Source organism: Zingiber officinale, chromosome 7B (assembly GCF_018446385.1).
Source record: "Zingiber officinale cultivar Zhangliang chromosome 7B, Zo_v1.1, whole genome shotgun sequence".
Classification (NCBI taxonomy): Eukaryota; Viridiplantae; Streptophyta; class Magnoliopsida; order Zingiberales; family Zingiberaceae; genus Zingiber; species Zingiber officinale.
The window spans coordinates 113,080,853-113,197,225 of record NC_055999.1 but is presented as its reverse complement, the minus strand read 5'-3'; the positions used below and the strand labels follow the sequence as shown (position 1 = coordinate 113,197,225).

Below are 116,373 nucleotides of genomic sequence, written 5' to 3'. Positions count from 1 at the left end.
CACTCTGCCGGAAGATGACCCTGAGTTGAGGATGTTGCTGCTCGCCGAGGTTGTCAGAGTCGTCGTCGTCCGTCGCCATTGGAAAAAATCGCGAGAAGAGGTTGAAGGAGTCGGGAAAACGCGAATAGGTGCCATGCCGAAGCCGACTGTTTCAGCTGAACCGGTCCCGTTTTTAAGCCTCTGGTGAATCGTCACTGAACCGGACCGGTAGAGGTTTTAGGATTTTTCTCGTTTAAAGCTTTGGCTTTTGAAATTGAACTTTTAATTTTACTAAGGAATTTTGAAATTGGATTCTTCCTTCTTTTATAGTCAATTTAGTTGAGGGAGTAGAAATCAAAATTAAGAAGTTTCTATAGAAGAAAACATCATTTACTTCATTAAAATTTTAAGATGAAAAAAAAATATAATTATCAACGGATAATTTTAGAGTCAAAATTGATCACCTCAAAATCAGATGGGAAATAACGGATGAAAAAAATGACACGTGTATCTCTTTTTATTTACAAAATTACATCATATAAAAAAAAATGATGCATGTACCATTTTTTATTTACAAAATTACATTACATGTATCCATCTTCCTCTATCAAGATAAACAAGCATGCAAAGAAAGAGATTTATTCGTCATTTCTCTTCTCTTCCTCGGAGGATAATTTTCTACCATAGATTCTTTTCCCTTCCTCATCCGTGCTTTAGAGTAAACATACCATTAATCTCCTTCAAATATATAGAAATTGAAACTGGTGTCCTTCTCCTCAATTGTTGTCTCCATCAATTCTTGTAAAACATAATATAATCAAATAATATCCAAAATACCCATAAAATGTATCAGAATTAAAATGAAGTTTAACACGGATCCAAATTCATGAAACATGCTAAAAACATAATTTTAGATACATTAGAGGATAAAAACACCAAGTTATAACAATAAAATCAAGTGTTGAAATGTCAGTTATCATCTGTCCATGATCGTGTTTCTCCTGTAGACAATGACTATTTACATACCCTAATTGTCCACAATATTCGTTCATGATAAAGTGTTTCTTTCAAAGTTAGTGTTTGTTATGTGTAGATTTTGGATGTACGGTATGTACTCCTTATTTATATTTACACGATCTTTTCATACCTTATTGATTGGGTCATGGATGATTATGTTGATGCCCTAGAGTGGGCATAATATAGTTACTTACTACGACCTTAGGATGATGTCATGTGTTAGACATTTAATAGCTAGTTCACCTTAGCCTGCCTATGAGATAGGCTGTGATGGCGTGGTTCGCCCATTGATAGGATTAGTCTATATGAAGGATTTGACATGACCCATCCACACCATGTTAGTTACATGTCGTGTTATACTTGTATTAACATTACCGAGATGGATTTGAGATTGATAGATGTGTTGAACTTCGTGGTTGTTTTGATGTGATCAACCAAGTTAGTTAGGTTCATTTTGTTTTTGATCCCTGTGTCTAAGTGTGCAGGAGCTTAGGAGCGCAGGAAGTCGAGCGGAAGACGTAACTAGCGAGAATGACGACACGGGAAGGGAGTCGACAGGCTCGGTGCGTCCGAAGGATGAGAGAGCTGCGGAAAAGTACACCGGTGGGCGAGAAGAACGTGTGTGATGTTCGAGAGACGTAAAGTTGGGACGAAAGACTGCTCGAGGAAAAGGCTGGGAATCGGGTTCGGGTGAGCCCTATTCCGATTGACTGCAATCACCCAAGTTATCGGAGCATCGGAAGCTAAAATGAAGACTAAAGGAGATAGAATGCTAGCTTGAGGTGCCCTCAATGAAGTACTAAAGGCGCCTGCGCTGACCTCAACCTTGGAGGCACCTCCAACAAGTGTTGAAGGTGCCTTAAACAATGGAAGGGCCTTCAACACTGCTTGAGGCGCCTCCAAGCTGGTCAACTCGACCGTTTGAGTGCGGATAGAGTTTTATCCGCTTGACTTGGTTAGAGGCGTCTTGGACCTTTTTTGGAGGCGCCTTGGACCTTCAAGATAGAATTTTCAGGAGCTATTTAAAGGCCCCTAGAGCTAGGAAATGATTATTCAATCAAGTATTCAATTCCTAGCAACTTGTGAACTCGTTTAGTGTGTAAAAATACTTCTCCGCCTACAGTGAAGGAGACATTCTAGTGGAGTTGTTTAACCGCCTTGGATTAACAACCGTCTTGGTTGTAACCAAGTTAATTTCTTGTCTCTTATTTTAATTCTACCTTTACTTTAATTGTTGCTATTTATTTTGAGTTGAAAAATCGAGGAGGGCAAGCCTCAGCGCAGGCGCCTTTAGTACTTCATTGAGGGCACCTCAAGCTAGCATTCCAGCTCCTTTAGCCTTCATTTTAGCTTCCGATGCTCCGATAACTTGGGTGATTGCGGCCAACCGGAATATGGCTCACCCGAACCTGATTCCCGACCTTTTCCTTGAGCAGTCTTCCATCCCGGGTTTACGTCCCTCAAACGTCGCGCACGTTCTTCTCGCCCATCGGTGTACTCTTCCGCAGCTCTCTCGTCCTTCGGACGCACCGAGCCCGTCGGCTCCTTTCCCGTGTCGTTCTTCTCGCTAGCTGCATCTTCCGCTCGACTTCCTGCGCTCCTAAACTCCTGCACACTTAGACACATAGATAAAAAACAAACAAGACCTAACTAACTTGGTTGATCACATCAAAACAACCATGGAGGCCAACAATCTCTCCCTTTTGATGTGTGTCAACCCAAGTTCAAGTTAGGGAAAAAAATAACCAAATAGTAATTTTAAGAAAATTACTAAACTAACATTTTAAGTACAAAAATTGCAATAATAGAATTTGCAACATAAGTTAGAAAAAAAATTAGAATTTTTCTAACTCTCCCTAAACTTAAACTTGTATAACTATCTCCCCCTTTGATCACAGCAAACAGAGTGGAGAACAAAGTAAAAAAAAATTCTAAGTTAAAAATTTTCTAAGTAAGAGAAAAATTCGAGTATTCTAAGAACAAGATCAGACTAAAATATTTTAAGTACCAAACAAAATTTAAAACATTTGCCAAGTAATAACAAATATTTTTCAAAAAAATTTAGTTAAGATAATTTCAAAAAAAAATCTAATTGAGAATTTTTCTAAGAAACATTTTTCTAGAAAAAAATGTTTTTGAAGAATTTCAAAAAAATGTTTAAAATTTTTTCAAAGTATTATTTATTTTTAATTTTAATACTTTTATCAGAAAGTTAATTAAACATTTTATTTTCAATATTTTGGCTTCCAGGTCGTGGCGAGGTACTGGGCCTTCTTAGTTATTGGAGCAACAACCACTTCCTTAGTCAAAGTCTCATAAAGAAATTTTAATGTTTAATTTTCTTCTGAAAGCCTTAACTTAAAGAGATTTTAATCCAGTAAAGATTTTGGAACCCAGTATAGATTTCTTGCTACAGGGTTAGTTAAAAACTTAGGGGGTATATAGCCTTTAGGTATTCTTCTAAGTTGACCCTGATGTTTTCTTATATACTAATTTAATTTTTCATAAACCTTAATTTTTTATTTTTGAAAGACATTAGTATTTAAACATCCAGCAGATTTTAACTTTTCAATTTGGAGTTTCAATTTATCATTTTCAGATTTCAAATTATCTAACATTTTATTTAAGTAAGCAATTTCTTTTTCTGATTCAGCTAAGTTTTTAGACAGAGCTTTAATAAATTGAAACGACTGTTTAGGGTTTAGAGTACGTACCTTACTTACCTTATTTTGTGATGCTCCCCCTTCATCATAGCTTTCCTCTCCTGATGTTCCTCTCCCTTCATCTATGCTCATTTCTGAGCTTGACTCTTCTTCTGGCAGATGGTTGGCGATCAGCGCTAGTCCCGAGAAGTCTTCGACTTCAGATTCGTAGAACGTCGAATCATCCCACGTGGCCTTCAGGATTTTGTGCTTAGAGGAATTTGACTTGTACTTTACCTTCTCCTTGTCTTTTGTCTTTTGCTTTATTTTTGGGCAGTCATCCTTGATATGCCCTTCTTCGTTGCAATTGTAACACCGGACCGTTCTTCTGTTGCGCTGATACTTCCTTGATTGCGATTTAAATTTATTAGTTTTAAGAAATTTATTGAAGCGACTTACCAGTAACGTCGCTTCGGTTTCGTCGATCGACGCTTCGGAGTCGGGATCGTCCTTTTTGGCTTGTAGGGCAATGTTGAGGTTCGACTTTTCTACTTGTTTAGGCTCTACAAGTCGAGACTTGTGAAGTTCGAAGGTAGAAAATAGACTTTCTAAACTACTTACCTCAAAATCCTTAGAGATGTAGTAAGCATCTACTAATGACACCCACTCTGGAGTCCTTGGGAAGGCATTGAGTGCATAACGGATGGAATCTCGATTTGATACCGATTCTCCGAGATTTGTCAGTTGCGTTATCAGCTCCTTGATTCTCGCTTGGAGTTGCGCTACCTTCTCGCCGGTGTTCATCAGGAGATTCGTCAGCTGAGTCCGGAGGATGTCACGCCTCGCTAGCTTTGCTTCTGAGGTGCCTTCGTGGAGCTCCAGGAATTTATCCCAGAGGTCTTTGGCGGAGTCATAGCTTCCGATCCGACTTATCTCTTGGGGCGACAGAACACTGAGCAGGTGAAATTTCGCCTTTCCGCCACGAAATTGACCTGCTACTTCGTCCAATTGCATTCTTCTTTGTCTTTTGGCACTGTATATTCATATTTCATTATTAAAAGAGTATCGAATTTGATCTTAAAAAATACCTCCATTTTGCGTTTCCAGGTAGCGAAGTCTCCGTCGAACTTCGGAGGATCAATGTTCGCTCCGGCCATCATCTTGATCTTTGTGCTTTATTTGGCGGTTAGTCCTTCTGAGGCAGTCAGACTCTGATACCAATTGTAGGTGCAGCGGGGCCGAAAAGAGGTGGGGTGAATTGCCTGTAAAATGAAAGTATACCCTCCTCTTGCCGGCCCCGCTGCACCTACAAGATGCACTTAGGTCGTTTTGCCCTAGCTCATGATATGACCCCAACATTTTGTTGGTGCGGGTAGCACTAACGGTCTAACCCAGGTTTTGATGAATGACAAATAGGTTAAGTTAGTTTTGTTGTTATCTGACACTTTGATCAAGTGTGCAGGAGAAGTCCAAATAGGTCGACGGGCTGACCGGATGTCTGGCACGAAGTCCAGCTAGGTCGACGGGCTGACCGGATAGCTGGCGAGAAGTCCAAGCGGGTCGACGGGCTGACCGGACGCTTGGCGAGAAGTCCAAGCGGGTCGACGGGCTGACCGGACGCTTGGCAAGAAGTCCAGCTAGGACGTCTGGCAGGTAAGTGAGGTAAGTCACTGGAGGTGAGTGACTGCGAGGACGCGTTCCCGGGAAGGGAACATTAGGCGTCGATCCGGCTTAGATCCATTTCGGATGTCTAAGTCGAGATCGTGACTAGATTCCGGTCTCAGAAAGACGGAATCTAAGTCATACTATTTGTGCTAATTCTTACTATGATAAAATGTGCTAACAATCTGTGTTGCAGGATATATATTGGCTCGGACTAACTTTGTTTTGCAGGAAAAATGAGTTTTCTGAAACAAGGTGGTCCGGGCGCCCGGAAGGCAAATTATATCCAAACCAAGTCGTCACCACGTGGAGCATCTTGGTTTGAGCAGCTACGTCACATTCCAGGCGCCCGGAACAGCATATAAAAGAAGCCCCGGGCAGGAGCTTCATAATCAATCAATCTGAGAACTCTTCTACTGCTGGTCTTACTGCTCGACGTTCAGTGCGACGCCAACAAAGCTCCGACAAAGTGCTCCTTCGGTTTTTTAATTTCCTTGTCGGTATTACTTTATTTTCACTAGCAGTTCCTGTGTTCAATTTTGTAACTATATTCGAATTGTTAGTGATTACCCAACGAAAGTGGTCAAGGACCACGGGCCTTCGAGTAGGAGTCGTTACAGGCTCCGAACGAAGTAAAAAACATTTGTGTCTATTCTACTTTTCCGCTGCGTTTATACTCTAAGTTTTCGAATCGATATTCACCCCCCCTCTATCGAATCTAACGGTCCTACAAGTGGTATCAGAGCAGGTACCGCTCTGATTTGGTGCAACCACCAATCAGACTGGGGGTGAAATTCTTTTTTTTTTTGGTTTTCAGTTTTACACTCAAACTCCAAACTGGTTTATCATTTTTTTTATTATTTTTTTTTTAGCTAAATTGGTGCAACACCAATCTAGATTTTTCTACTATTTTTCTCTTCCCACACTACTAATCCAAGACCAAGTCTTGGGATATTTTTTTTTCGGTTATTTACCTGTGCACAGAATGTCCCAACAAGAAGGATTCAGTACAGTGCGACCTCCACTCTTCAACGATGACGACTTTCCGTACTGGAAGAAGCGCATGGAGGTCTACCTCAAAACAGACTTCGACCAGTGGATGAGCATTACGAGACCCTACAAAATTCCAGTGGACAACTCCGGGAATCTAGTGGATCCTGAAGACTGGACAGCAGATCTGAAAAAAAAAGCATCAACAGAAAATAAAGCGATCAACACTCTACAGTGCGGATTGACAAGAGAAGAACTAAACAGAGTCGGTCCACACAAAAACGCTAAAGAATTGTGGGACAAATTGATCGAACTGCACGAGGGAACGAGCGACGCCAAGGTAACAAAACGAGACCTGCTTTTAAATAAAATTTTTAATATAAAAATGCAGGAAGGTGAAACGGCGAATCAACTCCACGCAAGAGTCAAGGACATCCTTAACGGGCTTCATGCGATAGGCCACCAGATGGAAAATAGAGACTTAATAAGGTACGCATTAAATGCTTTTCCACGTAATAGTTTGTGGGCATCAATTATAGATGCTTACAAAATTTCAAAAAATCTTTCTGAATTAAAATTAGATGAGCTTTTCTGTGAATTAGAATTACATGAACAAACTAATGCTGGAGCCGAAAAAGGTATAGCTTTATTTGCAGGTTCCTACAAAGAAAAGAATAGCAAGCCTGAGGATGAAGAAGATTCCGACCAAGACTCTGAAGACGAAGAACACCTGGTGAACTTGGTAAGAAAAATGTTCACCAGGAGAAAGAGGAGCTTCAGCAAAAAGGACCTTCAAAAGATCAGCTCTCCCTCAGAACAAAAGAATGTGACCTGCTACGGCTGCAATAAAAAGGGACACTACAAGAACGAATGCCCAAAACTGAAGTTCGACAAACCAAAGCCAACCAAAAAGAAGGCACTCAAAGCAACATGGGACGACTCCTCGGACGAATCGGAGGAAGAAGAGCAGAAGCATCAGAGCCACCTCGCACTGAAACAGAAAACGAGTCGGAAGATGAAGACGGGTCTGAACCCGAAACAAGCCACGAGTCCGTACTCATTTCCGAAGGCTCGAATGAGGTATATTTTAATTTAAACAAAAAAAATTTTAGAATCATCTCCTGTTTAAATAGTAAATTAACTAAAGTAGAAAATGAAAACAAATCACTTCTTGAGGAAAATCAAAACCTCAAGGAACAAATCAAAAATTCAAATCCAACTCAAGATCTAACACTTGAGGAAGAGAATCTATCATTAAAAAATGATATTAAAAATTTAAAAGAAATGCTAGAAAAATTTACAACAAGATCAAAAAATTTAGACTTAATCCTAAATAATCAAAAAGCATGTTATAATAAAACCGGACTAGGATATAAGTCGAATTCAAATAAAACCTTCAAATCATTAATAACCCAATACAAGTCAACCAATCTAGCTTGGGTTCCGAAAGCGTGTCTGACCACGCAAGTAGGACTTAATCAATATTATATACCTAAAGAAAAAATACATTATATAAAATTGAATAAACCAAACCAAAATCCAAAATCCAAACCTAAATCAAATTCAAAATCTAAACAGTTTAAAAATCAACAAAATTATCACCAAGTTAACCATAACTATAAAAAGAATCGACACAAGCCTAAAATCAAAATTTAAATTAATGGCCAATAATTGGGGGACTCCATATTTGGCACCTCCAAAACTAACTTACCCGGCTGGGTAACCAAACTAACCTAACCGGCAGGGTAATTAGAATTAGAGACCAAGTTTAACTTGAATCATGGTACTGGAGAAGTTTTTGGATGATAGTACGTTAGGGAAGCTTGGGCATCGCATGTCTAGAAAGATATCGCTTCGATCTGGTGCATTTGGCCAAGTGGAACTGACCGAAGCTACCCTTAAATGAATCCTAACCAGTTAGACCAAGATTTAGTACTAAGTTCCGTGGATAGGACTATTTGGAAAACCTCGAAAGGTTGGTTACTTCTAATGATGTCCATGTGACTCACCAAACCTAGAAGTTTATCCGAAGAATGTCTATTTGTGGAAACCAAAGCTAAATCTGAATCTAACACACGTTAAACCAAAACTCCATAATTAAAAATCCAATTTCATCTCACGAAATCATAGGATTCCCTGATTGAAAATATAGATCGGGTGAGATGAATAAGGCTTCAATTTTAATTTTAAACTTAAAAATTAATTTCAAATTTTTTAAACTTAAAAATTAATTTCAAAATTTATTTTTAAACTTAAAAATTAATTTCAAAATTTTAATTTTAAACTTAAAAATTAATTTCAAAATTTTTAAACTTAAAAATTAATTTCAAAATTTATTTTTAAACTTAAAAATTAATTTTAAAATTTTAATTTTAAACTTAAAAATTAATTTCAAAATTTTAAATTTTAAACTTAAAAACTTTAATTTCAAAATTTTATTTTTTAAACTTAAAAAATTAATTTCAAAATTTTATTTTTAAACTTAAAAATTAATTTCAAAATTTTAATTTTAAACTTAAAAAATTAATTTCAAAATTTTAATTTTAAACTTAAAAAATTAATTTCAAAATTTTAATTTTAAACTTAAAAATTTTAATTTTAAACTTAAAAATTAATTTCAAAATTTTAAACTTAAAAATTAATTTCAAAATTTTATTTTTAAACTTAAAAATTAATTTCAAAATTTTAATTTTAAACTTAAAAATTAATTTCAAAATTTTATTTTTAAACTTAAAAATTAATTTCAAAATTTTAATTTTAAACTTAAAAAATTAATTTCAAAATTTTATTTTTAAACTTAAAAATTTAATTTCAAAATTTTAATTTTAAACTTAAAAATTTTAATTTCAAAATTTTATTTTTAAACTTAAAAAATTTAATTTTAAACTTAAAAATTTTAATTTCAAAATTTTATTTTTAAAACTTAAAAAATTAATTTCAAAATTTTATTTTTAAAACTTAAAAAATTAATTTCAAAATTTTAATTTTAAACTTAAAAAATTAATGTCAAAATTTTAATTTTAAACTTAAAAATTAATTTCAAAATTTTAAATTTTAAACTTAAAAAATTAATTTCAAAATTTTAATTTTAAACTTAAAATTAATTTCAAAATTTTAATTTTAAACTTAAAAAATTAAATTCAAAATTTTAATTTTAAACACTCAATTTCAAAATTTTAATTTTAAACTTAAAATTAATTTCAAAATTTTAATTTTAAACTTAAAAAATTAATTTCAAAATTTTAATGTGAATTTCAAAATTCTAATTTTAAAATTAAAATCAATTTCAAACTTAAAAACTTAATTTCAAAATTCTTATTTCAAAATTTTTCTTTTAACTTCAAACCGAATTTCAAAAAAAAAAAAAAAGTCAAAAACCAGGGGCGGGCGCCCCTGGTAGGGGCAGCAGGCGCCCCCAATCCTTGCCCCACAACAATCTTACTTTTGCCAAGGTTCACTCCGACCCTAAGTGCGAGAGTATTTTAAATCAAATTTTCTTGCGGTGAAGACGCTATTGCGATTCAACCGAGGTCGTCAGATCTATATCTCATCTATGGCTCCTCAGTAAATCTTCTTCCCCTATCTGAAATTTTATTTGAAGTTATCTTTGCAAACTATCTTAGAATATTTTTTTTATAAACAGTAGGAAACGAACAAATACTGGTGCTGGACCCTCTAATGCTAGCACTGACCCTAGGTTTCCCACAGAAGAACTAAGGATTAAGTTTGAATCAACCATTTATAAAGCCATTAGGACTACCTGCATAGATAGATCGTTCTTTCTAAGGTCATGTCCCTCCGCTTTAGAGGTTATAGGCCACTATAACTTAAGGAACCTTGTCGAATGTACTAGTCCAATAAACATAAGTCTGTGTGTCGAATTTTGCAATAACCTAGTGAAAGTAGACGATCTCACCTATACCACTAGGGCAGCAGGCACTGATATCACATTTCCCCCTACGACTATCCGAGAGTTTTTAGAGTTGCGTCCATCTACTTGTTCTTTTTTGTGCTATCCTCCGAGGGATCTACCATTCGAAGATCCCTACACACATATTACTCTCGATACGATTTATTCATATTTTTTGGGGGGAGAGAGAGATCCCACTGTGACACAGTGGTCGAGAGAACTTGGTCCAGACTACGCTCTTTATAGGGTTGTAGTCCTTGCATTTTACCACCGACTACTCGGGACATCGCTGTGATGCGTCCATTCCATTCATTCTTACTCTATGCCTGATTCATAGGTTAGACATTGACATCACCTACATATCTTCTCCACCATTATCTACTCATTTGGATTCGTGACCGATAGACGAGTCCATATGCCATTTGGTCACATCTGACAGGCTATATGTCCTCGTTGCACATTGATGTCACTAGAGGAGACATTGCCCATATGACCGAGTTCGATGTTATAGCACCGGAACTTCTCCCTAGCCGGTATCCAGATAGATAGAGATGACGGGACTATGTCTTGGCGGAGGGGGCACAGCACCAGCCCGATCCAGACGCACAGATGGACGAGTTCATGCTCGCACTATTTCCAGAGGAAGCCGCACCGGCTCCACCACCGCCCCGAGCTCGAGCACCACGTCACGCTCCCCGCACTCTAGCCGACCGTATGACCGGACTAGAGAGAGCTATGGCGAGTCTCCAGCAGGAGAACTCTGATTTTCATCGGGACATCGGCGAGAGGTAGCCGAGCTACCGGGGATACCCGACACACTGAGCTGATGGCACTTCTCCGATCCTTGGGATCTGGACCACCCCCTTCATCATCTCAGTAGATCTAGTTATGACTCACTTCTGTAGCTACACTACCTGTAAAAAAATTTTGATCTATCTAGTGATATTTCAGACTTACATCGATTATATTCTATCTTGATAGACTAGGATTTTTTAAAAAAAAAAAACTTTCAAAAATGGTTTTATCAAATTATAAGTTAAACTTGTTTGTTTTCAAAACTTTCCATTTTTAGATTTTCAAAAACAGTGTTGGCCTTAGACTAGTTTTGAATCACTAGAAAGCATGTACCCATAGGACTAGTTTTTGAGCATCTCACCAACACCTTAGGTCTACCTTGCTTGTGTTTTGACAAACATAGAAAGGGGTGAGATGCATAGGCCAACTGTCTGGACTTAAGATGCTTATTTCAGTGCATCAGCATAAGTCTGGACGTTAAATACAACTTAGACATTAATCAGATTAAGTTCATCAGTCAAGTCAAACACTGACTGCTTATAATCAACTTAATCTGACTAACCAAGTGAAAGCTACTATCTTCTAATAGTTAGTTAGTACCTAATTGGTTAGACAGCTGTTTAATTTTAAGTGTCAAGTTCAGGGGGAGAAATTAATCAAAATTTAATGTGTTTGACAAATGCCTTTTAATCCCACCTAATTTTCAAACCTGATTTAAAAAGTTGACTATTTCCAAATTTAGCCTTTATCAAATTAGCCTTAAAAATTATTTTGGCAAATTTAATCTTACTCGTTTAACTTTTGCTTTGTTTTGAAAGATTGAAGTTAAAAATTTACCTTTTGGAAAAGTTGAAAAACCTAATTTTAAAAAAAAAATTCGCTTGAAAAGTTAAAACTTTAAATTTATACTTTTCAAAATTCAACTTGTCTCCCCCAAGTCAACTTGATTTTTTCCTTGGATTTTGTTTTCTTAAACCAAACTCAGATTTTTTTTCAAGATTAGCTGTGATTATTCTTTTTTACAGTAAATCTACACTATGATTGTTTACCCTTATTTTTTGATGAATGCCAAAGGGGGAGGGTTAGGTGGTTAAGTTAGATAAACCAAATTGAAAACACTGAAACTAACTTTAAAACCAATGTACCTGGTTTTTTGTGTTCTTTCACTAACTTAACCAAGTTGTCATTCCATCAAAAAGGGGGAGATTGTTGGTGCGGGTAGCACTAACGGTCTAACCCAGGTTTTGATGAATGACAAATAGGTTAAGTTAGTTTTGTTGTTGTCTGACACTTTGATCAAGTGTGCAGGAGAAGTCCAGACAGGTCGACGGGCTGACCGGATGTCTGGCACGAAGTCCAGCTAGGTCGATGTGGCGAGAAGTCCAAGCGGGTCGACGGGCTGACCGGAGGCTTGGCGAGAAGTCCAAGCGGGTCGACGGGCTGACCGGACGCTTGGCGAGAAGTCCAGACGGGTCGACGAGCTGACCGAACGTCTGGCAGGTAAGTGAGGTAAGTCACTAGAGGTGAGTGACTGCGAGGACGCGTTCCCGGGAAGGGAACATTAGGCGTCGATCCGGCTTAGATCCATTTCGGATGTCTAAGTCGAGATCGTGACTAGATTCCGGTCTCGGAAAGACGGAATCTAAGTCATACTATTTGTGCTAATTCTTACTATGATAAAATGTGCTAACAATCTGTGTTGCAGGATATATATTGCCTCGGACTAACTTTGTTTTGCAGGAAAAAGGAGTTTTCTGGAACAAGGTGGTACGGGCGCCCGGAGGTTCGGGCGCCCGGAGGGGATCCGGGCGCCCGGAAGGCAAATTGTATCCAAACCAAGTCGTCACCACGTGGAGCATCTCGGTTTGAGCAGCTACGTCACATTCCAGGCGCCCGGAAGGAATCTAGGCGCCTGGAACAGCATATAAAAGAAGCCCCAGGCAGGAGCTTCATAATCAATCAATCTGAGAACTCTTCTACTGCTGGTCTTGCTGCTCGACGTTTAGTGCGACACCAACAAAGCTCCGACAAAGTGCTCCTTCGGTTTTTTAATTTCCTTGTCGGTATTTCTTTATTTTCACTAGCAATTCCTGTGTTCAATTTTGTAACTATATTCGAATTGTTAGTGATTGCCCAACGAAAGTGGTCAAGGACCACGGGCCTTCGAGTAGGAGTCGTCACAGGCTCCGAACGAAGTAAAAAATATTTGTGTATATTCTACTTTTCCGCTGCGTTTATACTCTAAGTTTTCGAATCGATATTCCCCCCCCCCCCCCCCTCTATCGAATCTAACGGTCCTACACATTTGAGGTATATGGCGAGGTAATTAATTATGAGATTTATCTATATGATATTTCTTGTCTCTATACTTTATTATGTCATGCACTATCTTTCTTATACACATAGAGTCATTTGTACTCACTATCTCTTTTTTTTTGGACTTATAGGTTAGCAGGTAGAGAACATATTAAGTTGACTACCCTAGTGTCAACTTAATTGACTCTGTATCAATTATTTCTTATATTATTACTAAAGGTACTGTCCAATTTAGTAGACAAGTATACTCTTAGAGTGTGATACTTTTACTATATATATATATATTATTTATTATAATTTTTAAAATATATAATAAATTTTTTATTTAGTTATCATATGAGAGGGTCGTGATCTTATTTTTTTTCCTTTTTAAATTTTAATATTTAAATTATTTTTTATTAATATAATTAATATTTAAAAATATTAAAATTATATCAGTATGCTGCGATATGATATTAAAATCATATTATTCCGATCATAAATGAAAACTTCAATGCAAATAGAGATTTTAAACCATATTAGCAGGTATCTAAAAGTTACATATGTTCTCTAAAGTGCATTGAGAATGATAAATGTCTAGGACCTAGTTATAATATATGCTAATTCTTAGTGCTAATTCTTAGGAAAAAAGAAATCATTTTTTTAAGTTCAATTTTGAAGAACACAGGAATCTGTCAACAACTCAACAATCCAGGAAAGATTCGTTTGTTCCTCCATGAACAAAAGTGGGTTTACATATGTGCACAATTAAATGAAAGGATATACCAAAAAGTGCTGAACTTCAATTAATTTATGAAAAATAAGACAATTGGTTTCAACTCGATCTTAGGAATTTGCATGTGAAGGCCCAGGAGAACATAAACATCTATAGCTTACAAATGTATTTCTACGCAGAAAGAGCTTCATACCACTAGATAAGAAGAAAAAGGCATTCAATTTTTTTTTTTTTTTTTTTTTTGAATTTGCATCTTCAGTCCTATCTGACTTTGAGGTCCCATAAGACAAATAGTCAAATATACAAATTGCTTGAAAATAACTGTAAATTCTAAAAGAAAAAGGAAGCATGAGAGAAACATGCAATGTCAGCATTAACATAGTTGGATGAGTTATCTAGAAAACTTCACATTTTCAAATATTACATTAGGGGAATCTGATTTCGTAAATTCTCATAGGGGGCTCATGTTTCCACGCATCCATTGTTTCTAATAATGTAAGCTTGTAAATGAATTTCTAGAGGTAAAATGTCAGTTTTGAGGTCTAGTTAAGGCACAGAAAAACTAAGGACACCACTTTATTAGTTAAAACACCATTAAAATTTCTCATGTAATAGTTTCTAAATTTTGCACCAAATCGAAAGTAAAAATCTTCAATACTATATTTTAACTTCTAATGTTGCAAAGACTGAATTAATCTAAGAGGAGCATGATTAGAATGTACCATGTTGATAAGCCCAAGGAAATTCCTCAAGATAACCATTATTCCCTAATCCCTGCAACAATATTAGATTAACTTTGCAATAGAATTTCTTAAATCACTTCTTACTATAAAGGAAGACATCATTCAACGAAGAAATGAAACTTGAACTAAATTCAAATGAGAGAATGATTATCTATTTTCAGTGCATAAAAGTGCCCATCAATTTCCATAGAATTTCATCGAAGCTATGAAGCAATAAAAGAATATCTATTTTCATTTTACCCCATGAGTTAGTAACTTCATGGATGGTTGCTCCAATAAATCTTGAGATTAATTTTTAATGAGTGTAAAATATTCCGTTGATACTTGACCTTCTCATATAAAGGGTTGTTCTATTAGGATAAAAACATCTTCTATAATTTATCTATCTATATCTAATTAGGGACTGGTGATACCGAACCACCTTAGGATACTTGACCGCATAAACATTATCATATTTTTCGCAAGTAAAAGAACATCTCCGGCCAAATTATGAATATGCTTGAAAATAATTGTTAATTTAAATATTTTGAAAAGGCATCCAATAAATACCCAACAAGAGTTTCAAAAAATCAATCAAAAGCAGTGGCAATTTCTACAATATAAGCTATAGTTTTATTTGTTAATATTTATTAACAAAATCTTATTCTATTAGAAATTGAGAAATTCTGACTAGAAAAACTGAAGCCCATGTAAACCTTTAGAAAAACACATATAGGCTCTTTGGTTTTTTAAATTCATGGGTAAAAGATGATTCGTTTATCTTTTATATCTTTGTCAATCTATCTTTAGATTAATATGGAGAAGGTAAATTAAGGGTGACTACTAGCTATCAATATAAGTGGCTAAAATATGGAGAAAGACATATTCGGACACGCCGATTTTAATTCCAAGACTTCATATGACTACAACCTCATAGTGGTGGTTTGAATTGGAAGTAGGATGATCTAATTTTCTTGTATATGTAACTTCCAGGGAATTTGTCTTGTTCCTCCAACTTCTCTTGAACCAAATGGAAGAATCATCTAGTTACTACTAGCACTGCCACAATATAGACACTCATAAAACTGAAAGTATATGTTGAACCAAGCGAGGCCAAAAACTACTTTGTAAATATATATGTATGTGTTGTAAAAGATGATTATACTCATTTCAGATGTCCCTCATAGTCCATCTCTTGGTTATATGAAGGGAAGTAAATTACAGAGTCAACTTATAGCTGACTGTTAAATGACTAGGGGTGGAAGGAATTTTTTTTTTAAAGAATATGTGTCCGTTAGAAATTGATCTCAATATATATGTATTGAAATAGGTATAGGTGGTGGTTGATGGCCAGAAAAAGGTAAACAGAAAGAGATCATGTATCCCTTAAATATCCAACAAAAGTTCAGTGCAATAGTCAATTTATAAACAATTTGGAGGCCTTAACAAATCCTCCCATTACTTCTTTTGCATCCTTTTTACACCTCTGATCTCACCTCTAATCTTGCACCATGGATAGCAAGATAAGACTATGATACATAAGTCATATGTTGGGATGAAACTAAAGTCTCTTCTCAGACTTAAGCAATTTCAGTAGCATAATTAGCCAAATTAAATGCAGTGAAATTTGCATCCCGCTCTTTGTTATCTCCAAAGCCACTAAAATTCTTTACTATGCCAAGCCACTAAAATATCTCCAAAGCTATTTACCTAATGAGGCTAGAGCTCGCATAAGTAATGTGTCTCATTCCCTACATCCAAACATAATTAAGGTAACACAAGAAGAAACATAAGAAGTGATGGAAAGAATAAACATCCAATAATAATAATAATAATAATAATAATAATAATAAGTTTGATGTTGATGCAATCGACCTTTAGAATTTTGATATTTACTTGACAATATGTTCAATGGAATTTGGTTAAGGTTGACTTAGTCAAGTGAGAAGTCTAGTTAAGTCAAGGTTGATCAGATGACTAGAAAAGAAAAAGTCTAATCAGATCAAGGTTAACTGGATGACTAGCAAAAGGAAAGTCTAGTCAGGTCAAGGTTGACTGAATGATTAGTGATCCGGCGGTAAGAATGGGGGACCCACTTCCTGAAGGGTCCCAGCTTGAGGACAGATGGAGGGCTGACTAAGCGGTTGATGGCCGCGCCGAGCAGTTGAGTAGGTCCGAGCGGAGCCAAAGATAACCCAGCCATGGGCTTGGGTTTCCGACGCCAAGGCGGGAAGACTGAATGGCCGAGCGGGTGGTCCGCTCGGCCAGGATAAGGGCGAGGATGCAAAGATTAGCCGAGCGGCCTATTCGTTCGGCTCAGGATATGGGATGTCAGCAAAGGCATGTCTGATGATTACGCCGTACACAAGAGTGCACGATGGAGGATCTCGCCGTCACATCATGGAGAGGTTGATACAGTAGCGGTATGACCTCATGGATGCCCTTCTGACAAACCTATACCTGAGCATGGTCGAAAGCAGGTGATTGCTTTGATTGGCGTGCCCAGGCTCCTTCGGGAGGTCTATATAAGGCCTCCATTTTTTCATCGGAGGTACGCGGGTCTTAATCTCTGAAGCCACCTCTTTGTTATTCCTCGCCTGACTTGAGCGTCGGAGGGCCGTCGCCGGGACACCCCTCCCGGCTCGGTTTGTTGTAGGTTCGCCGGAGCACTCGAGAATCCAGCAGGGAGTGCCACGTCCCCAGCGTCCGTTGACTTCTGATTCGGACAGGATCAATTAGCAAAGAAAAAGTCTAATCAAGTCAAGGTTGACCCGATAATTAGCAAGGGAAAAATTGTCAAAGTTGACCGAATGACTAGCGAGGAAAAAGTCCAATTAGGTCAAAGTTGACCAGATGGCTGACAGAGGAGAAAGTCCAAGCAGGTCAAGGATGACTGAATACTTGACAAGGAAAAAATTTAAGCAGGTCAAAGTTGACCGGATATCTGGCAAGGAAAAAACTCAAACAAGTCAAGGGTGACCAGATGTTTGGCAAGAGGAAAAACCCTAGGAGAGTGAACCTTAGGTAGTGAGAAGTCTTGGTGAAGTGAACTCCAAGCAAAAAGAAAATTCTAAGGAAGTGAACCTTAGGTAGTGAGAAGTCTTAAGGGAATGAACTCCAAGCAAGTGTGACTAGTAGGTTTGGGAGACCAAAGCAAGGTTTTCGGTCAAGCGGACTAGTGGATTTTGGTAAATTGAAGTATAGTGTTGTTAGCACTATTACAACAATAACAACAATCAAGTCTTATCCACACTAGGTGGGGTCGGCTGTATGAATCTTTTTTGCCATTGAGCTCTATCTCCTACTATATCATCATTTATATTTAAATAAATTTCATCTTATTTTATTATTGCTAACCAAGTTTTTTTTTATTTTCCTTTTTCTCGTTTGATATGCATGTTTGTCATAGTTTCACACCGTCTAACTGTAGTATTTATTGTTCATTTAAGTACATGTCTGTACTATCTTAAACGTGTCTCTCGGGGGTTTTTAATTCCTTAATAGATGCAACTTCGACTTTCTCTCCAATGCTCTCATTTCTTATTTTAGTCATCCTCGTATATCCACACATCTATCTTAGCATCTTTATCTCTACAACTCTCATCTTCTGCTCATGTACTCGAGTCATAGCCAAATATTTAGCTCCATATAACATAGCAGGTCTAACTGCGGTTTTATAACTTTTCTTTAAGTTTTAGAGATACTTTATGGTCACATAAAATATCTGACGCTCCTCTCCTGTAGTGTCTGAAACTTCAATTGTTCAATTAAGAGAGTATATTTGAATAGTTTATATTTAATTAAGAAGTTACTATGGAAGTTGGATTAATCAATTATATTAAGAAGATAGTAGGATATAAATATGTATAAAAATTTATAAAGACTTGGTGTATAAATTTTTATATGGATTATTCATCTAATCAATATAGAAATAAAATATAAATTATATAGTATACATAAAATTAAATAAAAATATAAGAATTAATATATCAACATATATACCTAACATGTATATATATATATATAATATGTAAAATATATATTCTATATAATAACTGAGAACTACAATATTATCACATATGAATTATATATATATATATATATATATATATATATATATATATATATATATATATATATATATATATATATATATATATATATATATATAATTTAATTCAAATTGACGACTTAGTGTGTGTATGAAATTTATATAATCATGGATATAAATAAAGACTTAGTATAAGGTTTTATATAAAATTTATAGGAATTAGAAAATTTAGACAAAGTCCTAAGTTCCCTCTTTTATTTAAAAGCTTACCTTCAAAAGCCTCACCCCTTGATGTGTTGCCACTGGCCCTAAGGAGTTCCCCCTCCCCATTGTTCTCCACCGGTTCTAAAGCTTCAAGGGAAGACAAGAAGAGGGAGTTAGTAGCTAAGGATTGAAGACATGTTTCCCTACCTTGTTAATGCTTTAGTTGGTTTCTATAGTTTGTGAATTTCAGGTAGCATAGTTGATGTCCTTGGCTATTTTTAGGAGCATGATACTCTCGCTTTAGGGTCTCTTCTTGTGCTCCAAATTGTTTGTATGAACAGAGGGTTTCGGATTTCATGAAGGGGTAGTTTTCTCACTAAATTTTAAAAGTTGCCCATCATGCTTCTATTTTACAGGTTTGTGCATATTCTTTGTCTCCGTAAGGTAGGCTTACACTTGATTAACATACACACAACTAATTATTATTAAGAAAACTAAACCCTAATTAAGTGATCTAATGTTTTATGCATAAAAGGGGGTGTTAGATTAATAGATATGGATTCAATGTGTAAATCTAATAACTCAATTCATTAACATTAATGATCTATTCATGATGAATGAATTTTAAGGTGGATCCTTACATGATGGGCTTGGTCTATAAGGAAAGAGAAGCTCAATGATTGAGATATCTTGAATCAATAGGTTTTGAGCTCTTTTTTTTCCTTAGACTCTTCACCATTGAGACTAAGATAAAGTTGTCACTCAATCCTGTAGAAGATCATTCCGTGTTGCAGGAACTCTGGCAACAAGTAAGACAATGGCTAATGCGATGAATTCAGGTTAGACCGATTGTTATGTCGTTGTTTTCATTTTCTATCTATTGTAGCCTTAAAGTTGATGATAACTTGATTCTTAGATGCATCGTTTAGTTTTTGTTGATGTATTTATAATGCTTTCAGGCCTTCCCACTCCTTTCAAACCAGCATTTCTCATTAACCGTAATACCACTAGTGAATCAAATGATATTCCAGAGCAAGAGAGCTCGGAAGCAAGAGAATTCTAATGAAAATTTCTTAAAACAATGTTTCAATCTCTACGTTAGAGCTAGATAGTAGGAAAATTCACTTCATGTTTATATATATAACTGAGTCTTGATTGAATTGCCTTTAACTTCAAGTTTATTCTAATATGTATTTGATCGAGTTTATGGAATGATGTGTAGTCAAAAGGCCAAACAAAACTATTTTACTAGCTTAAACTAATTGAGGATCAAGGAAAGGAAAAAGAAAAAAAAACAAATGTTAGCATCCAAATGCCTAGATCAAGCACAAGGACACATCAGAATCAAGCAAAAGGACACATTAGATAACCAAGGAGTCAACCAAAGATATCCTTAATGTTAAGAAATCGACCAATAAGAAGGATTAACCCTTTTTTATAGATGATCTCCATCTCAAAAGCAGAATATTTGCATTTCAATTTCAATAGCATCATTTCCGCAGGAGGAGAAGCCACTTTGAAAGGCTATAGTGAAGTGATCAGGTGCTTTTAATTGAGTAATGCGCTTAATTAATCATGACAAAAGATACTAGTTTTTCAGCTTTGACGAGATTATCTGATTTGCCTTTTGTTTAAAGTTCTAATAGTTGGATCCTATTGAATAATCAAGAGCACCTGATAGACTTAGTATTAGGCAACGATAAAATCTTCAATGGGCTGATAAGTATACTAGTTTTTTTGCGATTGGGTTGTACAAGAAATCAAGGAAACGTTCTTTTACTTTCTTGTGGTTTTAGCAGATAGGTATAGAATGCATAGTCATGTTTGCATACAAATTTATTCAAAATAGATAATAAATATACACTTATGAAGGGGAGCCTTGACGTATTGACAGGAACTTTGTACATCAAATTATACTTTAGACAATAAATATACAATTATCAATCACAAATCCATGGTAAGATACATTGCAACATTTACATTTTGTACACATCTCTGTGGTCAAAAGAGTGTTTTTTCTCAAAATATTTAGTAAAAAGATATAATTTTAAAGGGAAAGTATCTGGAACCTTGAAAGTTTTTATATTTTCTTACGTCTCATATATTAGAAATGACTCTAACCATTATCGTTAAATTCAATATTATTGAGATCCAAATTTAGAATTGCCTTCTTTTTGCCTTTTTGAGATGATCTTCCTTTCATTTGAATTAAAGTCAAGAAGTAGAAAATAATTGAGTTTTGAGAATTGAGATATAAGAATAGAATATTTGTTTTGAAAACAATGAATGAAATAGCTTATTTATAGAGTCTGAGGAATAATGGTCAATTAATCATAATCATTCATAAAAAATGATCGAATAATTTAGACTGCTAAAATAATTACTCAAATGATCCAATGGTCAGTTCGTGATTAAATTTGAGTTGGAATCATAATCAATCATTAGAGCCCATCTCTGAATGAGTTTATTATAATTTTAACCCGTCCAATTAGATGAATGCTTAACCAACTCGTATAGGGTATGTGCTCACAATGATTGTGAGCTAAAAAATTAATTTCTTTTATTATCATTACAAGAATATAAATTTTGAGTTAGTTGTCTACCAAATAAATTATGGTTTATATAAAAAAAACTAAAATGGTTCTCAATCAATTTTTAACTAAATTGATTTTCAATATTTTTTTCCTATTAAAAAAAAGATAGATGTACTACCGTATCGACCCGCTAGAGTGGACCTCACGGGTATAGATGAAGGTTAATTTAGGTACACAAGTTAGAGGCATATGATAGAATGTATGTCGGGTCATGAGTTCTCAAGTAATTTAACCTTTAAGAGCACCCACAATGCTGTTAATGGGGAGCGTTAATCCAGACGTGTATACCAACGTGGCAGTACTATTCAACTACTGTAGCATTAACGCGTTCAAAGAATTGAACGCGTTAATGGCTACAGATTGAAATAAAAAATAAAAAAACAATAGAAAATGCCATTAACGCGTGAGCGCGTTAATAGCATTGGGGATGCCCTAATTATTACATCAGAAATGTCATATACCCACGTTGCTACCATTACGCAGAAATGTCGTGTACCCACGCTACCATTACCTAGAAATGTCACGTGCCCACTTTTTTTTTTTTTTACTCTCAAGAATCATAGGTTTGCAGCCTGCCCTATTCCAGTCATCCAAATTCCCTTCTCTCCCATGTTGCTCTTCTCCCAAGCGGCTCAGCCCTCTCTCGCGATCGGGAACGTCACACGGTGATTGTTTTCTCTCCTAGTAGCACTCTACTGGTAGCGTCGACGATCTGTTTTCTCCCCTGGTTGCGTCAACGATCTTTTTTCTCCCCTGGTAGCACGGGCAGCTTGTAAGTCTCCTCTCTGGTGATGGAATAATCTCCGTTCTTCTTCCTTTAAAGATCTTTTGTTCTGAGTTGTGCCCCGATTCCAGACCACGATCTCTAGTGCGACCAATCACCATCGAAGTCTTGCGGATCCTCCTGACCGAGCTTTCCTAGCCTACTTTCAACCTCGAGCGACTCTGGAGAAATTTAGGTAGAGCATCCCTTACATCTTTTTTATTCTGATTCTATTTCGCCTCTCTTCTCTGTCTTGGTACTTTCTTTATTGTCTGGTAAGAGCTATCATAAGTATAGTTTGGCAGATGGTTGTTTTTTTCCTTATAGCTTCACTGATTGAATGTATGTTTTCTTTTTAGTTTTGCATTTGATTGGAGATTTTAGCAGTTGATGTGACTTTTTTTCTTCTTAATCAGAATTATCTGTTAGACACAAACAATCTTATGTCGGAGATTTATGGGTACTTAGTTGAATTTAAAACTTACGTAAAATTTAAATTCAACTTACAGTCGAAATGACTTGAGCAGATAATCTCAGGCTACCAGCAGGGGCTGGTTTCCATAACGTAGCAGAGCTGAGCGACATGGCAGGTCTGCAGAGCGGTAGAGCAGGTCTGCAGAGTGGCAGACCAGAGTAGAAGACTAAGTTTGCAGAGCGAAAGAGCAGGTCTGCAGAGCGGAAGAGCAGGTCTGCAGAGTGACAGACCAAAGAGGAAGAGCAAGTCCGCAGAGCGGCAGGGCAGGTCTGCAGAGCAGCAGGGCAGGTCTGCAGAGCGGCAGGGTAGAGCAGCAGACCAGCGCTGCAGTGCGGAAGACCATAATGGTAGAGCAGGTCTGCAGAGCGGCAGGGCAGAGCAGTAGACCAGCGCTGCAGTGCAGAAGACCAGGGTGGCAGAGCAGGTCTGCAGAGCAGCAGACCAGATCTGCAGAGCGGCAGACCAGATCTGCAGAGCGACAGACCAGAGCGGCAAACAGATATGCAGAGCGACAGACCAGAGCAGCAGCAGGTCTGTAGAGCGGCAGACCAGAGCAGCAAACAGATCTGCAGAGCGACAGACCAGAGCAGCAAACAGATCTGCAGAGCGACAGACCAGAGCAGCAAACAAATCTGTAGAGCGACAGACCAGAGAAGCAAACAGATCTGCAGAGCGACAGACCAGAGCAGCAGCAGGTCTGCAGAATGGAAGACAAAGGCAGAGCAGACCAGACAGTAAGGTCGGGCGAAAATTCCGACTAGGCAAGCTCACCGAGGCCTGCGAGTAGCAGTTTCCTTGAAACAGATTCGCCCACCTTCGACTGTGCTTCGAGGTTTACTCGGGTCGTCTATTTCCCAGGATACAATGATCGACCGTGAACTCCACCAAGCACTGGTGGTCACGGCGAACCGAGTGACACCCGAATGCTGCCACGGGTACTCTGGCGAGCAGGAATTGTGCGACAGAGGAGGGAAATAAGGCGGAGAGCCTCTGCTTGCTTCACTGTGTTATCTTCGTAACCTTTTGCCTGTGGTCGCAACCTCCTTATAACTCTGCATCCGTTACACAAGCAACAAAAAGATTTATGTGGCAAAATGTTGGTTGTTCTGCTTGGGCAAATTTAGCCCCGACCGGTCCGACATTCGTGTGCGCAGGTCACGCACGAGTCAACTTGGTCCAGTGTAATCCGGGCCCTGTATTTGTACCCCCCCCCCCCCACCCTGTGCACCCACGCGTGAGAGAGAGTCTCTCCCCATGCATTTGTTCACATCCTCAATGTATGTGAATCAATATAAACCAATAAACTTGTCTTGAAACTTCCAATGTGGGACTAGAGTCGAATTCACAATGGAGGTTCTTCTCTTCCACCTCTTCTCCATTCACACTTATTCAACATTATCTAGACTTCTTTTAGAATGTGATGTTTCTATTGGTTTCACTGATCAAAGAAATTAGCAAGTAGTTATAATTTATACTCCTAAACTTGCCACGGATTGAGGTTTCATGCTATTAATCTTTTTGGCTTATGGGATCTTATTGGATCTGTTGTTATTCGTTGAAGGAATCGAATCCATTTCCCCCTCTCTTTGTTGATCTGTTGTTGTCTCCTCGGGAGCAATGTGATGATTGAGGCATGGGGTATTGTCATAGGAGGTATTAGAGTTGAAACTCGACACATCCGAGTATGCCTTCCCCCATGCCTTGGCCACTTGGTTAGTAGCCACCTGTGATTTACCTCCTCCGTGTTGGCTAGGAACGGGTTGGTTGGGCCGCTGAGGGCGAGCGAATTGCCTTTTTTGCCACATATTATGTTCCAAGGAGATCGGTGTTGGAGGGAGCATAAGAATTGTGGGTTCGTACTGTTGGTGCAACCTTAGGTCAAGGTTGACCTGGTTGACCCGACTCGAGGTGACTTGACTCGAGTTGTATTTTGATGTTTGACTTGGGAAGATTGTCGGTGCAACCTTAGGTCAAGGTTGACCTAGTTGAGTTGCATGTTGATGTTTGACACTCGTGAGAGAGTTCTATTCTTGATGTGAGACAAGAATAGATGGTTGGGAGATTATTGGTCCAACCCTAGGTCAAGGATTGACCTGGTTGACGCGAAAAGTCCAAGTATGGAGACTTGGCACTGGAAAAGTCCAAGCAGGGAGCTTGGCACGGGAAAAGTCCAAGCAGGGAGCTTGGCAAGTGGGAAAGTCCTAACTGGGATGTTAGGCAGTGTGGAAAGTCCTGATGAGTGAAGCCAGACAGTGGGAAAGTCCTAACTGGGATGTTAGGCAGTGTGGAAAGTCCTGGTGAGTGAAGCCAGGCAGTGAGAAAGTCCTAACTGGGATGTTAGGCAGTGTGAAAACCCTAGTGAGTGAAGCTAGGTGAAAGTCCTGGTGAGTGAAGCCGGGCAAGGAAAAATCCAGATGGATCAAGGGTGATCGGACATCTGGTGATGGGAAGTCCAAGTAGGTTATAGGAGTGACCGGATACTTGGTACGGAGAGAAAAGTCTAAGTGGGTCAAAGGGATTGACCGGACACTTAGCGGGGAGTCCTAGCAGGTCAAGGGAGTGACCGGATGCTAGGCGCAATGTACCAACAGGTCAAGATTGACCGGATGTTGGTTTGGACTTGGTTTGGGTGAAAACCATGAGCTGGATCGATCTGGTGATTGATCCAGTGATACCGCGAATATTTTGATCGGTCTGGTAACCGATCAGTAACACATCAGTAGCATACTGTGTGATAACTGATCGGTCTGGTGACCGATGAGGAGTCGATCAGAAGCCGAACAGGAGCGAGGCGCAAGAGGGGCTGATCGGTCAGGGGACCGATCAGCACAAAGCCTGATCGGTCCACAGACCGATCAGGGTTCTAGCCGTTGCGACGCAACGGCTAGTTTATTCGCTGTTTCTTCTTCACAGGTATAAAGGATCGAGGGCATCTTCTGTGCTAGCTCTCTCTTCTTTCTTCTCTTCTGCTGAAGATTTGTGGGCTGTGATAAGAGCTCTGTTTGAGTTCCTTCCGAAAGCTTCGCGTGAGCTTCCCCGACTGGAACAGCTGCTGCTGTTAGGGTTTTTGAAGCTGCTGTTTCATCCGGACTCCAGTTGACGAGAAAGCAAGATTGGTAGAGTGCTTGTGTATTCTTATTGTATTTCTTGCTTATTCTTTGTACTTGTACTCCTGTTTGCTGTTGCAAACAAGTGTGGCGAGGTTTCTCCACCCAGAAGGAGTTTTTATTAGCCGGTTTTCCGGGGACTCATCCACCGACGGATTGATTGAGTTCGTCCACCTTACGGACACGCCGAGGAGTAGGAGCATCATCTCCGAACCTCGTACATCGATGTGTTAAGGTTTGATATTCTTCCTTTCGTTTCTAGTTTATTTTTCCGCTGCGCTAACGAATTGTAGAAAGAAACGAGCGATTTGGGGCGGCTATTCACACCCCCCCCTCTCTAGCCGAGTACGAACGATCCTAACAAGTGGTATCAGAGCAAAGGTTTGCTCTTCATCGGATTAACACCCGGGGAGCACGAGCTAGAGGATGGATCAACTCGGAGAAGACATCACCATTCCACCCTTCTACGATCGCGACGACTTCGCGTATTGGAAGGTAAGGATGAAGTATTTCCTTATGACTAACATTGAAAATTGGACTTGTGTACAATTAGGTTTCACTCCTCCGATGGATAAAGAAGGAAAACCTCTTGAGAAGAAGAAGTGGACGAAGGAGCAAATCCACCAATCCACAATCAACGACGAGGTAATGAAAATATTTGAATTCTCATTACCTAACGATATATTGTGTAGGATAGATGGATACAACAATGCCAAGGAGTTGTGGAACAACTTGGCTAAGTTCCATGAGGGGAACTCCACTTCAAGCCATGAAGAGGAGTCAAGTGAGCCAAGTAGCTCACATCATGGAGAAGAGGAATTAGAAGTTGAGGGCTACTCAACATCTAAGGAAGAAGAGAATGAGAGTTCTTCTTCAAGAATGGAGCAAGAGGAAGAAGCTTCTATCTCCGGAAGGGATGAAGAAGAAAGCATACATCCCACCTCAACCCTAGGTAACTCAAGCGTTTCAATTTCAAATAAATTACACATAATGTGCTTTGAGTGTAGGGAGTATGGACATTACAAGAGTAAATGTCCAAAGAGGGTTAGAAAGACTCCACCGGCACCAAAGGTCAAGGAAGTCGGAGTCCCAACACGCAAGGGCAAGGAGCACGTGGTGTGCTTCCAATGCAAGCGAAGGGGACATTATCGGAGCCAATGTCCGAGAGGGAGGCAATCTCACAAGGACAAGAGATCGAGCACATGTATAGGGGGAGCTAGGGCAAACCCTAAGGTAATCTCTAAGGCACATTCTTGCAATTCTAGTAGGATGCATGCTAGTAGCCTTATTGCTATTGTCAAGAATGATAAGCATGTTAATTATAGAAATCGATACACATGCTTAGGTGCCAAACATGTGAGCCTAGATAAGGATAACATTAGGAAAGTCAACCCTAGAATTAACTCATCTAAGGCTAAGGAAAATCTAGGTAGAAATCTCAAATCATCTAGACATATGTCTAGGAATACCTCAAAGAAAAATGATAAATTAAAGCTTGAGGTATTAGAGAAAGAAAATCAAGTCTTGAGGTCAAGACTTGACTCTCTAGAAAAGGCTCTTGGGGATTTGACTCTAGGGTTTAAGGGTCAAAAACCAATGTCCAAGGACAAGAAAGGTTTGAGTCACAAACCTAAGTCCCAAGTGGTCAAGCCCACTTATCATAATGTTCCATTCGATTATGGAACAAAATCTAGGGCTAGGAAGACCATCACCAAGGTCACAAGGGGAGTCACCCCTAGAGTTGATCTTGATGAGTCTCAAATGACCAAGACTTCAAAGCCTAGGAGGGTCATTAGAAGGGTTGCTAGGGAAGTCATCCCTAGTGAATACTTAGTGAACCCAATGAGCTCCAATAGGTATTGGGTTCCTAGGAGCGTGATTTCATCACGCTAGATGAGTTAGGGTGTGTCAACCTTACTTGAATAGGTAGTTAACCTATTCATGGCAAAAGGTGGCACTTTAGGAATTTTCAAGGTGCAATCAAGCCTTGAAAATGAAAGTGAATATTATTCCTAAGGTGATTAGAATGTGTCAACCACATTTGAGGAATTTTCTAGAATCAATCTAGTTGGCACATAGTGATCTAAAAGTCTTGAGGATATGATTTTAGGTCTATTACACTTAGGAATATAGAAATTATGACAAAATGGTCAAAATTATCAAAAATGGCAACTAAGGCTAGAATTAGGTATTTTCTATACCTTTATGTGCTATTTGCCATATATTGTTTGTCATATATCATGTCATGACATCATATTTATTTTATGATTATTTAAAATGTCATGATAATGCTTAGGTTATTTATATGTCATGTTTTATTTAAGTTTCATACTTTATGCCATGACATCATGACATTGGCACATGCTATTATGTATGATATCATTTTATGCCATGTCATCATTTCTTGCATTAATAATCAATTGAATTGATTTAAGGATGAAAAACACATTTTGATATTGAGATCAAATTTGTGTTTAGAAAATGCATGAGACCTTAGTCTAAGATACCTAAACCCATATCTCACATCAAAATTGTCATGGATGTGTTTGATACACTTTAGATGTGTGTGAGATATTAGGATCATGAATTAGGATCAAGGTGCATAGTTCTTGTATCTAGATGAGCCTAATTCAAGAAATGGAGGATCATAGGGAAAACTTGTGTACAAGTCATGTACATATAGTCCTAAGATTATGATCCTAAATTAAAGGGTTTAAAATCATTTCAAAATTGATTTGAAAAACCTTGATGAAGCTTTCCTAGTGATTGCATTCATCATTGAACATTGTGATACAAAGTTGAGTTAAACTTGAACTATTTCAAAGTTTTTGAACTTTGTATCAAGATTGAAAAATGGAAGTTATTTTCATAGAAAACTATTTTTCCATGATAGTGTATGATATGAGGAATGTATTCTCAAAGTTTCGTAATTTTTGGAATTTTCTTGAATTTATTAGGAGTTTCTGATTTTCCGGAAGGGGAAATCAGAAGTTCTGATTTCAGTGGCTGGATCGGTCCAGGGAAGATCTGACCGATCCAGAGTATTGTGGATCGGTCTGCAGACCGATCCAGTGAGTTCCAGTAGCACGAGTGTGATCTGGTGAAGGGCTGATCGGTCTGGGGACCGATCAGGGCGTGCCAAATTTCTGATTTTTCAGCTGTTGTCTAAAATTTCAGTTATGGAAGTGGTATTTTTTTTGGATTTCTAAAGGTTTGGAACTCTCAAAGACATTGTTGGTGCAATGGTCAAAGGGGAGTTGACCTTTAGGGGAGTTTTACCTAATTGTCAAGGGGAGTTGACTTTTAGGGGAGTTTTACTCCTTAAGACTTTTGAGGATTAGTGATATGGGATTATCACTAAGTTGATTGTTGAGTTTAGTATCAAGGGGAAATTAAGAGTTTCAATGAAAGGTATGAGACTTTCATTAGGAAGAAACTCTTGACCTTGATTCTCTCTTTTTGATGTGTGTCAAAAAGGGGAGAGTGTTCATTGGAGAGTTATTGGAGAATCCAAGTTAGGTTATCGGGTTAACCTAAGCTAGGGGAAGAATGTCAAGGAATGTTCGAGGAAGAACATTGGAATTCTTTTTGATGTGTGTCAAAAAGGGGGAGAATTATTGGAGAACCCAAGTTAGGTTATCGGGTTAACCTAAGGGGAGAATGTCCAGAGAATGTTCAAGGAAAGAACATTGGACATTGGAAGATGGTTAGAAAACCTAAGTTAGGTTATCAGGTTAACCTAACTTGATTATGGGTTTTGTCAAACATCAAAAAGGGGGAGATTGTTGGTGCAACCTTAGGTCAAGGTTGACCTGGTTGACCCGACTCAAGGTGACTTGACTCGAGTTGTATTTTGATGTTTGACTTGGGAAGATTGTCGGTGCAACCTTAGGTCAATGTTGACCTAGTTGAGTTGCATGTTGATGTTTGACACTCGTGAGAGAGTTCTATTCTTGATGTGAGACAAGAATAGATGGTTGGGAGATTATTGGTCCAACCCTAGGTCAAGGATTGACCTGGTTGACGCGAAAAGTCCAAGTATGGAGACTTGGCACTGGAAAAGTCCAAGTAGGGAGCTTGGCACGGGAAAAGTCCAAGCAGGGAGCTTGGCAAGTGGGAAAGTCCTAACTGGGATGTTAGGCAGTGTGGAAAGTCCTGGTGAGTGAAGCCAGGCAGTGAGAAAGTCCTAACTGGGATGTTAGGCAGTGTGGAAAGTCCTGGTGAGTGAAGCCAGGCAGTGGGAAAGTCCTAACTGGGATGTTAGGCAGTGTGGAAACCCTAGTGAGTGAAGCTAGGTGAAAGTCCTGGTGAGTGAAGCCGGGCAAGGAAAAATCCAGATGGATCAAGGGTGATCGGACATCTGGTGATGGGAAGTCCAAGTAGGTTATAGGAGTGACCGGATACTTGGTACGGAGAGAAAAGTCTAAGTGGGTCAAAGGGATTGACCGGACACTTAGCGGGGAGTCCTAGCAGGTCAAGGGAGTGACCGGATGCTAGGCGCAATGTACCAACAGGTCAAGATTGACCGGATGTTGGTTTGGACTTGGTTTGGGCGAAAACCATGAGCTGGATCGATCTGGTGATCGATCCAGTGATACCGCGAATATTCTGATCGGTCTGGTAACCGATCAATAACACATCAGTAGCATACTGTGTGATAGTGACCGATCAGGAGTCGATCAGAAGCCGAACAGGAGCGAGGCGCAAGAGGGGCTGATCGGTCAGGGGACCGATCAGCACAAAGCCTGATCGGTCCACAGACCGATCAGGGTTCTAGCCGTTGCGACGCAACGGCTAGTTTATTCGCTGTTTCTTCTTCACAGGTATAAAGGATCGAGGGCATCTTCTGTGCTAGCTCTCTCTTCTTTCTTCTCTTCTGCTGAAGATTTGTGGGCTGTGATAAGAGCTCTGTTTGAGTTCCTTCCGAAAGCTTCGCGTGAGCTTCCCCGACTGGAACAGCTGCTGCTGTTAGGGTTTTTGAAGCTGCTGTTTCATCCGGACTCCAGTCGACGAGAAAGCAAGATTGGTAGAGTGCTTGTGTATTCTTATTGTATTTCTTGCTTATTCTTTGTACTTGTACTCCTGTTTGCTGTTGCAAACAAGTGTGGCGAGGTTTCTCCACCCAGAAGGAGTTTTTATTAGCCGGTTTTCCGGGGACTCATCCACCGACGGATTGATTGAGTTCGTCCACCTTACGGACACGCCGAGGAGTAGGAGCATCATCTCCGAACCTCGTACATCGCTGTGTTAAGGTTTGATATTCTTCCTTTCGTTTCTAGTTTATTTTTCCGCTGCGCTAACGAATTGTAGGAAGAAACGAGCGATTTGGGACGGCTATTCACACCCCCCCTCTCTAGCCGAGTACGAACGATCCTAACACGTACCATGCCCTATTCCAGTTATCCTAATTCCCTTCTCTCCCTTGTCGCTCTTCTCCTAAGCGGCTCGACGCTCTTTCATGATCAAGAATGTAACGTGATCGCTAGTGGTTGATTGTTTTCTCTCTTGGTGGCGCCGATTATCTATTTTCTCTCATGGTAGTGCCAGCGATCTGTTTTCTCCCCTGGTAGCGTGGACAACTTGTAAGTCTCCTCTATGGCGATGGGATAATCTTTGTTCCTTTTTCTCGCAAGATCCTTTTGTTATGAGTTGCACCTCGATTCTAGACCATGATTTCTAGTGCGCCTAATCACCGTTAGAGTCCTACGGATCCTCTTGACCGAGCTTTCCTAGCCTTCTTTCATCCTCGAGCGACCTTGGAGAAATTGAGGATGAGCATCCCTTGCATCTTTTTTATTGTGATTCTATTTCACCTTTCTTCTCGATCTTGGTACTTTCTTTATTGTATAGTGAGAGCTATCATAAGTGTAGTTTGACTGGTGATTTTTTTTTCATTATAGCTTCACTGATTGGAATGTATGGTTTTTTTTTTCAGGTTTGCATTTGATTAGGATTTTGGCGGTTGATGTGACTTTCTTTCTTCTTGATCAGGATCATTTAGACTTTAGAACTTGATATTTCTATTGGTTTCACTGATCAAAGAAATTAGCAAGTAATCATAATTTCTACCCCTAAACCTGCCATGGATTGAGGTTTCATGCTATAAATTATATTTTTTTGGTTGTGATGGGATCTTATTGGATCCATTGTTATTCTTTGAAGGAATTGAACCCATTTCCCTCTCTCTTTGTTGATGCTATTATGTTCCAAGAAGATCAGGGTTGGAGGGAGCTTAAGAATCGTTGGTTCGTACCCTGCCCTATTCCAGCCATCCTAATTCCCTTATTTCTCATGTTGCTCTTCTCCCAAGCGGCTTAGCCCTCTCTTGCGATCGGGAATATCACACAATTACTAGTAGTTGATTGTTTTCTCTCATGGTAACGCCAGCGCTCTGTTTTCTCTCCTGGTATCGGTGGCAATATGTTTTCTCCCCTGGTAGCGAGGGCAACTCATAAGTCTCCTCTTTGGTGATGGGATAATCTATGTTCCTCTTCCTCGCAAGATCTTTTATTCTGAATTGTGCCCCGATTCCAGATCATAATCTCTAGTGCGACCAATCACCGGCAGAGTCTCGCGGATCCTCCTGACTGAGCTTTCCCAATCTTCTTTCTTGGTGTCCGGTCTTTTTGATCTGCTAAGACTTATTTTGTTACTTAGTATCTAGTTCACTGACCTATTAGGACTTTCTTATTAAGTGATTTAAACACTTAACCCACATATCAAATCACCATAGTTTAACTTTAAACTCTTTTCCAATATCAAAATATAAATTCAATTATTTGATGCTATCTACACCAATAATGTGACTCAAGGAGGCAACGTCGGTCGACAGAGACGATTCTCCATCTCCTTGCAATGGGGAAGAGAACGAGGCACCGGTTGGCGGTGAGGGAGCCTAGCATGCAACAATCTGTGTGTGTCACACGCATGAGAAGAGAAGACAACAGTTGTAACTAAAATTTATAATTTTTAATTAAAAACTAAGTTAATAAGTTCAATCAACTCTTATTATCAAAAAAAAAAAAAAATAAATAAAAAATAAAAAATAAAATAAATAAATAAATATAGTTTGTCCAAGCCTAACAGAATTATCCCATTATCCTAAAAATGTTCTTAATAAAACTATTCCGAAAATAAGTAAATAAATTTATTTACTTATTTGTTCACTTTTATTTTTTATTCTATATACCTCCAACGCAATTATATCACTTTGATATGATAAGTAAAAGATAGAAATAGACTGATCTTTAGATTTAAATAATTTAAATAACAAACATTATTTATTTTTAAAATTTTAATATTAAAATTTAACAAATATGTATATGAAATTTGAGATGAAAATTGGAATTCCTTATTTAGATTTTTGTAATATTTAAATTATAATATATTTTTTATTGTGTTAAAAATTAAATCAACGATATAAATTATAATATTATAAATATTTAGTTGATAAAGTTTATGAATAGTGAGAGTCTGGATTTTGCTTTTTTTCAATTTTTAAATCCTAAATTTCTTAAATCCTAAACTTTAAATATTATATCCTAAATTCTTAAAAAATATAAAAAATTACTCACACTAAATACTATATGCTAAATCCTAAATCCTAAATCCAACCCCTAAACCCTAAACTCTAAACTCTAAACTCAAAATCCTAAATCCAAAATTTAAAAAGATCAAAATAAAAAAAATTACACACCCTAAATACTATATACTAATATTTATTTTTTTAAACTTAAACATTATAACATAATTCCTAATTTTTTTAGATAAAATTTAATTGACTTAACACTAAATTTAAAAAAATAATAAAAAAAGGAAATAAAAATGCTGAGCGTCTCGAATTGATTCAAAGCGCTTCGACGTCTCGAATCGATTTGAGACGCCTCAAATCGATTTGAAGCATTTAGCGTTTCATTGTTATATATATTGTTTTTTCTTTTTTTAGTAGGACGCCTCAATCGTACACATACTTTCGTAGAAAAGAGTTGGACAGAATATCATTTTCGTTCATCCTAAATCTTACCCATAATCTTTTAGGATTAACAATTATATTGCATTATTTTTTAAAAAAAAATTAATTTTTTAAAATATTAGATTTTTTATTTTTTAATAAAGGGGAAAGGTGTAACCGTTGACACTCGTGCCCTCGAAATACTCCCAGAAGTCGATTGCAGACCGATATTTGCACTCGGCCGCCGGAATCCTGATGGATTTTGTTGCCCATGGCGAATTCGTCCTCTCTCATTGCCGCTGATCTCTTCTTTTAACAATCATCTAACGGCGGATCTTCTCTGCGTTGAATTCCACTTCGCTCCTCTCCGTTACTCAGGGTCCTCTTCCTCAACACGCCCTTCGCCCTTCGCGTTTCGCCCTTCGCAATCTCATAAAGGTTTTTTTTTTCCTTCCATTTATTCCTCGTTACTGTCCAAATCATGCACCTTTATCTATATTTCCCTCATTGTTAATCGTTTATTGGAGCCTCTTTTGAAGCCTCTTTCTAAGATTTGATCTTCTAGGTTATATATATATCACCAAGCAACCTTGAAATTTATTTTAGCGAACAGTCTTTGTTATGTTGAATAAAAAATTTGGTAGAGTTTTGCATGATGCCAGTTATCTTTTGCCATTTTATCGTCTCAGTCTGGTTCCTTATTCTCATTACTTGTTGGGATCAGCCTGTAAGTTCATAGCAAGCCTGAGGTTCTAAATTTATCATATGGATCTTAGGTAACATTTGTAGAGACTTGCACATTTGATACAGATATTATCATTCAAATCACAATTGTTATTTAATTCATTATTCATTTTTATGCAACCCTATGTTGATACTTAGTAGACTCACATGACCATGCCACAATAACAAATATCACATGTAGAAAACATTTGGGTGCCTGTCTCCTTGTTTTCATTCTCACATGTCCTTTTTATCATTTTTTATAGGTAAAGGAGGTTGTCTCAGGAGATCCTGGGTAAGCTCATGGCGAATTTTCGTTCTGTTCTATTAGGGTAAGTGACACTACACTTACATTAAATTATTTTAATGTAAACAATTACAAGGTTTAATTATTTTTGATAAATATTTAGTTAATGCTAGGAAGGTAGAATGGGTCTATTGGATAAGTCAATGTGTTATTATTATTCCTTTTATATTAGGTGCAAAACCCACTGTTTTTGATACATTGGTACTACAAATTCTTGATTAAATTATCAGTGTTGGTATCTCCTTGAGATATTCCTTTTCCACTCTTTCCTTTCTTGTCACAAATCACTAACTACAACACTCCATCTCATAGTATGCATGATGGTAGGGGTGGAAAACACATGATTCACCAAGAGAAGCTTTGTATTCTAACTATGGAAGTTGTGGAGAGCTCTATATTCCACCTTCACTTGTTTTATACCATCCATCTCAAGTCTACGACACTTCAGCACCAACAAATGCCAGCCAACTTCAATGCCAATCCTCTTTGCTGCACAACTACTCTAGTGTCCCACAACTGAACTCAACCATACACATGACGGATTGAACTTTTACATGGCGATAGTGATATACTACTGACATAAAGATCTTAAACCTTTTCTTATTTTTATGCTGTGAAATCTAACACAAGTGCTGCAAACAATTTATTAGCTACTACATTCAATTGATTGTTTCTTGATCTGATGTCCCATTGCATAGAAGCACCTAGCTTCTTGAAGGTCCTTCGGAACAGAGCAAGTGTTGGATGCTGCATTAGTAAATCTGTCCCATGAGTCATGATGACATGTATGCATGATTTAAAAGAGATATAAGTTGTATGATCTTAAAAAACTGCAGATTTTCAACCACAAACTCACTCAACTTGTGAGTCTAGGATAATGCTGACAATTTCAATATATTGCTCAAATTAATACTTTGTTTATCTTAAATAAACATAGAGTAGTCTATTTGCTAAGTCAAAATTTTCATTGTTATTCCTTTTATTTAGAGTGCAAAAGTCTATATATAGCATAGTTGTAATTCAGGAGGTTATGAATTAAAGTACTATCTTATTCTTTCTTGCTGTGAGATGTGCTGTCTCACTCTCACATTTGTTAGTTATAATGAGTAGATTTATGTGAATAATCAGATAAGACATTTTTTTTATGTTATTTCATTCATAAAGGCCATCTTTAGTCTTGAAGCTGTCTTCCATTCATCTCTGGGCCTTATGCATGTATGATGATATTCACTTTTCAAATCAATTTTTGAAATGATGCAATAACTGGCCAACATATCCAACATACCATCAAGGTTAGGAATTGAAAATTGATATTTAATGGTTATCTTATTGATCGCTGACTGTCAATATACATGCAATATCATCTTTTTTTATGTCAATAATGTAGGAACAACACATGGGCTTAGATTTTCCCAAATGAAACCCCTTAGACAATAGTTTATCCGTTTGTCTTTTCAATTTTGCGTGACCAATTAGATTCATTCAATAGGCCGGTAGATTAGGAAGTTGTGAACCTGACACAAATCAATAGCATTCTCAATTTTACGCATTGGTGGAAGCTTAATGGGTAATTCTTCTAGAATCACATCAGAGAAGTCATTCAATAATATAATGATTTTCAGAGAAATTGAGGAAGCTTTGGTAGTAGATGCTTCTTTGACTTCTTGGATTACAATAGTATATATGGCAGAATTTTCTTTGCTCTCTTGTTGAAAATTTTTCTTGCTCAGGATGGGAAGAGAATTTCTATCATTAGTAGCATTCTTTGCTTTCTCTTGCTTGTATTTCTTCATTTTTGTAGTTTGCATTGGTTTCAATAATACTTTCTTGTCGTTGAACATAAAAATGTATGAGTTCTCCTTGCCACAATGATGCGCATCTTGATCATGCAGCCAAGGGCTCCCAAGAAGTATATGAGTTACTTTTATAGGGATAATATCACACCAAATAGAGGCACTATAACTTTCACAAAAAGAGAAATAAGGCAACATTGTGTTACCCGACCTTATATGGTTGAGGATGTGGTTGCATGGGAACCTTCCATTATAGATGCCGAGACAACATTGATGCAACTTCCTCCATCAATGATAAGCTTATGTGCTTGATGCCACAACATACCAACATTTGAAAAATAGACGTCCGCCGCCAATCTTCACCTTTGATTTTTAGAGTAGTAAGAATACGCTTGACAATAGTTGTTGTCTTCATCTTCTTTCAAATCATCTTCAATATAAACTTCATAGTCAAAAAAAAATTTCATCTCCTTCATCTCTTTGATTTTCTACATCATTATCATGCTCTACTCCAATATGTAAATTCTTTTTAGGACAATTATAAGCCATGTAGATGGGCTGTCGACACTTAAAATATTTGTTGCCCCTGTTCTTTCTTTAACTCGGATGTTTCATAAGTGGTTTAGAGTCACTTTGCCCATTAATGGGTTGGCATATCCTTCTCTTGCTTGCTGGTTGACTTCTGAGATCCCTTTATTCATCGCTGAAACTCCAAACTTTTTACCAAATGGATAACTCAAGTACTCCATATCCAAGGTAACTTGAAAAACTTGTTCTAAAGTGGTTGTCTTCATAATTCTTTTTTGTTTCAGGCATCAATCTAGCTTTAAACCTTGCAACAGTTTATCTCGGATCTTCAACAATTTGACTCCTTGTCTTTAACTCATCAAACTTCTGCATATACTCATCTACATACAAGTTATTTTGCTTTAAACTAATAAGCTGATCACATAATTTATCATAATAAATTATTGACAAATACTTCTACCATAGTTTAGTTTTCATCTCCTGCCATGAGTTGATTGATGGCTGCCCCCAATCTCCTTATGTCTGCTTCAACACTAGTACACCATATTTTTTCTAAACCCACAAGCTTCATTCGAGCAAATCTTACTTTTCGATCATCTATCATGTCATACCAATCAAAATATTCTTCTAGTGCTGCAAGCCTCGGCAAATAAAGTAAGGTTCACCTTCCCTTCAAATTTGGGTATCTCCAACAACATCTTGGTAATTGTTTTGGCTTCAAGAAATCTTCTAGCTCACTTAGACAAAGGTTGCTGCGGTTGAAGTGTTGGAAACCCTTCTTAACAGGTTGTTGTTTGCTTGAGATGTTTCTCCTTGCTTTCCTTGGGCTTATCACTTTTAGATTGAGAAATCATGGCTTCAACACCATTTAGACGTATTTTCTGGCTATCAAGTTGTTCCATCATGTGATTAAGTATCTCATCACGATGAGTATCATTCAACTTTCTTCTAAAGTTTTTCTCAACATAGTAACTTAGGCTTTGATACCAAATATGATGCAACACAAGAAATTAGATTGAATGCTAGAAGCTTTGGGGAGTAAAAATCTGGGATTAAGTGGTAAAGTAATGTAGAGAAATTGTCGAAGCTTAGGTATCACATCTAAGAGTTTACAGGCATCACACCATAGGGAGATTGCATCACACAATCTAAGAGAATTCTCAAAAAACTCGATATCTATTTCATATCCTAGCATTACAGGAATATACATATTTATACTCGTAGATGGACTCAATGAAAATACAAAGGACTTATAAAGACATGTAGCAAACATGAAAGATTCATAAAGATGTTATAATTTTCCAAGCATGGGAAGTTAAAGCATATAAACTTTTAATGAAGTTTGCGTAGACCAATAAGTACTGACGGCTACACTATCTCTTTTTATATTATTGTCCAATCAACTTAAGTTATGAAGTCGAGGTTTGTTTCTGTTATTAATTGCTAGAAACTAAATTTAAGACACAAAAGACTCAAATTATAGAATAAATTATAAGTCTTTATTTTGCAGTTATAGGGTGTTATCGCATAGGGAAATGTATATGGAACTAAAACAAGATTTACACCTGGTATTTGTTAATTTATAAAAAGCTTATGATAAAATCTAAAATTATATGGAGAATTCTAGAAAAGAGATGTGTTAGTATATTGAACTAATTAATGTGATAAAAAGATGATGCACTCACCCTAGGTGACCCAATGTCGTCAATCTCACGGCAAGATACAGGCAGGTAATCAGGGGACGCAACGACCTCCTAGGTGGGTGGGATGTTTTTTTCTCATGGGGAATGAACCCCGCGAGAATCGACCCCTCATCCTAATGTGGCAAATCACCACCCAAGTATTGACTACGCTACTACCCCTGGGGGCAATAATGAACTAATTAATGTAATCACAAGAGTGAATACTCCATGCAGATTAATCGAAGCGTTTCACATAAAGATAGAGTTATATTAAAGATCAATTCTAAGTCTCTATCTTGTTGCATTAATCATAAACGAACTCATTGGATACACCCAAGATACGGTGCCATGATGTTTGTTGTTTTTAGAAGATATTATTTTGGTAGATGAGATACGTGAAGGAGTAAATGTTAAATTTGAATCTTTGTGGAAAACGTTAGAAGTGACAAGTTTTAGGCAAAGACAGAATATATGAAATTTAAGTTTGACAATATTAAACGTAATTAGACGATTGTTAAGATAGGAGATGACAAGTTGTCTGCTAACTAAGAGTTTTAAATATCTACAATCATTGTTGCAAAAGGATGGAAGAATTGAGAGATGTCTTATATAAAATACAAGCAAAATAATTGAAATTGAGGAAACTGCCAAATGTTCTTTGTTATCGTAAGCTACCTCTAAGACTTAAAGAAAAGTTTTACAAAATAATGGTTAGTCCTGCTATGTTATATGGAGTTGAATGTTGAGTTATGATTCAAGCTCATAAGTAGAGATGAGAGTTGCAGAGATGAGGATATTAAGGTGGACATGCTGATATACAAGAATAGATAAGATAAAAAGGGCAGCCTGGTGTACAAATCTCCTGCCATGTAAGTTCTCGGGGAAGATCCATGTACACAGCCTTACCCTGCTTTTTGCAAAAGACTGTTTCCAGGACAAGGATGGATAAGATAAAAATAAAAATATTAAAGAGAAAGTTGGGTTGCACCTAAAAAAGGCAGTTAGGTGTACGAAGCTCCCGCTAATGCGGGGTACCTGAGAAAGGTCTATTGTACCCAACCTTACCCTGTTTTTGTTTTGTTTTGCAAGAGGTTGTTTCCGATACTCGAAATTATGCCATTCAGGTTACATGGTAACAACTTTACCATTGTTCTAAGGTTCCCCTTAAAAGTTGGGGTTGCACCTATTAAGGGAAAATTTTGGGAGACACGTTTAAGATGATACGAACATGTACTTAGACGATTAATAAATACTCCAGGCGATGTGAAACTATGACAAATATGCTCATCAAATGAGAAAAAGGATAGATAAAAAAATAAATTTAGTTAACAATAATAAAATAAAATAAAATTTATTTAATATAAATGATGATATTGTGTAGAGATAGGACCTAATGACGTAGAAGGATCCATATACACCTAGTGGGATAAAACTTTATTGTAGTTGTTGTTGTAGGGTATTACCGTTTATTTTCCTATAACTTTGGCATAGATACAAGTGTGTCCTAAGTTACTTTAGATTAACAATTATGTCTTTTATGAAGTCTTGTAGGACGAAACAATTGAAACTTATCATTTCAGTAAATCACCGAAATTTGATACCACTCGGTACCAAGGCTTGCCATTTTGAGTTGTGTCGTAGTTTCGATCTTTGACTAGAACTAGTATCATGCCAACGCTTTGATGCATGGTGTTGGTAAAAGATTGGAAGTTGAAGGAGGAAGGAGCAAGGTTCTAAAATTCGTTAGACACTAGTCGGGCGCTAGTCTAGTGCCTAGCGCCTAGGCTACCTAGGTGAGGACTAGGCGCCGCTAGACGATTTCCACGGTATCAACATAAATTACATAATTAATCACTTCATCAGTTAATTGTAATAACCCAAAAGGAGATTTAAGAATAAAATCCGCAACTTTGAAAGCTATGTTCATCTTATACACCATTTTTCTGACAATTTTATTGAACCTTCGATATTTAACAAGTAAAAGACCACTTCTCTAACTTCAAATGAATTCATAAATCACTTTGAAATTTATTTTTGTCTCAAGCTCCAATATTATCGGCCAACAAAAACTAACAGAACAAGATGCTTCAATAGAAACATATTTTCTTTTCATTAAGCAAAAAAAAAAAAAAAATGGCAAACTCACATAGAAATGTAAGTATCAAAATTAAAATAAATTACCTTTCAATTTCAATCAATATTGTGACTGTTTGATGAAATAACATTCTAAAGGATGAGACTTTGACCAACCTTCAATTCAATCCCTTCCAAGTCAGTTGAGGAAAGATCAGATAACAAATGTTTCTTCAAATCGATTTCTCTACCCTTTTAACTCTTTGATTTCTCCAAAATGTGAGCTTCTTCATTAGATTTGATTTCTCCAGCTCTAGTACGATGAAGATGAAGTTTGGCCCTAGCCTCGAGCCTCTAGGGCAAGTTAACTGATCCTGTCCGAATCGCCGAACCAAAGGACGCTGGGCACGTGGCGAGCTCCTAGTCGATGACGTAGGCCTCCGAAGCTCCGGCGAACCTGCACAGAAGTCGGGCCGGGAAGGGGTTCCCGGCGGCGACCCTCCGACGCTCAAGTCAGGCAAGCAAATAGTGGAAAAGAGTGGCTCCAGAGATGTTTTCACGCGTACCTCCGGCGAAGTCTGCGACTCTTTATATAGAGTGGTGAAAGAGCTTCTACACGCCCACCGAGGCGTGTACGTGTCCGCAGCCCATACCTCGGTATGTGTTTGTCAGAAAGCTTACCTGACGTCATACTGTGACGTCATACTGCAACAGTCCCATCGTGCCTTCGATGGGACAACAGGACACCCCGTTGTCAGACTAGGAGTATGGCTTAGCCATACGACTTGACGGCTGTCAGCAGATGTTCCGGTCACTATTTACCCACCGCCGGCCAGGACATCCGCCCGGCCGGTTAGAAATCCCTGCGCCGACCGGGCAGCGCGCCCATTACGTCCTACCTTCTCTTAGCCTTCCGCTCGGCCATTGTTTACTATTTCATTGAGCGTCGGAACCCCGATCCCTGTCGGCGCCTTTTACTATCGATGTTTCTTGGCGGACCGATCGGCTGAACTTTTCTCACGAGTCCGGTCGGCTCACCCTTCTTCGACGGACCACCGGCCTTTTGACCTCCTCGTTAGGGGTCCCGGGCTCTTACCACCGGATCACTTGCCTTCCCCTCGAGTCTAGTCGAAGGAGGCGAAGTCCGACTGACTGGACTGCCGATCTGACTGAGCAATGATCACTGCATTAGGCCGCTCGGCCAGGCATAGGTATACTCATCCGTTCGGCGGTATCTTGTCCGTGCCTTGTGTTCTCTTGGAATCCATGTCCGATGCTCTCCCCTACTACCCATCACGTGCGCTGCGCACGGTAAGGGGAGCTCCTTAAATGCGACCAGTATCCTGCTGACACGTGGCGATCGTGCGTTTGTCAGCGTATGGCGGTGGCGTCACTTCCGATGGGACAGCCGCCGTTTGAAATGAACGGCTGGATGATGACCTCATTATCGATGACCTGGATCGGACGGTGTAAATCGATCGCGGCCGCCCTTATAAAGCTCCCGATCCCAGCTCTTCGCCGCATTTCAACCTTATCGTCTTCAGCCATCACTCGGTTCCTTTTTTCCGGCGACCTTGCGCTTCAGCTCTCCGACGACTCTACAGCCTCCTTCGATCGTCTTCTTTGCCCGTAAGGATTCCTTTTCCTTGCTGCCCCTCCTTTTTTTCTCTCTATTAGCTATTTCTTTCATCATCCCGCATTCTTTCCCTGTTTTTACTTCTCCCTCCTTTCATCGCGCGTCCATCCCTAGCCTTATACCACGACACCTCACAGGCCGTGCTCGGTCTTGGTATTCGACCGTGGAAAGTCGGTTCGAGGAGGCCTTGCGCCTCACTCGAACCTATGATCTGACGAGACCACTAAATAGTGTTAGCCACCGTACGATCGGCTGACGAACCGCCCGACAACGTTCTATTCTTGAGACCAATTTTCGGCCACGCGTTTCCCACCGAGTTCTTCTTTCAATTTGCAATTATTTTCGCATTCCGCTCGGCCAGGTAGTCCCCAACTCCATTAGGCTGTTGAGCGGAGTGATAGTCCTTTTTAAACTGAACAACATCCCCCTCGAGCCTAAGATTTTTCACTACTTTTTTTATCCCAAGCAAGACGAGTGGGGTATCTTTATTTTCCAGTCTAGGATAGGCTTCGTCCTCTTTGACAATATGCCGAGCTCCAACAAACATTGGAAGGAGCACTTTTTCTATGTGCGTTTTCCCGAGCGGCCAACTTTTCGTACCAAGTGGCAGACGGCAATGCCGGCGCAACCGGAGCTCGGCAAATTTAGAGGTGATGCGACCTACCTTCATGCGGCCGAGCGGTTGGTGGGTCAGCGCTATCACATTGACAAGCTACTCCTCCCAGGAGTAATGTATATATTCGGCCTGTCTTCCACCGCAGCCGATCTGCCCTGCAGCATGAGTAAGCGATTCTCGTCCCTCCTTTTTCTTTTGTTCTAATTGATTTAATCTTTGTTTCTGCAGCTGAAGTTATGTGGCGTGCTAAGGCGACCGAGAAGCTCAAATTGAAAGCCGCTCAGATTGAGGCGGTGAAGAACAAGGAGGTCGCCGAGCGGGGCCTTGATCCAGCCGATCCGACCGGTGAGGATGCCCCTGAAGCCTTAGCCGCTGCTACCTCTCACGACGAGGCAACGGGCGGCACTGAACCTTTTAACCAAGTTGAGGTAGAGGGCCGTTCGGCCGATGATGTTCCGTTAGTCACTCGGAAGCGCCGACGACCGGAATCTGCCTCTGCCTCAACTCCACTTGATGAGCCACAGCCCGAGCGGGGCGCGGATGCTCCGGTGTTGTCCGGGACGGTCTCCCTAGAGAGTACCCCGACCCCATATGGCTCTCCAAGGGCAAGCTCTGAGGTGCCGCCGTCCAGCCCTTCAAGAACTCTGCGCCGTATCAGGCGTTTGGGCGAGCTTCCTTCCTTGTCCACCGGTGGGCCATCCGGTAAGGCCGCTGCTTCTCAGAGCGAGCCGAGCGGCCAGAATTTAATTAAAACCGTTCTGCGCCTTCCTTCGGAGGCGTACATGGCTGCTGCTGATCGGCCAATGGTCCCTGAGCAGCAGATCACCTTGACGGACCCTCTTGCCCAAGCTTGGGTGGATGCTCGACGTCGAATAGCCATGCTGACTCCCGGGCAGCTCGGCGACAGCAACCTACAACAGGCCACCGGGGTATGCTCTTTTTCTTTGTTTGCGTATTTGAATTATGTTTTTAACTTGTTCACACTTGCTAGCAGAACACCGCAGCCGATCGGCCGTGGAGGATGAGTAAGCGATTCTCAGCCCGCCTTTGGCGATTGCTCTAATTGATTTAATCTTTGTTTCTGCAGCGGAAGTTATGTGGCGTGCTAAGGCAACCGAGAAGTTCGGAACAACGAGATAAGGAGATCAAGACGGCGACCACTCGGAAGCGCCAGGCCATCGATGACATTGACCGTATTAAGGTGGAGATCAGAGGGCTGGAGCAACGCATCAAGGATCTGGACGCTCTTCTGGCCACCAAGAATGAGTTCCGCTCTGCCGATCTTCAAAGATTTGATTGATATTTGAATTATCTCCAAGTCGCCAACGACTCTGCTCACGCCGCACTCAAAGAGTATCAGGAGTCGGCTCGCTCTGACGAGGTGAGGAAGGCATTCGTCCGCTCGGATGCCTTTGGGGAGAAGTTTATCGACAAGATCTCCCTCACCTTTGAAGAGGCAATCAAGCGGCTATGGGTCATTTAAAGGCCAAGGGCCATCCGCCCGCCGAGTGACCATCCCTCGGGACCGTGATGGGCGCCATCCCGATGCTCTTTTTGACTTGACGCTGAGGAGTGTTTCTTATGAACTTTTGTATCCCCGCCTTCGGCCAAACTTATTTTTGCTGTAACTTTTTTAGTTAGCCCTGTGCTTAATAGATAATCTTTTCCTTTCCTTCAACTTTTGTTTTGGCAAGAAATTTTTCTCTCGTCATAACTAAAGTGTTCTTTTAAAACTCCTCCGCTCGGCACCACGCTTTGTCAGACTAAAGTCGATTGTCTTTAATAACGTCTTTCATCATGCGACTAAGCAGCCGCTCGGCATGAGAACGCCCTTCGTTGGTATCGTAATTATCTTTAGTTCTCATTGACCAATCTTTGCTTTGTGCCTTACCCCTCAAGGGGTTTTCCGTATATTTTTGGTAAGCTCAGCCGTATGTTGGTCTTAACGACTGTGCTATCGTTGATCGTATCACGTGCTTGGCGATGTTTATAGACGCCGGCTCGTCTCTCGATATTTAACGTCGGAGCTCGACGGTCTTCCGCCGGCTGATGGTGCCCCGCTCCTCTCGATATTTAACGTCGGAGCTCGGCGGTCTTCCTCTCACGTATAGACGCCGGCTCGTCTCGATATTTAACGTCGAGCTCGACGGTCTGCTCGGACGTTTATAGGCGTCGGCTCGTCTCGATATTTAACGCCGGAGCTCGGCGGTCTTCCGCTCGGACGTTTATAGACGGCTCGTCTCTCGATATTTAACGTCGGAGCTCGGCGGTCTTCCGCTCGGGCGTTTATGACGCCGCCGGCTCGTCTCGATATTTAACGTCGGAGCTCGGCGGTCTTCCGCTTGGAGGACGATGGCTCGTCTCTCGATATTTAACGTCGAGCTCGGCGGTCTTTACGCTAACTCGATATTGCCGATCGGAGCCCTCGCCATCCTTTGAATTAATTTCGCTCACGTATTAGGACAAGGGCGACTAGCGTATACACAAGAATGAGTGCATTCGTGACCTTTCATCCTCGATAAAGTGGAGATGATTTCGATTCCACGGTTGATCCCTGCCCGCCTTCATCCTCAAATAATATGCGCGGCGGAGCTTTTCAATAACCTTGAAGGGGCCCGCCCACGGTGCCTCCAATTTGCCGACGTCGCCGACCGGCTTGACTTTCTTCCAGACAAGATCGCCGACCTGGAATGATCTGGGGATTACACGGCGGTTGTAATTTTGCTTCATCCGTTGCCGGTACGCCATCAGCCGGACGGACGCCTTGGCTCTTTCTTCTTCGATCAGGTCCAGCTCTATGTTCCTCCGCTCGGCGTTGCCCTCATCATAGCTTTGGATCCGAGCGGATTCGACTCCAACTTCAACAGGAATGACCGCTTCGCCGCCATACACCAGGTGGAAAGGCGTGACGCCCGTCCCTTCCTTTGGAGTCGTTCGGATGGCCCATAAGACGCCCGGCACTTCATTTGGCCAACTTCCTCCCAAATGGTCGAGCCGAGCGCGCAGAATACGAAGAATTTCCCGATTGGCTACTTCGGCTTGACCGTTGCTTTGGGGATAAGCCACGGACATCCGCTCGACCACCAGACGCTGATGTTGCTTGCTGTTCTGGCCGCTCGGCTGTGGTTTTCTGCTTTTGCTCCACGAGCCTGGCGGCCCTTATCTCGATCAGAGCGTCGAGTTCCTCATTCGAAAGCGTCACCATGTGTTGTCGTCCAGCCTCGTCCATTGTTTCCGATCGGATGCAGGAGCGTTCCCACAGACGGCGCCAAATTGATCCTGTCCGAATCGTCGAACCAAAGGACGCTGGGCACGTGGCGCGCTCCTAGTCGATGGCGTAGGCCTCCGAAGTTCCGGCGAACCTGCACAGAAGTCGGGCCGGGAAGGGGTTCCCGGCGGCGACCCTCCGACGCTCAAGTCAGGCAAGTAAACAGTGGAAAAGAGTGGCTCCAGAGATGTTTCACGCGTACCTCCGGCGAAGTCTGCGGCTCTTTATATAGAGTGGTGAAAGAGCTTCTACACGCCCACCGAGGCGTGTACGTGTCCGCAGCCCATACCTCGGTATGTGTTTGTCAGAAAGCTTACCTGACGCCATACTGCAACAGTCCCATCGCGCCTTCGATGGGACAACAGGACACCCCGTTGTCAGACTAGGAGTATGGCTTAGCCATACGACTTGACGGCTGTCAGCAGATGTTCCGGTCACTATTTACCCACCGCCGGCCAGGACATCCGCCCGGCCGGCTAGACGAAGAGCGCCGTCCGGACGGCCCTAATTCCCTGCGCCGGCCGGGCGGCGCGCCCATTACGTCCTACCTTCTCTTAGGCCTTCCGCTCGGCCATTGTTTACTATTTCATTGAGCGTCGAAACCCCGATTCATGTCAGGGCGCCTTTTACTATCAGATGTTTACTGGCAGATCGATCGGCCTGAACTTTTCTCATGAGTCCGGTCGGCTCACCCTTCTTCGACAAACCACCTGGCCTTTTGACCTCCACGTGGCGTTGACCCCTCGTTAGGGGTCCTGGGCTCTTACCACCGGATCACTAACAAATCGATTTTCTTGTTGGACCAAAGTTTAGGGCTTATGAAACTTAAGCCTAACACAAAAGACTACATTTTAGTTTTGTTTTAATTAGGCTTTAAATTTAAAAGCCTAAATTTAAAAAAAAAATAATGAAAAACCTGCATTATTTCCGCGGTGTCTAGATGATTTGACCAATTAGTCGGTGTCTAGGGCCACCTAATCCCGCCTAGGATGGCTGACTAGCATGCTTTTGGTGCGGTTGGCCGGTGCTTAGCGCCTAGGCGACCGCCTAGGTAGCCCTAGGCCAATTTTTAGAACATTGGGAAGGAGATAAAACAAAGGAAGGAGATATTATTTGTGCCGAATGGTATTGAGAACATATGTTTTGACTCTTTCGCCCGACATGGTATAAGATTTAAAATCCTGCTTGGCATAGAGAATGTCTCTTTCATATGCTTCACTCTATCAGCTTCAATCCATTATCGACATTATGTATCGAAACATTGGTACAATACCAAATAGTAGCATTCCATTTAACGGCTTAAACTTCGGTTTGGTTTAAAAATTTAAACCTTGCTTTTATCTCTTCACAATTTCATAAGAGGCTCAAGAGGTTACAACTTGTTTTCCTATAACTTATCCTAGAGACAAGTGTCTTAAAGGTATGTCACATTAATCTTTAAATGCATCTTTCATTTTTTTCTCAATTCATTAGGAGTCCCATAGTTTGTTGCACCACCTCTTAATACCATAATCCACAATATACAACACATGATGATAAACGATGCATTGATTTTATGCCTACCACTTGTTCTAATACTTGCTTTTCCCACTCTCATTCTTTCTACATCTTTCATCAAGGAGCTAGACGTAATCAACTAAACAGAAAAATAATAATCCCCTTATTTTTTCTAACAATTGAACACTTTGGACTAAATTTTTGTTGATGTTTAATTGAAAAATATATAGGAGATATACATCTTCTTAGACAACTAATACAACTAATTAAAAATTATATGGAGGAATTTAGAAAAGAGAAATGCTAGCGTAACATATATTTATCTATATCTATATATATATATATATATATATATATATATATATATATATATGAAAATGTAACAACTTCAAGCGGAGTAATTGAAGCATTTTCAATAAAGATAGGGTTACATCAGGATCAACTCTAAGTCCCTATCTTTTTGCACTAATTATGGACGAACTCACTGCACATATTCAAGACACTGTACCATGGTGCATGTTGTTTGTAGATGATATTGTTTTGGTAGATGAAACACGTCAAGAAGTACATGCTAAACTAGAATCATGGCGGAAAATACTAGAAGGGAATGTTTTAGGCTTAGTATAATAAAGATAAAATATATGGAATTTAAGTTTGACAATATCAGATGTAATAAGATAATTGTTAAGATAGAATATGACGAGTTGCTTGAAATTTAGAACTTTAAATATTTATGATCATTTTTGCAAAAAGATGGAGGAATTGAGAGAAATATCTTACATAGAATACAAGTAGGATAGTTGAAATGAAGGAGAGCATCGGGTATTATATGTGATCGTAAAGTACCTCTCAAACTTGAAGGAAAGTTCTACAAAATTATAGTTAGACCTGCTATATTATATGAAGTTGAATGTTGAGTTATAACTCAAGCACATGAGTAGAAGATAAGAGTTACATAGATGAGGATGTTTAGGTGGATGTGTGGACATATGAGAATGAATAGAATAAGAAATGAGAGCATTAGAGAGAATCGGAGTTGCATTTGTTATGAAAAAACTCCGAAAGACACGTTTAAGATGATACGGACATGACCAATAAATGCTCTAGTTATGCAATGTGAAACTATAACAAATACTTATTTCAAACGAGGAAGAGGAAGACCAAAAAAAGACTTAGTTAGCAATAATAAAACAAATAAAATTTATTAAAGTATAGATAATGAGATAGTAGGAGATAAAGCTTAATGACGTAAAAGGATCAATACAGCCGACCCCATCTAGTGGAATAAGGCATGGTTGCTGTCGTCGTCTAACCGATTTCATTATTTTCCTGACTACACTACTTGTTTATATGTGCAGGTTAAATGATTGTTCAGGCTCTTTGATTGTCTTTTAAGTGGAGTACTTGTAAAATATATTATTTTGGAGAGTTTGGAGGAATGCTTGCATTCAACATCCACTCCATTTGCTACTTCAAATGTTTTGATCAACATTTATTAGTTTTGATCATGTGCTGAGTCCTCAGATTGCATTCTTCTATTTTTTATTACTATTTAGTTCTCCATGAAATTTCTTATTATTTTCATCTATGCAAATTTTCTAATTCAATTTCAGTAAATATTCTTTGTTTAAAAAATATTGATGCCAAAGTAATAATCTGTAAAAAATGGTTCATGGTGAAGCCTTTAAATATTTTAGCATTATCTTTTTGATAGGTCATCTCGTTCAGGTAAACATAGTGTTTGAAATTAGTTCTCTACTGTCTATGCCCTTATTTGCATATTTTAGTCTTACATAATTGACTTGTTTTATTGTAATTTCCTGTAGCTTGGCACGAGCAAGGAGTCGTTTTAATTTTGGCATTGGAAATTCTCTAAGGTATGCACAACTTATGCGCACTTAGAAGCCGACAGCTAGGATTTCTTTGTTGGGTTATTTCTTGTTTGTTGCTCATATTGTCATGCCTAATAATCATCAATAAACTAAAGGCATCTTTTTTGAGCATTTCTAATCAAATAATCTTGGTTAATTGATCTACTGACACAACTAGATTTTACCATTTTGATAGGAGACCAACACCAATACCCTATTGGCATGGATGTGCCGACATCTACATGAGAATTGCAAGCATCCTTACATGCTTGCTGTCGGAATAGAGAGGAATCGATTCCTTCTGCTGATCACGGGAAATCAGAAAGAACAAAGTGAAAATGAATGATTAAGGCTATAAATTCTCTAAAACTTACCTATCGACAACAAACAAATCAATCGGCAAAGGAGAACAACATGGTGAGGGCAGGTGGGGACCCTTTGGCTTTGAGCAATGATGCCCAAGTAAGATTGAGATGTAGTTGGAGAAAAGGAGAGATGGTTGTCGGCCTAAGAGGAAGTGATTGCCAACGATCATTGACCAAATTGTGACTACTTGGCCATATAGCGATCAACGACAATAGGGGAGGAGGCAACAACGAAAGAAATTGCGATGGAGGATTTAGGCATTCTAGGAGAACTTTTTTTAATATAACAATTTTAATTAAAATTATTATATCAAAATCATATCAGTGATATAATTAATTATATAATTGTTATAGGGATCCCTAATAATGTTATAAATTGGCTATAATCCTCTAATAATATAATTAATATATATTTATCATATGTTATATGAATTTGTAATATATATATATATATATATAAATTATAATTATATAAATTAACAATTAATTAATTAAATTGATAATCAATTAATAAGATTCTAATATATAATCAATTAATAAAACTATAATATATAACTTTATATTTTTGTTATTATTTTTATATAAAAATGAGAATCATTTTAAATAAAAAAAATAAAAATATTTGAATTGAAAATTTAAAAATCAATAAGATTTAATCGATGAAAGATAATCTTCAATTAATTTAAATTCATATGAATTGATTAAGTCGAAAATTATTTTAAATTTAATAAAATTAGATTTCAAAAATTATTTTAAAATTTTGAAATAATTTAAAATTTTAATAAATAATTTCATTTTTTAAATTTATAATCTTTTTATGAATTTTAAAATTATCCTTGGCTCCTTAGAAATTTTATAGAATTATATTTGATCTCTTAATTTTTTTAATCTTCGTATTTATAAACGTAATGAACTTGTGAAAAATTTTATTATGTCAGTTGAATAGTTAGCCGACCCCACTTAGTGGGAAAAGGCTTGGTTGTTGTTGTTGTTGTCAGTTGAATAGTTATTCAAAAGTTTTAAATAATATTTCTATATGTAGATATTTAATCTAGTTATTTAATATTTTTTTTGTTAAAATTAAATATTCTTTTTGTTAAAATTAGGTGATTAGTGCCTCTTTAATGTTTAAACTGAGTATAATATGAACATAGTGAGACAGTTCAATACTCATTTCTCTTAAAAGAATACTATATACTCATTTTATTCCCACTGTACTTTACTTTGTTGTGTTCTTTTGGAAGTCCATAAAACTTCATTCTTGTGAAGATGAACAAACTGTGTTGATGGCTGAAAGTGCAAAAGGGGCTTGTTTATACTGTGTTCGTTAAATTCTACCATTGAAAAATTTGTTATGGTCATGCAGCTCCAACATAAATCAATCTATGTTTACATCATAGTTCCTAAGAACCAAATAAACTTCCAATTGACAGATTAGATGAGTTTGAGAGATTCAGAGAGAATAGATGGGGACTAGGAGACAGGAGGAGGTTGGGGGGGGGGGGGGTTGCACTTATATACCAAAAGTTGCTAAATAAAGAAAAAATGGGCAAATAGTTATTTTCTACAAGAGCTAAGGAATTAAGGTCTTTGGATTCTATACAGGGATGCATAGTGTAGATGGTGGTATGCTCAGTTGACACTTGAATAGTTGAATTGCCTCAAATTGGGTAGTCTGTTGACTCGGATCAGCACATACTGCCTGTTCTAAATGGTACACATTATGAAATTCTAAACCTTGTTCTCCTTATAGTTTACTTTAATTCCCTTGGTTGTAATAATTGATGCGGCTCATGCCTATTAATTATTTCTCAATGTATAAAGATGTTCGACACATCCAAAGCCAATTTAGCAAATAATTTATTGAAATGTTTTTTTTTTAAATATACAGTATAAAAATGATTGAGCGTGTTTATTCTTTTTCTAGTAAATGCCATTACATCATTATTAGTTTGTTATATGCCTTAGCATTCATATTTTTTTATATAATCTTTAAAACATTTTAATCATATGTGAAAATGTGGCAATCTTATTTGATAAATTATTGTTTATTTAGGAATTCAACAATATCATCCGCTAATGGCCTCTTTGCATATGTTTTTGCTGGAAAGGTTAGTAAAGTTATCATTTATGTATATGTTTACTATTCTGCCAAGTTCTCATTTATGTTCTTTCTTTTCTGTTGCAATAGTTACTTGTACAAGCCCGTTTGTTCTCATCTACAGGTATGCTTACTGCTAATATCCTCCATGATACATTTAACCTTTTGAAGGTCATCCATGTACTTGTATCTTTGTTGATTTTGTTTTGATAAGTTAAGAGGGATGGAATGGTGTGTGGTTGTTATTGTTATTATGAAAGAGGGATATTACATTTATAGGTCTCCACACAAACTCCTCTAATGTGGGGTTAAACCCACAGCACATAATTAGCAGCTTTGATTCCTAATAATTTGAACATCCAATAACTCGATAATTCGGACACTCTAAGTTGGAGCAAAAATATTTTGCATGTTCATGATGCAAACATACACAAAAACCAAAACTCATGAAAAATAAAATTATATTAAATTGAAGATTGATGAAAAAGAGAGACCCGAACCATGATTTGTTTGAAAATAACTAAGCAATTTCCTTACTAACTTTGTAAATCTAACTTACTTGGTTTATCTAATATGTTCAGAGTTCCCAATTTGCCTCCTCCATCCCACATACTCATTTTGTATGGTCTGCTCGATAGATGTCCAACCCGTTGTACCTGGTCTAAACTTGATCTGCCTAGCATACACATTTTGTCGCTTGCATACTAGGTTAATTGCTCTATAAATGGGTCAATGAAGAGGTTGAGAAAGAGGTGAACTGTAGTAATCTTGGCTTTTGGAGGGAATTTATCAAGATAATTTACATCATAATTGGAGTGCACCCCTTAGCCACCTGATGAACTTTCAACTAGTCTAGTATAGTTAGGGAAAGCCATAAAAAATCCACTTGCATTCGTTGTAGACTTCCTTAGAGAGAGAAACCAACTTCTTAGTACCTTAAAATGGAGAGCATCTGTCTCATCATCCTAGCTTATTGTCCGACTAGAATTCAAAAGGGTCTTTTAGACATTTTGGGGAACTATGACTGTGAAGCCACAAATATTTGAATGATAATGACATAATATACTAAAGCAGGAGAAAATGATTGTGAAGTAAAACACTTCCTAAGTAACTTTGGGAAAAGCAATGGTGAAGTCTGCATTAGAAGCAAGATTCAAGATTGTGGGAGGCAACTAGAGGGCTTGAGAGTTTCTAGAAAGTGATTGAGAATACTCATGTCTTAGTATTCATTTCTATACCTAGTAACCTACAAAAGAAGTTTGTCAGGAATGGAGACCTCAATAGTAGAAAGCATGAGTAGTGACAATGGGATAGGAATGAAAAGAGCTTCCTCCACTAACTCAAGTGGAGAGGGCATTGAGTTGAAGAATGGAGTCTGACTTGAGGTCACATCAAAAGAGAGATACATGATGGGACTTATGAGTGTAACATTGGACATGAATAACTAAGGAAGAGAGTGTTTGACATACCATGGGAATAACTTATCTTGTTCATCAGATACTAAATAGACAAATAGCATCCTATTACAGGATAACATAGTTCGCATAATTGATAATGTTATAGGGATCAGTTGAGTAAAAATAGAAAATAAAATGTGAAACTAAGTTTATTTAGTATAATAATATAATAAAAAAAATTTAAATCTCACTAAAAAAGTTATTTCATAGTTATACTACGATATAACAAGCTACTCATGGTGCCTTATATTTATGAAAATTAATAATCAAATAATTTTTAGAATATTTTTAATAGATCAAAAACAGAATGAGAAATAACCAAATATAAATTAGGTTTAAAAAGAAAACAAATTGTAAAAAATTAAGTATTAATATCATTTAAAACAATAAATAAAAAAATTGATGATGTGATGAATCTCTTGAAAAATAAACATTAGATCATTACAACACTAATGAACTTATGTTAAGCAATATTGGTTTAGACAAATTGTATACAATATTACAATTCACCAATGATGTAACAATATTCACATGAGACAAATGTCATGGTCATAGTTGTTAAAAGCGAGCGCTTTGCTTGCTTAAGTGCGAAGCACAGCGAGACGCAAGAGACCTTGGAAGCGCATGAGGTCTCTAAAGTGTGCGCTTCACGCTTCATGTTAAAGCACAAGCATTCGCTTTTGCGCGAAGCACAGAAACTTTCATTTTTTTAGTTTAAAGCCCTAAACACTCTTAAAATCGATCATTAAGTCGATTGGTCTACCTCTCATCGCTGAAAGCGTTTGTCTCTCGATCATTGGTAAGAATTTTCTTTACTGTTATTTTTTTTTCTCTTTTGCATTTTTCTGGCATCCCGGAGTCGGTGCGGGACTCCGGTGCCGCTGGAAGCGTCGCAGGATGCATCCGGCGCCGCTGGAGTGTCGCGATGTTCGCGATTACTCTGGGACTGTGGATAATAAAAAACTTAAGTCAATTTGAATAATTCACTCAACTCCCAACTTAAATGAGATAGTTCAAATAGGCTTTCATAAATCATAATTAAATTATCCTAATAAAATATATAAAATATATTTTAAATTATTTTTAAAATAAATTTTATTAATTCATATAAATCACATTTATGTTATGATAATTTTTTTTTTACTATTTTATATATTTTTTTATTTATTGATTTCAATGGTCTTAAGTCTTAATTATGTCAAATACAACAATTTCATCAACTCGAAAAGGGATATCAATGGATGCAAATCAAGCGATTAACCTTGATAATAAAACTGAAGAAGAAGATATCGATGGATACAAATCAAGTGATGGAGCTGATAACGTAGATTTGGACAATGAAGATGAAGAAGATGATTATTTTGATATTTGATATTTGATATTTCATCTATCACATTTTCAAAGGCTTTTGATTTATTTTTAGTTTTTTGAATAATCTACATCTTCATCGAAGAATATTTCATTTTTGGTTATTTGGATTTTCAAAGACATTTTCAAAGACTTTTAATAGATGTAATAGTCCTTTTGTTTATTACGTTTTTTTTTTCCGTAATGCATGCACTTCGCTTTAAGCCTCCCTTAGTGTTTTTTTGCATCTTGCGCTTTTGACAACTATGGTCATGGTATTCTACAGTGCCTTTGAATGTATAACAATGCATGGAAAGAAAATGGTGACATGGGGTAGGAATTTAACTTCAATTTGAAGGAAAATGGGTGACGTAGGGTAGGAATTTAACTTCTCATCCCTACTTTGCCTCTAGGATGGGTTGACACAAGCCAAAGTGGCTCAACATGAAATACACAAAATGTTTGATTTAAAGACTTATAAATATGTAATCCTTTTATATTTTATACGAGGTAATTGGAGAAAATCAAATTTGTGCACAAAATCTTTGCCCTCTGACCACATTGATGTAAAGGGGCATGATGAAGCAGCCCAAGTATAGGTAGATTGATATGGGCCCTATTGGAGCGAGCTAAATTGTCATCCATAGTTTTTAAGCCCTCTTGTGTCAATTAGTGTGTGAAATTAATATGGTGGATGAACAAGTAGCTAGTATTTGACTGAGGCAAAGAAGTTTAACTACATCAAGTTGAGCTTTGATTAAATTTTGTATTTTAGCTAAACAATTTAATTCAGTTCAGGTTGGTTAATTCTGCATTTTGTTTTTGTAAATCTAGTTAATAAAAATATTAATCATTGAAAATTTGATATTAATATTTAAAATTATGATGGTTGTATATGAATCAGTTTGATCTGAGTTAAACTAAATTAAATTGTTAAATTAGATAAAAAAAAGACAGCCCAGTGCAAGAAGCTCCTGCCAAGTCTTTAGGAGGGTAAGATTGTGTACAATAAATTCAATATGATATGATCCTTCTATGAGACCCGCATCGGTGAGAGGTTCGTGCTAAATTAGATTCATTTTCAATTTAATTTATATGCTGTTCAATTCAGTTGGATTTCTAAAAAATTAATACATAGAAATTCATTTCACTCTGAATTGATTCAACAAATGCATCTGCTAACTAGATTGAATTTCCAGACAAACAATAGGATATAAGAAATAAGAATTGGCTAAAATATTCTAAACTAAAATGAATTTTAATACTCCTCACCCTCATGAAGTAAGGATGAATTTTTAAATTTGTTCCACATGCACAATCCAGTCAGACCCATAAGACACAAGTTTCAGTCTTATGTATGTATATGTGATTGTTATACATGTAGTTAAATGTAGTTAAATTAATAATATTGAATCAAGTATGTGTTAATCATATGTTGAGTAAATAGTTTTTTATAAAGTGATGTAAATGTAATAAATAATATTAATCTCTAATAAAAAATGGAATTATCTGTAATATAGCAAACATGGTTATGCTCCTTGACACACGTGAATCAATCTAATTATCTGATCATCTACATATAAGACCCCTAGTAAACATCTTACTCCCCTAGTACCTTATTCAATCACTCAATGCATAAAAACCCCTGATACAACATTGTTTTTTTTGGATAAGTAAAAAATTGTATAGCACAATTACACATGTCTGACAATCAGAGTAAACTTCCAAGGACCAGTATACATGAAGTTGCACACTCCTGAAAATCCTCTCTCTAACGGCACCTCATCAAAGAAACCAGAGTTTCTAGCTCGCCATAGATAATAAATAACAGATGACAAGGCTAGATGATGATCCTTTGTCAATACCCTACTCCCACAGTAGTGTCTACCAAAGACTCTCATCGCTCTCCAGTAGGTGGACATCTCTAATGTCATATGCAGTCAATCTCTAATCCTCCTCCATAATCCAACCATAGGGGGACATCAAAAGAATAGATGCTCCTGTGAGTCGATCCTCTAAATAATCTTGTCTATCCCTTGTGGGAAGACGCCTTCGTGCCAGCATCCAAAAGATAACCACATGGCTAGGCTGTAAGTATATCTTCCATACCATTCGTGCCCATGGCTTCTTAGGACTAGGATGTCTAAGGAAATCATATGCCCGAGCCAACCCCCAACCTTAGTAAACCAATATGCTAACCTTTGTCCAGCAGCCTTCAGGAATCCAACAATTGATAATATAACATCCCATATCTGTAGCCGCCGCTTGATCAGAGGGGAATCTAAGTGAGCTGCCTCCCATGTCCATACAACATTGTTGCATCACAAATAGCTCCACTTTGCCAACGATTTTGATTTCAATTCAAATATTGCATCACAAAATTATGACATGCAATAACAACTTACCAATTGAAACCCTTGATTGGATCAACAATTATAGTCAACTTTGCTACACATCAAGATTTGAGTATGGAAAGATTTGTACAAACATATATAAACTAATGACTATCCTTTTAAAATGAAGGTTGCCCTATACCCTAAATTGGGAGTAAGAACTGACCTTAATGGATCATTGCTCGACTTGCCCCTAAAATAAATCATTAGAATGATGAAACAACCAACTCTATATATTTAATTATTAAAATATGATATTCCAACTACATAATAATTGTAATCTTAACCTAGTATATCTTTTTTTTATTAAAGGTAAATAGCATTGATTTTATCTATCAAGTTACATTGGACCCGCTTAAGAAGCGGAATACATGCGTTTGGTCCTTTCTAAACATCATGTCGACATTTGGTATGCCTCCTTCATATTGACACCTATTTTGGACTTGCCAAATCAAATAGAGCATGCAAGAGATACCCAAGAGATGAGCTTTGTTGAGACGGTTGTCTCTGCGTTGTTGCTGTCTAAACCAATCCAGTAAACCTGCGGCTGTGGCAAATTTAGGGTTGATATTGAGCCAACTTCGCACCTTATCCCATAGTGGTTTGATTACTGAGCAATCAAAGAAAAGATGCCTCCGTCTCATCCATCCGTTGGTACAACGGACAGGTCTTGCAATCAATGTACGCCAGCTTGCCCTTGGTCCGCACCTTTCTGTTTGCAAGCTGGCAAATGAAAAATCTGTGCTTTGGCATGAGGAACTCCGTCCACACTACTGCTACCCAATCCTTTATGCTCCGTGGCTTGAAGAGGTCGTAAGCACCCCTAACACCACTTCACAGCTTGGACTCAAACCAGCCAGCAAGCTGGGTGGCAGCAGCTTGAGCCGAACCGGCAGTGAGCGTGATCTCCTGGTAGATCTGCTGCAGTTTCTTGACTAACGGGCTGTCCGATGCGTTGGCTCGCCACTCCCATAGGCCAATGTGCTGGAGGTACTGATGATGAAACCATCAGACCCAAAGTGACATAAGGACTTGGATAAGAGGTCATATGCTTAAAAAGCCTACGTTGAGAACAACAAACAATCTAAAGTAATGTTTTGAAAACCTGAGATCACACCTAGAAAGTTAGTGGATTGGCAATTCGACCTATTAAATTAGTGGATGTGGAAATAATGGCATAAATATAATTTAAGTTTTAATATGTATCAAATATTTTTTTACGAGTTTAATAAAAATAGTGAAAATCATGATAAATAACTTAAAATTATATGAAATTATAATTAAATATATTTAAAATTATTCAAATTTATTTAATAGCAAAACATAATTTTAAAATAAATGAACTCAATATATAATATTATGTTTCTAATTCTCAGTGCATTCTCAAAGTTAATTTGTAACAAATAGACTAATATATATTAATTTCTAATACTTTTCTGGTTCCCATTTTATACTGGTTTTTCTATCTTTTCTGGGTTTTGAATTACCCTATTTATCTTCCCAACTAGACTGAATTTTCATTTGGTTCTCAACTCAACTAGTTGTACAGGCTGGTTCAGTCTGTTTTAGAAACAGTCTGAATGAGGAAAAGAATTAAACACCTGCTTGCATCTGAGGGGAGGTCTTACCATCATTGAATACAATGGATATATCATGGTCATACTTTTAAAGACCTGCTTATGCCTCAGTCTAAGCAAATTAAAGGTGTCTACATCGCCGCCTCATTTGACATATGCAGTCTACTTTGATCTTGTATCGACTTTCTTGAGAACCAACACTTCAAGTTCATGCTATGACTTGGTATGTGCCTACTCAGGTTATCAATTCGTAACATAACAACAACAACAATAATCAAGCCTTTTCCCACTAGGTGGGGTCGGCTGTATGAATCCTTTTACGCCATTGAGCTTTATCTCCTATTATATCATCATCTATATTTAAATAAATTTTATCTTATTTTATTGTTGCTAATCAAGTCTTTTTTGGTCTTCCTCTTCCTCGTTTGATATGCATGTTTATCATAGTTTCACATCGTCTAACTGGAGCATTTATTGGTCGTCTAAGTATATGTCCGTATCATCTTAAACGTGTCTCTCGGAGTTTTTCCTCAATAGATACAACTCTGACTTTCTCTCTAATGTTCTCATTTCTTATTTTGTCCATCTTCGTATGTCCACACATCCACCTTAACATCCTCATCTCTGCAACTCTCATCTTCTGCTCATGCTCGAGTCATAGCCCAACATTCAGCTCCATATAACATAACAGGTCTAACTGCGGTTTTATAGATTAAGTTTAAGAGGTACTTTACGGTCACATAAAACACTCAACGCTCCCCTCCATTTCATCCATCCTGCTTGTATTCTATGTAAGACATCTCTCGCAATCCCTTCATCATTTTGTAAAAATGATCCTAAATATTTAAATGTCTCGGTTCCGGGCAACTCGTCCTCTCCTATCTTAATAATTGTTTTATTACTTCTAATATTGCTAAACTTAAATTCCATATATTCTGTCTTTAATCTACAAAGCTTAAAACTTTTCCCTTTTAGTGTTTTTCTCCAAGATTCTAGTTTAGCATTTACTCCTTCACGTGTCTCATCTACCAAAATAATATCATCTACAAACAACATGCACCACGGTACTGTGTCTTGAATGCGCGGTGAGTTCGTCCATAATTAGTGTAAAAAGATAGAGACTTAGAGCTGATCCTTGATGTAACCCTATCTCTATTGGAAATGCTTCAGTTACTCCGCCTGAAGTGTTTACTCTGGTCGTTACATCCTCATATATATCCTTAATTAGTTCAATATGTGTTATGCTTAATTAGTTCAATATATGTTACGCCAACACTTCTCTTTTCTAAAATTCTCCATATAATTTCTCTTGGGACTCTATCATAAGCTTTTTTTAAGTCAATGAATACCATGTGTAGATCTTGTTTTTGCTCCCGATGTTTTTCAATTAATTGTCTAAGAAGATGTATAGCTTTTATTGTCGAGCTTCTAAGCATGAACTCAAATTGATTTTCTGTCACTGTGGTCTCCTTCCTTAATCTTTTTTCTATTACTTTTTCCCAAAGTTTCATAGTATGACTCATTAGTTTAATACCCCTATCGTTTGCACAATTTTGTACGTCTCCCTTGTTCTTATATTAGGGAACTAGAGTACTTATCTTCTATTGATCAGTCTTTTATTTCGTTTTCAATATCATGTTAAATAATTTTGTAAGCCATTCAATACCTTGTTTTCCTAAGCACTTCTATACCTCTATCGAAATATCATCTGGTCCAACGACTTTTCCATTGTGCATCTCATTTAAAGTTTGTTTTACTTCTGAAGTTTGAATTCTACGATAAAAATTAAAATTTCTATGCTCATTTTACCTAATTAAATTACCTAAGTTAAGTTGGTCACCTAAACCTTCATTAAAAAGTTGATGAAAATACCTCTTCCACCGCTCTTTTATTTCTCCATCGTTTACTAATACCTTATTACATTCATCTTTAATACATTTTATTTGGCTAAGATCTCTTGTTTTCCTTTCTCTCACTTTAACTATTCTATAAATGTCTCTTTTCCTTTCTTTTGTATCCAATTTTTGATATAACCGTTCAAAAGTTTCATTTTTTGCTTCACTCACTACTTTCTTAGCTTCTAATTGCTTGACTTAGAACTTCACCCATAACACACATCAAGGCAAATGCATTTCCTTGAGATAAAAATTCTAAGAAACCATCTCACTCATGTTCTTCTTTGTAATCACTAGCACCATCCTCCCCCCATATTTCTCCCTTTTAAACATACAATAAACCACTAATCTTCTCCAACACAGCATTATAATGTAGACAAACTTACAGATAAACCAAAATTGGGTCATCAAAATCACAAATTGATAATTTATGCAACACAATGAGCAATCAAATTAAACTGGTAACATGTTTTTGAGATTAATAAGTGGTATTATTTATCCTGCCTCAAATCACAATACTCCCATTCTAACCTGGAACCTAGTTCATTAAGTTACTAGGACTATTTATAGTTATTTCTTCTATTGTTTTGCATTTTATTTGTATAATCGAGACACTGATTGTTGCCCTTTTAATTGTCATGATTGAATTTTCATTATTTATATATGAGAATGATCAAATAATGGTTATCCAATCTTTCATATATAGCATATGCTGAATAAATATAAACATAAAATTGAGCATGAGAAGGACGTCTACTTGATCAATTCATCATTAGACCTCTGTGAACTAAATAATCAAATATATAATATGGCATAGTGACTTTTTTTTCAAATCTAATACTTTGATAATTTTATTAGTAAATAAATTATGAAATGCTATGGTTCTTGCATAATATTTTTTAATTTATTCAGAAGGAATTCATGGAAATCATGCACTTTTTTACTATTTCCCCTATCCCTATAAATACCACAATTAGATGAATGGATCCATCCTATTCTTGTAATAAACAACCCGCACACACACCCCTTCCAAAATAAATCAGTACACCAATCGCTACTTTGATTTATTGCTAAAATATCGGTAATAAACCTGAAACTCTTGGCCGATGGCCAGTTGCCCAAGTAAACGTAAGAATCAATTACATTTTTCATATATTATTCTCTCTTTTGGATAGGACTAACAAAGAACAGAGTTCTTGCATCTCTCGGGTCACCCTTAGCCACTTGATGCCATTCTGCTACAATATTGTCTTGTTGAACATTTTCAATTTTCATATTTAATCATTTCTGTTGATGTAGGACTTCCGTCTCATATAGTACTTGAAATGCCAGCATTGTCTCCTACAATGGTAACCAACTGGCCACTCCTTGGAAGTCATTGAATCTTTTGTATACTATTTGTCAATTTTTTATTTGATTATAGTAAAATTGATAAGACAACCTTTTTCAGAATCAAGGTAACATTGCAAAGTGGAGAAAGAAAGAAGGTGATAAGGTCAGGGATACCACATTCGCAAAGCTATTATTGTTAAGACATTACATTTGCTATTTTACTATATGCTGACTTTTGCTTGATTTTATTTCATCTACTTGCTTTGAGTTCTAGTTACTCGATATTTGTGCAGATTAATGTAGGCGATGTTCTTTGTGAGATAGAGACAGATAAAGCAACTCTTGAATTTGAAAGCCTTGAGGAGGGGTAATATTTCAATTTAGCATAAAAAATGATTTATTTCTTATGCTTTACACTTATTATTCTTTGTATGATTATATTTTTGCATATTGAATGAACCTTTTATTATACATCATAATAACTTGTGATTGATACTCGTTATTGTTAGATAAAAAATTAAGATATTTCCTAGTCTAATATGTACCTACTTTATGCTTAACCTTTGAATAGAATTAGTTATGGCTAGGACTACAATGCATGAATTGCAAGTTGCAACTCTATTCCAATAAAAATAATATCATAATGAAATATTTCTCCTTTCTCCATTTTCTATATGGTATCAAAGTCACCCTTTTAGGGTTAGATTTTCCAAAAGGGTATTCCTGTGATGGGAGATCATTTGTCTCGCCTCCTCTCTTTGCTACTTTTTGGCACCACAGCGATTCCTTACTGTGAACAAAAACTTTCAAGTGCATGAATGTTAGGGAAGCTCTTTGCACGATCTTCTTTGACATATGTGTCTGCCCCTCCATATCAAGACTCTTTTGCATATTTGCCTTTCTTGTGATGCCATCTCTTGCAAGCAATCAAATTTGACAAGTGATACGCTTCTGTGCAAACAGATAGGGTCAGTGCCTATCCTCCTGTGTGATTCTCTCTCCATGCAATTATAGGACCTATAAGTGGGTGGTCTGCAGTTGGATCTTATTTCCATATAGGGTGAATTTTATGGCAATGTCTTTTGTGCTTGATGCATGTAGAGACATCATAAAGTTCCATTTGTTTTGATCGATTGTCGACCTTTTTGACTCACATATAGCTAATATTCCCTTCTCCACATGAACAAGTCACATGTGACACTAATCCTCATCTCTTGTGCATCCAATTTAGTGCCAACAGGATTGTTCTCTCACGACCAAACAACAATGTGTCTCCTTGTTACATAATCCTTCATAGACAGGCCACTGTGCCTCTACCCTAGTTGCGCATGCCTTCTGCAATACCTCAATAAATCATCAACGAACAGAGATCAGCCTTTCCGCGACTCTAGCACACTCAACTCCCATTTCAAGTTTCAAATTGCATTACGCAATGCATATACCATCCTTTAAATCCAATATTGAGTTCTTTGTTTTGTTCTTTCAAAATATTCTGTATCCACTCTTAAATTCACATGCTACTGATGTGCCATTTTGACCCTAGGGCCCTCATTCGAAAGATTTCCTTTTCCTTTATTCAGTCTTTATCATGCTGCCTTTGCACTGTAGGGTAAAACCCACTCTTAAAATTTGTCACATAGAGTCTCATTCTTTTCTTTTTTATTTGTGCACTGCATATGCGCTGTTTAAGAGTAAGTGAAGACCTGAACTGAGAAAATATCATGTTCTCATGTTAGCAAATCTATAAAATGGTCAAATTATTCTTTCTATCTATATACCTATCTATCTTTTCAGTTGCTCGAGTGTTTTCCTTTTCCTGCATGTTGATGTTGATGTATTTGTTGCTTTAGGAAGAAGTTCACGAGACATCTTTTTCTGTTATCAATTTGCTATTTGATGTTGAAGATATATATGATTGGTTCTGGGATCACTATTATCTATGTCCCAAGCTTTGTTGTTGTATCATTATATTAATGCTCCATTGACTTTTGCATCACCCGTGTGCAAATATTTTGTTGGTGCAATTATGAATGAAAAATCTAGAAGAGAGTCGTTAACTATCTGAAATGGTTAGATACCTACGAGATATTGATGGCCCAAACCAGTCAACTCAAGTAGTTGTTTTGGCACAATAGGATGACAAAATCAAGTCATGAATTGACTAAAGGATAGTCCAGACTGATTGCGGGCTAGAAAAGCAGATTGAAGGCTTGAAAAGGAGCTTAAGGTTGTAGCTATGGATATGGGCTTGTGGAGGCACGAGAAGACTACCAAAAGCTTACATATTTTCATTCTTAAGTATATTGTATTGTCTTCTATGCTCTCATTCATTTTTACTCTTTTTCTTGTACTTAAATTCTAATTCTTATAATAAGAGTGTAAGGCATTGCGAGGGGTGATCTATCGAAGGATCATGGGTCATGAGTAGGATATGAGATTCTGAACCATGTTATGCCACTTGTTTCATTTGTGTTGTTGATTTCATTTTGTTCTTTTCATATTTTCCGCTGCACTAATTTTATTTTTAGAATCAAACATGTAGTACAAGTGATCCGGTATTCACCCCTGTAGCTTTTCTCACTCCAACATATTTACTCTACATTTTTTCTTATGAGAGTTACACATCTATATAACAAGTGAGATAGAGATATCATTTATGCTCTATGTTGAGTGATAATATTTGACAAAATATTAGATATAACATGATGTAAGGAATGTTTAGTTTTATGCGTAAGTGTAGGATAGAATTAGTTATTTTAGGCATAGTTTAAAATCTCATGTTGTTTGGCTTGATATGAGTTTCGTTCTGCACATGGACCTACACCGACATGGACACGTCAATGGTGCCGACACGCTCTGAGGCCCTGACGTGTCGCGCTAGCTCGTCAAAGTGTTCAAACGTGTCGTGCTAGCCCAACGACGTGTCCAAATGTGTCGCGCGGGCTCAACAATGCTTCCAGATACGTCGCATTAGCCTGAAGGCCGCCGATGATGCATCCAAACACATCGCATTGGCTCAGAGGCTGCTGGTGATGCGTTGTGGAGCATAACAGGCAGGGCCAGGGGATATTTTAATTTAGGTTTAATTAAATAATTTATGTTAATAATTTTAATCAATTCCTAATTATGATTGGAATAATTTAAATAGACTTAATTAAAGTCTAATAAAATTATCCTATTATATATATATATATATATATATATATATATATATATATATATAATAGGATAATTTTATTAGGTTTTAATTAAGGTAGGGTCGGAGGGTGCCGATGATGCGTCGCGGCGCATAACATGTAGGGCCAGGGGACGTTTTAATTTAGGTTCATAATTTTAAGCAACTCCTAACTATGACCGGAATAATTTAAATAGATTTAATTAAAGCCTAATAAAATTATCCTATTAATTTAATATTATATATATATTAAAAAATATTTTATTTTTTATTTTTAAATATTTATATTAAATTTTTTATTTTTAATTAATATACTTTATATTTATAAACACCAAAACCATGTCAGTACGACATAGGGTTGTTAATTTGGTTTGGCATTTTTCAGAAGCATAGCTATCCTTAGATCATGAACAGGACACCACTTTCCTCTATGTTGTCTTCTCCCCGCTCAAATTTTGTTAAGAATATTCTATGCGTGCTAATCCTGTCCTACATGGTAGACAGTCCTTTATTTATAAAAATTTAAGCTTGACTCAGTCAAACTGTTAAACTAATGAAATCATTGAAATCTTATACCACTAGGAATCTGAGTGATGAATATTGTGTTTAGTGGTTTACGATTGCCTTAATATGCTGCAATATGTCCCCTGATGTGCTCATTTGATGTACTTTTCTAAACCTTTTTCTGATAAATTGCATCATGATTTATGTTCACCCTGTAGGTTCTTGGCAAAGATATTAGCGCCTGAAGGTTCAAAGGATGTGCTTGTTGGACGACCTATTGCTGTCACGGTATGTTTCCATTGCCATCCAACTGTTCTAACTCAACTTTAGTCCATCACATGCTTGATCTTACCAGTGTCAGCATGGAGATCTTTTCCTGTGTTTCTCCAGTCATAATTGTTTTGCTGCATTTATTTTTTTTTCTTCTTGACATCATGTTTGTTATTGGCTCAATATGCTTAAAAAACTTAATGTGGATTCTAACATTCTGGTTGTTGAAGGTCGAAGATCCAGATGAAATTAACAATATACCTGATGATTCATTCAGTGGACTGGAACCCAAAGATGAAAAACCTACTGATACATTGGCCAACTCTGCAGAACTGAAGGTGGGTACTTCAAAGGCATCTTTCATTAGAATCAGCCCAGCAGCAAAGTTCCTAATTGCACAACATAGACTGGAAGCATCTTCACTGGAAGCATCGGGACCCCGTGGAACACTTTTGAAGGGGGATGTACTTGCAGCAATTAGGTCTAGAAACCAATCTGTTGGAGCTCTCAAAGAAGTTCAAGATCCAATAGCTCCATTGACAAGTACCTCTAAGTTGACTTCTCTTTCTTCACCTGAATCCGAAGGCCCTTTAGATGGGACAGTTATTCATACAGATCTTCAAAATAGTCAGATTCGCAAGGTACTCTTCTATGATGGCTCATTTATATAGATGTAGAAACTTGATAGTTTGTCTTGTACTAACAACTCCTTCTCTTTTAAATTGTTTCATCTAATACCTTTTTGTAACTTGAACTGATTCCAAGCTAGCTGTGGCCAGGACAACAGTACTGGCTGGTATACTAAGTCGGCTTCAACTGAAAAATTATGAAAAAATAATTAAATAGGATTCAACAGAATTCTGCTTCCTTTCTTTTCTTGTTTTCTTTTTTCGTCCATACTAGGATAAAGGGGCATGAATGGAGTGCTGCATGACTGCATTATTAGGACTGGAACAATGTTAAAATGTGTTCCCTGCCCAGTCAAACTAAACAATTTACTATAGCAAGTCTATAATATGTAGAGGTTTGTCTTTGCTCAATTGACTAACTCCATATAAAACACAACAACAACAACAACAACAACAACAACCAATGTTTATCCCACTAGGTGGGGTCGGCTATATTCGTTGAAATTTGTCATAGTTTTAGCGCTGAACGGCAACCTAACGCAATCTTCCTCCTTTATCTGGACTTGGGACACCATGATTGGTTCATCTAACTCCATTTAAAACAATGATATGAAATAGTAAGGAGTGCACTTATAGTTGTCTATTTTTTATAGTTTAAAATTTCGTTTTATGTCGGGTGAAACGGGTGAAATTTGTTGTTCTATCCACCGTGCGACACAGGCATTGCATATTGCCGTAGGGTCGTAAAGGCCCGCCGAGGTCGTCACAATCATGTGGCGAACTCCATGGGAGCGCGGAGGTCGCCACGAAACCAGTGGGGTTGTGGAGGTCCTCGCAATCACCTCCGTGGATCGAGGCGAAGGATGCCCCGGGCGGAGGGTGCAATGATGAAACTTATGTTAATAATTAAACTTTATGTTAATAATTTCAATCTAACTCTTAACAATAATAGGATAATCTAAATAGGGTTAGTCAAAACCTAATAAAGTTATCTAATTAATTTAATATATATTTTATTTATTTTAATTTAAAAAATATATATATATATTTTATTTATCATATGGAGACATTGCTATCCCGTATTTTTTCTTTTTTCCTGTTTTAAATATATTTTTTTATATTTAGATTAAATTTTTTATTTTTAATCAATATATTTTATATTTAAAAAACACCAAAATCGTTCTGGTCATGAACCCGTAATTTCGATACTGTTCGAGATTTTAAACCATATTTTTTTTCACCACACAAGCTAATTAAATTTTATTTTTAACTGCATCTTGATATTGAATTGACTGTGTGTGTGATTTTGTAACACTAACGTTGTAGCTATTTTGATAACAAACCATGTCCTACAAGGGACACTAGTCTGTTCATTTGGAGTTGACATATTCTTTGTTTTTACACAATCTTCTCTATCTTTTTGAATTTGATAAAAGCCTTCAATGCGTTGAACGGTTAGAACTTAACATTCCTTTTCCTCTAAAAGATCTAAGCTTAGTTTCTGCAATATATTCCTTTCTTTAATTAAGAAACTTTGATTCTAGGAGTACTGTTGCTTTATAAAATTCTTGATCTGCACCTCCTTTGCCAAAATTCCTTGAGATGACAAATATATACTTTAATTATCGCCTATAATTATCATCAACCCACAAAGTAAAAAAAATGTTTGTTTACAAGAACAATGGTGCCTTGGAAAGTAAGATCATCATCCTCATATTGTTACATCCCAAAATGTATCAAATCAGCAATGAAATGAATAACCTAAGAGTGATTGTTTAAGAGTATAAGATGAATTCCTGTGCTGAGATGCTATTAGAAATACCCCTTAGTTTCAAATTTTTTCTTTAAACATGTTTTGGAAGATCAGTAGACATATTTTAATCATTGAGTCGAAATAGAATTTGAATAGATGGCAAATTTGGCATTGAATAAATTCTACCAAAATCAATTCATAAGTTTTTCTCATAGAATTGATTGAGCCATGAGGAGATACTTTCATTATGTTCTCAACAACAATCATTGAGTCGAAATAGAAGATCAGTAGACATATTTTAATCATTGAGTCGAAATAGAATTTGAATAGATGGCAAATTTGGCATTGAATAAATTCTACCAAAATCAATTCATAAGTTTTTCTCATAGAATTGATTGAGCCATGAGGAGATACTTTCATTATGTTCTCAACAACAATCCCTGACACTGTTGAAAGCAAAATAGCTAATCCCAAGTTCTATTTGCTATCAAGGCATTCATGTTTATAAACATTATTCTTTTCCACTCAGGATAAGACACACCTTAAAAATTTGTAGAATCGAAAAAAGACAATGTAATGATTAATTAAACAAAGATAAAAGATGCAAAAGAACACATGAGATTCTCATGTACAAAGACAAATCCATGAAGTAGTGTTGGAAGTGGTGTGCGCTAGAAAGTTAATAAGCTTGGTCTAGGTGAAGTTGCTCTTATTTTATTATAACAAAAGATATTCAATAAGAATCTCAACCAACATTTGAAATCTTATTGTAGGCTCGTGTTTTAGTCCTCAACTAGAATGAGATATGCTGGACGACACAAGTGTTGGTGCCAACGACTGTACCAAGAATGAACTCTTGGCGGAGAGGAATAGGTAGAGCAAGAGCAGACCCGACCCAAGGGAGAAGTAGGTGGTGGAAGATTGCATACCTCTTGGAAGTGTCATGGTACATTCAGAAGCCTCATCATGCCTTGCATCACCTTGGCGTCTTCGCATGGTGGGAACTAGGTGATCACGGAGGAGGCGAGTTATCATCGTATATGCTAAGGGAGCCCCTTGGGAAAGCCTCACATGAAGGCTTGCATGGTCACATTGAGGAAGTCAGTGTGGAGCTTCTTACGATGAAGGCTCACATGTAATTCGGGGCTTATGAAGGCAGCTTGCATACTATGGGTTCAAGGCTTCTCATGTGTCAATTGATGATCAGAGTGAATTGTTTTGCCCGTGGCAACTAGTAGAGAATGGCAGTTTAGATTGTGATCTCAACAATTGGAAGCATCCTTGATTCTTAGGATCTTGCCCTCACTATAATAGATGTCGAATTATATTCGAGAATCTTTTCTAGTTTGTTCACCTTTTTATAGATGAAATTTACTATTGTTCTCATTATCGGTATCCTATACATGGTTTGAAATCTGGTACCATGCCAGGCAAAACGGTGAAACGGTCAAAATATATCGTTTCGATAAATCACTGAAACTCAATATCACTTTGCACCAAGGTTTAGAATCTCGAGTTGTGTCAATGCTGTTATGCATATGGTGTCGGTGACTGGTTGGAGGTTGAAGGAGGAAAAAGATGAAACCAAAGAAGGAGACATTATTTGTATTGAATTAAATAAAAATCCACTAAATCACTCAATGAGTTAATTGAGCACACCTCTACAAATCTTCCAAGAAAGAGCATAACTATAAAGTTCAACAAGCAATTCTAGGTCCTATATAGGAAAGCTTCAAGATGAGCAAAATATTTCTAGATCCCTTCTAGAAACTCCAATACAAACAAATGTTTTTAGACTCCTAGGATCTACTACCTAGGTCAACCTACCAAAAGGCTAGTTCCTCGTACCTTCAACAAAATAGTTTTGAAACCTAGATTGTCTCATCTATGCCACCTTAACTTCATATACCCTTTGAGACATAGCACCAACAATGCTAGACTACCTAAACCTATCTAGGTCACCTAGCACTTAATATTACTTTTGTTCAAGTTCCGAACAAGGATGTAGGGCTTCCAACATCTTTTTGTAGCTAGGCACATTCAAAGATAAATGATACAACTTCATCCAGAAACACTACTAAGTGGCAATTATGCTCCAGATATATAGCTTTCTAGGCAACACACAATTTCCTAGATTCCATCATCATATTAACATAAGGTGTACCTAAAAGAAAAAATGGTACGACAATCATTACTTTGGTCTTTGACTAATTTGGTAGTCTTCAAGCTTAATGTCTTCATTGATGTAGAAGCCTCACTTAGCTCCACACTCACTCCTTTTAAACACTCTACTCAAATTTTGCACATGAAATTTATGATGAATTAAGATAAAATTGTAATAAAGCCCATATAAAGATTAAATTGTACTAAAGCTTGTAAGTTCAAAAGTAAATCATTAATCAAAATCTTCCAATTTAAACTCAATGCTAAATATGAAAACTGTAATTCTTTAACTTATCACACCCAACAAAATAATATTTTCTAGGGTGCCACAAACTTTGATAATTTCTGAACTGCAATATAAAAGGGAAAATGCATACTACTTCAAAAGAAAATGGTTAAACGCTGACCAGAATTCGAGTGTAGTCTCAGATAATTAGACACAATATTTAATTTCATATTTATAATGTTTCTCAAGTGTAACTTCTTGGGATGCTTTTGTATAGTTAAATCCTCTAGCATGTGACACTTTCTTGTGATGAGGTATGTTGTACTGCATATTAAAAAGTTGTTTTTTTTCTTTTAAGGATTCTTGTTTGAGAAGCACTTTTATAAGGTTCATATAGTTAATGTGGCAGTTGCACATGAACAGTGCAACTAATCTTCATAAGAATGAATGAATCAGTATACTGTAAATGAAACCTAGTTTTTCAACATGAATAACTAGTAATAATCCACTTTGTTGTGTTGTATCCTACTATCCTTTTTTCCTTGTCTTATCTCTCTCCTTTTTCCATAAATGCAGGTTATTGCAAAACGATTGCTTGAATCTAAACAAAGCATTCCACATTTATATTTATCCTCAGGTTTATCATCATATCTTGATTAGGATTATGTGTTATTTGGTTATCAAAAGATGCTGAACATCTTGTGTTTGCAGATGTCATATTGGATCCTTTACTGGCATTCAGAAAGGAACTTAAAGGTCCAATGTGATCTTCATCTTTGTTCTTTTTTACAATTTTTTTTTATGTATTTTGGTTTGTGATTCAACACATTACTTTTTATCTCTCTATGCAGAACAATATAATGTGAAAGTCTCAGTTAATGATATTGTCTTAAAAGCTGTTGCACTTGCATTGAAAACCGTACCTGAAGCAAATGGTAAGGTTGCAAAATATTATTCTCATAGTTACATACGATGCAAAAACTTCAATTATGAGGCATACCATTTTGTACAAGTATTATATAGGTAAACTTTGTCTTTAGTGTTTAAAATTTCGATTGTGATGGGTGGGCCGGCTCCAATCAAGGTTCAAAACTTCAGTATCAATATAACCATAAAAATACAACATCGATTCTAACTCATATTGATAAGTGTCAAACTAGTCTTGAATCACCCACTTTTGTAATTTTCTCCCACGAGACTTATTTACATAAGAAACAAGAAATATGTCCATCCATCTCATATTTAATTAACTTATGAGGAAATAATTTGAAAGGAGAGCGTTTGCGCAACGGTAAAGTTACTGTCAGATCTAGAGGTCATGGTTTCGAGTTTCGGAAACAACTTTATGTAAAGTAGGGTAAGACTGCGCATAATAAACCCTTCTCCGGACCACTACGCTATCTTTTTATGAGGAAATAACTTGAAAAAAATTGTAATATTAGATTCAATACTTATTTGCAGCTGCACACATGTTCACTGGGTTATGCTTCACGTTTGTGAGATGAAGTGAGTGAGAGAGAAAACACATGATAGACAATATCGACCAAAGAATGAATGAGAGCACAATGACAGGATAATGTGGCAGTGATTACACATTTGCTACTATGCATTGAACATGAGAATAAGATCTAATGAGGAGCGATGATGGATCAAGGAGAATAGGAATACTGAGAGAAGGGGAAGAGAAATAGGAAGTGGAAGAAAAAATAAGAAGAATAAAAGGAGCAAGAATACTTAGTAGTTCATGTACCTTTTTTGAATGTTATTATAATTCATCTAAGTCGATGCAATCCAAAATGAAGGCATGTATTTCTTGATATGAGTAGTACATGATTGGTACTAGGCAACACATTGAAAAATGTAAAATAATTCAACTTTGTTTGTTTAAGAAGGATAACTAGAGCTTGGTGTAAAATTTCGAGTCGTGCCGATCTACATAGGCATAATTTGACATTCCGCTTGCCAACTAGCACCGGGCGGAGCCGCGAGGCCTCTTGTGATGGCCTCGCGACCAAGTAAGGCTGCCACAAGGCCTTGCGACGAGGTGAGACCGCCCCAAGGCCTCATCGCCTCACGGAAGTCGCGGCAAGAGGCTTCTTGGCCAAGGGAGGCCTATGTAAGTCTCGCTGCCTCACGACCTCACGTTGCCTCGCGATGCAACGACCTGCCACAATGAGCCTGTAGCGGTAAGCTGCTGCACTTTTTCTTATTTCAATTTAACCAATTAATTTTTTTTTTTTAAAAAATAATAATTCTTTTTCTTTTCCTCGTAATTCTTTTCCCTTCTTAAACCCAAAGACTAGAAATTTTTTAAGAATGGAATTCATTTTCCTTTGTTGTTTTTTTTTTCTCTCCATTAATCAATAAGGATAAATATAGAAATTAAGAGAGAAAAATTCCCTTTTAAGGATAGATGCGGCAGATTGCTAAAATGACAGACTCAATGCACGAAGCTCCTGCTAATGCAGGTACTGGGGAAAGGTCTATTGTACATAGTGTTATCTTGCTTTGCTTTATAAGAGGTTATTTTCGAGACTCAAACCTATGACCTGGTTGCATGGTAACAACTTTACCGTTGCGTCAAGTCTCTTCTTCTATAAGGTAGATTGTTAGAAAAGATTATATATATATATGACGATTAAATTAAATTATTCTATATATAAATTTAGTTTGATTTTAAATATATCAAAATAACTTAAATTAAATTAAATTCAAACCTATTTGATCCTAATTAACATTACTACTTGGTGGACTCTGGTTAACCCTAAATTGATTTTTACTCAATCTTAAATTTTAAAATATTAGTTTAATTAAATTAAATTAATTATTTTAATTTCCAAAAAATATATATTTAAAATATGCCATTTTTAAAGATGATAAAATTTTATATTTACAAGATTATTTATCAATTGAGACTTAAAGTCATCATTTAAGAATTATAATATCCATATACTCAATATTTTAATAATTATCCCTTTATCCTTTTATTATACAATAGAAAATATATAAAACATTTTTACCTATTCTCAAAATAAAAAATTACAGTAATCCATAAATAATTTAAAATTTTCAAATAAAGTAACACAATCAATCTTTAAAATCATTCAAATATATTAAGAGATATCGGAACCAAAGATTATGACTATTATAAATGCAAGGTCTTGATACAATTAAACTTGAAACTCAATCTTCATCACCATTGTAAAAGCAAGCTCCTGGACCTCTACAATAAAATTATAATTAAGATTATTTAATTATATGCAATAATAATAAAATATAAATTTTAAATTCAACAGTTGCAAAAGATTCAATAAAGATAATATCAAAATTTGAACTCAACATTTAATATCTCAAATATAATCTGATAATAAATATTTACAGCAATCAAATATTAATAAAAATATTTTCTGCAATTTTCCTAAGGACGAATTAAAGTTTCAGAATTCCCAAAAGGCGTACTAAGGTTTCATTTTTCCCAAAAGTCGCACCAAGGTTTCATTCTTCCGAAAAGGGGCACACCTAATTCCAATTTTACCACTCTGCCAATAACTGACTTTTTCTCTTTTTTCTCTCTTTTGCATGCATACATCTCTCCTCTCTTTTCTTTCCTCTTCAATTAAATTAAACTTTAATTTAAATTTTAAAAAATAATTCTCTAAATTTATTTATTTTTATTTTTAATTTTAAAATTTTAATAAAAATAAAAAAAATATAAAATAAGGTTAATAAAAAATTAAAATATTTTTTCTATTTTTTTAATATCTAATTATAAAAGAATAAAAATAAATAATTTAATAATGAGAGCTAATTTTAATAATAATAATAATAATAAAATCGTTTTGGTTATTACAATACCATAGCGTAAATACCAACATCGTTGTGATGTTGGATTTTAAAAACCAACACATATTTAAGTTGTGGTGCTGGTTTTAAAAACTAGCACAACAGTGGTTTTGGTGTTTAAAAATCAGTACCACTTAAACACAAGCAATGTTGTGGTGTTAATTTTTTAAAAATAGTAAAGGACATATTTAGACTTTGGGATTTGGATTTTTTTTTTACATATAATGATATAGGGTAGTATTTATGTTGTCCATGCTTGGTTCTGACATTCAGTCAGGGTTAGGTTGCCCATGGCAGCCATGGCCTATCCAAGCTCGGATAAAGGAGAAGGGTTGCTTTAGGTTGGCAGCGTTAAAACAAATGTTCAATGAATGGATTCTTGGTTCGGATAAAGGAGGAGGGTTGCTTTAAGTTATCTGTGTCAATTGTCAAAATAATGACAATTATTCAGAGCCTCCGAAAAACTTTTAAACGATGTTTTTAGGCTGGAAACATGGGCTGTTACGGGTTTCACCAAGTAACAAATGTAGAATTTTGAACAAGCTTTGATTTGGCTCAAACGTCCTATTCTGATACTCGAGTTAAAAGTTATGGCCTCCGAATGTAGGCATTTGACATAAACACATAACTTATCATAAGGATGTCAGAACTAGACATGTACACCATAATTACTTTTATTCCACCACCCTCTTTCATTACCCGTCAACTTTTCACAAATCCAAATCTTCTAATGGGTTTTGATCAAAACCTATTGATGAACCTAGAGAGCTCTAATCAAACCTATTCCGAGTGCTATAGCTTTCTGAAATGCCAAGTGGGTCATGGGCAAGACCAAATGGGTCGAGAGGACGCAACACTTGGCAGTGAGATCGAGAGGTCTTGAGGATCGAAGATCGAGAGAAAGTCCTGGCGAGCCGATCAAGGCTAAGTGAAAAGTCCAAACAGATCTGAAGGATCAAAGTTTGGTAGGTAGGTTGAGGTAAACAACTGTAGGAGCGACAGTGAATTTGTGTTCCTGAAGGGTTTAGGGTTGATCCAACCGAAGAAATCGGAAAGGTTTCCAAGTTGAGATCAAGACAGTTCTACTGTCCAATACTACTCATGCATTTATATATTACTGTGCTAATCTCTATTTTGTAGGAATATACTGTTTAACTCTGTTTTGCAAGTTCAGCTTGATCAGTCGATCGAACAGGAGGATCGGTCGACCGAACAAGGTTAACTTAGAACAGACACCAGTTCAGATCAAAGCAGAATGAAATCCGATCAAAGCTTGATCGGTCGACTAAACCCTGACGACGTGGCACAGATCAATTCGGTCAGAAGCCGAGAAAGAAACTAAGCTGATCGGTCGACCGAATGATCACCTCATCAATGCAGCATTAAGTGTGAATCTCGGCGAACAGGGAAATTCTTTGTTCGGTCGACTGAAAAAAGTGGTCGGTCGACCGAACACTTTAATATCATTAAATGCCGAAGATCGAATCAGCATCAGATCTCAACGAAGATGGAAGGGAGCTGGTTTGGTCGACCAATCCTTAATGTCATTAAATGCCAAAGATCGAATCAGCGTAAGATCTCAACGAAGATGGAAGGGAGCTGGTTTGGTCGACCGAACCTAGGGATCGGTCGACCGAACGTCGACGACTTATAAAAGTGAGCTCTAGGTATGAGGCTAAGCAACGAAATCTGATTGGTTCGAAATTCATCTCTGCGCAAGCTACTGTCCGTGCTACAACTACTCTCCACACACAAGTTACTGCTCCAAGAAGTGCTGACAAGCTGCATACTCATTCTTAAGTCGGTATAATTTTACTAGCTTGTAATTGTACTTATTTATTAGTAAGATAGTAGGTTGTTACTATCTTACTCATTTGTACACGTTGCTTCTTTCCGAGGTTTCGGAAAGAAGAGTTTTAGTGGATTCCCCATCGGTGCGATCAAGAATCGCAGGCCTTGGAGTAGGAGTCGACCTAGGTTTCTAACTAAGTAACCGAATTGCGTTTTTTTTTTCCGCTGCACAACTTTAATTTTAACAAGTAAAAGAATTATTTTTTAAAGTGCGATATTCAACACCCCCCCTCTCCCTCTATCGCACTCTTTCGATCCTACATGCTCTGGAGTCCAAATATGCCCTTCTTTACTATTTTTAAAAAATTAGCACCACAACAGTGCTGGTGTTTAAGTTGTGGTGCTGGTTTTTAAACACTAGCACCACAGTGGTGCTGTTTTTTTAAACATCAGCACCACAACGATGTTGGTATTTAAGATGTGATGCTGATTATTAAAAATCATAAATTTTTATTATTTTTATTAATAAAATCAACTCTCGTTATTAATTCTATTTTCTTATTTTATTCTTTTATAATTAGATATTAAAAATAGAAAAAAAATAATAATTTTTATTAATCTTCTTTTATATTTTTTTATTTTTTATTAAAGTTTTAAAATTAAAATGAAAAATAAATAAATTTAGAGGATTATTTATTAAAGTTTAAATTACCATTTAATTTAATTGAAGAGGAAAGAGAAGAGAGGAAAGATGTTGCATACCTGCAAAGGAGAGAAAAGAGTTGAATTGAGTGCGTCTTTTGGAAATTTGCTGAAATATTTTTTAATTAATATATTTTATATTTAAAAAAATATCGAAATTGTATTAACGCAACATGGTATCGAACCCATATCGTTATGGTCATAAACCGAAACTCAGGTACGAATCAAAATTTTAAACCTTAAATTAGAGTAAAAATGTAAAATCCTTGTATAATCACTTTTTAAAGGATAATGTAATAAGGGTTATGACTAGCTGGTGGTGCAATTTGAAATTTAATATTATTGTGTAAAGATGTGAAGTGCGTCCAAAATGTTGGGCATCCAACATGCTTGTGTATGAAGCAATCGCAAACTATTCCAAGTAAGTTCCATCGTCCCTAGCATTTTGTATTCAGTCTGACAAACTCATGAAACATGATAAATGTTTTTAATTTACTTGTCACCTGTTCTTATTATTTTATATACATTCTTGAAGATTTTTTTTGGGTGTTATGTTTTGTGATGACTAGAGTTGCTACTAAAGATTTCTTGCTAGCATTGTATTTAAAGTGTATTTTTAACATTATTTTCCCCCTAAATACTGTCCTATCGAGTAGCTGTACCTACTGTATTTCTGGCAAGTTAATTATAAAATATTGTGTTTCTTCTTTCTCTATGATTCCGGTTAATAGTAATGATTAACACGAACGCCATTCATTCAAGTTCCAAGTTCAATGAATTCAGTTAGCTTGATGGATAAGTTATTCATGTTTCATGTCATTGTTTTATATGATTACTCTTTCTGATTGCTAGATTGTTCTTTTGCATGGTTAACAGTTTACTGGAATGCTGAGAAAGGTGAATCTGTATCATGTGACTCAGTTGACATATCAGTAGCAGTTGCCACGGAGAAGGTATTTTTGAAGGCTACTTTGGATAATCTACAAATTGGTACTGTTAATCTAAATTCTAAGGTCAGTTATAACTGCGGTACAGGGATTGATGACTCCTATTGTCAGAAATGCAGATCAGAAGTCATTATCAGCGATATCCTTGGAGGTGAGCAGCTGCTTGTTTCATATTGAATCGATAACTAGATGTGACAATGCATATAGTCTGCTATTGAATGCAAGATATCTGGATGAGGTGGCCTTTTTCTAATTCCTCTAGGAGAACAGATTTATTTATTTATTTTTATATAGTGTTATTTTTTTTTTACAAGATGTATCAGAAATGACTTATCCAACAATTTCAGAATTGGTTGAAATAGACCTCTCTTTTTGTTCTCTTTATCTATTTTGTTTATTAAGTTGAATATTTAACAATATTTATTCTCCAGCTTGAGGACTGTTAGAGTCAATAGTTTAGTCCCAATTTTCTTAGACCAACTTTTATATGTTGTGTTTAGACATGTTTACATGGATTTAATGTTCTCTTCTTTATGCTTTTTTTTAGATAAAATTGTTTTATCACTGTCAACAATTCCAGTTTACATTTCATGAATATGCAAAGAAAATATGGACTTAAACCTTATGGATTCATTTGCACAAGAGAGCGCCATATTAGTTATGTGCTTTTGTAAACATGCATTCATTTTCTTAACAAATGCAACTTTCCGCTGTTTTTAGTTATGGTTTTTATCATTTTAATTTATCAGAATTCAATGTACTTATCCCTAAAATTACTATTTGTCCATGAGAGCTTTATAGTCTAACCAGTTCCCATCCTTTTATTTTGTATGGATAAATGGTTGTCTTTCAAAACAAGTGGTAAGGTAATATATTAGGTTGTTTGCATAAGCTCAGGTTGCATTGCTTAGTTCTGATGTAACAATCAATCATTTGGTTTACTGTTTGCAAAGTCAAAGTTTGGTATCCTGTTTTTTTTTAAGTACCAAATGGGTTGGGCCATGCTTGCTGCAACATGTGTCATAGGTCGGTGCTCGATGCGAGTCTCTTGAACCACTATCATACTTGTCCAAAATGACCTGCATGTTGGCTAATGCCCAAGTCCATATAAGCTCAAGTTATGATCTGTTAATCTATTTCTTATATTACCCCTTAGATCCCCGTTTTTTTTTCCTCTAAAAATTGAAATTTTCATAAATTTCTCTTAAAAGTTTACTATTTTTAAAATTTTCTTCCAGTGTACCATTCCAGGCACAACTTTGCCCAGACGTGCTAGGCCATGTTAGAACAGCCCCAGACTATGTTGGGTATGATCAATTTGGAGCCATGCCAGGCCCAGTATAGCACACCCATAGCTAGGTCAACTCAGGCTCCAGCATAGACATGATTATTTTTCACTTCTAGAACTTACTACAGTGTTAATTGCAAGGAATTATACCAATCAACAAAATTAGATATGATTTTGTACTGTGGCTGACATATTTCTTTTAGTCTTCATGTTTTTTCCTTGGAATCTGCTATGCTCTCTCTATTTTATTAATCAAAGTGAAACAGAAAATTGTTCCTAGATTTGACATATGAGAACAATCATAGGTCAAAGAGTTAGCTGACAAGGCACGTGCTGGTAAACTTAAACCTGATCAATTCCAAGGTGGATCATTCAGGTAAGTTAACTTATCATCATAATATTTTTACCATTCCTCCTACTTAGGCAATTTTGTTTTTGGCAGCATCTCAAATCTTGGCATGTATCCCGTGGACCATTTCTGTGCCATTATAAACCCCCCTCAGGTTCTCTCTTGGAACATCGCTATAATTTTGATTCTCCAATATTTTTGGCATTTGGATTTTAACCTCTTTCAATATTTTGACAATCATCAACTAAAAATAATATTCTTTTTGGAACAATCCCCCCAACACTCTTTTCTGCCAATTAATTTCATTTGACATGGTTCACACATGAACGAATAAGTACAGACCTCTTGAATTCAAGGATCAAAACCTTAAAATCAAATGGCCCAACGGAGCAAAATGATGAGGGTATTTTTTAGATACTAAAAGGTAAGGCAAATAAAATTCTAAACCATGGCTTGGGATATTACCATTTTGAAGCTATTCCAGGCAAATAACAAAATCAGGGAAACTGAATTTCCCCCAACATTCATTTTCACTTCAAAGTGAGCCTAACTAAGCAGCTTGCTTGTAATCCTCCAACATCCCTTCTTATGAAAATTCTGTGTATATATAAATATGGTTGTGTTCTTTAGCTTTATTTAATAGTGATATTCACTGTAATATCTCGGAAAACAGAGTGATTCTTGATTGTGGAATTGCAACTCGCTAAGAACTTGTAGAATGATCTTGCATAAATGGCTCAAACTTTGTTTGGAGCTTATTAATAATTCAAGAATACAATTAGTATATAGACATTTGTCATATGAAAGGCTATCTTAATCCCCCTTGACAATCGCAATCCACATTTGAGATTGAAAAGGACCATAGGAAAGCATTCTATCTCCTTTGTCATCTTAGATCTACTAATGCTCTGGTTACCTTGAAGTACTGATGAGAAAACATGGTGAAGAAAAATCCTCAGTCGAATGGGATAAGATCCATAGTGGATCAGCACTATTCGGAAGGAAAGCGGAAGGAAAGAAAGAGAAAGGAAATGAAAAAGAAGGGAAAAGGAAAGGTCGGGCTCGCCATTACGACCAACCACCACAATTGACTGTTGCAGCTTGGCTACTGTGGCTCAATTGCTGCAAGGCCTCCACTGATAGATTTGAAACCTATCCTTTCTTTAATTTTACATCAAGTAAATGAGAAAAGTGCCATGACTCTTGTGCAAGCCATCCTTTCCTTCAACCATCCTTAGGAGTAAACAAGTCATACATCTATAAAAAGGATTTTGCAAGATGATATTGTTGTATTTCATTGAGCACAACTGAAGTTGATGTTTTCCTTGAACCAGAATAGTTAGTAATCACTTTGCTTCATAGAGTACATGTCTCAATCAAGGCAAAACTATGTGCTAATAGGTCCAACCCCTCCTATTGATTATATGTTTACTACTTTAATCTTACATGTACACGTCCAATATTATAGTGAGGTCAATGTAGTTCTTCTTATTTATAAATATATATAGATATCTACAATTATAAGTCACAATCACATAGATGTAACATATTACTTTTAATAATCTATTTGTATATATAACCCAATTTAAATGAATTTATAATATTTAAAATTTCACTAATTTAATATGTAAAATTATATATTAGTAACAAATCTACGATACTTCTAAATTTCATAACAATAATTTTTAATATTATGACTGTCCACAAATTATCGTACAATTTTAATATCTACATCATTATGACCATAGATAGTTATGGGATATTAAAAATTTAAGTTACCTAAAGGGTGCAATCATTTTAAATTCCTTAAACGCTTAATATATATATATATTTATTTTGTGATGGAAAATTAGAGGATACACCTTGGCACAACTTGTTGTAAGAGATAGATTTAAATGGTTAAACAAACAAACAAGAAAGATGACACAAGATGTGTTATTAGGCATACTTGATGCCTTGCACCTACTTCCTAAGTCTAGTACCTGTCTTTCACCTAACTAAATTCTCCTTGCTATCAACTACGATAGTCACCTAGGTTTCTCCTTGCTCTCAACTACTATAGGCACCTAGGTTGTGACAATGTTATAACGCTAATCTAAATATTTTAAACTTCTAATGACGGTTTGAGTTTGGTGGCACTCAATGTATCATTGTGTGCAATCAATTAATGTTTTATTGCATTATGCTTTAAAAGTTATTGATTTTTTATCTTTCAAATCTATGCATAGATTTATTAAATTCTAATATCTTGCCAAGCATGATTGTTAAAATTGATATTAATAGAGGGATCAGATGGGAAAAAATCAATTATTAACTAACCATATGGGCGGGTGAAATTGGAATTGTTTGGAAAAATCAAAGAGTGAAATATTAGGATGACAAATTATGTTTAATCTTAATAAGCATATATAATTATATCATGAACTAACATTATTAATAGAACAACTTAAATAATGGATAGTAAAATTAGTTAATAAGATTATTAATAATATTATAATGTCATATTATTGTTATTATTAGGTTATTAATATTAGAAAATATTGTTATTATCTAATAAAATAATTTCTCAAAATATTAGATAATTTTATATTATTAAACTAAACATTTCTTCTAGATTATTGATAAATAATAAATCATATTTCATTATAATAGAATCAATAATTAAAAAATATATTAGCGATATTATTATCTATATTAATATGAAGTTGTTAAATAATGTTATGAATCAATATATTATTTATTAAAATAGGTTGTTATTTAATATTTTAGATTTAGTTGAGTAGAGTGTTTTGAGAAGGGGAGCCTTGGCTCAACGGTAAAGTTGCTGCAAAGCATGGTAAGGCTGGCAAACAATAGACTTTTTCAAGCTCATTACTTTGTTTCCCATTACACCATCTCTATTTGAGCCAATATAAAAAGTTTTTATATTTGTACTCCAATGTATTTTTCACCTCAACCTTTAGACATCCCCTTACCATTTGAGGAATCTCCTTGTCAGTATATTGTCAACATATGCACCATGAAGACACTCATAAAGGTACTCATTAGTGTTTCATTTTCCATTTCCATTCTCGTTTAAGAGTTCTCATAATGAGTTCTCAAGAACGTTTAAGAGGTACTTACAAATTCGTAGTGGCACTAAGTGATTATCAACGGAACAAATGCTCTCCATTCTAATGATATATAGAAACTAGTTTCCCTTCCTCTAAGGAATCCACTATGGTATACATGGCAGCTAAGACTGCGTCAATCTGTTTGTTCCTCTCTCTAGCTGTTGTCTCTACTGGCCTCTTCATCGGCTGGACATTAAGAATGCATAGTGATCTTTCTGGGTTTCATATGGAGCAACTTCTGGGTTTTTACTTATGGGGTGCTGGTTTCTTGTGTTAATTGAAGAAGTTATTTCACCAACACACAATATTCGAGAACTTATTTGAAGATTTTAACTCAAACTCTTCTTCAGTATGCAATGACGACAAGTAGTCTTGTAGTCGAGAAGTATTCTTCTTACTAGCTATGTGATTTACATTATCATTACAAGTGATGACGCCACTGGAACTAGACAATAAAGAGACAGTGAAGGATTAGCTTTATGAACAATTTCCAAATTAAAGACTTGTAATTTCGAATCTCATATATTTTCTTGGCATAGAGATTGCTCTCAAAGGACATCTATATTTCACAACGTATATACATGCCATACTTAAAGGAAGCTGACATACTAAAGACTAAATATACTCTTATTGATCTAATGTTAGATTTGTACCATGATAGTGGAAACCACTAATTGATCCTAGGAAATATAAAAGGCAAGGAAAATTGAATTCTCTTGTAGTTGCTGTACTTCACATCTTTCCTATGGATTATAATGTTAAATTAATATTACAACAGGAAGAGACAAATTGACCCTTGGAAATTAGATTTGTAGGAAAACATACTTATCTCATAGGCAGATCTAACATCTCATTTTGGATAGCTGCTATGAGAATCCTACATTACCATAAAAGTGTTATAGGGAAAGATATTTTATTTTGTGAAGGTCAACTTTTTTTGTGCAATCTACATCTGGCTATGTATTTGTGATATTTCATATTCATTAATAACATTTATATATAGGTATTGGGAATTACCTTGGATAGAATGTGTAATAATTCTTCTAAATCCTAATGTATGGAATGATCAACCAAGAATATATGCAATTGCATTCTTACGCTATCGTGGACTTGTAATAAAGTACTTTTCCTCTATTTGGATTGCATATAATATTGAACCAACACTATTTTCCCTGCAGCAGTTATAAATTTTCTAGAACAATGTTTTCTTCCTGCATGTCTTGTACCTTCCCTGTAAGACTCCAATTGGTTTGTTCCCAGTGTTTGCATCTTTACCTGAGATTTTCTGATCTTAGTGTTTTATAACTGTGTAACCCGTGTAAAATATTTAAGTTGTGGCTTATTGCTGAAAGTCAATGAACTTTCTGATCCTGACATAAAATGGTTTGTTTGTAGCTAGTTGCTGTTGCTATTTTTGTTTCTTAATCAGTTTCACATAAACTTTATCAAATCTTCCAGGCTTGTATTCTTGCTGTTGGTCGAGGCAACATGGTTGTTGAACCTGTCATTGGAACTGATGGTATAGTCATTTCAGTTGAAGTTTCCACTTGTGAATTTTGTTTGTGTTCTAACATACATAACTATTCAGGAGTTGAGAAACCTGCAATTGTTACAAAAATGAGTTTGAAGCTATCTGCTGATCATCGCGTGTTTGATGGCCAGTTAGCAAGTATGTTTCTCCATTAAGTTGTTCATTATTATGGAATAAACGAACTTATTCTTCTTTTTATCTTCTCGCAGGCAAGTTCCTTTCGGCACTGTCATCAAACTTTAGCAACATTAGAGGACTACTGTTATGAAGCATAGAAAGAGAACAATGAAGTTGGGAGCATATTCCATCTCACGAAGATATGACTTCAAACTCAGAAGGGTGTTTACCCAACTCGGGCATATAATAATTTATTTCTCATTAATAAGATTACTAAAATTGTTTTATTCAATAAATTAGTTTTCACAAAAAGCCTGATACATTCATTCTTTGCTCCAAGCTTGCCCAATTCCTTGAACAAAATTTCCAAGTGATCTACTCAGACTCGTTTCTTGCTGATTTTGAGGCTGCTTGTGAAATATTGAAGTAGAGATGAGCAATGATGCTTGACATAATGTTATCAATATTACAATGGGTTGATGATAAAATATCAATATGTATGATTTGCTGTATGATTATTCTAGTGCTATAAATCTGGCATCTATTAAATAACAATCCTAAAATGACCTAATGCCCTAATTCCCAATCTGTTGATCATGTCCCTTGCATTTTCTGTTAAGCGTGCGACCAATTTGATTTCATAATCGCCTTTTAGGAGCTTGAATTTTCTGCAGCAAAGTTTGATTGTGAACGAGGTAACGAAATTATCTTTTATGATCAAATTTAATTTATCCTACTGATCTTTTCTTCGCTGAAATAATTGTTTTTGGTTTATTATTTGCGTGTGAATTGGTTTGTTATTCTTTGCTAGAGTGGATTTGTTCTCCGTTGGGGATTATTCTAAGACCGATGCATGTTAACATTACATTTTTCTTTACTCTATTGGATCTATTGTGTCTCATGTGAGTGAGTTTAGTTCTACATTTTGTATTAAACTTAGATTTTATTACGAGTCAATATATAATAATAATAATAATAATAATAATTATTATTATTATTATTATTATTATTATTATTATATTTTTTTAAAAAAGTTATAGTATTAGAGCTCTTCCTTCCTAATGTCTAAAAGATAATCTAGACGAGCACGGATTCTCTGGTATGTAATTTGTGGACTAGAGGATGGTTTAATTTGTAGATTGGTCTATTTTGATGAATCTCTTCACTTAAATAGATGAGATCTATTATAGTCCATCAATCATAATTAGTGGATCAATTTTTATCTGTAAATTATAGACCAGAAGATTTCATCGAGTCTAGACTTGGGACGATGGATACCGTTTTAATTTGTTGGGATGATGGATACCGTTTTAATTTTTTAAACAATCAAGTTTAATTTTAACGGATTAACAATTAATGACTTTTTTTTTATGAAGGGTTAATATGAGAATATTAAATTATAAAAATAATCAAGTCTAATTTTAATCGATGAATGAATTTTTTTAATGGATGATTAATTTAAGAATATTAAATTGATACAGTCATCATAAATTAGTTAAACAAAATATATAATACCAATAATAAATAATATAATAATAATAATAATAAACTAGCCGAGAGCTAGCTGGTATTGGTAGATCATAGATGGTCTATTTGCCATATCACAATCGGTCTCTGACGTGAAACATATGAAGCTTTGTTGTAGGCTTAGGTAGAGTTGTGTGTGCTAGGCTTAGTCATGTTCATGCGTTAAATTGGGTAGAGATAATTAGCCCAATTTGAATCGTGCATAACATTGATCATTTGGGAGCTCTCATTGTGGGCATGGTAGATGGGAAGGAGCTCGCTCCCTATAGTGGGTCATTTTCGGGAAGAAGCAGCTTCCCGTTTTGGGAGCCGCTCCTTCCTTTTTATTTTTATTTTAATTTTAATTAATATAATTATTTTAATTTAAATTTTAAAAGTTAATAAAAATTTTTATTTTAAGTCATTTATTTCAAATAATGTAATTTATTTTGTAATTATTAATATTATTTAATGGTAATTTATGAATTTAAATTTTATTTATATATAATATAAAATAAAATATAATGAAAAAGTGTAAGACCCATAAAGAAGTTGATTAGAGGCTTTTTTTATAGTGGAGAGATGTGTGAGATTTTTTTTACTTTTGATGTGGCGCAGATGTGATAACGAAAAAACTCATTGAGAGGTTTCACGACTGTGAATGCCCTAAGAAACAAGACATACGGATCTGACGTAGTCTATGGGTGGATCATAAACTAATTAAGGGCATCCAAAGCTCCCATTGTGACGTGGCAATGAAGGAAAGAGCTCCGAAAGAGGGGCTTCGTGTTTATAGAGCCGCTCCTTCGTTTGTTTTTTTAATATTAATTTTTTTTCAAATTTTATTTTATAAAATAAAAATAATAACATATTAAAAAAAGTTAGTGTGAGATCCATATAAATAAGTTGTTGAGAGGTTTTTTTATAATGAAGAGATATATAGAATTTTTTTTTATTTTTGACGTGACGTAGATGTAATAATGAAGAAGCTCTCATCGAGCTGTAACGGAATGCTCTAAGCAAGAGATTCTCATGGTGAAAAAATAATTATAATAATTAAAAATTATGAAAAGACTTAAATATCCTCTATGTTAAATAATAATAATAATTATTATTAGTTTAGCTAGTATTTTAGTCAATTTTAACTTAAAAGTACTAATTTAACCATAATTTTTTTAAAATTTCCCTATAAATAAATATTCATCTCTCATTCAAATAACTCCCATTTTCTCATCCGCACTCCCTCAACTCTCAGTCACTCATCTCATACTCTTAACTCACTATGTTCGCTCTAATTTTATTATAAATCTCTCATTTTTTTATTATTTAATTATCTATTTTATAATTAATCAACAATATAATTAATTTTTATTAATTCATTAAATATATATATATTTAAAAAATATTTGTTCAAATAAATACCATTGTTGAATAGCTTGAACCCTTCAACTCCCGTTAAAACAAAAATAAATATTAAATCCTTACATAATATGGCCACAAGCATGAATGTATGTCAACTTATTTCATATTTGTGCCCTCAAAACTCAAAAGCTAGCTAACTTAAGACAGCCCGGCTTCACTCATAGGCCTTAAAAGACCTATGCCTAGGACTCCAATAAAATTGGGGCCATTAATATTATTTTTAAAAAATATATTTAATAATTACAATTTAATTCTGGATAAAATCGTCGTTGATGATTCCATTTTAAACGTGACCCTTTGATTTATGATAAGTCAACAAAACTCATTTATCAATTCCGAAAACTTTAATTAATGAGATATTAATTATAATTATTATATTCATCTACAAATCTATCTAAAGCTACTATCAGTACTCCACCACAAGATTTCATTTTCTTTTCATTACATTCTTTTTTCTGTATTTTCACTGCTCTCAAGTCTCATTCTTTGTATTTTTTTTTTCTCTGTTGTCGTTTCATCAGTGATTCTCTCAATCTTAGAAGACATCTTTCGCCTTCCTCGATTGTCCGGTAATATTTTTTTCGATCTTTTCTTTTTTCTATAAATGTTTTTTATTATTTTGTATAAATAATAACTTATTGATGGAATAAACTCAAATATCGATGGAAAAATAGATTATTAGCAATTGTATGAAATTTTTTTCCTCATTTTTTCTTTTTCGATGTAAGCAAATTACTACGGTTACAGATCTGATTTATCATTTATGTAATTAAAAAATCATAAAATATGATTCATAGATTTTTAATACTTTTTAAGTGCACTTATCTGATTTATTCGTATTAAGTGTAGTATATTATATACTACTTAAATTAATCAATTTTTTTATGTTCTTATTATATTTGTGTAAGTAATAGTCGAAGTTATCATCAAATTAAGACTACAATGTGTAAATTAGGTTTTATTATTAATTTAATTTTAAATAATTTTATTTTGATAAAATAGTAGGAACTTATATTTTCTTTGTTATTATTATTTTAATATAAATATGTCTATAAAAAATATGATTCTGGATATATAAAACGTATGAACAAAAAAGAAAAATAGAACAATTTATTCAATTTCAAAAAGGTGCACTTGATAGATTTATTATTAATAATCAAAATCAAAACTTAGAAAATAATACAATTAAAAAATTTAATAAAAAATTAATTGAAATTTCACTGGAAGATAATACTTTAGGACAAAAAAAAATCTCTCAAAAACTTTCTAATGATCACAAATCAAATTCATCAAATATTAATATTAATGAAGAAAATAATTGTAATTCAAAAGAAGAAAAATACGACTTAATAAATCATGAAGATAATTTTTTTTAATAATATTGATAAAACTATTATTCAAAATATATATGATCCAGCACAATCGAAAAATATAAATACAAATTTAATAAATTTATTAGTTGAAAAAGGTCCAATTAGAGATATCAATATTTCTTTTCCAAATCATGAAAATTCTAGACTTTTTTCTTTAATTCATTACATTCGAAATTGCCAAATAGAGAAAAACATGTTAGAAAATGACTAATATATTTAAAAGAATTAGATAAAGTATTTTGTTTTTTTGTAAATTATTTAGTCAAAAATCAATTACAATTCAATTAGCTTACTTACCAATCCTATTTATTCTGTTTTTTCGTTGGGGTTTGTATATCTTTATTCTATATTTCATCGAATTTCTTTTTTTTGTGCCTGCTGCACAACTTCTTATTTATGTGGGAGCCATAAATGTTTTTATTATATTTGCGGTAATGTTCATGAATGGTTCCGAATATTCTAATGATTCATATTTTTGTATCGTTGGAGATGGAGTCACTTCACTGGTTTGTATAAGTATTTTTTTTTCCACTGATTACTATTATATCCAGATTATAGAACATGACCTAATAATTACCACTCAACAAATTGGGATTCATTTATCGACAGATTTTTATTTTCCCTTTGAACTAATTTCAATAATTCTTTTAGTTTCCTTGATAGGTGTAATTACTATGGCTCGCCAATAATAAATATAGTTAGAATAAAAAAAATTAGAGTTATAAAAATTTTAAATATGAAATTAAATATATAATAAAATCAAAAGGTTTAATAATTTTAGTTAAATTTGTTTAAATGAAAGGTGTCGAGATTGGAAAAATCTTAATGCTAAGATTAAAAGTCATGAAACAAGTCGTGAACATATTATAAATATGAATATTTGGTTTGATATTGAAATGAAATTGGCTAAAAATAAAACCATCAAAATTTATAAGAAAAAATAAATAAGGAAAAAGAGCATTGGAAGAATGTATTAATAAGAATTATTGCTATTATTAAAAATCTTGCAAAAAATAATTTATCATTTCACGGTACAAATGAGAAAATTTATCAAGATAACAATGAAAATTTTTTAGGTTAATTGAAATGATTGCAGAATTTGATCCTATAATGTAAGAATACCTTAAACATATTCAAAATGGTAAAATTTATAATCATTATCTTGGTCATAATATACAAAATGAATTAATAAATATATTAGAAAAAGAAGTAAACAATATTATAATTAAAAAAAATAAAAGAAACTAAATACTTTTCAGTTATACTCTACTCCTGATGTAAGTCATTAAGAACAAATGTCTCTTATATTAATATGTGTAGATATTTCAATAAGTCCAATCAAAATAGAAGAATATTTTATAGAATTTTTAAAAGTAGATGATACATCAGGAAAAGGTCTTTTTGATATGCTTATTAATATAATAAAGAAAATTGAACTGAATGTAAATGACATAAGAGGACAAGGATATGAATAGGGCTAATATGAAAGGTAAACAACAAGGCGTATAAAAGAGATTGTTAGATATAAATTCTAGAGCTTTTTATACATCCTGTGATTGTCATTGTCTTAATTTAGTACTATGTGATATGGCTAATTCTTATCCTAATGCTATAATATTTTTTGGTGTAATACAACGTATAGGGAAAGTCATCTTGAAAGTGTTAAAACAATAAAATATCAAACTCCACAAATAAGAGGAGCTTTATATAAACTTGCAAAAACTAGTGATGATCCTAAAACAAAAAGTAAAGCAAATTCTTTAGCAACATATGAGTTTGAAAATTTTGAATCTTTATTAGGTATGATTATTTGGTATGATATATTATTTGCAGAAAATACTGTTACTAAATCTTTACAATATAAATATATGAACATTGTTATTGCATTAGATTGATTAAAAGATCTTGTTTTTTTTTTTTAATAATTATAAAGAAAATAGATTCATATCTACTGTGATTTCTACCAAAGAAACTGCAAATGAAATGAATATAGAATCAAAATTTCGTGAAAAATGTGTAATTAGAAGAAATAAACGATTTAATGAGAATAAAATTAATGAGGTGAAGTTTTCACTTGAAGAATCTTTTAAAATTAATTACTTTAATTATATTATTGACCATGCTATTTTTTCACCTCAAAGTAGATTTGAATAATTTAAAATATATGAAGATAATTTTAATTTTTTATATGAAGTAGAAAAGTTAAAATTGCTTGATGATGATTTTTTAAAAATAAAATGTTTAAATTTTGAAAATTTTTTAACACATGATATGTTATCTGATATTGATGGTTTAGATTTATTTTTAGAATTAAAAGTTTTAAAAGAAATAATAAATCCAAATTAATTGAACCTTATAAAAAAAAATTAAATTCTTTTCCTAATGCATGGATAGCTTATAGAATATTATTAACTATACATGTTACTGTAGCTTTAGCAGGAATAAGTTTTTCAATATTAAAATTAATAAAATCTTATTTACGTTCAACAATGTCTCAAGAAAAATTAAATAATCTAACAATTTTATCAATTGAAAAAAAATTATTATCAAAACTTGAATATAAAAATTTAATTAATAATTTTACATCTCAAAAAGTTAGAAAATTAAATTTTATCTAAAATTAATATTTATTTTTTTAAAAAATAATTAAATCCCTCATTGTCGGTCTCACGTATGAATGAAAAAGGATAAAAAAAAAATTTATTTAAAAAAAATACTAAAGATCTAAAAAAAAATTAACCTAAAGTCCCATGAAACCGTGAGACGGCCCTGACTTCAGACACAGCTAGTAGTCTTCCCTTCTCAATTCGTAATTGCTACTTAAGATGGCACACAGAAACTGCTTCCATTTGCAAGGAACTGGCCTGTCAAGTCTGGAAGATGCATGCATGGCTTCCATTCCCCACAAGTTCTGATAAACGTGAGTGCTCTTTCCTCTCTCTTTCCATAAGTCTGTCAAGTTTCATATTACGAGTCTTTTCTGGACGGTGCTATAGTAAAGCATGAGATATTATTATATAAGATTTTAGGTCAAAATTTAATATATTTGAATACACCTTCCCTTTATACTTTACTACCTATACTAATGATTAATAGATATTTATGATTTATTTTTTTCATATTAATCTAAAAACATCTTGATAAAAATAATGAGGACGAACTAATCATCATATATTATAAGAGAGAATAAATTAAGAAATTAAAATATTTTATAAATCAATCGGATAACTCGACAATCCAGGAAACGCGCGTAGTGGGGTGGGGCACGGCTACAATCCAGCATAAAAGCAGTCAGTCGAGTCACATGAGACAAATGATCAAAAATAAAAGCAGAATTTATGGTCTAACAAATTGTCAACGTACAGAACTGGCCGCCAACTCAGCAAATAAATATGAAATGGGGGGCGTCGCCTTCACGTTCACGTGACTCGATCTGTTTCCCATCCTCCGCTCCGCACTGACAGCTGCCCAGTTAATTAATGTCGAGGAATTTAAAAAGGATTTAACAAACTGCGGACGTCGAGAATTAAAGAGAAAGCGGTAGGCTGAAGTGGAGTCAGAGACCAGCTACAATTAATTAATTACTCGCAGCTGGTTGATCACGGACACCCCGAGAACTGAAAATGGAGCCTTAATTACTGACTCATCTGTCCGTCCCCAACCAACGAACGAACGGTTAAATTAACTCCCCAACAAGGCAACAACCAAAAAAAAATATTAATCAAATTTTTTATCGATATTTAAAATAAATCAAAAATATTCATAATGGACAGTTCAAGAATCAGTATTCTTTAATTACGTATTTCATTTAAAGAAATTTTTTTTACAAATTTATTATAAGATTCAATTTGAAAGTCCAACAAGACGACCACAACAACACCGACAGCACGCCTATCTTGCGTACGTTATCGATCGGACGGACGGACGGACCCTTTTTAATTTCCGCATTTCCATGCGCCATTTACGTACGACTTGTCTAAGTCTTCCCCGATCGACGACGGGCATGCCACTTCTTTATGACACGCCTATTTTTATCGTGCACCTGCCGACATCGACGACACAGCCTGCGGCACGTCGACGCCCTTAATTAGCCATGGCCATCGACCACGACGCCGACACCGGCACTAGCCCCTACAACGACAAGCTTCTGCTCGCCGCAATCGTCTCCCTCTCCGTCGTCATCTTCCTCGTCATCCTCCTCCACCTCTACGCCCGTTATCTTCTCCTCCTCCGCCGCCGCCGCCACCACCGCCTCCCCTCCCACCTCGCCCTTCGCCGCGTCCTCCATAGCACGCAACCTCCTCCTCCCTATCTGAACAATTATGACGGCGATCGTTATGTGATCCCGGGCCACGCGACGGAGACCAGGACGACGGTCGGCGGCGGGGTCGACCCCAAGGTGGCGGCTTCGATGCCGGAGTTCGTGTATAGAGCGGAAGAGAACTCCGGCGGCGGCGTCGAATGCGTGGTGTGCTTGAGCGTCATGGAGGAGGGGGAGAGGGGAAGGCGGCTTCCGCGGTGCGACCACGCGTTCCATGTCTGGTGCATCGATGTGTGGTTTATGGCGCACGACACGTGCCCAATTTGTCGGGCGCCGGTGAGGATGGAGGAGGAGGCGCCGCCGCCAGAGGAGGTGGTGGTGGAGGAGGCGGCCATAGCTAGCGTTGACAGTGCTGTTGTGGCGGAGGCCGGTGAGATGGCAGCGGTTGAGGTTGAGAAAGACGAAGAGTCTCCTTCCTCCTCGGCTTCTAATAATTTGTCTTTTGGTTCTTCTCTTTTGAGAATTTTAAGCAGAGGGAGATCATGAAAATTGTAAGTAAAGGGAGATTATTTTTTAGTCGATACTATTGAGCTTACGCCAACTAATCTTAAGATGATAGGCTCGGTCTGACAGAAGGTTTTTATTGGTCATTAGTGTAAATTGATATCATCTTTAATGTTTAATTGATATACGATAGATTTCTTTTTAGAATGTCATGAACTCATGATGTTATTCTAAAAAATATTGGATATATACACACTAGTAAACCGTTTGTTCAAAAGAACTTGTTCAATCTACATCAATGTAAGCATGCAATTCAAGCATTGAGTGATGATACAAGAGAAGAACATGAAAAAAATTTCTTACTGAGAAATGCTTGCTAGGTTCATGATCTCTCCATGTAATTAATGGCCATTTTTCAAAATGCAAAAAAAAATCATCCATGATTTATCTTCTTATAAATGACTGTAAGACTGGTCACATAGAATACCAGGATCAATGTATGACGTTTTACCATGAGATAGTAAAAAATTCTTTTAATATATTTCCATTGTTATATTACATTAATTAGATGCATGTATAAATTACTAGGTAGAGTTTACGATTAAAAAACAATATCGATGATACATTGTAAGACTACAATATATTTTAATAGATCTAAGGATCAATCATATAGTAGTAGAAGATAAATTCACATAGATGATACCGTGTTCAGTGGACTCAAGTAGCTAAAACAGCTACCAAGCTTATTTGCCAACAACTAATTTGTCAAATAATTAAGAATTTCTCCAATTGAGTTCTCAAACTTTTAGTAGACTCAAATCAATTTTAGTTGACTCAACTAATTGTTGGACCACGGTCGGCTAAAAAGAGGTTGAATAGTCTGCCAATAAAAAAAAAAATTTCTCGAACTTTCTTAAACTAACACTTGCATAAATTAAGAAAGCAATAAATTAAAACTGAAAAGACGAGGCACACAGAGATTTACTTGGTTACAACCGGGGAGGTTGTTAATCCAAGGAAGATGTCACACTAGAATATCTCCTTCAGACGGAGCAGTTTCTTACAGCAATGAACGCGCAAAAAGAAAGAAACTAAACTCTAAAAGAAGCACACAAGTGTTGGAATTATAATTTTTGAGTTATTGAAAGCTTCTGGACCAAGACTGTATTTATAGCCTTGGTCGGGGCGCCCCGAAGGGGTTCCGGGCGCCCTGGGGGAATAAAATTTTATCCCCCAACATTCAAATCATGATTGACGCGATCTGGTCAAAAAGTCAACTCCGGTCGCCCGGAAGGGTTCCGGGTGCCCCAGGCAGTTCCGAGATCCCCGGCTGGGAAAGTCAACTCTGTTGACTTTTTACAACCCGGGTCTTCTGCTCCGGTTCCGTTCGCCTCAGACCAAGTCTTCCACTTGCTTGGGTGATCTCTGTCATCCAGAATAGGGCTCACCCGAACCCAACTTTCGATCTTCTCGAGCAGGCTTCCGCTCCGGCTTCTCGTCCCTCAGAATCGCCGCGTGCTTCCTTCTCGTCTGCCAGCGTACTCATCCGCAGTCTTCGTTCCTCGATCACACCCTGTGTCAACTTTCTCGCTAGCTGCATCTCTTGCTCCTCGAGCAGTCTTCCACTCCGGTTTGTCGTCCCTCAGAACCACCACACGCTTCCTTCTCGTCCGCCGATGTACTCTTTCGCAGCGCCTCGTCCCTTGGACGCATCGCGTGCCGTCCTTCTCGCTAGCTGCGTCTTCCGCTCGACTACCTGTGCTCTTAAGCTCCTACATACTTAAACACAAAGTTAAAAATACACAGGACCTAACTTAACTTGTTCTATCGTATAATTTTTTTAATTAACTGAAGACCTCTTCAGTCATCTCAAACCTAACAGATAGCAACCAGCTTTGCCATAGTTGACTCACTTGCTTTAGTTGATTGAATCCTTCCTTTATTCAGTTGGAGTTGAAACATAACCTTTCTGTTTTGAACGAGAATGCATACAGTTGACTTAACACTTCAGCCTACTAAGAATAACCTTAAACAAATAAATTTTCTCAAAGAGATTCTGAATAAACTTGAGACCAATCTAAAATACATATGACTAGGAACCCATTATTTTTTATCATACAAAGCACCAAACAAATCTTTGTTGGCACAATAATTATGCTCTAAGTGATTGGACTTAACAATGGATTTTGATGTTTTGGGCAATGGATTTGTGTTAGATTTTATCTATGTATTTAATATATGCGTTAAGCTGTACAGAAACTTGACAGGGCATGAAGCTTGTGACTCCGATGAGGTATAGTGTGAATCATAATTTGGTGTGTTGATAAAGTTCAACGAATGATAAACGAGGCATCCTAGGGACCATAGGACGAATTAATTAAGACGATGAGTGATGTTGCAGAAGCTCATGCAGCTTAACTTGGTGCAGCTAAGTTGGTTATCTTAATGACTCAAGGTCTGCTAGAGTTCGAAGAAGAATAGAATTGTTAGATAATTTGTGGAAGATTTTAAGGAATTAATTGAATTGAAATTATATAAAATTAAAATTAATTTATCTATTGAGATGATCATCTGAGCAGATAATCTTTGGCTGTCAGCGAGGTTGGTTCTACCAAATTTTCGACGAGTCGCATAGTTGATGTGATACATAGTAAAATTGGGAGTCCATAGCTGAGTCGGGAAAGAAATTCGTCGAGTAAGATGTCGAAGCCTATGCTGAACGCAATTTCCTTGAAACAGATGTTGGTGCAACATCCCTCAGGTCAAGGTTGACCTGGTTGACCAAGCTGAGTCTTGGTTTGAGTTTAGATGTTTGACAATAAGAAATTGATTGAAGAAGAGTCAAGTAGGTCAAGGTTGACCGGATACTTGACTGGGAAGTCCTAACTGGGATGTTAGGTAGAATGGAAGTCCTGGTGAGTGAAGCCAGGCAGAAGGAAAACCCTAGTAAGTGAAGCTAGGTGAAAGTCCTGGTGAGTGAAGCCAGGTGAAAGCCCTAGTGAGTGAAGCTAGGCAGATGGAAAACCCTAGTGAGTGAAACTAGGTGAAAGTCCTGGTGAGTGAAGCCAGGCAAGGGAAAATCCAGATGGATCAAGGATGATCGGACATCTGGTGTTGAGAAGTCCAAGTAGGTCAAAGGGTTGACTGGATACTTGGCACGAGGAAATACAGATAGGTCAAAGGGATTGACCAGACATCTGATGGAAGTCCAAGTAGGTTAAAGGGAGTGACCAGATACTTGGCATGAATAGAAAAGTCCTAGTGGGTCAAAGGGATTGACCAGACACTTAGTGGGAAGTCCTAGCAGGTCAAAGGAGTGACCAGATGCTAGGCATGGTGTACCAACAGGTCAAGATTGACCGGGTGTTAGTTTGGTAGGCTTGGGACTTGGTTTTGGGCAAAAACCAAGTACTGGATCGATCAGTGGATCGATCCGCTGATCGATCGGTGGATCGATCCAAGCCTTTCCTAGCATCAGAGCCTCGGATCGATCCGTGGATCGATCGGATATCAATCGATCGATGGATCGATTGGGGGCTTCCGATCAGAGCGCGGATCGATCCATGGATCGATCGGAGTTCGAGTAGGCGCTGGATCGATCCGTGGATCGATCCAAAGCCTCCCCGATCGATTGGGAACATTCGAATCGATCGGGATCCGACCGTTGGCGTTGATAAAGGCCGCAGGCGCACGATTCCTTCGGGATCGCTTCTCCGATTCACTCCAGATCTCTCGCCAACTCCTCCACAGCGCTCTCAAAGATCAGATCGCCAGTTCTTGAAGGATCTTGGAAGCTTTCCAAGTCAAGAGGCGGATCAAAGGCAAGAAGAGAAGCTAGGGTTAGGGTTTTCTGTACTCATTGTAAGCTTTGCGCTTGTATTTTGTTTCCCTTTCCTTTCTTCTTGTACTGAGAGTCTTGTAGGGCTTCTCCGCCCTCGGTAGTTACCGAAAAGGAGTGTTTTCATAGTGGAGGGTGCGTGCGTGGTGTGGATCCTTGGATTAGTCACCTCTTGTGAGATGGATACCAAGTAAACCAACCTTATTAGCGTTGTGTGATTGTTTCTGTTATCTTCCGCTGCATATCCTTGAAGAAACAAGCAACGCCGAGCAACGAGCGAACGCGACGAGCTATTCACCCCCCCCCCCCCCCTCTAGCTACTTTTGGTCCTAACAACAGATTCGCCCGACCTCCGGTTGTGCTTCAAGGTTCTCTCGGGTCGTCTATTTTTCAAGATACAACGGTACAATCACGCACACAACCAAGCACTGGTTGTTCATGGAGAACTGAGAATGCACTCGAGTGCTATCACGAGTAGTTTAACCGAACGAATGCACGGTTGATAGAGTTTTTGTAGGAGAGCACGAGTGAACAGAGGTTAGCTTCTTGCTCTTCCTCTTACTTTATATCTTCTACTCAAGATCTGACCTCCTTATATAACTCAACCTTTGGCAGTAATAAATGATTGATTAATGATCATTTATTGCTATTAATTATCGATAATTTTAATTGAATAAATTAATGACCATTTATTTCTATTAACTGTAGAGAGTTTTAATTGAATTGAATTAATTCATCCGTATCACATGAGTAGCAAAAAAAAGTGGCAAAACATTGGTTTATTCTCTTGGGTAAATCTTGCCTCGATCGGTCCGATATTCAATGTACGCAGGTCATGCTCGCACACAAATCAACCTTGGTTCAATCCGGACTCTAGATTTACACTCACCCCTACGCACCCACGTAAGAGAGTCTCTCTCCATGCATATGTTTACAATATCAATGCATGTGCTATAATTGAAACCAATAATTAAATCAAGAAACTTATAATGTGAGATTAAAACTAATATGCAATAGAGTCTTTTCATCTTCATCTCTTTATTTCATTCATATTTTTTTAACAAGAATTGGATGTTCGAGGGATCATAGTATGAGGAGCATTAAAGTGACAACATTGATAATAGTTGGAAGAAGCTGAACAAGGCAGGTAAGAAGAGAAGAATGATACATAGAGCAAGTATGGGCTCAATGAATTTAAAGGACTTAAGACCTAATGGGAGGCAAAGTCAAACAACGCAAGGTAAACTCTTAAGTGTGTTATGAGAGTTTAGTGATCTATACTTTGAGTTTAGGGTGGCGCTTAAGTTGGGAAAGACTCAATCATGAGGATCATGATAGTCAAGGATCCAATCTCCTAATAGATTGGTTGGTTGAGTTGACTTGGGCTTATGACTCACAAATAAAATATTTCTATTCAGAGTTGAGCCAAACTGAGTAGTCAATTAGAATGAGAAGCAGTTAACTAATCCCTTGATAGGAGTAAAAAAACGAAGATTGTTGATCGAGTAAAGGAAAGATGCAATTGTTAGATGACAAAAACAGTTAGGTCGGGCAATCAATTGAACCTCGCATTAGCCAAATCAACTAGTTGTTGCCAAGGAGAGCAATTAACTGGTGTTGAACTTATAACTTAACTCAAAAATCTGTTGGCAAACTAGAGGATGAGGCAATTACAAAAATGGCCTATTGGAACGATAGGTAGTTGCAGGGCCGGCTTTAGGAGGCACCCAATTAAAATTTTGGGTCCATTATTTGTAGTGTATTAAATATATTTTTATTTGTGTTTTTTTTATAAGAGAATGAAAAAGAATATGCTCACATGATAAAAGATTATACAATCTTATTCTCTAAAAACTATGATCATTATTTTTAATATATTAAATATATTTTTATGTATATTTTTTAAAGAGAATAGAAAAGAATAGGGTTCACGTGAATAAATATTTACGTGATCTCAATCTTGATCAAAGCATCAGATTTCACAAAGATCTTATTATGGTTCCAATGAACAAAGTAAAGGGCTCTTTTTCTAACAAATTAAATTTATTTTTAATTATGCATGTTATTTTATAAAATCTAATATATTTCTCTTCAATATCTTTCAATCCTAACATACTTTCATTAGGTTTCTCATTCGTTGATGATATTTTCTCCTTTGATCAATAAGAACATGAATTAGAAATTTTTTTTATCTTATTCATGCAATGCAAAATAAAAAAAATTTATTTTTTTTTAGTTCCCCCTCTTCCCCTTTTCCAACTCCCCTCTCTATGCTTCTCTTACTCATTAAGATTGGAGAAGAGAAACCACACGTAACATTAACACGCTGATCCGATTGGTGTTACTGTGCTCCTTACTTGATTAAATTCAAATGTGATGCATTCACCCATATTGTGTCTAATCAAAATGGAACATTTTATTATTTTTTAGCAACAACGAGTTAGGTAGCTCTATCATTTCACTTCCTTGATAGTCATTAAATTTAACTTTTATTTAGATATATTGACAGTCATAAATTGTTCAATTTTCTTTTTATCTCCATTCTATCATTTACAATTTTCTCTTTATCTCCATTCTATCATTTACAACTGTTTTGGTTTATGTGATGAAAAATATGATTTGTTTTTTCTTTTTCTCTGTACCTAAAAAGACTCTCATTTAGTTCTTGATAAATGATAATAGCTAGTTTATCTCATTGCGATCATTTTTTTCTTAGGATTGTATTGAGTTTTATCATTTTGTACATATATTTTTTATGCTTTGCCGATGATGATGAGTTGAAAATGGGAATATGATTTTTTCTATTGTTATCTTATTTCATTGTTCTTATTTTCTCAATTTTATTTCTTTTGTAAGGGTTGTTCTCTTCATCTTTCATTTAAGTAATTAGTGTTGGATATAAGTAATGTGAATGGAGAAGAGGTGGAAGAGGATAGGGGCTCCACTGTGAATGAAACTTTAGTCCCACATTGGGAGTTTCATGGCATGTTAGTTGGTTTATATTGATTCACATGCATTGAAGATGTGAACAAATGCATGGAAGAGACTCTCTTATGCATGGGTGTACAGGGGTGTGCAAATTTAGGGTCTAGATTGTATTGAATTATGTTGACTTGTGTACATTGTATCCTGGGAACAATCGCATGCCTCGATCCGTTGCTCAAAGCCCGACAGGTCAGCCTCTCCGACCGGCATTATTTTGACCTACTTGTCTGTTCGCCCGACCGACCCCATCTCAACCTGCCTATCTTTTCGCCTAACCAGCCTAGCTTGGTCTTCCTACTCACCCTATTGGCTCTTTATCTAGTCGAACTTGCTCGGTTTTACTGCCCAATCGGCCATTCTACCTGCCCGATTGCTCGATCGGCCTATTTGATCAAACAGTTGCTCTGCTTGAGTGGACTCTGTGATCTACTGCTTGGCCGATCTGCCCGTACTTGCTCGGTTTTACTGCCCAATCGGCCATTCTACCTGCCCGATTGCTCGATCGGCCTATCTTATCAAACAGTTGCTCTGTTTGAGTGGACTCTGTGATCTACTGCTTGGCCGAGCTGCCCGTTCGACAACACAGACCTGCAACTCAGCCAATCTTCTCGCTCGACGACTCAACCTGCTCTGCCGTTCTTCGACTCGTAGCAGAAACCAGCCCCTGCTGGCAGCCTGAGATTATCAGCTCATTCATCTCTACTAATTCAATATAATTTAAATTCAGCTAGTAACACATAAATCTCCGACAACAAATTGTTTATTCCAACAATTAGATATACTTTTATCTTTCTTTATTTTTAAATAATTTTGAGTATATTTATTTTTTTAGGTAAATAAATTGTAAATTTATTATTGACTTGAGATATATTATTATATCTAATAATAATACTTTGTTTAATATAATAAAATTTATACTTCTTTAAATTAGGTTATAAAAATATAAATATAAAATTTTAATTAATAATTTTACATCTAAAATTGAGAAAATTAAATTTTATAAATAATATTTTTAAAAATAATATTTTAATTTGTTAAAAAAAATTAATCTATATTTTTTATCCCAAGTTTGAATGAAAAAAGGTGAGGAAATTTTTTTTAAAACAATGTCAAAATGACTTTTTACCAAAAGGAGCTGTCACTTTTCTTTATTTATCCAAAAGAGCATCTTAGTTTTAAAACTATCAAAAAGAGTACTAAAAATAGTATTATTTCCTTCCTACCCTCCCGTCAACATCCTAAATCCCCTCTCTCTCACACTGTTTTCCAATGCATCCCCTCTCTCCATGATTAAAAAGGGTTAGGCTCACCGTTGGACCTAATATGATTTCATATCAGGCCCAGTGTGAGTTTGATATTTTCCCATAAATGCATGTTGGACCTGATATGCAAAATATCATACCCACGCTGGGTCTGATATAATCCAATATCAGGCCCAGCGTAGGCTTGATATTTTCCCATATCAGGCCCATGCATTGAAAAACAGCATGGGATTTAGGAGGTTGGCGGGAGGGGTAGGAAGAGAATAATAATATTTTGGGTGTTCTTTTTGGTAGTTTAAAAATTAAAGTGTTTCTTTTGGTAAATAAGGAAACGTGGTTGCTCCTTTGGTAAAAAGTCGATGTCAAAAACCTAAATTTTTTCCCCCTAGGGTCTCAAATAGGTTTGAGCCGGCCTTGGTAGTTGAATGATTGACAACATGATAGAATATATAGTAAAACTGATGATAACTTGAAGGTTATATAGGGAGAACCAAGGAGACACCTTGAGGGCAAAGGGATTCGAAAGTGAGTCACCAAAGAGTCATTTGAACCATGATATATTAGTATTAATAGTATTGATCATTGCTTGTATTCATTTTGTTGCATTTAATTGTGTTTTAATTAACCTTGTCAAGGCATTGACAAGAGTAAGAGTTGTATTTGTAGGTCAAGTAATATCCACCCCTCCTTTAGTCTTTGATATCATTAGTGTTTATTGCCTTTGAATCTTTCTTCTTAGATCCCTGATTTAATTCAGTCAATTAGTTTCGTGATCGCCTCAACCTCGAGTTTACTAACGAATTTCTGAGAAGACTTAATTCCACGCCAATCAACTATTCTCCAATTGGAAGTAGCTACTTTACTTGATTGATGCCAACTTTAGTCGATTGCCCTGATTTAACTTTTCCTTTGTACGATCAGTGGTCTTCTTTCTTTCTAACTCCTATTAGAGAATGAGTCGCTTGTTTGTGTTTGCCATTAAAATCGACTCAACTCATCCAATCACCTGCTCAGTTGATTGACCTTCGGACAAAAATATTATACTTGCAAGCCATCAAGCTTGAGTCGACTGGGCTTACGTCCAAGTCAATTGGGGTTTTTACTATAATTATTATAATAATCGAGTCTTCGCCCAAGTGAAGAGCTACCATAAACCCAAAGTGAAAGTTATTCGACTTTTACAACTTGCTTAAGAGTTTACCATACACAATTTGACTTCGCTCATAAGGTTATCTCTGGCCAAATCTTAAGTTCTTCAATCGCCTTGCTCCACATCCTATCCTTCACTATAAATCCACCTCCTTTTAGCCATCATCAAAGATAAGAACTTTGTGTTTTAGCAATGGTTCAATTTTTCTGATCTATAGTTGTTTAATGAAATGTAAGTGCGTAGCTAATTGAATGGTCGCCAATTTGGATATACAAGAAGAGCAACTTCCGGGTGAGGAAGATGGAGACGGAGATGGAGGCGGATGTCGCAGGGTTATTTGTGAAGGTTAGCATGGATGAGGCTCATTACTTGAGGAAGATTAACCTCAAGGTTTACAAGGTGTACAAGAAGCTCAGGGAGGCCTTGGACGGCATGTTCAAATACTTTTCCCTAGTTAGGCAAGTATGACTTAATCGTTGCTACCCTCACAAACTGATATATGGTTGTGTTTCTCAATAATTATTGTTCTAAATTATTAATTTTCACATCTCTTACAATAGAAGTATCAAGAAAAGAAGCTTGCAATGGATGTTAATATGTCATCACTTATAAAGACAAAGAAGATGGTGACCTGATGTTGGTTGGAGATGTTCTAGGGAGTGAATGTCATGCACTAACTTATGTGTGTTTGAAGAGCTATTCTTTCTTCCTGTGAACTAACAGGATTTTCTTTAATTGCTATTTATATAATGTTTATCTCTTATTACAAAAGACTAAGGATAATAAAGGCGTGTTTGGTTCAGGGTTATCATGGATAACCTTGGTTATCCGTGTACGGTTATCCATGATAACCGTATTTGGTTCAAGATTTTTTTGGATTCTAAAGTTTTTCTCAATTCCTACACGTCATCAATTTGGCCATCTTACCATGAATTAGAAAACCTCCATCTACCTTGGTTTTTCTCAATTCCTGAGATTAAGCAAAAAACTATTCCACAATTACCCTCTAAACAGAGCATGATCAGAGCAAGATCGGAGCGAGCCGAGGAGCGGTCGTCAAGCTGGGCGCTGTCGGATCAACAGCGAGGCAGTGTCGCGGAGCAGGAGCGGGAGCAGGCGGTGGGAGCAGGAGCGGGAACGGGAGCAGGCGGTGGGAGCGAGAGCAGGCGGCGCGAGCAGGCATGACGACCGGAGGTGGCAGCAGGGGGTGGGAGTGGGGGGTGGCGGCAGGCGGCTAGAGCTGGAGCGGGCGGTGGGAGCGGGAGTAGGCCGCGTGAGCAGGAGCAGGCGGCGCGAGCAAATCTGGAGGAAGAGGGCGATGAAGGAGATTTTTTTTCCAACTTTGTTATTTTAATTAAAATCTTATTAAATTAAGATAAATTAAATAGATTTAATTAAAATCTAATAAAATTATATAAAATTTTCTAAAATAATAATAATAAATTAAAATTTTATCAAATTTTATTTATATATATATATCACTATTAATAATAATATTAAAAATAGTTAAAAAAATACAAATTAATTAAAAAATAAAAAAATGGGAAAAAAATAAAAACCATCAAAACAATAATAATAATAATAAATATATTATTATTATTATTATTATTATGTATAATTAGTTTTGTAATAAGTTTTTGTTATATTACTTAGATTGAACCAAACAATATTTGATTATATTTTATTCCTCATAATCTTGGTTATGTGATTGTCTGATAATCATATAACCAAGGTTATATATGATAACTTGAACCAAACACATCCTAAAAGATTTTGAAACAGGAGGCCTGGAATCAAGACAGTAAGAAATCAATTAGTCAAACAAAAAGATACAAATGGAACTTGAGCATTTACATCATGAAACTAATTATTTTGTCCAAATTCATAGACGTTGAACTGAGAAAGGAAACCTTGAAAGTGGATTTTAGATAACCTTATCGTTTCTATTCAAACAAGAAACTAAAAATATGAAAAGAAAAATTATAAGACAATATACTTAATGTTATTCAAGCATGCATTTAACCGAGAATATTATACATGTTGTATATAAGATGTGCCAATCTTTTTTGATAGAATAAAACTATGTTATATGTTCTTTTGCAACTTATCAAATTTGAAATGTGTAGTTGAAGATTTGCTTCTTCCTATTATTATGTGAAAGAAAAGGACCTATCAACTTGAGATCTCTCTTGTTATTTTAATACCGGGATGATGTGTGATTCACGTATGTGTGAAGTAGAAGTGCACTCAAATTACATCATCTTAACTACGGGGATTTGCTAGATATTGTTTAATTCTAGCAACTTAATTAATAGTTTCACAACAAATGAGAAATGATTATAGGTAGAATAATTTTTGTTATATCTACATTTAATTTGGAGATTTTCATGAACTATTCTCTTTAAATTTGAAAATATCAAACTTTTAATTTATTGAATGGAGAAGATCCATAAGCCGATTTCGTCTAAAAGTGACTGATGAACGTAAAGAATTCAGAATGACTTTAAACCAAAACCTATGTACTCATCTAATGCTTTTCAATAAATTCATGCCCTTAAACATCAATGCAATATACTATATTAAAAATAGTGATTTTTTTAACTCGATTCAGACATGAGAATGATATCAAATGCTCATTATAAGAGCCATGACGATGATACTCAACTAACCTACACAACAAATGAGTTCTTTGGACTCCAGCTTTCTAAAAATATCAAACTTTTGATTTTTCGAATGTCGAATGTCCATCAGCTAGTTTCATCCAAAAGTAATTAATAAACCTAGAGAACTCGGAATGACTTCAACCAAGGCATATCACATATGTACTCATCTAATGCTTCTCAATGTATTCATGCCCTCAAACATCAATGTAATATTGAGAAGCAATGATTTTTTTCAACTCGATTTAGGTATAAGAAATGATATCAAAAGCACATTATAAGAGACATAATGATGATACTCACTAACTGACACCATAAATGTGTTCCTTGGACTTCTATCTTTCTAAAAATATCAAACTTTTGATTTTCAAAAATGGCGAAGATCTATCAATTGTTTCATCCAAAACTGGTTAATAGACCTAAAGAACTCCGAATGACTTCAAATCACGACTAATGTACTCGTATACCACTCCTGAATATATTCATGCTCTCAAACATCAATGTGATATATTATATTGAGGGTAGAGATTTTTCAACTCGATTTGGGCATGAGAAATGATATCAAACGCTCATTATAAGGGATACGACGATGATACTTACCAACGACACCACAGATGATTTCCTTGGACTTCCATCTTTATGAAGATATCAAAATTTCAATTTTCTAAATTGCGAACGTCCATTAGTCGATTCAGTCCAAAAGTAGCTGATGAACCTAGAGAACTCGTAATAACTTCAAACCAAGACCCATGTAGTCATCTAATGCTCCTTAATATATTGACGCTCTCAAACATAATGTGACATGCTATATTTAGAACAGTAATTTTTTGAACTCGAGTTGAAAATTCAAACATTACATTGAACATTTGTAATGTCAATTACAAACATTCGAGTGTGGACATATTACAAACAAGTAATATTGTATAAATCCACACTCGAAAATTCAAACATTACATCTAATATCACAATGATTGAGAACATAATGTGACATGATTTTTTCAACCCGTATCTCGAATAGTCATCTATAAAAGAGATGAAATATTCGAAACCACCTCTTGCCTGGATAGTCATAGGTCCACACAAATCAGAATGAACCAATTCTAACACTTCTTTGGTTCTATACCCCTTAGACTTAAAAGGTCTCTTGGTCATTTTTCCTTCCAAGTAAGACTCGCAGGTTGGAAAGTTTTTCACCACCAATGAACCCAAAAGTTCATTGGCTATTATCCTTTGAATCATACTTAAGTCAATATGACCTAACTTTAGATGTCAAAGATATGATTGGTTCATTTCCGAAAGTTGTTTTCTCTTATTAGAGTTAGAAGATGTGTTATTAATTTTCATTTGTTGCATCGTAAGAGTTATTGGATTATAAATTGTCAACCAACGTACCAGAACATATAACTTTCCTATTATTTTTTATAATAACTTTGTTATCAAAAGAGACAGAATATCAAATTCTTTGATAGTTTAGAAATCGAAATCAAGTTCTTTCTAAACTTGGTACGTAAAGATAATTTCTCAAAATCCATATTTTATTCCTATCAGAGGATAAACATCTCCCACTGCAACAGTTGCTACTTTTGCAGCAGTGCCCATGTAAACGGTGATTTTCCCTTCATATAGTTGTCGGGTTTCCTGGAACCTCTGCAATGAATTGCAGACATGACCAGTGACTCTTGTATCTAATCACCAGGTACCGGTAGATAACACCACTAAACATGTTTCAACAACTAATGAATAAAATACACTTTTATTGTTCTCATTTATGAGAGGACAGTCCACCTTAGAGTCCAAGTTTTGTTTCTAATCATAATTGGAACTACTAAGTCTATTCTATAGTATAACAGATATGGGATTGACTAACATTTGAAATCCTAAGAATCACAAAAATATTTGGTCAAGACCAACACCTCAAAAATCTCCGTGAATTTTATATGTCACGTATACAAATTCAATCTTTAAGAGGAGATTTTATCCATTAATTTTATTATCTCGTCAACCTAACTTTATGACAAATAAAATTAATAGTTGGTCTGTCTTTGATCAAATATTTGGTCAAAACTTTAAATTTAAAATAATATTGATTCCTCAAAATAATATCATTTAAATTCACAACACCTCAAACACCGTGAATTTTGTATACCACGATAGTGTGGACGTATACAAATTCAAACATTTGTAAGAGGAGGGTTTTACCTATTAATAACCTTGTCAACCTATCTTTATGACAAATAAAATTACCTCAAACACCATGAATTTTGTATGTCACGATAGTGTGAACGTATACAAATCCAATCATTTGTAAGAGGGGTTTTTTCCATTAATTTTATTTTCTTGTCAACTTGACAAATAAAATTACCTCATACACCGTGAATTTTGTATGTCACGATAGTGTGGACGTATACAAATCCAATCATTTGTAAGAGGGGGTTTTCCCATTAATTTTATTTTCTTGTCAACTTGACAAATAAAATTACCTCATACACCATGAATTTTGTATGCCACGATAGTGTGGACGTATACAAAATCCAACATTTGTAAGAGGAGGTTTTGATTTTATTATCTTGTCAACCTATCTTTATATAGGGGTGTTAAAAATGAACCCGACCCGACGACCCAACCCGAGTCGACCCGAAAAAAATCAGGTTAAGGTTGGGCATTTTCGGGTTCGAGCCGGGTTCGGGTTGGAGGGTTGGAGAGCAAAAAAATTTCGGGTTGGGTCGGGTCGGGTTCGGGTTTACCCGGGTTGGCTTAAATATAGGATTTTGTGAGTTTTTTTGGGGTTTAATCAAATTTTATTTTAAAAATTTAGATGTTTTAATGTATATTAATATCATGTTTGTATGATAATGATAGAGTATTGAGATAAAAGTGAAGAATTATAGGGAAAATAGCCCAAAAAAGTCGTTTTGAAATGGATTTTCGGGTTATATGAGTCGGGTTCGGGTTGATCGGGTTGGTCGGGTTCGGGTTCGGGTTGAGGTGTTTTGGGTTGAACTCGGGTTCGGGTCGGGTTCGGGTTGGGTTAAAAAAAAAAAAACTCAACCCGACCCAACCCGACCCGACCCACCCGAATTGACACCCCTATCTTTATAACAAATTAATAGTTGTTTTTTCCTTCGGTCACACAATTAATAGCAGTACGTGACTCTGATGGGGAAGATACTATTAAATATACCTAAGTGTATACCATTACTTGATACTTAGTACATTAAATAAGATTGTGCCCCTTCCGATCGGGAAGATCACATGCTCCTAATTAATTTCTTATAATCATCCATAAAGAAAGTTTGATCTAGTGATCTGCAAACAAACTCATCCGATGGGGAGGGAGGCACTCAGAGCCAACACGCAAGTTTGTCGCATCACTTACAAACCAGTAATGGAGACTGTTGAATTTATCTATTAATCTCTCTCCCACTTAGTTATTTAAGGTGAGGAATTTTTACCTAGCAAGCACACATCACATAGATCACAGTAAATAAAAGCAATAAATATGAAAATTAATTTTCCAACTATTATGGCATTTTCCATCATTGTCCTTCGCGTGCTGTCAGCCCTAGGGTTCATGTCGTCGGGTCCATCGAGCTTCCTTTTCCGCTGCGCCTCTGGTCCTTCAATAGCACCACGCTTCGCAAGGATACGATCCAGGACAGAAAAAATAAAATTTTACATACATCGATCCTATATTCCATAAGGGAATGTATATCAAGTCTAGATCGAACATAAATGTAAAATCCTAGGGCTAATACAGCTCCTGCTGTATTAGTTAAATACAATCATGTACACACAATAAAATGCCCTTGACATGTCCAAGGGTTCAATCACACAATAACCATAAGTCATAATAGTTGGAGCCTGCAACCACAGAGTTAGCATATCCTACTATTATCCTACCTAAATTATGTATGACATGTGCATAACTAAACTGAAAACCAAACACACAGAGACAAAACCTAACTCTGATATCAATTGTTGGTTGGTCCTAGGAAGATCGTACCGGTTCTACTGTACAAAAATTTTGTACAAGTTCTGAACCTTTCCTAACAACCTATTGTGTTCTTTAGAAATTAAATTCGAAATCGCAAACGAAACTTAACATTATTGATTCTAAATTTAACTTATCTGTTCTTAAGGTTTAGACTTGGATCGCAAACGATGCTTAACATTATTGATCTAAATCCACCTATGTTATAAATTTAATTAAATATTAATTTCCATAATTGGCTTCCAGGACTGCATGGCGAGGCACTATACCTTCTTGGGTATGGGATCATCCACCACCGCCTAAACAAAACCTTTTAAAGAAACCTAATATTTAATTTCCTTATATAACTCTAGGTTTAACCAAAAAGAACAATCGAATCACAAATTCAAAAAACAAAAAAAAACACAAACTCGAATCATAAATTCGAAACCTAGAATTATGATCTTCTACCGAATTTCTCTACTTATCTCGGGCGTCGTGTGGGCGACGATCTACCGAGATGAGAACCACCTAAGCTACCTCCTTCTTCTTGTGAGTTTCGACCACCACAAGTATTCCAAGAATAGATGAGGTTCGGCCACACCACCAAGCTCCAAGAGATGCTAAAAACAAAACCTCCTTTCCCTCCTTCTCCAAGCAAAATCCGGCCACCAACAAGCTCCTTGAGAGTTGATGTCGTCGGCCACCAATGAAGAAGAAAAGGAGGAGAGGAAGAAGATGAGAAGGGTCTACCACCAACCAAAGAAATAGAAGAGAGGAAAACTAGAACATAAGTTATGAGGTGAGGCACTGTTGGAACCCCAAGGTTGTTTTGGTGTGATCAACAAGTTGAGTTAGGTCCTGCGTTGTTTCTAACCTTGTGTCTAAGTGTGCAGGAGCTTAGGAGCACAGGTACTCGAGCGGAAGACGCAGCTAGCGAGAAGGACGGCACGCTGTGCGTCCGAGGGACGAGGTGCTGCGGAAGAGTACACCGGCGGACGAGAAGGAAGTGCGCGCGGTGGTTCCGAGGTACGAAAGCCGGAGCGGAAGATTGCTCGGGGAGCAAGAGACGCAGCTAGTGCGAAGGTCGGCACGGGGTGCGACCAAGGTACGAAGTCTGCGGATGAGTACCCTGGTGGACAAGAAGGAACACGCGGCAATTCCGAGGGATGAGAAGCCGGAGGGAAGCACGCTCGAGAAGACCGGAAGATGGGTTCGGGTGAGCCCTATTCCGGAAGGCCGAGATCACCCAAGCTAGCGGAGCCGGAGCGAACAGACCCGGACCAAGATGAGCCGAATTGAGACGAGTTGAACCGGAGTCGAAAAGTCAACTTGTGTTGACCTTAGGGCTTCGGGCGCCCGGAACCATTCCGGGCGCTCGGAACCGACCGGGGCGCCCGGAACCCTTCCGGGCGCCCGGAATCGACTTTTCAACAGGATCGAGTTTTGACTCGATCCGACCGTTGGGGGATAAAATTTATCCCCCCCAGGGCGCCCGGAACCCTTCCAGGCGCCCCGACCAAGGCTATAAATATAGCCTTGGTCCAGAAGCTTTTCAACAACTGAGAACTCAAGCATTCTTTTTACACTTGTACGCTTTTCTGTTTTAAGCTTCTGTTGTGCGCTTCATTGCTGTAAAAGGCTTCTCCGCCTGAAGGAGATACTAGTGCTACGCTTTCTTGGATTAACAACCTTCCCGGTTGTAACCAAGTAAATCTCGGTGTGCCTTTTACTCTTCTGCTTTTAGTTATTTCTCTTATTTTATGCAAGTGTCAGTTTAAGAGTTCGAGAAGGGTTGGTTTGTGTTTTGATTTCTGCAGGGCTATTCAACCCCCCCTTCTAGCCGGCCCAACGGTCCTACAAGTGGTATCAGAGCCGAGACGCTTCAGGAGGACTAACCGCCGAACGAAGCAACGCGATGGCCGGACCAAGCATCCACCCGCCGAAATATGAAGGAGACTTCACTACATGGAAAAAACTGATGCAGGTATTTCTTACTACAGATATTGAATTATTTTTAACAATGAAATTTGGCTTTGAAGCTCCAGGGGACAAGGAAATAGATAAATGGACAAAAAAGGAGCAGGCCGACTTCGTGGCGAACGGCAAAGCAGAGTACCATATGCTAAGTGTCCTTCCGCCTCAAGAAGTCAACAGGATCGGTAAATATAACTCCGCAAAGGAACTTTGGGAGAAGTTCCTCGAGCTGCATGAAGGTACGTCCGAAGCCAAGCTCGCTAGACGAGATCTGCTTCGAAATCAGCTCACCAGCCTGCGACTTGGGGAAGACGAGACAGTCGTACATCTGCACTCCAGAATAAAAGAAATCATCACCGGACTCACGAATCTCGGAGAAGAGGTAAGTAACCGAGATTCGCTCAGGTACGCTTTAAATTCCTTCCCTAGAAATTCGAAATGGGCATCACTAGTAGATGTCTTTTACATTTCAAAAGATTTAGAAAAGACTTCATTAGAAGAATTCTTTTCAACATTTGAAGTGCATGAGTCAAGATGTGCAGGAATGAAGGAGCCTAAAAATAACGTCGCCCTCAAAGCCTCGAGAGACGAACCAGAATCTGAATCCTCTCTCGACGACGAGGAAATGGTAATGATGGTAAGAAGATTCAAAAAACTTTGTAAATCCAGATCTACTAACCATCCGCAGGGAAAGAAGAGAAGAACGATCCGCTGCTACCACTGCGACGAAGAAGGGCACGTCAAGGACAACTGCCCCAAGCTGAAGAACAAGGACAAGGAGAAGGGTAAGAAGTCTATCCAGAAGCGAAAGGCCCTAAAGGCGACGTGGGACGATACGTCGTCGGAGTCGGAAGTTGAGGCATTCTCCGAACTTGCTCTAATGGCAAGTCATCAAGACGAAGACTGCGAGTCGACCTCTTCCGAAATGAGCATCGAGAGCATCGATGAAGGGGGAGCTTCGTCAGAAGAAAGCAGCAGTTCAGGGGGAGATACGGACAACGAACTCGACAAGGTAAGTCAGGTACGTTCTCTTCCTCCGGATAAACTTTATAAATTTGTTAAGTTATTAACTAAAGACTGCTGTAAATTAGAAAGAGAAATAAAGAATTTAAAAATAATTTTAGCTAAATCATGCCCTCTAGAAGAATTAGATAAATCAAATTTGGAAAATGAAAAATTGAAACTTGAAAATAATGATTTGAAAATTCAAGTAGATAATTTGAAAAATTATGCTTGTTCATCTAATTCTAGAAAAATAAAAAATTTAAATTGGTATTATAGATATCACCCAGGACAAATTAAGAATATCTCTAGAAAATATGTCCCTAATAAATTTTTAATTAATCCAGTAGGCTGGAACCTTTATTGGGTTCCTAAATCTTGCTTAATCTAAATTTTATAATTAAAATTAGCGCTTTTCAGTGAGAAAATTAAACAAAGAATTTCTTTATGAGGTTTTGTCAAGGAAGTGGTTGTTGCTCCAATAACCAAGAAGGCCTAGTGCCTCGCCACGACCTGGAAGCCAAAATATTGAAATAAATGTTTAATTAACTTACTAATAAAGCATTAATACAAGAATTAATTAGTGCTTTAAAAAGGGTTATTCAAAACATTTTATTTCAATTTAGAAATTTACTTAGAATTTTTTTTTACTTAGTCATTTGTTTTTTTTTAAAAAAAAAAATGTGCTTAAAAATTCTCAAAAATCATTCCTTCTTAAGTTAGAAGATTTTCTGAAATTATAAATTTATGCTCAAATTACTTAGAAATTTTTTTAAAGTTAGAAATACTTTTTAAAATAATTCTTGCAAAAACTTAAAATTATTTTCATGAATTTATTTTAAATATTTTTTCTTTAATCCTTAGATTGTTTTTCTTGGAACCCCATTTTTTGTGATCAAAGGGGGAGAAGGGAAAGTATAAGTCTAGGGGGAGGTAGATAGATTTAATTTTTTTTCTATCTTTTTGTACTTAAATTGCAACTTAAGTTAAGTTACTTAATTTTATTTAAAGTCTATTTTACCCTATCTTAACTTGGGTTGATCACACCAAAAAGGGGGAGATTATTGGAATCCCAAGGTTGTTTTGGTGTGATCAACAAGTTGAGTTAGGTCCTGCGTTGTTTCTAACCTTGTGTCTAAGTGTGCAGGAGCTTAGGAGCACAGGTACTCGAGCGGAAGACGCAGCTAGCGAGAAGGACGGCACGCTGTGCGTCCGAGGGACGAGGTGCTGCGGAAGAGTACACCGACGGACGAGAAGGAAGTGCGCGCGGTGGTTCCGAGGTACGAAAGCCGGAGCGGAAGATTGTGTTGGAGCAATCTAGGTGCCCTAGGTTTTGATGTTTGGGCAAAGGTTTAAGTTAGGTTTATTGTTGTATTTGATATGCATTGTGAGTGTGCAGGATACAAGTACAACAAGAAAAGTCCAAGTGTGATCTTGGCAAAGGAGGAAAGTCCAAGAATGAGTCTTGGCGGTGTAAGTCCAAGCATGTAGTCTTGGCAACGTAAGTCCAAGTGTGACTTGGCAATGGATGAAGCCCCGGAGGTGAGGAGCCTCTTGGCAAAGGAAGACCCGACAATATGGACAAGGCCGAAGGAAGCTCCAGAAGGCAAGACGTGAAGGATGTGGAGACATCCGAGGGACGCGAGGCTGATGGAGGAGGCTAGAAGGCTAGGTCTAGGTTGGTCGGGAGAGAACGAGTGCTGAGTGAATGTACTCGAGGCAAAATCCCAAAATTAGGGTTTACTGTAGCGTTACTGTAGCAGTACTGTAGCGTTACTGTAGCAGTCGACTGATGATTGTAGCAGTCGACTGATGCACTGTAGCAGAGAGTCGTTGAGATAGCCGTTGGCACCAGTCGACTGGTGCATTGACCAGTCGACTGGTAACGGGCAAATCAGCTTTCTAATTTGCTCCAAGCTCTATAAGAAGGAGCTTGGGATGGCCGGCCAAGGTGACGAAATTAGACTTGGTTAAAGCCTAATTAGTAGTCACCAAAGTGCTCAAGAGATCTTTGTGTGCCAAGAGGTCTTGGTTGGAGTTGTGGTGAGGTTTCTCCACCCACAAGGAGGTTGAGCTAGCCGGAGTTTGCCGGGGACTAATCCACCGACGGATTGAGGGATCGTCCACCTTACGGACACGCCGTGGAGTAGGAGAAAGTTATCTCCGAACCACGTACACGCCTTGTGTTAGGGTTTGTGTTTGGTTTGTTGTCTTCTTCCTTCTTGTTTTAGGTTAACTTTCGTATTTGTTAGTTTGCTTTTGTATTCCGCTGTGCACTAACATTATAGGAAGTAAAGTTTTAGGTGAGACGCTATTCACCCCCCCTCTAGCGGACGTCAAGGTCCCAACAGATTGCTCGGGGAGCAAGAGCGCAGCTAGCGCGAAGGTCGGCACGGGGTGCAACCGAGGGACGAAGTCTGCGGATGAGTACCCTGGTGGACGAGAAGGAACACGCGGCAATTCCGAGGGATGAGAAGCCGGAGGGAAGCACGCTCGAGAAGACCGGAAGATGGGTTCAGGTGAGCCCTATTCCGGAAGGCCGAGATCACCCAAGCTAGCGGAGCCGGAGCGAACAGACCCGGACCAAGACGAGCCGAATTGAGACGAGTTGAACCGGAGTCGAAAAGTCAACTTGTGTTGACCTTAGGGCTCCGGGCGCCCGGAACCGACCGGGGCGCCCGGAACCCTTCCGGGCGCCCGGAATCAACTTTTCAACATGATCGAGTTTTGACTCGATTCGACCGTTGGGGGATAAAATTTATCCCCCCCAGGGCGCCCGGAACCCTTTCAGGCGCCCCGACCAAGGCTATAAATATAGCCTTGGTCCAGAAGCTTTTCAACAACTGAGAACTCAAGCATTCTTTCTACACTTGTACGCTTTTCTGTTTTAAGCTTCTGTTGTGCGCTTCATTGCTGTAAAAGGCTTCTCCGCCTGAAGGAGATACTAGTGCTACGCTTTCTTGGATCAACAACCTTCCCGGTTGTAACCAAGTAAATCTCGGTATACCTTTTACTCTTCTGCTTTTAGTTATTTCTCTTATTTTATGCAAGTGTCAGTTTAAGAGTTCGAGAATGGTTGGTTTGTGTTTTGATTTCTGCAGGGCTATTCAACCCCCCCTTCTAGCCGGCCCAACGGTCCTACAGGCACCTCTACCCTCTCTTTTATATTCCTTGGTCTTGACAAACAAGGAAAGTTTTATAAAAACTTCCTTATTCTCTTTGTCATTGAAAGAAAATTTAAACAATTTCCTTTCCTTAATCAATGTGGTCGGCCACCTCTCATCCTTCAAGCAAGGAAAGTTTTAACACAAAATTAAAACTTCCTAATTTGTTTCTGGAAATTTTTAAAATAAAAATTTCTCTTAAAAATTTTCCTTCATGGTTGGTCATAAAAAGAAACTTTTATAAATTAAAATCTCTCTATCAAAACATGTGGATGATTTACAAAAAGGAAAGTTTTCTCTAAAATTAAAATCTTCTTTCAATCTACAAATAAAGAAAGATATCAAATCTTTCCTTAATCTTTTGTAGAAACTATAAAAGGAAAATTTAAATTTTAAAACTCTCTTTTAAAATCATGAACATGGTTTCATAAAAGGAAAGTTTTATCAAAAAATTAAAATCTTCCTTTCAACTACAAATAAGGAAAGATTTCAAACCTTTCACTTAATCTTTTGTAGAAAGCTATAAAAGGAAAGATTTAAATTT

General features: G+C 36.5%; 3 protein-coding genes across 3 annotated transcripts; 2 read left to right on the top strand and 1 right to left on the bottom strand.

Moving 5' to 3' along the window:
* Positions 1–22,898: 22,898 nt before the first annotated feature.
* LOC122004681 (keratin-associated protein 10-4-like) lies at positions 22,899–24,214 on the bottom strand. The gene is made up of 4 exons (XM_042559530.1): positions 24,204–24,214; positions 23,755–23,887; positions 23,353–23,532; positions 22,899–23,261 (listed from the first exon to the last, which is right to left on the bottom strand). The coding sequence occupies exons 1-4, from the start codon at positions 24,212–24,214 to the stop codon at positions 22,899–22,901; spliced, it is 687 nt and encodes a 228-aa protein (XP_042415464.1).
* A 9,864-nt stretch (positions 24,215–34,078) lies between these two features.
* Positions 34,079–85,318, top strand: LOC122006968 (dihydrolipoyllysine-residue acetyltransferase component 1 of pyruvate dehydrogenase complex, mitochondrial-like). Its single transcript, XM_042562683.1, has 20 exons — positions 34,079–34,331; positions 34,883–34,948; positions 49,843–49,893; positions 52,309–52,363; positions 52,444–52,477; positions 62,322–62,371; positions 62,473–62,517; positions 62,648–62,721; positions 66,252–66,321; positions 66,534–66,944; positions 71,651–71,711; positions 71,786–71,830; positions 71,926–72,009; positions 78,287–78,363; positions 78,446–78,508; positions 79,951–80,021; positions 80,088–80,148; positions 84,566–84,626; positions 84,696–84,776; positions 84,848–85,318. Exons 2-20 carry the CDS (start codon positions 34,920–34,922, stop codon positions 84,904–84,906), a joined length of 1,482 nt encoding a protein of 493 aa, XP_042418617.1. The 5' UTR covers positions 34,079–34,331; positions 34,883–34,919; the 3' UTR covers positions 84,907–85,318.
* A 7,831-nt stretch (positions 85,319–93,149) lies between these two features.
* Positions 93,150–93,863, top strand: LOC122004680 (RING-H2 finger protein ATL5-like). Its single transcript, XM_042559529.1, has one exon. The coding sequence runs from the start codon at positions 93,150–93,152 to the stop codon at positions 93,861–93,863; it is 714 nt and encodes a 237-aa protein (XP_042415463.1).
* The last annotated feature ends 22,510 nt before the right edge of the window (positions 93,864–116,373 follow it).

Bases quoted from the DNA above. Each gene is read 5' to 3' on its own strand.
- LOC122004681 (XM_042559530.1), bottom strand. The intron at 23,533-23,754 runs GTGTCACTCGGT...TCCATTCTGCAG, and splicing joins GTACCCGTGGCAGCATTCGG to ACCTGCTGCTGCTCTGGTCT. The intron at 23,262-23,352 runs GTCTGTCGCTCT...GCTGCTCTGCAG, and splicing joins ACAGACCTGCTGCTGCTCTG to ACCTGCTCTGCCACCCTGGT.
- LOC122006968 (XM_042562683.1), top strand. From the start codon at position 34,920: ATGGCGAATTTTCGTTCTGTTCTATTAGG. The intron at 66,945-71,650 runs GTACTCTTCTAT...CCATAAATGCAG, and splicing joins AAAATAGTCAGATTCGCAAG to GTTATTGCAAAACGATTGCT. The intron at 84,627-84,695 runs GTATAGTCATTT...ATAACTATTCAG, and splicing joins ACCTGTCATTGGAACTGATG to GAGTTGAGAAACCTGCAATT.
- LOC122004680 (XM_042559529.1), top strand. From the start codon at position 93,150: ATGGCCATCGACCACGACGCCGACACCGGCACTAGCCCCTACAACGAC.